The sequence below is a fragment of the Chlorocebus sabaeus genome, chromosome 15 (assembly GCF_047675955.1).
Source record: "Chlorocebus sabaeus isolate Y175 chromosome 15, mChlSab1.0.hap1, whole genome shotgun sequence".
In the NCBI taxonomy this organism is placed as follows: domain Eukaryota; kingdom Metazoa; phylum Chordata; class Mammalia; order Primates; family Cercopithecidae; genus Chlorocebus; species Chlorocebus sabaeus.
Window position 1 is genome coordinate 61,439,709 of NC_132918.1, and position 144,179 is coordinate 61,583,887.

A 144,179-nucleotide genomic window follows, 5' to 3' on the forward strand; every position below is an offset into this window, starting at 1 on the left:
AGTCAATCGCTTATCACATGCTCTCTGAAGCTTTGTCCAGGCAGCCTAGGTTGCTCACATCAGTTGACAGCTATGCTCAATTACAGCACTTGTCACATTGTGTTATAATTGTTTTTCTGCTTGTCTAATTTCTCCACTAGATTGGAACTTTCCAAAGGCATCATCAGTGTCTGGCACAGGGCTTGGCACTCAGACCAAATTCATTAGCAAATTTTATTGAACTCACACTGTGTGCTAAACACTAGCACTGTGTACATAGAGCTATGGACACAACCAAATTCCCTGCTTGAGTGGGCAGAGGCACACAATCAACAAACAATCATAAATAATTGGTTAGATGGAAAGTGCTCTATAAAGAAAAATAAGGCACAGTACAGCCTTAGAGAATGCTGCTGTTCACAGGTGGCTTATATTTGAGCATGGATCTAAATGAGGTGAAGGATGGAGATGGCTGCTTGGGGAAGAACTTTCTAGGCACGAATGAATGCCTGAATGGAGCATCTCCACTCCCTAATATGAGAGGAGATGTAACAAAGATTCCCCCAGAACCAAAAGGATCCGAGATAAGATTAACTTGATTAATGAGCTTAACATGAATGCTACACCTTGGGTTTCCCAGGAAGAAGACTCCCAGATGAAGACCAGTGTTTAGGAAGCTTATTAGGAATGCTTGTGGGAACAACACCTGTTGGGGAAGAAAGGCAGCAAGATTGGGCAGAGGACAGAGTTGGGCTAAGGTGCAGTCTCAGAGGAGGTTTCCATTGGTCATCGGGAGTTCTGAAGCTGGGCTGGCCCTTCGGAGTGGTCCCAAGTTGGGGGCTGGATCTTTATGCCTCGCCTTAGTCCATCATTAGATGTTGGCCACACCAGGAAGGAGTATGATCTTGGGTGAGGTGGCTCCCCTCTGCCACAGTAGTCCTTGGCAGCTGAGGGCTACTTTAATGATTTCAACTTCTTCCTTTCGTTCCCTCAGCACCAGGAGTGATGGTTCCTCAGCAGTGGAGGGAGGGAGTCCTTCCTTCCTGAAGGGGATCTGGGTGGGCTGGCTCAGTGTTCATCACTGTAAGACAAGGTGGCACATGGTGATGGGGAGCACAACATGCTGGGGTGGGTGGGGGTGGTTAGTCAATAGACACAGGTCTAAACCTTGCTGCATTGAAGAGAAAATAAGAAAGAGTTGCTGAGATGGTTTCCTGAGCCTATTTGCTCTCAGAGTCCTTTCCTTTTCTTAGCTTGCTCAATGGTGCTGATACCTTCAGGCTGCATCTCTCAAGATCCCCATCAGTTGGTTTCTGGCAGGTTTCACCAGGAGACACCACTGATCAGACATATGCAGGAGGAAACCAGAGAAACCAGAGTATTTCCATCCTTCCTCTTTGCCTTGGGCTGGAACTCCATTAGCAGCTTGTCTTCTTCCTTGTTCTAACTCTCCTATGCAGGCTCGCTGTGGTTCCAGCTCCCATAAAGGAATATCTCAGTCCCTGGCTGTGGCCACACTACTGTGGTAGATGTGAGGTACTCAGGTCCTCTGTGAGGAAGGACTTGCTGCCCAATGGCAGATGGTGCAGCCAGCATCCAGCTGTCAGCTCCTACAGGGTCAGCCTTACTTGCAGAGAACCACCTTGCTCGAGGTCATGCCCTTCCTGAAGCAGCTGGCATCCGGTGACTGCAGGAGGTGGGGTGTTGAATGCCCTGCCATTCTGGCTTGTTGGAGGACACAGGTGGGCTGAGGTTTCACTGGGTCTGCATAACTGTGTGGCTTCTGCCTCTGCCCATTCTGTTGCTTCTCCTTCCCCTTCCCAGGTGTTGACCCCTCATGAACACCTCGCACTCCAGTATATTTCTGAGTGTTTCTGAGAGCCCAACCTGCAATACCACTTCTCCCCTCTGCCTCCAGCCTAGAGATGGGAATGGCTTCCTGCTGGTGCTAATCTCTAGGTGGCCTCACCATGTCCCATTTGGACACTCTGTCTTGTATCACCCATGTAATCAATTAACTGCATTAAATCCTCATCTCTCTAAATAAGGTTCTGACACAGCCAACATTACATTGAATGGGGAAAAGTTGAAAGCGTTCCCCCTGAGAACTGGAACAAGACAAGGATGCTCACTTTTACCACTTCTATTCAGCATAGTACTGGAAGTCCTAGCCAGAGCAATCAGACAAGAGAAGGAAATAAAGGACATCCAAATAAGAGGAAGTCAAACTGTCACTGTTTGCTGAGATATGATTGTATACCTAGAAAACCCTAAGAACTCATCCAAAAAGCTCCTAGAACTGATAAATGAATTCAGTGAAGTTTCAGGATACAGAATTAATGTACACAAGTCAGTAGCACTGCTACACACCAACAGTAACCAAGCTGAGAATCAAATCAAGAACTCAGCCTCTTTTACAATAACTGCAAAAAATAAAATAAAATACTTAGGAATATACCTGTTACCAAGGAGGTGAAAGACCTCTACAGTGAAAACTACAAAACACTGCTGAAAGAAATCATAGGTGACACAAACAAATGGAAACACATCCCATGCTCATGGATGGGTAGAATCAATATTGTGAAAATAACCATACTGCCAAAAGCAATATACAAATTCAGTGCAATTCCCATCAAAATATCACCAACATTCTTCACAAAGCTGGAAAAAGCAATCCTAAAATTCATATGGAACCAAAAAATAGCCTGCATAGCCAATGCAAGACTAAGCAAAAAGAACAAATCTGGAGGCATCACATTACCTGACTTCAAACTATACTATAAGGCCACAGTCACCAAAACAGCATGGGACTGGTATAAAATAGGTGCATAAACCAATGGAATAGAATAGAGAACCCAGAAATAAAGCCGGACACTTATAGCTAACTAGTCCTCAACAAAGCAAACAAAACAAAGTGGGGAAAGGACACCCCATTCAACAAATGGTGCTGGGATAATTGTCAAGCCACATGTGGAAAAAAATGAAACTGGATCCTCACCTCTCATTTTATACAACAATCAACTCAAGATGGATTAAAGACTTAAGTCTAAGACCTGAAACCATAAAAATTCTAGAAGATAACATTGGAAAAACCCTTCTAGACATTGGCATAGGCAAAGACTTCATGACCAAGAACCCAAAAGCAAATGCAACAAAAACAAAGATAGATAGGTAGGACTTAATTAAACTAAATTTATTCTGCACAGCAAAAGAAATAATCAGTAGAGACAACCCACAGGGTAGGAGAAAATCTTTGCAATCTATACATCTGACAAAGGATTAATATCCAGAATCTACAAGGAACTGAAATCAGCAAGGAAAAAAAAAAAAACAAAGAATCCCATCAAAAAGTGGGCTAAGGACATGAATAAACAATTCTCAAAAGATGTACCAAGGGGCAATAAACATATGAAAAAATGTTCAACATCACTAATTATCAGGGAAATGCAAAACAAAACCACAATGAGATGCTACCTTACTCCTGCAAGAATGGCTATAATCAAAAGATCAAAAATAATAGATGTTGGCATGGATGTCAAGAAAAGGGAACACTTTTACACTGCTGGTGAGAATGTAAACTAGTACAACCACTGTGGAAAACAGTGTGGAGATTCCTTAAAGAACTAAAAATAAATGTACCATTTGATCCAGTGATCCCATTTCTAGGTAACTACCCAGAGGAAAAGAAGTTATTATACGAAAAGCTACTGGCACATGGATGTTTATAGCAACACAATTCGCAGTTGCAAAAATATGGAACCAGCCCAAATGCCCATCAATCAATATGTGGATAAAGAAAATGTGGTCTGTGTATACCATGGAATACTACTTAGCCATAAAAAGGAATGAAATAATGGCATTTGCAGCAACCTGGATGGAGTTGAAAACCATTATTCTAAATGAAGTAACTCAGGAATGGAAAACCAAACATTGTATGATCTCACTCATAAGTGGGAGGTAAGCTATGAGGACGCAAAGGTGTAAGAATGATATAACGGACTTTTGGAACTTGGGGAAAAGGGTGAGAAGAGGGTGAGGGATAAAAGACTACACACTGGGTACAGTGAACACTGCTCGTGTGAGGGGTGCACCAAAATCCCAGAAGTCACCACTAAAGGACTTTCATGTAACCAAACACCATCTGTTCCCCAAAAACCTATTGAAATGGAAAATAAATAAAGTAGGTTCTGTTTTTCTGGTTAGACACTGCCTGATATACTGACTTTTACATCTAAACTTCAGTTTATATTCTCATTTCCCTTGCTAATCTAGTATTTTATAAGGGGGCCCTCAACTCACAAATATATATTTTTGTATATATGTTTGTGTGTATATATTCCTTATCTGCAACCAAATGCAGATAGAAAATATAGTATTCTTGGAATGTGAAACCCATGTATATCAAGGGCCGACTTTTCATATCTGCAGGTTCCTCAGGGCCAACTGCAGGACTTAAGTATGTGGAAATCTGGATATGTAAGGGGGTCCTGGAACCAATCCCCGGTGGATACCAAGGGATGACTATATATATTTGCTCCAACAGTGGAGATGCAGCATACATAAGTGTTTTGCCACGACTATGCCAAATGTCATACTTGGGGTCAGGTTGAAGCCCATGCTGAGGTCCAAGGGGGTTAGGCGGATGGGCACATAGCTGTAAGAACATGTGGAGGGCCGTAAGCAGGTGTAATATAGGTTTATTCAGCAGCTCTCCCATCAGCAGCTCTCTCACCCTGTCTGCCTTTATCTCGGCTGTCTGCTCTGACTCTGCAGCTCCTCTCACCTGTCGGCTCTGCAGCTCTGGCTGCTTCCACACACAGATGTATGGCCAGCTTTCCCTTGCCTTCAGGGTCAGCAGCTTAACTCTTTCCCTCTGGGCACAAACCGGTTTCTGGCTCCCGTCTGCCTGCTTTCTTTCTTTCTTTTTTTTTTTTTTAAATTTATTTATTATTATTATACTTTAAGTTGTAGGGTACATGTGCATAACGTGCAGGTTTGTTACATATGTATACTTGTGCCATGTTGGTGTGCTGCACCCATCAACTCGTCATTTACATCAGGTATAACTTCCAATGCAATCCCTCCCCCCTCCCCGCTCCCCATGATAGGCCCCGGTGTGTGATGTTCCCCTTCCCGAGTCCAAGTGATCTCATTGTTCCGTTCCCACCTATGAGTGAGAACATGCGGTGTTTGGTTTTCTGTTCTTGTGATAGTTTGCTAAGAATGATAGTTTCCAGCTGCATCCATGTCCCTACAAAGGACAGAAACTCATCCTTTTTTATGGCTGCATAGTATTCCATGGTGTATATGTGCCACATTTTCTTAATCCAATCTGTCACTGATGGACATTTGGGTTGATTCCAAGTCTTTGCTATTGTGAATAGTGCCGCAATAAACATACGTGTGCATGTGTCTTTATAGCAGCATAATTTATAATCCTTTGGGTATATACCCAGTAATGGGATGGCTGGGTCATATGGTACATCTAGTTCTAGATCCTTGAGGAATCAAAGCCGGAGGCATCACGCTACCTGACTTCAAACTATACTACAAGGCTACAGTAACCAAAACAGCATGGTACTGGTACCAAAACAGAGATATAGACCAATGGAACAGAACAGAGTCCTCAGAAATAATACCACACATCTACAGCCATCTGATCTTTGACAAACCTGAGAGAAACAAGAAATGGGGAAAGGATTCCCTATTTAATAAATGGTGCTGGGAAAATTGGCTAGCCATAAGTAGAAAGCTGAAACTGGATCCTTTCCTTACTCCTTATACGAAAATTAATTCAAGATGGATTAGAGACTTAAATGTTAGACCTAATACCATAAAAGTCCTAGAGGAAAACCTAGGTAGTACCATTCAGGACATAGGCATGGGCAAAGACTTCATGTCTAAAACACCAAAAGCAACAGCAGCAAAAGCCAAAATTGACAAATGGGATCTCATTAAACTAAAGAGCTTCTGCACAGCAAAAGAAACTACCATCAGAGTGAACAGGCAACCTACAGAATGGGAGAAAATTTTTGCAATCTACTCATCTGACAAAGGGCTAATATCCAGAACCTACAAAGAACTCAAACAAATTTACAAGAAAAAAACAACCCCATCCAAAAGTGGGCAAAGGATATGAACAGACATTTCTCAAAAGAAGACATTCATACAGCCAACAGACACATGAAAAAATGCTCATTATCACTGGCTATCAGAGAAATGCAAATCAAAACCACAATGAGATACCATCTCACACCAGTCAGAATGGCGATCATTAAAAAGTCAGGAAACAACAGGTGCTGGAGAGGATGTGGAGAAATAGGAACACTTTTACACTGTTGGTGGGATTGTAAACTAGTTCAACCATTATGGAAAACAGTATGGCGATTCCATCTGCCTGCTTTCAAGGTGACTGGCTCTCCCTTACAGAGGTCAGAAGTGTTACTCTCTGGGCACCAGTATGCACACTGTGTTGAGCCATGTTTAGCCATGCCCCAGAGTGCCTGTACAGTGTCAGCAGGGCAAACAATAGTGGCTTCCAGCCAAGTATGAGCTTACATAAACAGGTTATATAACAAGTAGAGTATGTACCTGTACCCTGAACTCACCGAGTCATGCAGGCCTGGATGTCTGCCTCGGCCTAATCCTTGACCAAAGTATATCTATGTACCTTACAGTAAGTAAGCCCAGCAAGCAGCAGATGATCCATAACCCATATGATCCTCAGGCAGGTCCTCAGCCAGCACTGCTCCTCACCGCCACTTGCTCTCAGCTATCCCTGTGACCCCAGCTCAGGTTGGACATATCTGGCACCAGCAATCCCCAAGCTGGCCTCTGGATATTTTGCACTGACCTTCCTCCTTCTCCTTCCATTATCTTTGTGTCTGGCTCTGGCATCACTTCCCTGGATTTCTCCTGAGGGCAGAGCTGGGAGTAGGCTGAGGCAAGACAGGAGCCAAGGGCACACAAGTTAAGGACACATTCACTTCTTAGGTCGTGCAAGTGCAGGTCAGGCAGTTCTTCTCTTTGGAGGGTTAAGATGGGAAGCTGTTACACAGAAGGCTGAGTCAGGAGGACTGCTTGAGATCAGGAATTTGAGGTTGCAGTGAGCTATGATTGCACCACTGCATTCCAGAGTGAGCCCCTGTATCTGTCAAAAAAAAAAAAAAAAAAAAAGAGAAGCTGGGACTGAGCCTGAGGCTGCCTGGCCAGAAGCAGAGGTAGACGGTAACCCTTGTATGTCAGGGTACAATCAGGAGACATATCACACCACGTTTTTCTTTGTTGTTGTTGTTGTTGTTTGTTTTGTTTAACAGGATTTAATAGAATTAATTGTTAATTAGGTAACTGAAAAGGCAAACTTGATAGAACTCTAAGGTATCATGGAAGTAGTAACTGCAAGAAGTAGCCACCACTCCTTGGGCTAGGGGAGCAAAAGGAGGAGGTGGGAAATATTAAAACGGAGAGGGTCCTGAGGGCTGAGACCCAAACCTCTGAGGAGCAGGTGCTACTCTTCTGGTGCTGGTGTCTCAAGGAGCACCATGAGGCTGGTTCTACAAGTGTTGAAATTGCAAGCTAGACTCAGCAGCTGCTACGGGAGCTGCTGCAGCTGGGGTCAATGTTGCTGGGGTAACACTCATAGAAATGGGAAGAAATGGAGACCGACAAGGAGGAAGTCCCTGCTTCCCCCTCCAGTCCCGTGGTCTCCCTCTAACGCCCCCTATCGGCAGAGCCTAGCAAGGAGTCACAGACAAAGCAGGAATTTGGTTTGCAGAGCCCCAGCCCCAGTGGAACAAAGCTGAACACAGAAGGACAGGTTTGGAGCTCTCCCTACGCTGAAGTGGAGGGGATTGCACAGAGACATGAATACAAGGATTAGGGGCAGATTGGGAGCCATTTTAGAGGCTGCCTGTCACAGTTGCCTTTCTCACTATGACCCTGGCGATAGTTGCATTGACTTTTTTTAACAGTAGTAGATAGCCATTCTGCACGAATAACAAACTATGAAGGCTCAATTCATGTTGAGTCTCCTGTTCTAACCAAATTACACTTTATAACAAAGTTAATTTAAGGCACATATAATGATACACATAAGCATTGTGGCACCATATGGTAATTAGGCATCGTGTGGCAGAAAGCTCACAGAAATGACTGTAATTAGTATTACTTCTATGCAGCCAAACCCATTTAACTTTTTATAGCCCCATTTGTTTGGGTCGCCAGTATCAACAGCCTTCACGTTGATAGTTTTCTCCAGTACCACCTACCATTTAATTATCACCTCACATGCAACCTCTGACACTCACATAAACTAAATTACAAAGATCCTAACTAGTATCACGCAATCACGGGGTGCTCTCTCTCTGCCTCCTTCTTTCCAGTGTTTTCCATTTCTCCCTAGTCCCCAAATGAAAACTGAGCAGGAGGAGGCCTGAGGTAGTAACAGTTGGATCAGGAGGCTGTTGAGAGGTGACAACATACTAGCAGCCCTCTCTCTTGGCGCCTCCTTGGCCTTGGCGTCCACTCAGGCAGCACCTGAGGAGCCCTTCAGCCCGCCACTGCACTGTGAGAGCCCCTCTCTGGGCTGGCCAAGGCCAGAGCTGGCTCCCTCTGCTTGCGGGGAGGTGTGGAGGGAGAGGCGCCGGTGGGAACTGGGGCTGCTCAAAGCGCTGGTTGGCCAGTGCGAGTTCCGCGTGGGCGTGGGCTGGGCAGGCCCTGCACCCGGAGCAGCCGGCTGCCCCGCCATCGTAGCTGGCTGCAGGCAGTGAGGGGCTTAGCACCCGGGCCAGCAGCTGCAGAGGGTGCACCAGGTCCCCCAGCAGTGCTGGCCAGCTGGGCGTCTGCTGCCTCCCCGTGGGGCAGGACTCGGGACCTGCAGCCCGCCATGTCCGAGCCTCCTCCACCGCCGTGGGCTCCTGCACTGCCCGAGCCTCCCCCACAAGCGCCACCCCCTGTGCCACAGCGCGGGGTCCCATCGACTGCCTAAGGGCTGAGGAGTGTGGGTGCACGGCACAGGACTGGCGGGCAGCTCTGCCTGTAGCCCCAGTGTGGGATCCACTAGGTGAAGCCAGCTGGGCTCCTGAGGCTAGTGGGGACTTGGAGAACCTTTATGTCTAGCTAAGGGATTGTAAATACAGCAATCAGCACTCTGTGTCTAGCTCAGGGTTTGTAAATACACCAATCAGTACTCTGTATCTAGCTAACCTAGGGGGACTTGGAGAACTTGTCTGTCTTAGCACTCTGTGTCTAGCTAAAGGATTGTAAACGCACCAATCAGCACTCTGTGTCTAGCTCAGGGTTTGTAAATACACCAATCAGTACTCTGTGTCTAGCTAAAGGATTATAAATGCACCACTCAGCACTCTGTCAAAATGGACCAATCAGCTCTCTGTAAAATGGACCAATCAGCAGGATGTGGGTGGGGTTAGATAAGGGAATAAAAGCAGGCTGCCGGAGCCAGCCGCCTGCAACCCGCTCTGGTCCCATTCCGCACTGTGGGAGTTTGGTTCTTTTGCTTTTCATAATAAGTCTTGCTGCTGTTCACTCTTTGGGTCCATGCCGCCTTTATGAACTGTAACACCGCTAAGGTCTGCGGCTTCATTCCTAAAGCCAGCGAGACCACGAACCCACCGGGAAGAACAAACAATTCCGGACGCACCACTTGTAAGACCTGTAACACTCACCGCGAAGGTCTGCAGCTTCACTCCTGTCAGCGAGACCACAGACTCACCAGAAGGAAAAAGCTTCAGACACATCTGAACATCTGAAGAAGCAAACTCCGGACACACCATCTTTAAGAGCTGAAACACTCGCCGTGGCGGTCTGCAGCTTCATTCTTGAAGTCAGCGAGACCAAGAATCCACCAATTCCGGACACGCTGTGACCGTGATTTTTTAAGAAAGGTGCTGATATATTAAAGGGCCTGGTAAGAACAGTTTAAACTACTCTCATTTCAGAATGGTGTACTTGAATTATTAAAGCAGGGAGCCCATAGGTCTCGCCTCACAAGTTGCAGTGTTGCTTGGGGGTAATTTTAGTAGGAAATAAAGTCTTTGAACTTTCAACAACAACAAAAAAGTTGGCTGGGTGCGGTGGCTCACGCCTGTAATTCCAGCACTTTGGGAGGCTGAGGCAGGTAGATCACGGCATCAGGAGATCGAGACCATCCTGTCCAGCATACTGAAACCCCGTCTCTAATAAAAATACAAAAATTAGCTTGGGTGTGGTGACGCATGCCTGTAATCCCAGCAAATCGAGGCAAGAGAACATAATAGTATATAATGAGCTCCAATTCTTTGGAAACTGTTGTTAGATCCTTTCTTGTATTGATGAGGAAGAATGAGGGCCAGAAGATGGGGAAACGGGAAAGGAAATCACCAGGGGCAGGGATGGGGTGGGACAAATTGGGGAACTGTGAACTAGAGACCTACAAGGTAGGGTTGCCAGATAAAATACAGGATATCCAGCCAGATTTAGCAAATAAAAAATATGGGACTCAATTAAATTTGAATTTTAGTTACACAGTGAAAAATATTTTAGCATAAATATATCCGATACAATACTTGGGACATACTTATTCTAAACATTATTGTTGTATATGTGCAGTGCAAATTTAATACAGAGTCCTGTATTTTTACGTGCTAAAGCTGGCAACCTTACTACAAAGTTGACTTCTCACTTTTATCCTGGAACTTGTTTTGTCAGTATTTCCGAGGGTTATGTTGCTGTGGGGCCAAAGGGACTTCATGCCCTTTTGGATAGCCATGGGTCTGACATTCATCCTGCCCTCACTGGCTGGTCTCTGCCTCCTGCCTCTGGCCCCTCAGGCCTCAAAGCCCCTATGCCATCAGATACAGGGCAGCATGATGCGGGAGAAGATTCTGCATACTCATTTGAGGCCCGCCTGACCCTGTCTCCCTCGACGTGTTCAATAGCACTTCGCCCCGCCCTCACCTTCTGGAATGTTGTGCCTCCAAGTCTCTAAGCACCACAATGTGTGTGTAAATCTAGCATGATAGACAGATTTTGAGACTAAAGGGGGACTCTGGGTATGGATTTATACATGGGCAAAATTTTTATTGCTGAGCAGTTTGTGTTAAATGGGATTTAGTTTGCTCCTTGGTGATCAGTGTGGGAGGGTGGTTGGAAATCTACCGCTGATTATCCTGAATGGGTACACCGGGCTTCTCCTGAAGTTGCTCTTTCAGATTTTACAGTATCATGGATCCTATTTTAGTGGTCAAGTTTTGGGGCTAGCAAAGCAGATAAAGCTACACGGAATATTCACATTTTCATTGTGGAAGGAGAAAACAAAATTTGTGACTCCAAGATTTCTAATAAACCAGAAAAAAAAATGGGTTCCATTAAATGCTAATCTCTTCATCTACTTTTCTCTCTATCCTTTTATCTAGTTGCAGTATGGGTAAAACTATTGCCCACTACTGGGAGAAGGTTGTTTTCTTTGCCAGTTGTCCAAACAATGGAAATTTCCTGCATTCTTTGCTGTAGTTTCTCAAAGTTAATGGGCATATGCTGACTTTTTAAAAAACTAGCTGTTACTAGGAGTGAAAAGAGTTACAACAGAAAAAATGCTTACCTTCAGACTCTCCAATGTAGGCAAAAAATTCTTTCAAAAGAAATGAATACCAATGACAAAAATGCCCATGCTGTTCTTCATAAATCTGGACCCTGGTTCTCATACTGCAACTTACCAGATCCCAGATGTAATGCCAGGACAGGGAGGATAAAAGGAGAAAGGCAGGATCTAATTATTAGTGGTTCAGTGTTGTACGAAATGGTTCCTACTGCCGGGCTAACCTCATCCTCCATTTCTCCCTCCTTTTCCCTCTGCTCTGACAACCTGAGCTGTTCACTGCCCTCTGAGTACTGAAGCTGTTTCCCCGCTCTGTGCTCATACCCTTGCTGCCCTCCCACCATTTTTTTTTTCTTGAGACAGAGTCTCACTCTGTTGCCCAGACTGGAGTGCAGTGGAACGATCTCTGTTCACTGCCACCTCCACCTCCCAGGTTCAAGCGATTCTCCTGCCTCAGCCTCCTAAGTAGCTGGGACTACAGATGCATGCAACCGTGCTCAGCTAATTTTTGTATTTTTAGTAGAGATGGGGTTTCACCATGTTGGCCAGGCTGGTCTTGAACTCCTGACCTCAAGTGATCTGCCTGGCTTCGCCTCCCAAAGTGTTGGGATTATAGGCGTGAGCCACCGCACCTGACCCATTGCTGCCCCATCTGTTTAGCTATTCCCATTTCATTTAGCTGACTACTTCCTAACCTTTAACATTCAATATGGGAAATGTCTCGTCCAGGCAGTCCCCCATCCTGGCCCTTCCAAGTTGAGTAATGTGTCATTCCAATGTGTCCTCCATAGAGGTTGCTATGTGTTCCCATAGCAACCTCTGCCAAGTTCCATCATCGTGTGAACCACAGTATAACTACCTGTTGGTTTTAGTCTCCATCTCCTTTGTGGTGTCTGAATACCTTGAGGTCAGAGGCTGTGTCTTGTTCATCCTGGGGCACCTAAATCCAGTGTAATGCCTGGTTCACATCAGGCAGGTGGGTGCTCAGTGGATAGCTGGGGTACAATAACTTTGAAATCCTTGATAATAAATTCTAACATGTTGGCTGGAGGACCTCAACTTAAGCCCATCTGAGGTTTGTGACAATAGTAACATGGGCCTGTGCACTATTTTCAAGATTTTCAAATGCGCATTGGATATCACACATTTACTTGGGGTAAGAAACTTTCTTGATAAAAATGCCCTCTTGCATTATTTCTGACTGGAATTCTATTAACCCTCTCTGATGACCCCAGTTTCCCCCCCCCATGAAGAACGGTAGATGTAATTGGCTGCTAGTATATACTTGTCCTTTAAAAAAAAGTCCAAATGATCACTTAAATGCAATTTTGGAGGGGAATGGGGAAGAGTAAGTAAAATCACCACTAGGTTGCACATAACAAATAAATGTTTTCTTTGGTGGTGAAAAGGTGAGATGCCAACTTTGTCATTATTCGTTTACTTACTCAAATTTATTGAACACCTGTTACATATCAGGCATGGTTTCAGGAGCTCCAGAAATGTACGTGCTCCATATATGTTATTGAATAGTGAGTGATCCTCTGCCCACCATTCTTCTTATCTAAAGTCAGGGCAGTTCCTGCCAGTGTGGATCATAGGGCTGGGGAGAAGTGAGAGAGGCAAAAGCTGATTTCCTTGCAGAGTCTAGCAGTGAGAGAGGGTTCAGGGCCTCAGGGACTGGGTGAGTGAGCATCATGCCTCAGCCACCCCTTTCAAGGCTTCATGTTTGGGCTGTTTATTTTCTGTGCTTATGGGAATCTGAGAACAGACTTGGTTGAATTCATTCTTATCACTCAGCTGCACAATAATTTCTGGGCAAAAGGAAGCTTCTAATTAAGAGTTCAAATCCCCCAGAAGCCATATGCCAAGCCACATATGTGACAAAATCCCTGGCTGCCTTCTCTGGTATAGGGACGATAACAGCTAACTGGCGTGCTGCTCTGGGCCAGCTGGGCCTTTAACTCAAACAAAACAACAATCGCAACAACTACAAAAATCTGCTGCAGCTGCTGGTTTAAGGGATGGGTTATTCAACGGCCCATCTCCCACCAGCTGCTTTGCATCTTCTCTTTTGTTAGGACCTGAGATATTTAAGGTCATTGAAGACTCTGGGCCTACTTTACATCAAATATCTAAAATTCTGCTCACATTCCACATTAGGTATAGTATATTTTGCTCTTACTCTAAAACATTTGAAAGAGTTTTGTTTCAGTTAGCTAATGCTGTGTAACAAGTCACTTCAAAAACATAGTGGCTTACAGCAACAATGTATTATATTTCATGGCGTGGGTTTCTTCCGCTTCAAGTGGTGTTAGCTGGGAACAGTAGGTGACTGCAGTCATCCCAAGTTTTGATCAACAGCTCAGCTGAGGTGGAAATGTCTAAAATACCTGGGCTTCAGGAGTCAGCTGGAGCTTGACTGGGATTTCAGCTGCAGGCCTTCATTCTTCTGCATATGGGCCTTCCCATGTGGCTGCCTGGGCAACCTCACAGCATGGTGGCTGATGTCCAACAAGAACTGTTCCAGGAGCAAGCATTCTAAGAGGGAGGAAGCAGAAGCTGCCAGGTCAATTAAGGCCTAGTCCTGGAATTGGCATGGTACCGCTTCCTCTATATTAGTCAAGGCAGTGGCAAGCCCAACCCACAGTCAACATGGGAGGGAACTATATAAGGGCATGAATACTGGGGAACGTGTTCATCTGGATCATCAAAATAACAGTCTATGGCAAGTTTTTATTTTGGTACTTAAAAAAAAAAAAAACAGAATTACCATGTGCCCCAACAGTTCCACTTCTGGGTGCATACCCAAAAGAACTGAAAGCAGGGATGTGAACAGATACTTGTAGACCCATGTTCATAGCAGCATTTTCACAATAGCCAAAAGGTGGAAACAACCCAAGTGTCCATTGCTGGATGAATGGATAAAGAAAATGTGGTATTGTCTTAGGCAATTCAGGCTGCTGTAACAGAATACCATAGACTGGGTGGTTTATAAATAATGGACATTTGTTTCCCACAGTGTAGAGGCTGGGAAGTCCAATGTCAAGGCACCAGCAGATTCCATGTCTGGTGAGATCCTTCTTTATAGAGAGCCATCTTTTCTCTGTGTCCTCACATGGTCGAAGGGGTAAGCAATCTCTCTGGTGTCTCTTATATTAATATGAGGACCCTAATCCCATTCATGGCCCTTACAATCCAATAACTGCCCAAAGGCCCCACCTTCTAATACCATCACCTTAGGGGTTAGGGTTTCAGCATAGGGATTTGTGAGGGAGGCAAGCATTCAGACCATAGCAGGCACATACATACAATGGAATATTGGTCAGTCTTTAAAAGGAATCCAATTTGGACACATGCTACAACATGAGTCACCCTTGAAGACATTATGTTAAGTAAAATAAGCCACACACAAAAGGACAAATATTGCATGATTCTACTTATATGAGGCACCTTAGAGTAGTCAATTCATAGAGACAGAGAGTGGCATAGTGGTTGCTAGGGGCTGCGGAGAGAAGAACATAGGGAATTATTGTTTAACGGGTACAGAGTTTCATTTTGAAGGATGGAAAAGTTCTGAAGATGAATAGTGATGCTGGTTGCACAACAGTGTGAATGCGTTTAATGCCACGGAACTATAATGCTCAAAATTGGGTAAAATGGTAAATTTTATGTATATTTTTATCACCATAATATTTTTATTTTGAATTTTATAAAAATAAAATGTTCATTTTATTTTATTTATTTTGAGATGGAGTCTCTCTCTCTCACCCAGGCTGGAGTGCAGTGGTGTGATCTCGGCTCACTGCACCCTTCACCTCCTGGGTTCATGCCATTCTCCTGTCTCAGCCTCCTAAGTAGCTGGGACTACAGGCAACCGCCACCACGCCTGGCTAATTTTTGTATCTTTAGTAGAGACAGCGTTTTGCCATGTTGGCCAGGCTAGTCTCGAACTCCTGACTTCAAATGATCCACCTGCCTCAGCCTCTCAAAAGTGCTGGGATTCCAGGCTTGAGCCACCGAGCTTGGCCATTCATTTTATTTTCTTGTATTTTTATTTTTATTATATTTATAACTATGTAAGAGTTCAGTTGAGCTGCAATTTACTATTTCTTTGCTATTCAAAGTCCAGGGACTAGAAGCATTGGCATTACCTGGGAGCTTGTTAGAAATGTAGACTCTCAGGCCTCGCCCCAGATCTACTAAATCATAATCTGTAGTCCGACAAGATCCCCAGGTGTTTTGTATGCTTATTAATCTTTCAGAAATGCTGAATTACTTGATATCATCCTGGTTTTGTAAACATTTAAGTAAACATTTATTGATTTTAATTATGTAATTTTCTGTTTTGCAATTTGGGGTCATTATACATTTTTCAAGCCCTCAAAAAATTTTATAGGATTTTGAGACGCTCTCAGGCCCTAGACACCATGTCTAGAATGCCCAGGAGATGAATTTCGTAAATTTTGCACATAGTCACATCCCTTTTGTCTCTAATTCCTGACTTTCTCTTCCGTAGTTACAGTTCTTCAGATCATCTATCTGGTTTTTACACGAGTTCTTCTCTGAGATGCTGCTAAGATGGCTCTCTAGGCTTTTAGAACCACAGCCCATGGAAAAGGGAGCCCCACCCTCAATGCAGACCCAGGTTTCTCTCTAGGATGCCACATCCCAGACCCGTATAACCTTATTGCTGCAGTTACTAATTACTAAAATCAATCGTAAAGCTTACTGCTGAAGAAAACTTCCTAGTTCATTTTTTCTTTATTTACTGAAGCATAATATACGTGCAGAAAAGTGCAAAAAAAAAAAAAAAAAAGCTTACAACTCAATACATTTTAATACATTAGCACTCTCTTATAACCAACCTTCAAATCAAGGAATAGAATATTAACAGTACCCAGGAAACCCTCTGTGTCACTACTGCCCCATCTCCTACAAATTAACTACTATTTGGACTAATAGCGTAGATTACTTTTAACCAGTTTTTGTCTTTATATAAACACAATGCCATAATATAATCTCTTTTGTGTCTAACTTCTTTTGTTCAACTTTACATTTATGAGGCTCATTCACATTGTTGTTTGTATTCTTATTGTTGTATAGTGTTCCATTGCATGAATTTACTACACTTTAAATTCATTATATTATTGATGGGTATTAGGGCAATTTCCAGTTTGGGGCTATTACAAATAGTGCAGCTAGGTACATCTTAATACTTTTGTCAGGGAAACACATGCCACATTTCTGTGAGAATTAGGAGTGAGATTGCTGGGTCATAATGGGGTGTCCATGTTTAGCTTTAGTGATACTGTCAAGCAGTTTTCCAAACTAAGCTTCATTCTTAATGTAAAAGTGAATGTTCCTGCCCCTGTTCTATCCCTTCCTAAGAGTTGTGACAAATCTCAAACAGGACATTACTTTCACATAGAAGGTTTATGAATTTCTGCCAAAACATTGGTGCTCACATTTCAGAATAAATAAATGCATCCATGCAATTCTCACCAGCGGCAGATTGAAAAAGCAAAGAATCCAGACGACAGCCATAATACTGAGATGCTAAGATGGTTTTCTTTGTTGCCTAGAGCGCTGGGAGTCTTTTGCAAAAGCTGCTGCCAATCAGGCTTGCCTATCTTTGCAGGGCTAATTAACAGCACTTGGGCAAGCAAGGGGGCGGACGCCTGCACGATGATGCGAATGGAGCCATCCCAAGGCTTATGACTAATTATAAACACAAAGCACTTAAGGGCCGAGATTAATAATGAAAAAAAAAAAAAAAAAAGCCAAAACAAAAAGCTGAAAAACCTCTTCAGAATTCTAATGCCAGCATGTTTGTGGTTGCGTGGCTCAGGGCAGGGGTGCTGGCAAAAATCTCCGTACTAAATCATACAGTGCCTGTGTCATGCAGCCAGCCTCCCAGTCATGTGCTACAGAAGGGCTTCCTTTGTGTCATGCAGGATTTCAGGGGTGTGTCAGCTCCATTTCCAGGGTGCGCTAGGCCCTAGCCTGATAAATTTGTTACTCCCTTGCCCTCCTTCAGCGTGGAAGAGCAGATTAGGGGTACTCCAGGCCCCTACAGGAGTGGGTGGGGTGGGGTTGTATGTGTAAGCTCTGATCCCCGTAGCTACAAACCACAAATAATCCATAAAGTATGCAAATTAGCTCCCAATTAATAGCACTTATTAACATCTTGAACTGTGTAAGGAGAAGCTGTGTTTGCCAGAGAGGAAAGCAACACTCGTGTGCCTCATTGCAAAACACGTCTGCTCAGGCGAAAAACCCTGTACTTGTTGGGAGGGAAGAATGAAGTTGAAACTGAAAGGCTGCTTTGGTGCCCTCAGGTCATCTGGAAAAGCGTCCACACAGTTCAGGCTTGAGGAGTAATTTGATGTGAGATGAGGAATCAGATGAGAATGAGTTTCCCTGCTTCCCCTTTCCTTGGGGCACTGCTTGGTCCAGGCCCTAATGAGTTCTGAATGTACAACAACATGTCCTCCCTCCAGCCCCTGAGAAGAGAACAGGACAACCCAATGCCCCCAGAAAACTGGAAGCAAGGGTCAAGGGTTGAGGCGAGGGTGGTGGGGGAAGGGAGGAGAAAACTATTACTTTAAAAAAGTGGTGAAAAATTGTTTGCCGTTGTCTGTTACTTTTTTCCTTTTTAATAATAGCCATTCTAACTGGTGTGAGATGGTATCATTGTCATTTTGATTTGCAGTCTCTCTGATGATTACTTATGTTGAGCATTTTTTAATGTTTGTTGGCCACTCGTATGTCCTCTTTTGAGAAGTGTCAGTTCATGTCTTTTGCCTACTTTTTAATGTTTTTTTTTTTTTTTTTTTTTTTTTTCTTGTTGGTTTGTTTAAATTCCTTATATATTCTGGGTATTAGTCCTTTGTTAGATGCATAGTTTACACATATTTTCTCCCATTCTGTTGGTGTCTGTTTACTCTGCTGATAGTTTCTTTTGCCGTGTGGAAGCTCTTTAGTTTGATCAGGTCTCGCTTGTCAATTTTTGTTTTTGTTTCATTTGCTTTTGAGGTCATCATAATTTTTTTGCCTAAGCCAGTGTCTGGAAGAATATTTCCTAGGTTTTCTCCTAGAATTTTTGTAGTTTGAGGTTTTACATTTGAGTCTTTAATCCATTTTGAATTAATTTTTGTATATGGTAAATGGTCCAGTTTCATTCTTCTGCATATAGTTAGCCAGTTTTCCCAGCACCATTTTTTGAATAGGGTGTTCTTCCTCGTTGTTTATTTTTATTGACTTTGTTGAAGATGAGTCGGTTGTAAGTGTGCAGCTTTATTTCAGGGGTCTCTGTTCTCTTCCATTGGTCTATGTGTCTATTTTTGTAGCAGTACCATGCTGTTTTGCTTACTGTGGCCTTGTAATATCATTTGAAGTTGGGTAATGTGGTGCCTCTGGCTTTTTTTTTTTTTTTTCCTTCGGATTGCTTTGGACTTTTTTTTTTTGGTTCCATATGAATTTTAGAATAGTTTTTTCTAATTCTGTGAAAAATGACATTGGTAGTTTGATAGGAATAGCATTAAATCTTGTAGATTGCTTTGGGCAATATTGGCAGTTTAATAATATTGATTCTTCCAACCCATGACCATGAGATGCTTTTTCATTTGTTTCCATTTGTGTAATCTATAATTTCTTTTAGCAGTGTTTTGTAGTCCTCATAGAGATCTTTCACCTCCTTAGTTAGATGTATTCCTAGGTATTTTATTTTATTTTTGTGTGTGGCTATTGTAAATGGAATTGCATTCTTGCTTTGGTCCTCAGCTTGAGTGTTATTAATGTATAGAAATGCTACTGATTTTTGTACATTGATTTTGTATCCTGAGACTTTGCTGAAGTCACTTATCAGATCTAGGAGCCTTTTGGCAGACTATGGGGTTTTCTAGGTATAGAATCATACTGTCAGTGAAGAGAAATGATTTTCTCTTTTTCTATTTGGATGTCTTTTCTTTCTTTCTCTTGCCTGATTGCTCTGGCTTGGACTTCTAGTACTATAATATGTTTAATAGAAGTAGTTAAAGTGGGCATTCTTGTCTTGTTCCAGTTCTTAAAGGAATTACTTCCAGCTTTTGCCCATTCAGTATAATGTTGGCTATGAGGTTGTCATAGATAGTTGTTACTATTTTGAGGTATGTTCCTTTGATGTCTAGTTTGTTGAGGTTTTTTTTTTTTTTTTTTTTTTTTAACATGAAGGGATGTTGGATTTTATCAAATGCTTTTTCAGAAGCTATTGATACAATCATACGGTTTTTGTTTTTAACTCTGTTTATGTGGTTAATCACATTGATTTGCATATGTTGAACCAACCTTGCATCCCAGAAAAAGAAACCCCTAGATCGTGGTAAGTTAACTTTTTGATGTGCTGCTGTATTTAGTTTGCTAGTATTTTGTTAAGGATTTTTGTGTCTATGTTCATCAGGAATATTGGACTGTAGTTGTTTTTGTTGTTGTTGTTGTGTCTTTGTCAGATTTTGGTATCAGGATGATACTGGTTTCATAGAATAATTTAGGGACGAGTCCCTCCTCCTCACCTTTTTGAGAATAGATTCAGTAGGATTGGTACCAGGTCTTCATTGTATGTCTGGTAAAATTTGGCTATTAGTCCATCTGCTCCTGGGCTTTTTTGGTTGGTAGACATTTTATAATGGATTCAATTTTGTTACTCATCATTGGTCTATTTAGAATTTCTGTTTCTTCCTGATTTGATATTGGGAGGTTGTGTTTCCAGGAATTTATCCATTTCCTGTGGATTTTCGAATCTGTGCACATAGAGGTGTTCATAGTAGTCTCTGAAGATCTTTTGTATTTCTGTGGGATTGGTTGTGATGTCATCTTTATTATTTCTGATTGTATTTATTTGGATTTTCTCTCTTTTTTTCTTTGTTAATCTAGCCAGTAAAACTCTGTCTCCACTAAAACTACAAAAACTAGCTGGGCATGGTGGCGGGTGCCTGTAATCCTAGGTACTTGGGAGGCTGAGGCGGAAAATCACTGGAACCCACTAGGTGGAGGCTGCAGTGAGCTGAGATCATGCCATTGCACTCCAACCTGGGCGAGAAGAGTGAAACTCTGTCTCCAAAAAAAAAAAAAAAAAAATTGAGATGCCAAGATTCATATCTATTATGAATTTACTGAGCACAGAAGAACCATGTTAGGGGTGAAACTATCTGTAATGATTCTGTGGTTTACTGATGGCAGATAGTTGTCCACCAAGGATTTGTTCTCTCCTTCCGTATAGTAGAGTGGTTTCTGGTAGGTTGCTGCCAAGTCAGGGACCACATGTGCCTCCCCCTTGTATTTTATAAAGTGGGGTGTGATGTTATGAGTCCTTATCAATACAATGTGAGTAGAAGTGAAGTGTCCCGGCCAAGACTTTTTAAAGAAAAGTGTTTTAGAGCAGTTTTAGAGTCAGGCAAAATTGAAAGGGAGGTACAGAGATTTCCCATATACACCGTGCTCCTCCATACACAGCCTCCTCCGCTATCAACATCCACCACCAGGATGGTAAATTCGTTACAATTAATGAACCCACAATAACAATTGTTGTCACCCAAAGTCCATAGTTTACATTAGGATTCACTATTGGTGTTGTACATTCTATGAGTTTTGACAAACGTGTAATGACATTATCTATCGTTATCATACCATACAGAGTAGTTTTAACAACCCTAAAAATCCTCCGTACGTCACCTATTCATCCTTCCTCCCCCTAACCCTTGGAACCACTGATCCTTTTACTGTCTTCATAGTTTTGACTTTTCCAGAATGTTATGTATTTGGAATCATATGGTATGTAGCCTTTTCAGATTGGGTTTCTTTCACTTAACTATGCTTTTTCATTTCCTCCATGTTTCTTCATAGCTTGATAGCTCATTTCTTTTTTGTTCTGAGTAATAGTCTATTGTCTGGATGTATCACCATTTATTTATCTATTCATTTACTGTATTAGTACATTTTCATGCTGCTGATAAAGACATACTCGAGACTGGGAAGAAAAAGAGGTTTAATGGACTTACAGTTCACATGGCTGGGGAGGCCTCCACATTGTGGTGGAAGGCAAGGAGGAGCAAGTCACATCTTACATGGATGGCAAGCAGGTAAAGAGAGAGCTTGTGCAGAGAAACTCTTGTTTTCAAATCCATCAGATCTCGTGAGACTCATTCACTATCCTGAGAACAGTGCAGGAAAGACCTGCCTGCATAATTCAGTCACCTCCCACTGGGTTCCTCCCACAACACGTAGGAATTGTGGGAGTTACAATTCAAGATGAGATTTAGGTGGGAACACAGCCAACTATATCATTCTACCCTTGGCTCCTCCCAAATCTCATGTCCTTACATTTCAAAACCAATTTCCTAACAGTCCCCCAAAGCTTTAAGTCATTTCAGCATTAATTCAAAAGTCCACAGTCCATCATCTCATCTGAGACAAGGCAAGTCCCTTCCACCTATGAGACTGTAAAATCAAAAGCAAGTTAGTTACTTCCTAGATATAATGGGGGTAGAGGCATTGGGTTAATACAGTCATTCCAAATGGGAGAAATTGGCCAAAATAAAGGGGCTACAGGCCCCATGAAAGTCCAAAATCCAGTGGGGCAGTCAAATCTTAAAGAGTCAAATGTTAAAGCTCCAAAATAATCTCCTTTGACTCCATGTCTCATATCCAGGTCACACTGATGCAAGAGGTAGGTTCCCATGGTCTTGGGCAGCTCCACCCCTATGGCTTTGCAGGATACAGCCTCCCTTCTGGCTGCTTTCATGGGCTGGCATTGAGTGTCTGTGGCTTTTCCAGGTGCATGGTGCAAGCTGTCAGTGGATGTACCATCTGGGGCCTGGAGGACAGTGGCCCTCCTCTCACAGCTCCACTAGGTAGTGCCCCAGTAGGGACTCTGTGCAGGGGCTCCAACCCCACATTTCCCTTCCACATGGCTTTAGCAGAGGTTCTCCATGAGAGCCCTACCCCTGCAGCAAACTTCTGCCTGGACATCCAGGTGTTTCCCTACATCCTCTGAAATCTAGGTGGTGGTTCCCAAACCTCAATTCTTGACTTCTGTGTACTCATAGGCTCAACACCACATGGAAGTTGCCAAGGCTTGAGGCGTGCACCCTCCGAAGCCATGGCCCTGAGCCCTACATTGGCCCCTTTCAGCCATAGCTGGAGTGGCTGGGATGCAGTGAACCAAGTCCCTAGACTGCACAAAGCACGTGGACACTGGGCGTGGCCCACAGAACCACTTTTTCCTCCTAGGCTTCTGGGCCTATGATGGGAGGGGCTGCTGTGAAGACTTCTGATGTGCCCTGCAGACATTTTACCCATTGTCTTGGGGATTAACATTTAACTCTTCGTTACTTATGCAAATTTTTGCAGCTGGCTTGAATTTCTCCTCAGAAAATGGGATTTTCTTTTCTATCATATTATCAGGCTGCACATTTTCTGAACTTTTATGCTCTGCTTCCCTTATAAAACTGAATGTCTTTAATAGCACCTGAGTCACCTCTTGAATGCTTTGCTGCTTAACAGTTTCTTCCACCGGGTACCCTAACTCATCTGTCTCAATTTCAAAGTTCCACAAATCTCTAGGGCAGGGGAATAATGCTGTCAGTCTTTTTGCTAAAACAATAAGAATCACCATTGCTCCAGTTCCCAACAAGTTCCTCATTTCCATCTTAGACCACCTCAACCAATAATTTATTGTCCATATTGCTATCAGCATTTTTGTGAATGCCATTCAACAAGTCTCTAGGAGGTTCCAAGCTTTCCCACATTTTCCTGTCTTCTTCTGAGCCCTCTGAACTGTTCCAACCCCTGCCTATTACCCAGTTCCAAAGTTGCTTCCACATTTTCAGGTATCTACAGCAGCGCCCCACTCTACTGGTACCAATTTACTATCTGTTTGCATGCTGCTGATAAAGACATACCCGAGACTGGAAAGAAAGAGAGATTTAATGAACTTACAGTTCCACATGGCTGGGGAGGCCTCACAATCATGACAGAAGGCAAGGAGGAGCAAGTCACATCTTACATGGATGGCAGGCAGGCAAAGAGAGATCTTTTGCAGGGAAACTCCCATTTTTAAAACCATCACTTCTCATGAGACTCATTCACTATCACAAGAACAGTGTAGGAAAGACCCGCTCCTGTATTTCAATCACCTCCCACCAGGATCCCCCCATGACACGTGGGAATTGTGGCAGGTACAATTCAAGATGAGATTTGGATGAGGACACAGAGCCAAACCATATCACCTACTGAAAGACATCTTAGTTGCTTCCAAATTTTAGCAATTATGAATAAAACTCTATAAACATCCATGTGCAGGTTTTGCAGGAATGTAAGTTTCAACTCTTTTGGGTAAATACCAAGGAGTGCAATTGCTGAATTTTACTGTAAGAGTATGTTTAGTTTTGCCTTCCAAAGTAGCTGTATTATTTTGCATTCCTACCAGAATCAATGAGAGTTCCTGTTGTTCCACATCTTCACCAGTAGTTGGTGGTGTCGGTGTTCTGGATTTTGCTCAATTCAGTATGTTGTAGTATTTCATTTTTCTTTTAATTTGTGTTTCTCTGATGACATATAATATGGAGCACCTTTTCATATGCTTATTTGTCATTTGTGTATCTTCTTTGGTGAAGTGTCTGCTGAGGTCTTTGGTTCATTTTTTTAATTGAGTTTTTTTTATTTTTATTTTTTAGGCAGAGCCTCACTTTGTCACCCAGTCTGGAGTGCAGTGGTATTATCTTGGCACACTGCAACCTGTGCCTCCAGGGCTTAAGTGATCCTCCCACCTCAGCCTCCAGAGTAGCTGGCACTATAGGTGTGTACCACCATGCCCGGCTAATTTTTGTATTTTTTGTAGAGACAAAGGGTTTTGTCATGTTTTCTCATGTTGCCCAGGCTGATCTTGAACTCCTGAACTCAAGCAATCTGCCTGCCTTAGCCTCCCAAAGTGCTGTTATTACAAGCTTGAGCCACCATGCCTGGCTGATTTTCTTAAACCATCATTGAATTTTCTAATTCTTTGTATAGTTTAGATGACAGTCCTTTATCAGATACATCTTTTGCAAATATTTTTTTTTCAGTCTGTGGGAGAAAATATATCTTTCTTCTCAAGCCTGTGGCTTGATTTCTGTTTCTCTTGACAATGTCTTTCACAGAGCAGAAACATTTAATTTTGCTGAATACTAGTTTGTTCTTTCTTTTGTGGGTCATGCCTTTGATGTTATATCTGAAAAGTCATTGCCATACCCAAGATCATCTAAGTGTTCTATATCATCTGTCCACTTCTTCTAGCACCATTTGTTGAAAATACTATTTTTGCTCAATTATGTTTCCTTTGCTCCTCTGTCAAAGATCAGTTGACTATATCTTTATCAGTTAACTTTATCAGTTGAGTCTTTCTGGGCTCTCTTTTCTCTTCCATTGATTTATACATCTATTCTTTCACCAATACCACACTGTCTTGATTACTGTAGCTTTATAGTAAGTCTTAAAGTTGGATATTGTCAGTCCTCTGATGTTGTTCTTCTCCTTCATTATTGTATTGACTATTCTGGGTCTTTTGCTTCTCCATATAAACTTTCGAATCAGTTTGTCTATATCTGTAAAATAACTCACTGGGGTTTTGATAGGGCTTGGATTGAATCTGTAGATCAATTTGGGGAGAACTGGCATCTTGACAATATCAAGTCTTCCCATCCATGATCGTGAAATATCTCTCCATTTATTAGTTTTTCTTTGATTTCTTTTATCAGAGTCATGTAGTTTTTCTCATTTATATCTTCTACATACTGATGTCCCCAACTTATGATGGTTTGACTTACAATTTTTCAACTTCACAATGGTGAGAAAATGGTACACAGTCAGCAGAAGCTGTACTTCAAATTTTGAATTTTGATCTTTCCCTGGATTAGTGATGTGATATTCTGTTTCAGTGCTCAACAGTGCAGTGGCTTCCAGTCAGCCACATGATCAGCAGGATAAACAACTGATACAGTCATTCTACTTTTCACTTTCAGTATGGTAGTCAATAAATTACATGAGACATTTAACACTTCATTATAAAATAGGGTTTGTATTGGATAATTTTGCCCAACTGTCGGCCAGTGTAAGTATTCTGAGCACATTTAGGGTAGGCTAGGCTAAGCTATGATGTTTGGTAGATTATATTAAATGCACTTTCAACTTACGATATTTTCAACTTAGGTTGGAGTTTTTGGAACATAACCTTATTCTAAATCAAGAAGCATCTGTACTTTGTAAGATTTATAACTAAGTGCTTCATTTTTTGGAGTGCTAATGTAAATGGTATTGTGTTTTAGTTTTAAATTTTGCTTGTTCATTGCTGGTGTACAGGAAAATGATTGACTTTGGCATATTAACTTTGTCTCTTGCAGACCTTGCTATAATCACTTTATAGTTCCAGGAGTTTTTTAAGATTCTTTCAAATTTTCTACATAGATGATTATGTCATCTGTGAACAAAGATAGTTTTAATTTCTTCTTCCTAATAAGTATACCTTTCCTTATTGCATTAACTACTATTTCCAGTACAATGTTGGAAAGAAGTTGTAAGAGGGAACATCCTTGACTTGTTTCTGATCTTAGCAGGAAAGCTTGGAGTTTCTTACCATTAAGTATAATGTTAACTGTTTTCTGTAGATGTTCTTTATCAATTTGAGGAAATTTCCCTGTATTCTTAGTTTGCTGAGAGTTTTGTTTTTTAAATCATCAATGGGTGTTACATTTTGTCAAGTGCTTTTTCTGCAGCTATTATTATGATCATGTAATTTTTCTTTAGCCTGTTGATATGATGGTTTACATAATTTGATATGTGATTATTGAACCAGCCTTGCATACCTGGGACAGATCCCACTTGGTTGTGGTATATAATTCTTTTTATACATTGTTGGTTCAATTTGCCAGTAGTTTGTTGAGGAGTTACGCGTCTATGTTCATGAAGGATATTGGTCTGTAGTTTTCTTTTCTTCAAACACATTTGTTTGGTTTTGATAGTAGGGTAGTGGTGGCCTCATGGAATGAGTTAGGAAGTTCCTCTGCTTCTATCTTCTGGAAGATAATTGGTGTGATTTCTTCTTCGAATGTTTGGCAGAATTTACCAGTGGACCCACCTGAGCTCACCTAGTGCTTTCTGTTTTAGAATGTTGTTAATTATTGATTCCATTTTTTTAATAGCTGTAGGCCTATTCAGATTGTTGATTTCTTCGTGAGTGAGTTTTGGCACATTGTGTCTTTCAAGGAAGTGGTCCATTTCATCGAGGTTATCAAATTTGTGGACATATCATTGCTCATAATATTCTTGGTTTTTTTTTTTTTTTTTTTTTTTTTTTTTTTTTTTGAGGCAGGGTCTGGCTCTGTCATCAAGGCTGGAGTGCAGTGGTGTGATCAAAGCTCAAGCAATCTTTCTACCTCACCCTCCCGAGTAGCTGGGACTACATGCGTGTGCTGCTATGTCTGGCTAATTTTTAATTTTTTTGTAGAGATGGAGTCTCACTAGGTTGCCCAGGCTGGTCTCCAACTGCTGGGCTCAAGCAATCCTCTTGCCTTGGTCTCTCAAAGTGTTGGTATTACAGGTGAGAGCCACTATGCCTGCCCTTGTATTATTCTTTTAATGTCTGTAGGTTCTGTAGTAATATTCCCTCTTTCATTTCTGATATTAGTAATTTGTGTCCTCTTTTTTCTTAGCCTGGCTAGAGAATTATTGATTTTATTGATGTTTTCTAAGAATCAGATTTTTTTTAAAATTCTCTATCGATTTCCTGTTTTCAATGTCATTGATTTCTCTTCTAATTTTTGTCATTTCTTTTCCTTTGTTTACTTTGGAATTAATTTGCTCTTCTTTTTCTAGTTTTCTAAGCGGGAAACAGATTTTCATACGTTACATTAGCCAAAATATTTAAAAATATCTCCTCAGATTTCTTCTTGACCTATGTGTTACTCAGAAGTGTGTTGTTCAATCTCCAAATATTTTGGGATTTTTCAGCTATCTTTGTTATTGATTTCTAGTTTAATTCCATTGTGGTCCGAGAGTAGACATCATATGATTTTTATCCTTTTAAATTTGTTAAGTTGTGTTTGATGGCCTAGAATGCAGTCTACTTTGATGAATGTTCCATGCAAGTTTGAGAACACTGTGTAATCTGCTGCTGTTGGATAAAATAGCTTATAGATGTTCATTATATCCAATTGATTGGTGGTGGTGTTAAGTTCAATTATGTTCTTACTGATATATTCTGCCTGCTAGATCTGTTTATTTATAATAGAGGGGTGTTGTAGTCTCCAATTATGAGAGTGGATTCATTTATTTCTCCTTGTATTTATATATGTGTATATATATATATTTGCATCAAATATATTGATGCTGTGTTATTAGGTACATACACATTAAGGATTGTTATGTCTTCTTGAAGAATTGACCCATTTATCATTATGTGATGCTTCTTCTTTTTGAGACGGAATCTCGCTCTGTCACCCAGGCTGGAGTGCAGTGGTGCCATCTCGGCTCACTGCAAGCTCCGCCTCCCAGGTTCACGCCATTCTCCTGCCTCAGCCTTCCCAGTAGCTGGGACTACAGGCGCTTGCCACCACGCCCGACTAATTTTTTGTATTTTTAGGAGAGACGGGGTTTCACCGTGTTAGCCAGGATGGTCTTGATCTCCTGATCTTGTGATCCGCCTGCCTCGGCCTCCCAAAGTGCTGGGATTACAGGCGTGAGTCACCGTGCCTGGCCTATGTGATGCTTCTTTTTATCTCTGATAGCTTCTCTTATTCTGAAGAGTATTCTGTATGAAATTAATATAAGTATGCCTACTTTTTTTGGATTAGTGTTAGCATAGTATAGCTTTTTCCATCCCTTCACTTTTCATCTACATGTGTGTTTATATTTAAAATAGATTTCTTGTAGACAATGCATAATTGGGTTTCTTGTTTTTGATCCACTGTTGCAATTTTTGTATTTTAATTGGTGTACTTAGACAATTGAGGTTTAAAGTGATTATTGTTACAGTTGGATTCATATCTACCATATTAATTACTGTTTCTACTTGTTGCCATTGTCCTTTGTTCCTGTTTTTGTCTTCTACTCTTTTTGTCCCCTTTTTCATTTTATAGGAGTCTACTTTCTCTCCTTTCTTAGCATATCTGTTATACTTCTTGTTTTAGTGGTTGCTCTAGAGTTTATAATGTACATTTACAACTAATCCAAGTCTACTTTTATAAAATACAATACCATTTCATGGATAGTGGGAGTACCTTACAATAACAAAACAATTCCAATTCCTGTTTTTGTTTCTTATATCATTGATGTCATTTATTTTATTTATACATAAACATACATAAGCACACACACATGCACACACATATACAGCATACAATCAAATACATAGTTGCTGTTATTCTCGACAAACTGTTATCTGCTAGATCAATAAATAATTTTTTTGAAAAAGTTTTATTTTACCTTCACTTGTTCCTTCTTACTCTTCCTTTAAGAAGTTCCAAGTTTCCTACCTATGTAATTTACTTCTCTCTGAAGAACTTCTTTTAACATTTCTTGCAGAGCAGATCTAGTGGCAACAGATTCTTTCAGTGTTTTTTGGTCTGAGAAAGTCCTTATTTCTCCTTCACATTTGAAGGATAGTTTTGCAGGGTGCCGAATTTTAGGTTGGTGGTTATTTTTGCTCTCAACACTTTAAATATTCCACTTCACTCTTTTTTTGTTGTTTGTGTGGTTTCTGGGGAGAAGCCAGATATATAATTCTCATCTTTGCTTCTATATAGGGAAGATTTTTTTCCCCTTTATCCTCTTTAAATTTTTTAAATTTTTTATTTTCTGCAGTTTGAATGTCATATATCTACATGTAGGAGGTTTTTGTTTGTTTGTTGTTGTTTTTGGTATTTATCCTGCTTGGAGTTCTCTTCCTGGATTTTTGGTGTCTGACATTAATTTGGGGATAATTCTCAGCATTATTGCTTCAAATATTTCTTTGGTTCTTTTCTCTCTTCTCCTCTGGTATTCCTATTACATATATTTTATATCTTTTGTTGCTGTCTAGTCATGGATTTTTGCCATGTCCAGTCTACTAATATGCCCATCAAAGACATTCTTCATTTCTGTGTTTTTGATTTTTTCTTATAATTTTCATCTATCTGCTTACATTGCCCAACCTTTATTGCATGCTATCTTCTTTGTCTATTAGAACACTTAGCATATTAATCATAATTGTTTTAAATTTCTGGCCTGATAATTCCAACATCTCTGCCATGTCTGAATCTGGTTCTGATTCTTTCTTTGTCTCTTCAGACTGTATTTTTTGCCTTTTAGTATGCCTTGTAATTTTTTCTTGATAGCCAGACATGATGTACTAGGTAAAAAGAACTACTGTAAATAGGCCTCTAGTAATGTGGTGGTGAGGTGTGGGTGGAGGGGAAGTGTTCTGTAGGCCTATGATTTGGTCTCAGTCTTGTAGTGAGCCTGTGCCTCTGGACTGTAAACTTCACAAGTGCTTCTTAGATGCCCCCTCCCCTTACTTGGGACAGGATGGCTAGAATGGGCTGAGGTTGGGCATTTCCATTCCCCTAGGTTATTTAGACTCTGAAAAAACTCCAATCGTTTAGGCTCTAGTAAAAGAGTTTCCCTTCACGGCAGGCCTTGTTAAGAACAGAGTGTATTTCAGAATGGTTCCTTTTCCCCTCTCCTTGTTGAAAACATGAGGGGATTAAAAAAATTATTGTGAGAACCTGGTTGAGCTCTTAGTAGTAAAACTCACAAGAGTGTGGGGCTTCCCCTATGACTGGGTGCCCTTGGAGCTTTTAACTCTTAGTGTCCACACTGAGCCTTCAGCAATTCATCCATTACAGTTCAGGTGTTCTATCCTGGCACTAGTTCCTGAGATTCCTGCTTGTGGATTTCTACTACAGCAAGTTATGCTTCTTATGTTCTCCTTTCTGTCGCTTCCATTTTAGGGGCAGCAGTTTGCCCTGTGACCATGCTTCTCTAAGAAGAGTTGTTGATTTTTTAGTTTATTTAGCTTTTTACTTGTTAGGATGGAGTGATGACTTCTGAGCTTTTTACAGGAATAACTGTTGGTTATGACTTTTAATAGGAATCATAGCCATTTACATACTCATGAACCTTCAGGCCAAGACTTTTAAGAAGTGGACATTCCTTTTTCACTCTTTTTCTTCTCCTATCTACCAGTTGAATTTTAAAGAAGTCAGCCTGGATCTCAGAGTGACTACAGAGAATACATCATTCCCATCCCCCTTCCGGTATTACCAAGATCCATTTCGGCTTTTACAGGATTAAGTAATAAGCTATCATTGTGCTAAACCATTGAGATTTTAGAGTTTGTCTGTTACAGCAGCTAGTGTGTTATGTAAACTAACATAACAGGCATTGCCTAGGGATGCTCCCTAGGGATCTCCATTTCTCTACTCATCATGAATGTTAAGGCAGGTATTGCAGACTGGCTCACTTGCCTCCATTCCAAACCTTTTGTAGTATGCAAGGTAAACTGTAGAAAGGCAAAGAGATTTCCTTATTTCCCCAGACACCCATTTTTAGTTCAGGTTTCACAGGAGACAGATTTTGCCAAGCAAATATACTTGTGTGAAATTTGGGAAACAGCAATGAACGTAGTGAGGTGGAGGTTGTGCTTTCACTATTACTACTGTTTCTTCTGGCAAGCATGTTTGTGAAATTGAAAGTAGTAGGAAACCCACCTACAGTGGTGTAAGCAAATAGAAGCCTATTTTTCTCAGATAGCAAGAAGTTTGGATGTAGGCAAATATTTGGATTTGTTCATGAGTTTACCAATATCGGGATCAATCAGGATCAGTATCTGTATAGTTTTTTCGAATTTTCCTTCATGGTTACAAGACCATTGTTGGACCTGCTTTATTCAAGGCAAAACAAACAAAATAAAAACAGTAGAAAAGGAGAACAGTAACATTAACTATGTCTGCCTCTTTTATCAGAAGACAGGTTTTCCCAGAAGCCCTCAAAACCGGCTTACCCAAGATCTCACTGTCCAAATTTGGGCATGTTACCACCTGAAAATTAGGATTCTACTGGCAAGGAAAAAGGAGGGAAAGTTATGGGAGTGGCATAATGCATAGACCTCATAGTCTCTGCCCTCAAGGATCTAATTATGGCTCGTAGAGCAAAACATATGCATGGATATTTGAATAACAGTATGAGAGTTAAGAAAAAATACAAGGTAATAATAACATAAGTGACAGAGCAGACATTTTAGAGGAGATGGACACTTTAGCATTCACATGCAGCCTATCTCCATTTTAAGGAGGGCTGGCATGAAGGGATTCTGTGTTTTAGTTGGACCTGCAGGTAGCTTCTTGCTTGCTGCATGGTGTCATGCTGATGTCACCTGCCAGAGCAGAAGAGTGTTCTAAGAAAATGTCCAAATGGCCAGGCATGGTGGCTCAAGCCTGTAATCCCAGCACTTTGGGAGGCCGAGACGGGTGGATCACGAGGTCAGGAGATCAAGACCATCCTGGCTAACATGGTGAAACCCCCTCTCTACTAAAAAATACAAAAAACTAGCCAGGTGAGGTGGTGGGTGCCTGTAGTCCCAGCTACTCGGGAGGCTGAGGCAGGAGAATGGTGTAAACCCGGGAGGCGGAGCTTGCAGTGAGCTGAGATCCTGCCACTGCACTCCAGCCTGGGCGGCAGAGCGAGACTCCGTCTCAAAAAAAAAAAAAACAACAAAAAACAAAAAAAGAAAATGTCCAAATGAAGTGCCTTCTACAGGGTTGACGGGCAGGGAGTGGTGAAATTAGCCTTATCCCAGGTGAAGAAAAGGGCACTGTAGGAATTGAGGAAAGATTCTAAACCCAAGTCTAGAAGTTTATTTTGTGAGTAGAATGTTTCTCTGGATGCTGGAGACAGTAAAGTCAACCACTTCCCTGTAATTAGCCTGGGCCTCGTAAGTCACCCAGACATAATACCAAGCTCTAAAATTGCCTTCAGAGTAAGGGGCCAGCACCCTGGAGTTACTGGCACTTGCTTTTTTGGCACCAGATTTAATGACATTAATGGTCCCAATCCCGTATGGAGTTCCCTGGACTGTTTAGATAATGAATTTGCCTTATGGCAGCAGTGTTCCTTCTAATGAGGAATGAGTATTTTCTATAAGTTTTTATTTTAATGTGGTGGCTTTTGTGATATTGATCCCTGGATCATGTGCTGTTCAAACTTAGCTTTAATTTTCTCAATAGCATGGTTCACCAATCCGTTGGGATGCTGGTTTAAACAAGAATAGAATTCTACAGAACTGCCTCTCCCGTATCCCTCGGACCCTCATTGTGCCTCAGGTCAAATTCCAACTGCCAATATATACATCTCTTGCCTGAGGGCTTTCTTTGAAATTATGGGAGGACTGTGTCTGCCCACTCTGCAGGCTGGAAGTGTCAGAAGATTAATGTCACCCTTCCTCTGGAATAGCTCTCAACCAAAGATTGATAGGACTTGATGGCTCCTCTAGTGGGAGAATGCTAAGGCTTGTATTCTTCACTTTTCCCAGAGTGTCTTCCTAGCATTAAGCTACAGTAGCCCATGATGGTTGCTGGTTTACTAATACACCCTTGATTGAAGAGATACCCCTTCCGTGTTTCACTTTCCTCTGCTCCTCTGCACTGATTGCCTCTGAGCAGGCTCACATTTCAAGCAAGGAACGTCAGTGCTATTAATTGACTCTGAAAAAGAAAAAGCCCTGGCAACCCCAAGAAGACCAAAAGAAAGAAACATGGCTATTTCCAAGTTTTTATCAATGATGGAGGGAAGGTTCCACCCAGAGTCTGCCAGAGGGAGAAGTGCAAAGAGCTGATGGGTAACAAGCTATGAATGGTATTATAATAAGTATTAGTAATTCTGCTTCTTTGCCACCCAAATAACAACTTTCACTCAAATCCTTGTCTCGGAGTCTGCTTCTTAGGGACCCAAGTTAATTCATGAAGATTGCTCAGATTTTTTCTTCTTGCAGACTGTTTTTGTTGTTGTTGTTGTTGTTGTTTTTACTACAACTATCTCTTCTGTGATGAACACCCAAGTGTTTCAGAGGCAATATAACCTAAAGCGAGCCCCAGTATGTTAGTCATGAAGAAAGGACATTTGATTGGCTTTTCTGATGGACCCAAAGGAGAAACATGCACAAGGGATAAAATCAGAAAAAGGAACATAGCATGTTGATTCCAAGCTCTTTCTGGAGACCTCTAGGCCTGATAAACTAGTTTATACCATGCGATATCCCTGGACCATGTCTACAGTATACACAGATCACATGACCTCTTTGTGTCCTTTACAAAGGACACTCTAAAGTTGAGACCTCTTCAAAGCAGGAAGCAGCCACAGGTCTTTCTTGGCTTCCTAACCTCAAGGGGAATAAGATGACAGCATTCTAAAGAGACAAAGTCAAGAGAGATGTGTCCTAGTGGAAGCCCAAACATTTGTTTAAACTTTTAGCTCATCACCCCTAAACACTGTGACTTGACCCATTTATATTTGTTCTCTTTCCTTGGCGTACACTTGAAGATGGTGACTCTATTGGTTTGCAAGAGTTGCCATAACAAAGTACCACAAACTGGGTGCCTTAAATGACAGAAATTTATTGTCTCCCAGTTCAGGAGTAAGGCGTTAACGAGATTGGTTCCTTCTGATGGCTGTGAGGGAAGATCTCTTCCATGTCTCTTTCCTAGCTTCTGGAAATTTGTTGGCAATCTTTAGTGTTCTTGATTTATAGATGCATGACCCAGATCTCTGCCTTTATGTTCCTGTGATACTCTCCCAGTGTGTGTCCAAATTTCCCCTTTGTATAAGGACAACAGTCGTAATGGATTAGGAGCCTAGCCTACTCCAGTATGACCTTGTCCTAACTTAACTAATTATGTCTACAATGACCCTATTTCTAATTAAGGTCACATTCGAGATACTGGAGGTTAAGACCTCAAAATATGATTTTTGGGGGGACACAGTTCAATGTATAACAGTGACCCAGGCAGGGAGTACAGTATAATGGTTAAGAAGTAGAACTTGGAGATGAAGCTGACTTGGTTGAAATTTTAACTGTACTACTTACTTGCTCAATGATTTTGAGCAACCTATTAATCTTTCTGAATTTTAGTTCCCTCATCTATACAATGGAGATGATAATAGCTACCTCAGAGAATTGTTGAGGGAATTAAATTCAGTGATGATTGTAAATGCAGAGTAAGTGAGAATAAATAATTCTTATTACTATCCATAGCCCCTTGCCCACCAGCGCTTGGCACTTTCATCTCTGGCAGAGTCTATCAGGGAAGCTCTTTGGGTCAGAGCTCTCTTTTCATCATCAGTAAAACTTGGAAATAGCAGTGTTTCTCCCCCTTGATCTTCTTGGGGTTACCAGAACTTTTCCATTTTTAGAGTCAATTGATAACATTGATGTTCCTCACTTAATGTGTGGGCCTGCTGGGGGAAAGCAGTGCAGGCCCAGATAGGAGAGATGGTCTTTATAAATCAAAAAAACATACTCCACTCTCTAACCTTTTGAACTTTCCCTAGTACATCCTGCTGGAAAAGAGAAACCAGTTCTCAAATTTTAATGCTCTTCTTTGGTCAACTTTAACCTCAAAGAGATTATACATTTTCATTATTTCATGGTACCTTTATTAACGCAGGTGAACACTGTTTTTCATAGGCAGTCTTTTACTCTATGATACACAGAAGTACCCAGAATTTGCTGAATTGATAAACTGTCTGTCTAAAGACTTGGGCAAAATTGATGATCAGTAGACTTAGAGGGTCAGAGAGACACAAAGTTCCTTGAATATTAGGAGTCAAGAGGGAGATTCTTAGGCACTTAGAAAAATTGTGGAGGAGTAGAGATTTAGGGGGAAAAAAAGGAAACATTTATTAACTATCTACTCTAAACAGAACACTTGGCAACATACAGTGGCTGATGCCTGTAGTCCCAGCACTTTGAGAGGCCAAGGCGGGCTGATTGCTTAAGCTCAGGAGTTTGAGACCAGCTTGGGCAACATGAAGAGTCATCATCTCTACAAAAAATACAAAAATTAGCTGAGTGTGGTGGTGCACACCTGTACTCCCAGCTACTTGGGAGTCTGAGGTGGGAGGATTATTTCAGCTTCAGAGGTGGAGGTTGCAGTGAACGGAGATCATGCCACTGCACTTCAGCCTGGAGGACAGAGTGGGACCCTGTCTCAAAGCAACAAAACAAAGCAAAACAAAACAAAACAAAACAAAAACAAACCCAAGAACACTTGGCTTAGCTTTTTTTTTTTTTTTTCTTTTTTTTTTAAAACCAGTTTTGCCACTGTCTTAATTGGTTATCCCTCCCCTGTCTCTCAGAGCCTGGGTTTCCTTCCTCTAGGGAAAGCCATTCACATCTTCATGAGGAGAATGGAAAGCATGGTCTCCTGGAATGTCCTCTGTTTTTTGAATTTTTGCAGACCACCTTCCATTCACCCATGATGACCCACTGCTCCTTGCCTGTGCATTCTTAGCTCTTGGGCCTTCATTTGTCTCTCTCAGTTTCTGATAAAGGGACCTTCACCGCCATTTCCTTTGATGACCCATTTTGGGCATAGTTCTTTGACTTAACTGTCCTTTCCCTCAGCTGCAAGCCTGGCTCCATGCCCAGTGATCACCCCCCTTCCTGTTCCTGCTTTAAATAAGGACTATCTGGGATTCTCACTGTGGTGACCAGTTAGACATAGCTTTACAACTATACTTATGTTTAGTCCTCAAAGACACTGGGCAGTGTGCTCTAGAAAGGAGTCCATCACTGTACAAATGGGAAGATACTCTGGGTTTGGAGTCTTTCAACAAATGTTTTGATGTTCACCAGAACTTCTGAAGTTGGCATGTAACTTTGTCTAGCGAGGTCATGCTGGGCCATCTCCATTTGTTTCTTCTCCGGACACACTTTGGATAGATCCTGCAAGATGGGGAAGGTGATCAAGTTAGAAAGACAACAAGGACATTTGTTCACACCAAATAACTTTATTGAATAAATCCCTTGTTGTGCATTCTTCTTAAGATGGTTGGATTCAGTGGTTTCACTGTAGCAGAAATGCTGTGGAAGAGGGGGTGGCATACATATATTGGTGAGATATTACCACAATAATGCTGTGTAACAAACCATTCCAATAGTTAATGGCTTAAAACAATCTTCTAAAAAATATTCGTGACTTGGAAGGTCAACTACAACTTAGCTGGGCTGGCATTCTGTTCCAGTCTCCAGGTTGCAGGTTGGATTCAGGCAAGCTCTACATGTTTTAATCTGGGGCCCAGGCCAAAGAGGCAGTAGCTCTCTGGAGTAATCGTTCTCATCATAAATAACTACAGTGCAAAAGAGCAGCCCAGAAATACAAATATATTTCAAGCCTCTGTTCATTTCACATGGTCCAGCCCAAAGTCCAAGAGGTAGGTATCCACCCTCCATGAAGCTATAGCAAGATAGTGCATGATTCCACTACAGGAGAATGATATATTTGGACATGTATCTTCAAATAAAATTTATTTATATTTGGGTATCCAAAGTAGCCAAAATCAATGTCTATGTCATTGGAAACAGAGGAAGTGGGGAGAAGGTACGGTAAGTGAAGAGTTAGAATAGCAGCTTTGCATCCTCAGGATACTAGGTATCTACAACTCTGTGTAGCTGTGTTGCTGTATGTGTTTATGTGTTGGATAAGGAAATGCAAAGCAGGACATAAAAGTTGTAAAACTGCTTTAGAGTTCACTCATTAACTTCTGAAAAGACAAGTGCTAAAAGTGTATAAAAGAAGTACGAGGTACACAGAATTTTTTTTTCATTTTGTTTGCCTAAGCAGTGTTTTTAAGGAAAAAGTAGTTATCATTAGCTAAGATGTTGCAAAGATATCAACTAGAAATTTCACTTACAGCTGCTCAGTCTTTTGGGTAATTAACAAAATGGGTTAGGAGAAGAAATTAATGGTTGTGCCAATATTTGTTGGCAATTTTGACTTATTCTTCGGTAGCCCCCAGTTGATAAAATTATTGCTATTCAAAAAAAACTTACAGATAGTCCCTATCATTGGGGAAAAAAAAAAAAAAAAACCTGAGAGTGTCAGAGACAACTACTAAAAGAATGCTTGGGTTTTTTATTTTTGTTTTTGTTTTAAATATAGCAACTTCATGTGGCTCAGTGCTCTGGGATACTTTTCTTCTGCCAGCATCCCATCTGTATTCAGACTCTGCTTCTGTTTGTCCTACCAACCACTCTGATTGTGTAGTTCACATGAGCAGCAGCATAGTCTTGAGACCCCCTGCTGTACAATCTTCCTCATTTATTGTCTCAAGCCAAGATAAATTACACACTTTAGAACAAGGCCTTAACCATAAATATTTAATGATTTTCACCTTCAAAGCACTGTGCAAGCATATGTAGTCTTATTTTGGGGTGATGATTTGCATCTCCAATCTTTTAGGACATAGTTTCTTTGTTTTTAAAATACTGTCATACCCTTTTTTATTAATCTTAATACAAAGCTGAGTTGTTTTCTATAATAGTTTTACTGATATATAATTCACATAACCATAAAATTCACCCTTTTGAAGTATGCCATTCAGTGTTCTTTTTTTAGTATATTCAGAGTTGTGCAATCATCATCACTATCTAATTTTAGAACATCATAACTCCAAAAAGAAACCCCATATCCATTAGGAGTCACTCCCCATTCTGCCTCACCCATCCTATCTCTGGCCAAACCATATAGTCTTTGGCCATCACTCATCTATTTTCTGTCTCTATGCTTTTACCTATTCTGAACACATCATATAAATGGAATCATATAATACATGGCCTTTTGTGGCTGACTTCTTTCATATAGCATTATGTTTTTGAGTTTCATCCATATCGTAACATGTATCAGTACTTCATTCTTTTTTACTGTTAAATTGCATTCAGTTGTATGGATATACCACATTTTGGTTATTGATTCATCAGTAGATGAATATTTGGGTATATGCTATGAACATGCATGTATAAGTTTTTGTGTGAACATATTTTTCCAATTCTTTTGGGTATGTTTCCAAGAGTGAAATTGCTAGATCGTGTGATAACTTTATATTTAACATTAAAAAAAAAAACCTCCCAAACGTTTTTCTAAAGTGGCTGCACTATTTTACATTCCACCAAAAATGTGTGAAGGTTTCAGTTTCTCCATATCCTTGTCAACACTTGTTATTGCCTGTCCTTTCAAGTTTAGTAATCTCTAAAATGTGAAATAGTATTTCATTGTGATTTTGCTTTGCATTTCCCTGATGACTAATTATGGCAAATATGTTTTCATGTCTTTATAAGTAATTCAAATATATTATTTGATAAAGGGCCTATTGAATCATCTACCTACTTAAATCCATTTTCAGTTAATTTTTTATAAATGTTGTGAGGTAGGTGTATTAGTACGTTTTCATGCTGCTGATAGAGACATACCTGAGACTGGAAGGAAAAAGTTGTTTTAATGGACTGACAGTTCCATGTGACTGGGGAGGCCTCACAATCATGGCGAAGGCAAGGAGAGCAAGTCACGTCTTACATGGATGATAGATAGCAGGCAAAGAGAGAGAGAGCGTGTGGGCCGGGCATAGTGGCTCACACCTGTAATCCCAGCATTTTGGGAGGCCTAGGTGGGCGGATCACCTGAGGTCAGGAGTTCGAGACCAGTCTGACCAAAATGGCAAAACCCTGTCTCTACTAAACTTACAAAAAATTAGCCAGGTGTGGTGGCGGGTGCCTGTAATCCCAGCTGCTTGGGAGGCTGAGGCAGGAGAATCACTTGAACCGGGAGGCAGAGCTTGCAGTGAGCTGAGATTGCACCACTGCACTCCAGCCTGGGTGATAACATTGAAACTCTGTCTCAAAAAAAAAAAAAAAAAAAAAAAAAAAAGAAAAGAGCATGTGAAGGGAAACTCCCGTTTTTAAAACTATCAGATCTTGTGAGAGTTATTTACTATCATGAGAACAGCATGGGAAAGACCCTCCCTGATGAATCAATTATCTTCTGCTGGGCCCCTCCCGCAACACGTGGGAATTATGGGAGCTACAAGATGAGATTTGGGTGGGGACACAGAGCCAAACCATATCAGTAGGGGTCTGTCTTTATTCTTCTGCATATTGATATCCAGTGTCTCCGCACAATTTGTTGGAAAGATGGTTGTTTCCCCATCGAATTGTGTTGGCACCTGTGTCAAAAATCAATTAATCATAAATATGAAGGTTTATTTGTAGAACCTCAATTCCATTTCAATGATCTATATGTTTATTCTTATGCCAGTACCACACCATTTTGATTACTATAATTTTACAGTTTTGAAATTGGGAAATGTGAGTCCTCCCACTCTAAGAATGGAACTTCTACAGGGAGCTTCCAGATAGGTCAAATAGTGACAATTATCTGGGGATAGAGCTTCTGGAGGAACTCCACACCTGTTCTGTACCCTCCAGTGTCTATTAGGCTGCTGGTTTTCACAGCTATTATGGTTGTGAGGCTATTGGTTTTCACAGTAATTGTGGAGCCAGGAAGAAGGGAATGGGATAAGATCAAGCCACAAAGCTTCTAATTCTTACTAAGATTCAGCCATTTTTTCTTGAAATTTTCCTGAATTTTTACAAGCTTTTGGTTAATTTCCAGAGCTCTGAAAAAGTTGATTTTTCCAGTTTTTGCCAGTGTTCTGATTGCTTTATGGAGGAGTAGATTTTTGGAGGTCCTTATCCATCATCCTGGAAGTGCTACTTTTATGTTATTTTTAAAGAGATCCATGTGATAGATGGGAGTAGGAAATTGGACTATAGGGCACCTACAATTCCAAGTTATATTGTCAGTGTTACATGTAATAGATAAATATGTTGATACAGGGTGTACATGATGTCAGAAACTACTTGGGTGTTTACACTTAGTTGTACAACAAAAGCCAAAGTCAATGAAATAATCATTTCTTGAGTAGCTGCTATGATGAGATAAGCACTGTACCATAGAGAATAACAAAGATGAGTAAAACTGTATTATTTAAGATTCTCTCTGTGGAAGCAAACATAAACCTAGCTTGAACTTGTGTAGGCAAAAGAAAGACCTTTATAGGAAGAATTTTGGGGTGCCTTATGTAATCAAAGCCAAGGTTGGACAACCAGTCTTTGGGTAGTATGGCAATAAGGCTTTGAGATGGAGCCTCATATACTGGAACCAGGGCTTAGAAACCTCTAATACTCTTTGTCTTCCTCTCGTCTCTATTCTCTCTCTGAAGCTTCATTCCCTGTCATCGTGGGACAGTCTCCTTCATCTGACAGGAATGATGGCAGTGGCAGATTTCATCATTGATCCCAATTCTTCATCCTTCCATGGATCCACATCCTTTGCCATGTGATTTTGCAGTTCCTCCCACTGAAGGGGTAGAATGTATTCTCCATTCTTGACTTTGGGAATAGTCATGTGACTTGGTTTAGCCTGTCAACTGGTATTAGGTATAAGTGACAGAGTTCTATTAAGAACTGTAAATGTTATGAGATTTTATCCTACTTATAAATATTCAGTTAGCATGCCACCATTTTATGGATGTAGGCAGAAGGCATGAGAGTCCTGTGACAGAAACAAAGGACTTTATTACTGATGACACAGCAAGCAGCATGAGCTTCATGTTTGCATCAATTCTCCTTGCCTTCCACCAAATTGCATTAGGATGATGTGGAGGGACCCAGGTGGATGATGCATTTGCAGTATGTGTGTCAAGCTGAAGAACCCTGAGCTTAGGGAACCCAAATCTTTTATAATGGACAGTAAGCCTGTCTGACCTTTGTCCCAGGGGGGGAGTCATCATCTTTATTATACTAACAATAAGCTTGTCTGCTTTTTGCTTTAGGGGGATACACTATCAAATCTCCTTGATCTGGAGGGTGACAATATCTCTATCTTCTAGGGCCATTTGCTATACAAAGTTTGGAACAAGGTGCAATCAATACCTTGCTAGCAGGATGTACAGAAATGTGAGAGACCCATGGAGAATTGTCTAACAAGTTCAAGTGTCTAAGCTTAGATCTTGAGATGCCTCACATGCTTCCACTTGCTTTCTTTCTCTTCCACCTGCCTCTATGGGAAAAACATTCCATGGCTAGCACATTTATCCCAGCAGGAGAATAAAAGACATGTGGAACAGAACTTCCCACATGAGCCTAGCCAGAAGCAACTGATTCTCAAATGACTCAAGGAAGCATGAACCAAATGAATGCTTCTGGTACAAAGTTCTTGTGGTTGTTTGTTATGCAGCAGTATCTACTGATGCAATGACCCCTGATGGCAACTCAGTTTTCCATTTTGTGTCTTCCATCACCCAAGAAGGACAGTCACGAGTAGTTTCTGATTCTGGTAAAGACCTCTGATTGGCTCATCCCTAAATGTAAATTAACAAGTTAGCAGGCAGGCGTGGTGGCACATGCCTGTAATCCCAGAACTTTGGGAGGCCGAGGCGGGTGGATTGCCTGAGGTCAGGAGTTCAAGACCAGCCTGGCCAACAGGGAGAAACCCTGTCTCTACTAAAAAATACAAGAAAAAAAATTAGCCAGGCATGGTGGCACACACCTGTAATCCCAGCTACTTGGGAGGCTGAGGCAGGAGAATCCCTTGAACTCGGGAAGTGGAGGTTTCAGTGAACTGAGATTGTGCCGCTGCACTCTAGCCTGGGCAACAGAGCAAGACTTCATCTCAAAAAAACAAAACCAAAAACAAACAAGGTAGCCTAATTGGGCATGGTGGCTCATATCTGTAATCCCAGCACTTTGGGATGCCAACTGGAATCACTTGAGGCTAGAAATTTGAGACCAGCCTGGGCAACATAGTGAAACCTCATCTCTACCCAAAAAAAAAAAAAAAAAAAAATCAGTAGCATATCTATACACCATTAATATTCAAGCCGAGAGCCAGCCAAATCCCATTTAAAATAAGAACACAGTGCCACAATACAAGAGCCACACACACGTGAAATACCTAGGAATACATCTAACCAAGGAGGTGAAAGATCTCTACAAGAAGAACTATAAAACACCACTGAAAAAAACATAGATGACACAAACAAGTAGAAAAGAATTCCATGCTCATTGATTGGAAGAATCAATATTGTTAAAATGGCTATATTGCCCAAAACAATCAATAAAATTTAATGCTACTCTTATCAAACTACCAGTGTCATTTTTCACAGAATTAGACAAAACTATTCTAAAATTAATATGGAACCAAAAAAGAGCCTGAATAGCCAAAGCAATCCTAAGCAAAAAGAGCAAAGCCAGAGACATCACATTATCTGACTTCAAACTATACCATAAGGCTATAGTAACCAAAACAGCATGGTAGTGGTACAAAAACAGACACAAAGACCAATGGAACAGAACATAGAACCCAGAAATAAAGACACACACCTATGGCCATCTGATCTTTGACAAAGTTGACAGAAATAAGCAATGGAGAGAGGGCTCTCTATTCAATAAGTGGTGCTGGGGAAACTGGTCAATATGCAAAAGAATGAAAATGGACCCTACTATTCACCATATATAAAAATTAACTCAAGATGGATTAAATACTTAGATGTAAGACTTCAGACTGTAAGAATCCTAGAAGGAAGCCTAGGAAACACCATTGTGGACATCAGGCTTGGGAAAGAACTTATGACTAAGTCCTCAAAAGCAACTACAACAAAAACAAAAATTGACAAGTGGGACCTAATTGAACTAAAGAGCTTCTGCACAGCAAAAGTAACTATCAACAGAGTAAGTGGACAGCCTACAGATTGGGAGAAGATATCAGCAAACTATGCATCTGACAGAGGTCTAATACCCAGACTCTATAAGGAACTTCACCAATTCAACAAGCAAAAAACCAAGTAATTCCATTAAAAAGTGGGCAAAAGACATGGACATTTCTCCAAAGAATTATGCAATTGGCCAAAAAACATGAAAAAATGCTCAACATCCATAATCATCGGACAGATGCAAATTAAAACTACAATGAGATACCATCTCACACCAGTCAAAATGGCCATTACTAAAAAGTCAAAATACAGATGCTGGCGAGGCTGCAGAGTAAAGGAATTGCTTATACTCTGCGGGTGGGAACGCAAATTAGTTCAGCCACTGTGGAAAGCTGTTTGAAGATTTCTCAAATAACTTAAGACAGGACTACCATTTGACCCAGGAATTCCATTACTGGGTATATGCCCAAAGGAAAATTGATCATTTTACCAAAAGACACATGCACTTGTACTTTCATTGCAGCACTATTCTCAATAGCAAAAACATGGAATCAGCCTAGGTGCCCATCAATGGTGGATTGGGTAAAGAAAATGTATACACCATAGAAAACTATGCAGCCATAAAAACAATGTAATCATGTCATTTGCAGCAACATGGATACAGCTAGAGGCCATTATCCTAAGCAAGTTAATGCAGGAAAAGAAAATCAGATACCACAGATTCTCACTTATAAGTGGAAGCTAAACACTGGGTACTCATGGACGTAAAGATGGCAACAATAGATACTGGAAACTACTAGAAGGTCGGGGAGGGGAGTGCTGAAAAACTGTTTGGTACTATGCTTGCTATTTGGGGGACAGGATCATTCATATCCCAAACCTCAGCCCCATGCAATATGCCCTTGTAACAAATCTGCCCGCGTACCCCCGATTCTAAAACAAAAGTTAAATTATAAAAATGGAGAAATGAATAAATAAATAGAAAAAATATTAGCTAGGCCCGGTGGTGTATGCCTGAAGTCCCGGCTGCTAGAAAGAGTGAGGCGGGAGGATTACTTGAGGCCAGGAGTTTGAGGCTGCAGTGAGCTAAGATAACCCAACTGCACTCCAGCCTGGATGATAGAGCAAGATCCTATCTGTTCAAACAAACAAACAAACAAACAAACCTACCTCAGCCTGCTACAGTTCCGTGGCAGTAAGCCAATAAAATGTGCTAATGTAGTCACAGGAAAACATAGTCAATACTGTCATCACTATCACCATGTGAATGAGAAAGGGACAATTGCTAGGGAAGGAAAGAGGTGCTGGGCATCTAATACAGGCATTCATGGTGTAGGAGGGACAATGAGATGTTATTCAAATAGAGTGCAGTTCAGTTCTAGACATGTTATGCTAATTCAATCATTCCTGTGTATTTGTGTTTGTGTGTGTGTGTTGGGGGCCGGGAGGGGGGTGGTATGAAAGGCATGAATCTGCTGTTGACTCAGCCTCAATTCCAAGTCATCACTCCAAAGGTTAAGTCATTTGCTACACTAAGTATGATTCTAGGTATTTTTGGAACATCTCTTCTATAATATATAATGGCATACATTACATATTTACTCATGCTTCTTCCTGTATAGGATTGGATTTCAAAATCATATACACTGTCCTTTATGGAAAATTTTGGAAAATTTTAAGTGTAATTGGCTTGTCCCTTTTCATACTTTCGTAAACTCTTTCTCCAGAAATTAGATGTTTCTTAGAAAAGGGGAGAGCGCTGGGCATGGTGGCTTGTATCTGTAATCCCAGCTACACTGGAGGTTTGAGAGAGGAGGATTGCTTGAGGCCAGGAGTTTCAGACCGGCCTGGGCAACAAAACGAGATCCCATCTCTGAAAGAAAAAAAAGAACAAAGAAAGAAAGATGAAATGAAAGAAGGAAGGAAGGAAGGAAAAAAGAAGGGAAGGAAGGAAGGCAAAGAAAGAGGCAGGGAAAGAACCTGAATAGGCAAAAATTGTTTTATCGTCTCATAGAATAGATGCTTGAAGTAGAAATTAGGTACAGTTTTTGAAAAATTAAGTCATGGTTTTTTTTGTTTTTTGTTTTTTTAATGCAGTTGAATTGGTAGATGGAGATGCATGCCTGTGACTCTAGCCTTCCTCATCAGTCTGGTAAGTTATTATAGAAATAAAATGTCATGGAGGTACAAAGGAATGCTATTAGTAATGACAAAGGATAAATTACTGTATGTGGAACAACATGGATGGACGTTACAAATGCAATGTTGAATGAAAGAAACAAAATTCATGAGAGTATTTATTGTATATTTCATTTATAGTAAGTTCAAAACCATGGAAAACTAATCAATAAAGTTAAAAATCAGCAGTCACATGAGGAAACAGAGAGCTTAGGCCTTGGCAGGATGCCTGAGATGTAGTCTTGCCTCCTGGGTTCTCCTTCATTATACTGAGGCCCTAGGGAAGACAATGATGGAGCCACCGAAACACAGGGGAGTCTGTGTGCCGTGTCCTGGGGACAGTCTGGACATTCAGCAAGGGCTTGGGGATTTTCTTTCACAGATCAGAGGAAATATCTGAGTAGATGAATGTTATATGTTGCCAGTAAGACTTCTGTGCTTCAGAGTTGGGGAGGAGGAGCAGAATATTCTGGCACAGGTAGGAGTGGTGTGGATATGGTTCAGAGAGTTGGTGGTCTTGGAGCGTTCTTGTTGCCTGGACAAGGATGGCCCAGCAGTGTCCTGCTTGGATCAATAATTAAAGATTGTGTGGAACTGAGGCTGTCTGAATCAATGCCAGTGTGGAGAGATGAGATCTAGAGAGGGATCCTTCCCTGCACCTCTCTCAACCCCTATGCGTTGGCATCTTTGGCAGCAGATGGGGATTCTGGAACTCTGGGTAATTCAGTTTCTACCACTTGAAAGTTATTTTAAAAAACAAAGAAGTACTTTTTCGCAGACTTGAATTTGTAGCCTGAAATTTGTTCCTACATTCCTTAAATTTGTATAAAATTAGTGTTACAACAATTCCATTTTATTCATAAAAATACTTTGTGGGTATTTTCCAAGGTCTTTAATCTGATTTTGTGGTATATTTCATCAAATGCATGTTTCGTAATTTATTTTGGCTATTCACGTGGGATATAGATTTAGCTTCTAATTTTTATTATAAACCATGCTACTGTGAATACATGTCCTTCACATTAAACTCCCTGTCATGCTTTAGCTGTATCATCATCACTCCTGCACTCATCATGTCTTATTCTCATTTTATCTTTGTCCCAGTGGAGAATTCAGTTACATTCATTGTTTGTACTGTATTACATATATATTTTAAAAGATTTTATTTGTAAGAGCAGGTTTAGGTTCACACCAATACTGAGCAGAAGGTTCAGAGATTTCCCATTTACTTCTCGCTCCCACACATGCATAGCGTCTCCCATCATCAACATCCCACACCAGAGTGGTACGATTATTACAGTTCCTGAACCTATAATTGATACATCGTTATCACCTAGAGTCCATCATTTACATTGATACATCGTTATCACCTAGAGTCCATCATTTACATTAGAGTTCACTCTTGCTGTTGTAAGTTCTATGGGTTTTAACAAATATATAATGATGTATCCATAATTGCAGTATCGTATACAATAGTTCAGTTCTTTTTTTCATGAGTCATGCCTTTGTGTTATATCTAAAAAGTCATTGCCAAACCCAAGGTCCAAGGTCATCTAGGTTTTTCCTGTTATTTTCTAGGAGTTTCATAGTTTCGTGTTTTACATCTTACGTCTGTGATACATTTTGAGTTAATTTCTGTGAAAGGGTATAAGGTCTGTGTGTAGATTCATTTGTGTATGTGTGTGCATATGGGTGTCCAGTTGTTCCAGCACCATTTGTTGAGCAGACTCTTTGCCTCTTTTCTCCATTGTATTGCCTTTGCTCCTTTGACAAAGATCAGTTGACTATATCTATGTAAGCATCATATATGTTTTTAATGAGGTGCTCTTCAATTTTTTCTGGAATGAGATAAAACATAAGTAAAACAACCATATTTATGAAACAAAAGTCAGAATGTTAAGTATAACAAATGTGAGTTCACAAGTGATGAAACTGCCTAGATACTCTATGGACACATGAGATACAGAAACTTAACCAGGTAAATCCCAACACTTAATGCTACTCATCTGTAAAACTGGATAATAACAATACGTTCTTTATAAGATTGTTGGGAGGATTGAAGAAACTAATTCGTGTATAGTGCTTGGGGCAGTATCTGGCTTCTTTTAAATGCTCCATAAATATTATTATATTATCATCATTAGTGGCAGTTCAAAAATAACCATTTTTCATAGTGGCACACAGCAAGCAATATGGTGGACTAGTTAACTGACAAGAGAAAGCTGCTGGCGACCACAGAATTTTCTGGAGAAGTCAGCTCTTTATTTCCTCCTTTCTTCAGGGCTTTAAAAGCTTCTTAAAAAAGATACGGACCTAGAGCAGCAATGCACTGGGGCTTAGGATCCCAGTGGAACCACAGACTTGAAAATGGTCGGGACTTCTTGCCATTGCTTGCCTCTGCTTCTCTCTGTGGCCTTGCTCTCTTGCTCTCTTCTGATGACTGGTTTTGCCTTCTACTTAATCTGCACAAGCAGTATGGCCGCCGACTGGACCAAAGTTTTATGTGTAGCAGGTTCAGTAGCCTGGAGAGAGACCCATCCCTTTTCCAAAGCCCAAAGTCACATTTTCCCAGGGGATAAGATTAATTAGGCTAAATTGTGATGGTGCCTACCTCTGAATTGGTAACTTGGAGCTAGGGGAACAGGATGATGTTACACAAACCACTCTCATGGAAACCATGTGGCTTGAGGAAATGGGAAGGCAAGATCCAGAGAAGCAGGGACAGTGGTAGGACAGAGAGTGTATAGCTGTCCACTGTGGCTGGTTCTCCCTGCCATCGCCATCTTCTTCTTTTTTGTTTTTTGAGACAGGGTCTTGCTCTATCGCCCAGGCTGGAGTGCAGTGGCGCAATCTCAGCTCACTGCAACCTCCACCTCCTGGGTCAAGTGATTGTCCCACCTCAGCCTCTTGAATAGCTGGAACTACAGGCACATACCACCATGCCCAACTAATTTTTGTATTTTAGTAGAGACGGAGTTTTGCCATGTTGCCCAGGTTGGTCTCAAACTCCTGAGCTCAAGTGATCCACCTGCCTCAGCCTCTCAAAGTGCTGTGATTTATAGGTGTGAGCCACCACATCCAGCCTCCCTGCCATCTTCCTGTGGCCCTCGAGAAAGGAGATGGAGCAGCCTTCTCTGAACACTCATTCGGGGAAGTGGGAATTGATTACTAGCTTGACCAGTACTTCACCTGTGTTATATATAAAGTTTCCGCACCTCAAAAGAAATAGCACTCGCATATAAAATTTTCTTTTAATTCTCAGCAAGGCAAGGTACTTCTGTAGAAGGGTGTGCCCTTACAGATGGAGCAATGGTGAACACGCACCTGGACAAGGGAGGGAAAGGGGTTCTTAACCCTGATGCACGTAGCCCTTGCTACTGTGTTGTTCCCCTATTGGCTAGGGTTAGACCGCACAGGCTAAACTAATTCCGATTGGCTAATTTAAAGAGAATGGCGGGGTGAGTGCTTTTTATGCAGGGTGGAGAATGAATCAGGGCAGAGCAGGTAGCAGGTGATTGGAATGAGTTAGGGTGGAGCAGGTGATCGGAGTGAGTCAGGGTGGAGTAAGTAATTGAAAAAGATTGCTTTATGAGGAAGTTAAGTTTAAAAGTAGAAGGCAAAGAATTGAACATACTGACATATTCTTTGAAGAGAAATTTAGAATTCATATTTAACAACTTCCTCCTCTTGTATTTTTCTTATAGCTTTCTCTTCAAACTTATTTAACATGTCTTGAGTTAGTTGTTCTGCTTGATTTTCTAAAAGAAGAAGCTTCTCTCGATAAGGTGGAGGATAGTTAAGGGAGGTTTTATAAGTGCCATTTTTATGAGCCTCTGCATCTACTTACGGATGCATGGTATGACGCAGCACCTGACAAGAATAAGTACACCTATTATGGCTACGAGGGAGGTAAGAATTGAGGCTATTACTCCTTTCCATTTACCGAACCACTTCTCTAGTCATCCTGTAAAGGGGTAATTTACCCTTGAGTTGCTGGCTAACTCATTGGATACAGCAGTCAGACCTTGCAATGCCTTTGTTATACTTCCATTAGGGGTGGTGGTGTTTGGGACGAAGGTGCAACACTGAGTTTTAATCATGACACAAACTCGTCCTCTTTCTGCTAATATCATGTCTAAGGCTATCCTATTTTCCCAAGCCATCTGGCCAGCAGTAGCCCCTAACTGCTCAGCTATTCTTTTAACAGCATCTCTAGTGTAGTTAATAAATCATTGTTGTGATAGATATAGTTTATCCAGTCTACATTTTATTAATTGTCACCCACCAAAATATTGACTCAAATCCTGCAGCTATTTGATTTCAGGCTTTAAATTGATCTGGTATTCCCCATGGGACTCCAATTGTGTCTAAATAGATGTGAGAGTCGAAAGATCCATAAGGGGCTTCTCTCGCTTTATGATGTCTTATGTTTCCTTCTTCTGGTTGATGAAATCTCAGGGTGAAAGGGATAGCCAAATGGACTAAAGCACAAGTGCCACTCCAGTTATTCAGCAGAGTGTCCAGTAAAGGTCCACCACAATACCACCACACATCCACTTGGGGATGAACAACGGCTGACTGATTGGTAAGCTCTTGAAAGTTCTTAAGCTCACTGCATCCCTCAGGTCTCCAAGTAATGCCAGGTTTCCTCCCTGTCATGAGAGACACTACGTGCTAAGTTTCTTCCCTGTTGTGAGAGACACAAAGGGAACTTAGTGTTGGGAAACGCAAGCTGGATGGCCCTCAGGGGCTGACCTGCAGGGTGCTGGACTTCGGGATATAGCAGAGAGAGCTTGGCACGACTTATTACCCCAGGCTGTAGCATCCTGGAAAAGAGCTACCATGCAGCCCGTACTCGGTCGACCAGAGGACCACCCTAGTGGAAAAGGGACAATCTGGGCCTCAGGCCTGCCGTGTGCACAAGCAAAGCAATTGCTTTTGTTTAACATGTGGACAGAATATTTGATCCATTCCAACCAGGCATTTACATCTTGGTATCCTGTCTCAATTGCCAAAGTTTAAGTCTTTAACTTCTACCATCACTATATTGGCCTTGTCGTTAGATGGAGGAGGAACAATGGTTCCGTTGTGAGGGGTTTTGGAAAAAAGCTTAGAGGCAGGTGCAGGTGGCAGGGGATCAAAGGAACACATTTCAAATAATCCAATAGGGTCTGTCCCTGAAACCTCAGCCCCCATACCATAAAACCAGCTTAAAGAAGGTAACTGGTTTAGAAAAGGGGAAGAACTTTGGGGGCTCAAAATAATAACCTGTATAGGATTGCACTGGTTTAGCTGACAGTTGGGGGGGGGCTATCCTTTTAGTAAAATGAATAAATGGTTTTAGGAAATTACAGACACTAGTTGGGGCAGTCCATCCTCACTCTTTAGTGGTCCACAGAATATTGGACCAAGTATGGCATAAAAACTCTACATCGGGGGGCAAGACTCCTGGTTGACCCTGGTCTTTATCAAAATCTGCCCAGATTAAGTGGTCCCAATTCACTAATGCCCAATCTGAGGAGAGCCAGGAGGGACAGAGATACTTTTCTGAAGTAGAGAGCTGTCTTTGACTTGACAAATCTCCACAGGGCAAGTATCAAATGCAATGGTTTGAGGCGAAATTGACTTGATTATGTTAATAACTAGATGGTCAGCGATAGAGTGAGGACAGAAGAAAGAGTAACAGAACAGATGAAAGAGGGTAAATTCTTCTTAGATTTAGTTTGGTAGGGTTTTCCCCTGGGACTGTGGCCTATGACTCTGGAGAGGGCGGCGCTTTCTTGACTTGGATGTAGTGAGTCCATCCTCTCTCTGCTGTGCGGACTGTGGTTTCAGAAGTTAGGAGCACTAAGTAAGGCCCTTCCCAGGCTGGCTCAAGCTTCTCCTCTTTCCAGCTCTTGATGAACGTGATCCCCAGGCTGATGTTGATGCACCGGGAACTCCAAGGGCTGTGCTTGTGCTAATAGACCTTTAGTTTTAAGAGAAGAGAAAGTAGAAGATAGACCAAGTATATAATTTTTAAGGAATTGATCTTTTGTTTCAAAGGTAGGAATATCAGCAGGGGAGTGCAAATAAGGTAATCCATAGTGTATCTCATAAGGAGAAAGACCAATGTCTTTCCGTAGTACAGTTCGAATTCTCAGCAGGGCAATAGGAAGACACTTGGTCCATGGCAGTCAAGTCTCCAAGACTAATTTGGTTAAGTAGTTTTAAAGTCTGATTCATTATTTCTACTCTCCCTGATGAGGGCGGGCACCAGGGAGTATGGTGTTCCCATCTAATGTCTAATGTTTGGGATAGCTTTTTAATAATTGTGCGGTGAAATGAGTTCTGTCTGAATCAATATTTTTTGTTAGTTCAAACTTGGGTACTATATTTTCAATTAGGGCCTTAACTACATTATTGACTGTTGCATTTGAAAATGGGATAGCTTCGACCCAGTGAGTGAGGTGGTCTACTATCACTAGTAAATATTTTAGATGACCTATTGGAGGCATTGCTGTGTAATCAACTTGGATACTTTGGAATGGCCTTAAGCCTGGATTCCTTCCCCTGAGAAGTAATCTTTTTATAGTATGTCTATTAGTTTTCTTACATACTAAGCAACTATCTATAACCTGTTTGGCCAGGGTATAAATTCCTATACAATCATAAACTATGAGAACTGCATCACACATGGTCTGGGGCCCCCAATGGGTCTCCTGATGTAGTTAGGACAAGAGTTCCCAAATAAGGGGTTTAGACATTTCTCTCTGATCTGGCAGTATCCACTTTCCTTCTGAATTCTCTTTAGTGCCTATTTTTATTAGTTTCTCTTTTTTGGTGGAAGAGAAAATGGGGATTATGGTAGGCGGAGGGAGTTAGGGAGTTAAGTGAAAAATATGCATTTCAGAAAACACAGCAGTCTGCTTGGCTACCTGATCTGCTAGGTTATTTCCTCGACTTTCAAAAGAAAGGCTTTTCTGGTGTCTGAGAACATGGACAATGGCTATTCTTCCGGCAACTGAAGAATATTCAATACTTGGGTGATCAGCTCCTTGTGAACAAAGTCTTGACCTTTACTATTAATGAGGCCTTGTTCAGTTCAAATTTTCCCAAACGTGTGGGCCACTCCAAAGGCACACTTGGAATCTGTATAGATAGTTCCTTCCTGGTTCTGTAAGTACTTTAAGGCTTGGCTGAGTGCAAACAGCTCACACGTTTGAGCAGACCAAGTGTTGGGCAATTTTCCTGACCCAGTTTCTACGAGAGTTTCTCCATCAATCACTGAATACCCATTGTGTCTTTTTCCCTTAATCACCTGGGAGGAACCATCTATGGATAAGTGCTGTCCATTCCAGAAGGGGGTTTCTCCTTGGTCTGGTTGAACCTTTATATGGTAATCAATTAAATCTAAACATGAGGTTTTCTCCTTATATTTGGATTCCCTGTTAGGAAACCTGCTGGGTTGAGTGAATTATCAGTGGTCAATGTCAAATCATCCTTTTCTAACAGGATGGCCTCATTCTTTAAGATTCTTGAGTCTGTAAGCCATCTCCTTGCTCTTTGGATTAAGATAGTTCTAACTTGGTGAGGCGTGTTTATTGTCAATTTTCCTCCAAAGGTTAACTTTCTGCTTTCCTGACTAGTATTACCATAGCCGTGATGGACTGGATGCGTTGAGGCCATCCACAAGTGACTGGGTCTAAGACCTTTGATAGGAAAGCTACAGGCTGCCGGCAGCCTCCGTGTTCTTGAGTTAGTACTCCTAAATCTAATTCACTGTCCACATTAACAAAAAGGTGGAATGGCTTTTCTAGGGAGGGTAAGGCTAAAACGGGGGCAGTTATGAGCATTTCTTTCAGCCTCTTGACTTGGTCAGCTTCCTCAGAAGTCCACAGGAGATGGTTAGGCTTCTCCTGGGCAAGCTTTTGATGTAACAATTTACTGTCCAGTGCATATGAGTGAATCCATAAGTGGCAGTATCCAACTAACCTTAAAAATTTCCTGAGTTCTTGTTTAGTTTGAGGCAAGGTAGGAACACGATTCCCTCAATTCATTCAGGCCGTCACTTGCCTGCACTTATTAAATGGCCTAAATATTTAACTTCGGGCTCTTCATACTGAAGCTCTTTTTGAGACTTGTAGCCCCTCAAACTGCAGATGGTTAAGAATATGTGTAGAGAAGTCAGTTACCTTCTCTATATCTTCACCAGATGTAAGAATGTTGTCCACGTACTGAGGAAGGCATATTTGTTCTGGGATGACAACTTTTTCTAGTACTTGTTCTAAAATTTGGCCAAAAAGATTAGGGGAGTCTGTGAAACCTTGGGGCAAGACCGTCCATTGATATTGTTGTTTCCGCCCTGAGTAGGGATCCTCCCACTCAAAAGCAAATATATCTTGGCTATCTTCAGCCAGGGGACATAACCGAAAAGCATCCTTCAAATCTATTACAGTACACCATTGATGATTATATGGAATCTTGCTAAGAATGGTGTAAAGATTGGGGACAACGGGGTGGGTAGTCTGGACTATTTGGTTGACAGCTCTAAGGTCCTGTACTAGCCAGTATGACCCGTCTGATTTCTTGACTGGCAGTACTGGGGTGTTATAAGGGGACATACAGGACTTGAGAAGCCCGTCCTTAATAAGGCCTTTGATTATAGCTTTCAACCCTATCCTACCTTTTAGAGGAATAGGGTATTGCTTCCTTCTTACTACTTCTCCCGGGGTTTTTAGCTTGATGTGGATAGGAGGAACTTGGAGTTTCCCTCAGTTTCCTTCTTTGAACCAGACATTAGAATCCTATATTTTTCATCTGCAGTGGTGAGTAGGTTTAATGAGGTGAGGAATCCTCATTAGTTATTAGTTCCTGCTTCAGGGATTAACAGGAACTGAATATGAGCTGAGCGATCCTGGTATCTAACTTCTGTGCTTTCTAAAATTTTAGCTCTAAATCCTTCCCCTTTTACCCAGGAGACTAAAAGTTCCTCTGAGGAGGAGACAACATTAGATGGGGGGGAAACAAACAGAGGAGCAAGCAGCCCCTGAATCGACTAAAAAGGTGATAAGCTCATGTTTAGGTCCCACCTCCAAATTTATCAAGGGCTCTTGGTGGGACTCAAGATAAAAGAGACAGAGCCCCTGAGCCGCCTATTCTTCCTGGAAAGTCATGAGTGGAAGGGCTTCTTTCTCCTTTCTTAGTTCAGGACCTCCTCTCTTGAAATGGCCTGTTCTTCCACATTTATAGCACCTATCTTGTACTTCCTCCCTCTTAGTTCTGGGATTCTTTAACCCTGCTCCCCTATACTCTTTAGGGGGCCTGGTAGACAAGGACCTTGGTCCTCCAGATGGAGGCTGGGGTCCTTTAAAAGAGGGTTCAGACCCTTTATAGTTTCTGGCTCCCTAGAAGCTCTGTCTGGAAGTACCTGGGTTTGGAGGTACTTCCAAACATAAAAACATAAGTTTTGTCTTTTGTTTCTGTTTTTCTTTGTCCCTTTTCACATATACTTTCTGAGCTTCCCCGAGAAGCTCACTTAGAGGACGGTCTTCCCAGTTGTCTATGTTTTGTAACTTTTTTGAAATGTCTGGCCAACTTTTAGTGACAAATTGGAGTTTCAACATTCCTCACCCAAGGGCATCATCCAAATTGAGACTCGCAAATTGCCTCATTTGCTTCCTCAGTCCGTCTAGGAATCTCATAGGCTCTTCATCCTTTTCCTGTTGTATATCAAGCGCTTTAGAAAGATTTCGGGTTTGGGGTACTGATTTCCAAATTCCTTTTATTATCTCCCTTAGGTCCTGCATATTTTCCTGGTGATCTGCGTTGTTATTGTCCCACTAGGGGTCTCGGGCAGGGAATTTCTGGTCCGCAGTAGGAAAGTTTTCACCAGGAGGGTGCTCACATTCCCAAACTACCATAGCAGACCTACGAATCATATTCCTTTCTTCCCCTGAAAAGAGGATGTCCAGATGGACATTAACTCGACCTAAGTGTATAACTGAGGTCCTAAGAATTGGTCAATTTGGTCTGCCACTCTATAAGGGTCATCTAGTTGTGGTTTAAACTTTTTAAAATTCTGGACTTCTGAACTGGTTAGGGGAGCATTTACAAAGCCAATGCCCCCTCCCCCCCCTTGTGGTACCTCTTTCAAACGGAAGAGGGTCAGGGCTGACCTCTTAGGTACAGAGGGAAATGCGAAATTCTGAATATCTTTTTTATATTGTTCTACCTCACACTGGAGTCCTTTTAGAGAGGGGTATTTAAGTTGGGAGAGAACAGGCTGGTGAGATGGTAATTCCCAAGAGTCAGGGTTATAAGGAGAGGGATAACGTGAGTAGAGGGGGAATTTGGAATGGAATCTGAGGCGGCAGTGGCTGTCTGAGGGGAAAGATTGGGGACACTGAACAGGAGAAGATAGTCTAGGGGATCCCATGCACTGGAATCTTTAGGCACGAGAGCTGGCTCCTCTGACTTTTCATTTTGAGGTGCCAGATTTGGTTCTTTCCTATTTATTTTTAAGGGAGAAAGGAGGGCAGGTCCTTGCTTCCAACAAAGGGTATAACCTAGTTCTTCTTGAGACAGTGGACTTTTATCATTAACATATCAGATTAGAAGCTAACACATTACATCCTCGTTCGACCCAAACTTTGACCAGAAGATTGAGGGTTTGAGGATGGGTCCCTGAGTCCAAATAAAACAACAATATTTTATCATTTGTTGCTTTTTCCTATGTTTAGTCCTTTCATTATCCTTCCAGTGTTTTAGCATGAGACCTAGGGGGCTATCTGGGGGGATATCTTTGTTACCATCTTTATCCCCCTTGCTCTCTGTTGTGCTTGGGGTATTTCCCATCTTTATAGTTTTGGGGTAAGGTTCAAGGTTCAATTTCCCTTACTGGAAATTTCTCACCTTTTGGGGTGACACTCAGTTTCCCTACTGGAAATTTCTTGCCTTTCTACTACTGGAGGTTTGTGTGAGGTTCAGTCCCCCGCAGCGGGGATGTCTCGCTGCTTTTTAACCTCTAAGCCACCCCAACCAAGGAGTACTTCACTGCCCCTGCTGTGGCTTTCTTACCTTGGTTCTGACCACCAAGGAAATACTTTACTGGCTCCCGTGGTTTCTCCTTCCTTGGTCTGTGCACAGAGTCATCGCCGCAGTATGTGAGGATCCTTTAAGCTAGGTTGCTGGCCAGTTTTTGTTTTGTTTTGTTTTGTTTGCATTGCTGAGAGCGCGGGTTATTCCTGGCACTGGGTGGGTTCTGATTTCTCCCCGCTGAGAATGCCACAGGGGGCGGGGTGCACACCAGAGATAACCAGAGACTGCCTCCTAGGGGAACGTAATCCTGAATGAGCCCCCAGATTTCGGTGCCGCAAAAGAAATAGCATTCGAATATAAAATTTTCTCTTAATTCTCAGCAAGGCAAGGTACTTCTATAGAAGGGTATGCCCTTACAGATGGAGCAATGGTGAGCGCGCACCTGGACAAGGGAGGGAAAGGGGTTCTTATCCCTCTTGCACGTGGCCCTTGCTGCTGTGTTGTTCCCCTATTGGCTAGGGTTAGACTGCACAGGCTAAACTAATTCCGATTGGCTAATTTAAAGCGAATGGCGGGGTGAGTGCTTTGGCAGGAAAAAATGGTGATGCAGGCTGGAGAATGAGTCAGGGTGGAGTAGGTAATTGAAAAGGTTGCTTTATGAGGAAGTTGAGTTTAAAAGTAGAAAGCAAAGAATTGAACATACTGACAATTATTTGAAGAGAAATTTAGAATTCATATTTAACAACCTAGCTTGTGAACATGCCTTCTCCTGAACGCTCTCTGTTTCTCTTTACCTGTTCCCATCGTCCAGCTTGTAGGCAAAGAAAGGCTTGCTGAGGCTTCCAAGTGAAAGATACTGGCACATTTTACCAAGACCATTGGACCATCACTTGAAATACTTCGCTCCTTTGCTGTCCTGAGAGCAAGCACATTGGTGCTTGGGGGAAGTGTCTTGGGGAGTTAAGCACCAGCTCACAGAGACGGTGAGGTGTATTTCAGAACCCAGGCTTCTGCCAGGGAGCATATAGATTTTGTTATTTCAATATTAGCAGCTTACTCTCCATGGGTTTTGTCACATACATTTCAGGAGGGATTGTTTTCCTGACTGACACCTTAGAAGCACTCTTTGTGGCAAAGTCACAAACATTTCCAGATCTTGCTGGGCATGGAGATGGCTGCACCACTGGAGACAATCTATTGGTGTCACTTGACACAGTGTGAGAGGTCAGGCAGGGGTGAACAGCATTGTCTCCACACAAAGTGGGAACATTATCTGCTCTGTGGGGAGGCCCATCATGCTCGGCCTCCTCAGGAGGGAGACTGACACATGTGGGTCATTCCACGGTGCCTTTTCTCCTTCATAGTGAAAAGAAGGCCTGACACTTCCAGAGGAAAATGACACTGAAAGCACTCAGGCAGAGGAGGGGCAAACATGACCGTGCTTTCTGGAAAACTCTTTCTTCATGCACTCATGCCAATCATTGTTTTATCCACCTTGGCTAATCCATTTCTAATTTTTTGTTCCTTAATAAAAGAGAAAAAGTCGACTATCATTTACTGAATTCTTTTTTAAAAGACTTTTATTTTAGGTTGAGGGTTACACGTGCAGGTTTGTTATACAGGTAAACTGCATGTGATGGGGGTTTGGTGTACAGATTATTTCATCACCCAAGTAATAAGCATAATACCCAATAGTTATGTGTTATTTATTGAATTCTCACTGTGCACTAGGACCAGTAGTGTGCTGAAGATGGCTTGGACAGGCTCATGACAGCTTAATTGTTCAATTTGCAGGAATTTTGCAAGACTGCTGTTAAACACAGCCATTATTAAAAATCAATTATATTACCTTATATTTAAAAACAAAGGCAATAAATTCAACTTATATTCTAATTATTTTACTCTTATTTATGCTCTTGAAGTTATTCGCGTCTATTGTGTCTGTATGTTGGAGTTACTGAATGATAGCTTGCTCCTGTGTATCTCCTGTCACATTGGTGGCTTGAAATTGTTCATGTTGGGAGTATTTACACCACAGAAATCAGCAAATGCTACAAATTCAAGCTTGGTTTATTGTTTTGTTGATTGTTTAGACTTAAAAAATGATGGGGAAAATGTCAATAATTAAAAGGAATGGCAAAAACCGCAATCACTTGCACCAACTTAATATGAACAGCACAAAAATTTGAGAAAATATTCTTCCAGTATTTATGACTGTTACCTGATTCAGCAAACTAGTTGTAGTTACTCACGTCATTGACCAATGAGTGAAGTTCTGACATACATTTTTGTCTCATTTTTATCTTATTAATGTGAACAAAAACATCAACCAACGTATCTGTCACAGCTACACTCATTTATCAGTTGCAACCATAGATTGGCTATGGATACAAGAGTTCAGCAAAATCATTGAAAGCATTTTGTGAGAATTAATTGGCAAAATGGAATTTACAACAATGAATATTATATATTTCATTATTTTTGTAAATTGTGTACACATTCCATCAGCATAATTTACATAAATATATATGCATATATATTGGGAGGGAGAGCACACATTTTGGGAGGGAGAGCAAGTTGTAACTATTAGCTGTTATTTACTCTGCCATAAATATGCTTCCCTCTTTATCTCACCCTCCAAGACCCAATTCAGGGACGAATCTATCCCTTCTTTGGGGTTCTTTGTCATAGCCCTTGTTCACAATGCATTAGGGTTCTGTGAAATTCCCTCTACTTCCTAGAACAAATACAGCTGAAGGGCAGGGGCTTTGAGTTACTCAGTTCTGAACATCTGGAGCTGAGGTCCATGCTTGGTACATAGGAGGTACCCAAAAGGTGTTGGTTAAAAGAAACAGTGAGAGTCTTGAAGGCAGTGAGTGGGGAAGAGAAAAAGAAAAGGAGGAAGTCGCATACTTAGAAAAGGCACAATGGTCAGTACTATACATCATCTTTTAAAATTTAAATCTTCTTAGGGTTCCTAAAGGTCTGTATAAAATACAGCAAGCTTTGATTTCCAAAACCACAACCCATAAAAGCCCTTGATGGAGTAGATTTGTCTGGGGGTTCCATGTGTTTAGAGGAATAAGATAAGTCACCTGGTAATCATATCATTCCCTGCATTTGATGTGTGTCTTGGGTGATGCACAGCGGACAGTCCTTCCTGTTTCCTTTATAACATTCATTGAATACTTCCTTGAATGTAGTAGGCAATGGATTTTCCATGCATCATATGTGAGGGAAGTGACAATGGAACATCAAAAGCCCAGGAGAACTTACTGTCCTTCCAGCCCATGCATCCTCCTGTGTGCCCTGGCTGCAGGCTCCTCCCCACATCTTTTTGGAGGGACCTGGATACCAGTCCTCTAAGTCAGGAAGTATTTTCAGTCTTTAAAACCCAGTCATTATTGACTGACTGGCTGAGTCTCCTGTTCAAAAAGTGCACAATCACCCATCTCCCCAAAATACACATCCAGCCAAGGATCAGATTTCCCTCAGCCAGCCAGCCACTTCTCTAAGATGAGCAGTTGCCAACAAATAAGCTTGGAAGCAAGCAACAGTCATCTTTTCTCCGTCACTACCTCTGTCCCATCAGTCATAACCCCCAAGAAAGGTCAGCTGGGACCTGTGCAGCCTCCAGCTATAGCCCAGCACAGGGTAGACATGTCAAACAAAACAGGAAAAATAATTTACCTTTCCCTTGTCCTTTCCCTCAGGTTTTATTTTTATTTGCCATTGACTTGAGAGAGCCCAAAATAAGAAAAAGAAATCAAGCCTAGATCATTATCTTTTCCCTGGACTGTTGAACTAGACTCTGCTTTTGTCCTTGCCCCCTGCAAATCTGTTTATTTATTTATTTGAGCCTCACTCTGTCACTTAGGCTGGGGTGCAGTGGCACGATCTCAGCTCACTGCAACCTTCCGCCTCCCGGGTTCAAGCGATTCTCCTGCCTCAGCCTCCTGAGTAGCTGGGATTATAGGTGCACACCACCATGCCTGGCTAATTTTTGTAGTTTTAGTAGAGACGGGGTTTCACCATGTTTGTCAGGCTGGTCTTGAACTCCTGACCTTGTGATCTGCCCGCCGTGGCCTCCCAAACTGCTGGGATTACAGGCTTAAGCCACTGCAGCCAGCCTCAAATCTATTCTTAATTCAGAGGCTAGAGGAGTTCTGTTAAAAGGTAAATCAGAATATGCCATTCTTTTGCTCAGAACTCTCCAGTGGCTCTCCCTTCCACCAGAGGTAAAGGCAAAGCCTTCCAATGGCTAAAGGCTCTACATGATCAGCTCCTATCCCCCCAGCCCTTTATATATCTGAGCAGACACAATAATCTTGTTGTTCTGTGAACTTATCAGGCACCTCTCGCCTCAGGGCCTTTCCCCTCATTGTTCTATCTGCCAAAGACAGTCTCCCCCAGATATCCAAGTGGCTCACTCGCTCACCTCCTTCATGTCTGGGCAAACATCACCTTCTCTGCGAGGTCCACCCTGGCACGTATGGTACTATGCAGTGCTGCAAACTGCCTTCTTCCTCTCTATTGCTGTTCCTCTTCACCCTGTTCTATTATTTCCATAGAATGTATCATCTAGCATAACATATAATTTATATATTTATCATATTTATACTTTGTCCCTCCCAAGTAGAAATATAAGCAGTAAGAGGGCATAAATTTTTTTCTTTTGTGACTGTTTTGTCTAGAATAGTGCATGGTATATAGTAGGGACTCAATAAATATTTGTTTAATGAAGTGTATTCCATTTAAGACAAGTAATCTGAGGCTGACTCTCAGTCACAAACATTATTGAGGCATTTGGGAGTAGACATCAGTTTCCTCCATGCTAGAAGCCACATTCATCACCTAATCCTTGCTTCCCTTTGATTGACAATGGGACTCAGGGGAGAAAGTTCCAGGGAGTTCACTGCAGAGCCAAATAGATAGATAGCGTTGGAATTTTCTGCATTTACTTTTTCATCAAGGTCAAGAAAGCCACGTGAAAACTCTAAAATGTGGTTTTTCAGTTGAATGCATTGTCTTGAAAATGCCCTTTTGTTTGCATGATATTATATTCATGTGTCAAAACTTCCAGAATAACTCTCAAGCAAGGAATTGGTGGTGGTGGTGGTGGAGATGGGGAGAGGGAGGTGCAGTTGAAGAGAAGGAATATAGAAACATTGACTTATTCATGTGAGCTGCTCTATTAATAAAGCCAGTGCCCCCTTTATAACAGGGAGCCCTGGGAAACCAAATAGAAAACTCCTGTTTTTAAAAGAGACAGACTGAGTCGTCATCTGTGAATTCCCTCTCTGCTACTACTTCTCACTCAGACTGCTGATGATTTTATTTTCAATTTATCTAAGGGGGTTATAAGTCATTATCGAGATTAGTTTCCATAAGGTCTTCTATTACTAACACTATAATAACCTTCAGTAGTTATCTATTGCATAATAAATTACCCCAAAACTTATTTGGTTAAGATAACAACCATTTAATTTGCCTTTGATTCCGTGGGTCGGGACTTTAGAATCCATTTAATCGGCTTACAATTCTGTAGGTCAAAAATTCAGGGCTTGGCTGGGTGGTCTTTCTGCTCCAGGTGACGTCAGCTGGGATCATTCATTTGGCTGCATTCAGTTGGTGGCTGGACTCAGTTCTAAGTTTGGCCTCATGCGCATCTCTGGTGCTTCTGCGTTCTTGCATTCCTCCCTATGGCCTCGCTTTCTCCAGGGACTTGAGCTCCCTCACAGCATGGTGGTCTTAAGGTGCAGCCATGGAACTTGCACAGAGTAACATTTCTATCATATTCAGTTGGTCAAAACCGGACCAGAGCCAGCCTATATTCAAGGGGAGGGGATTCTACCTCTCAGTGAAAGGAGGGGCAAAGAATTGATGACTGTATTGAATACATTAGATAATCAAATACAGGCAGTCAGTCTCCCCTTTCAGTTGTGTGTTATCTCACTTCTCTGCTTAACAAAGGATGCAAATAAAAGGTGTAAAAAAAGTTGTATTCAAGGAACCTTGAGCATATAAGTGCCCAAAATATGCACCTCACTGTTTATAAACGCTCCCATTTGAGTCAAGCATTAACTTGAAGAATTTCTCTGCCTCCACCTCTGTCCCTGAAGAGGTATTATTTCTGCTTGGAACCAGTCTGTCTTGCCACAGAAGTTGCTCCCCAATTTCTAGGTTCTCATCATCATAAATCCCTTATAGCCAAACTTCCGCCATCCCCATTGTTTCTGCTTCTTCTGGGAGCCTGGAGCCCTGGTACATCTTTTAAAATGCTATAATTATAAATGCAAAGAAGGAGAAAATCTGGTTCCCACTGAGTAACTACTGTGGGCTCTGATTGTGACATGGAATTAAGTTTCCCATAGAAAACTGTTAGATTTGCCAAGTCATAGATCTGGGTAAGCCAAGTAGCAATCCATTGCAAGATGGAAAAGGTACAACTGGAACTGAGCCTAAGCAAGACTAGAGGGCATGAGAAGCTGCATGGGCAGGGAGCAGCAGTCCTCATGTCGCCCTTCACAGCTGCATCAGCACCCCTCCCTCCGCTCACATCTGTGGCCATATGTGGGATCCCATAGGACCAGCTAAGGAAAAGAAAAAACCTTAGCTTGGTTTATATTTGGGTTGACTCAGTATACAAATACAGGCTGAAAATGAACAGCTACTATATTAACCATCACACTCAGGATAGGCTCTAAATAAAATACAGAAGAAAAATATTGTTGATGGGTGGAGCTGCAAGTAATGCATCTAGTCGTCTACTTTGCATGGAAAGACAAGTGGCCAAGATAAGAACATATATATACTCATGGGAAATGGCCAGTGATTTAATGGACAGGTTAGAGATCTAGAAAGAAAATGACTGGGTACTTGGAGATGAGGAGATCTGGAGTAGAGGCATGTGGACAGATCTGTGGAAATGGGCATAAAGTGTAAAGATTTTTGTGTGACATGTTAATGTCCATTATAAAGCATGTATCACAGAAATGACATTGGATATCCAAATAGACAAAATGCTCAGCTGGTTTACATTAGTCAGCATTCATCATTGGTTCCTCCAGAACTGGCATGATAGATTGTCAAATGGACCCATGAATAGAGTGGTCATGGTAGCAGAGATAGAGGTCCCACATGAACGCAACTGCATGGGCTGCCACTTAAAAAGACTGACATGGCTATTGCCTCTTCTGGATGTCTAACCTGCCAGTACCAGAGACCAATGCTGAGCCCCAAATATGGCACTACTTTTTGGGGAGACCAGTTGATCACTTGGTGGTAATTTGTTCTTATAGCAGTAGACACCTGTTTTGGGTGTGGGTCTGCCTTTTGTGCCTGCAGAGCCTCATCCAGCATATTATCCAGTGGCTTATGGAGAAACTGGCCCACAGGCATGGGATCCCACAACACGTAGTATCTGATCAGGATAACCATTTCACAGTGAAGGAGCTACAGCAGCAGGCCCATGATCATGGTATCCATTGGTTGTATCACTTACCATACGGTCCAGAAGCTGGCACTTGATAGAGCATTGAAATGTTCTGGTGGAGCTTGAGGCAATACTCTGTGAGAATGGGGTGTGGGTGCCTTCCTCTAAGACATGATTTAAGTACTGAATCAGACACCCCTACTTGACTCTGTGTCACCTGCAGGAAAAATACATGGATAATCAAGAGATAGAAGCAGGAGTGGTTCTAAGCATCAATCCCAGTGACCTATTGTGTGGCTTTATGCTTCCCTGGCCCACAACATTGAGGTCTGCAGTGTGAGTGGTACTGGTCCCAAAGGTAGAATACTCTCTCCAGAGGACATGTCAAAGGAGAATTGAACTACACACTAAAATATAGGCATTTTTGAATTCCTTGTGATCAGGGACCAAAAGGCAAGAAAAGGAGTCATCGTGTTGACAGGGCTAATTGACTTAATAAAAAGGAGGAGGTAGGGCTATGTTATACAATGGGGATGGGGAAATATATGTGGAAGTGAGGTAGCATCACCTGGTCAATTATGACTACAGAAGGACAAGTGCAGCTAGCCCAGCCTCATAAGGGTGTGATTACCAGGGACTCAGACTCCTCAAGAGTGAGGATTTGGTTCATGCTACCAGGTGAGTCACCCAGACCAGCTGGAGTAGTAGCTGAGAATGAGAGAAATTGAGAATGGACAGTGGACAAAGGAGTTGATGAATACTAGTTGTGACTCCAGGTCCAACAGGGAGTGGGCTGTAGGTCATCCCGCGAACCTCTGTCTTCTAAGTTTTCCAGTAAGAAGTGAGGCCCTTTGGAACCCAGGAAGAGCTGCTCTGTAAGCATGTATGAAAGTGGAATCACATGGCACAAGGGGGGCGCTGTGGCAGTCATGGAGGCGTGGTGCCCAGATCTTCCTTCATGAGAGCATTTGCCTTGCAGCTGTCAGGAGGTCAGTTAGCTGACAGCCTCCAGCTGTCAATACCTTCGGATTTGCCTCTGTTAAGTCTAGACAACAATCTTCTTGGAAGGTCCTAGCCAATGACTAAATAGGGGAGGAGGTTTTAGTGTCTTGCCATTTCTGCCCAACATAGGATTCCTCCAGTAGGCAATCTTAGTTTCCATTGGGTTGGCTAAGATGTTGACAGATGTGCACTATGATCTGAGACTCCTTCTGCCCAATTTTGCTTCCTCTCTTCTTTCTTTTAAGGTCTGCGTCACAGTCTAAAGATTTTCATTCCCAATTGTTCTTTCCTTTTAAAAATTTTTTACAGGCATTGCTCTCCAATAAAGCCCTTACACTTTTTTTTTTTTTTTTTTGAGACAGAGTCTGGCTCTGTCACCCAGGCTGGAGTGCAGTGGTGCGATATTAGCTCACTGCAAGCTCCTCCTCCTGGGTTCACGCCATTCTCCTGCTTCAGCCTCTTGAGTAGCTGGGACTACAGGCATCCGCCACCACGCCTGGCTAATTTTTTGTATTTTTAGTAGAGACGGGGTTTCACCGTGTTAGCCAGGATGGTCTCGATCTCCTGACCTCGTGATCTGCCCACCTGGACCTCCCAAAGTGCTGGGATTACAGGCGTGAGCCACCGCGCCTGGCCCCCTTACACTTTTAAACACTGTCTCAGTATCTGCTTCCCAAAGACCCAACTTACACAATAACCTAGCTACTTTTGGAATGTAGGTAACTCAATTTCTTTGAAGCAAGTACTATGCTTTTTCAAATCTAAGTTGTAGTTCAAGGATGTGGAGCAAATGGAATTCAAGTGCACTATACCTCATAGGTATGCAAATTGGTACAACTAGTTCAGAAAAGTATTTGAGAGTATTTACTAAAGGTGAACATTTGAATTCCCTATGACCCAACCATTTACTTCTAGGTATGTATCCATCAGAAAGTTGCTCATAGCAGCTCATGCTATAGACTGTATTGTCTCTTGAAATTCATATGCTCAATGTGATGGTATTTGGAGATGGGGCCCTTGAGAGGTAATCAGATTTAGGTGAAGTTGTGGAGGTAGGGCCTTCATAATGGGACTAGTGCCCTTATGAAGAGACAAGTCTCTCTCACTCTTTCTACCCTGTGAGGACACAGTGAGTAGGTGGCCACCTGCAAGCAAGGAAGAGAACCTTCACTAGAACCCAATCGTGCTGGCACCCTCCTCTTGAATTTCTAGCATCCAGAACAATGAAAAATAAATTCCTGTTGTTCAAGCCACCCAATCTATGGTATTTTGTTATAGTATCCAAAGCAGACTAAGACTTAGCACTATTCGTGATACAGTGGACCCCTGAACAACATGGGGGTTAGGAGTGCCAACCCTCCATGCAGTTCAGAATCCATGTATAACCTTTGATTCTCTAGAACATAGCTACTAATAGCCTACTATTGACCAGAAGCCTTATCAACAACATAAATGGTTGATTCGCCCATATTTTTTATGTTACGTGTATCGTATACTGTATTCTTACAATAAAATAAGCTAGAGGAAAGATAATGTCGTTAAGAAAATCATAAGGAGGAGAAAATGGTTCCTATTCATGAAATGAAAGGCCACCATCAGAAAGGCCTTCATCTTTATTCTCTGAGGAAGAGGAGAAAGAAGAGGGATTGGTCTTGCTGTCTCAGGGGAGGCAAAGGTGGAAGAGGTGGAGGAGGTGGAATGGGAGGCGGACGCACTCAGTGTAACATTTATTGGAAAAAAAAAAGTGAATCTCTGCAGTTTAAACGTGTATTCTTTAAGGATCAACTGTAGTAAAAAAAAAACTGCAAAGTATCCAAATGTCTACCAATAGTAGAATGGATAAATTGTGGTATATTCACAGAACGGAATACATTAAAACAACCAGAACAAACAAGCTACAAACATATGCAAAAATGTGGCTGAATCTCACATGTAATGTTGACCCCCAGATTAAACCAGACTCAAAAGAGTCCACATTGTACAACTCCATTACTATAAAGTTATAATCCAGGAAAAACGAATCCATGTGTGAGGAGCCAGGAGAATGGTTATGGGACGTTGTGATTAAAAGTGGCCGTGATGGGGATTCCGGGTGCTGCTCATGTTCTGTTTCTTGGTCTGAGTGGTTGATTACATGTGGGTTGAATTTTGAGAGTTTATTGATCCGCATGCTAATGATATGTACACTTTTCTGTATGCACAAAGTTTATACTTCATGAAAAACTTTACAGAAATCTAAGGTGGTCATTAAATTTAAGGTGGAACTCTATATAGGTTGCTGTATAGGTACTGTGTTTCGTTAATGCATAGGACACACATTTTTTCACATTTAAATATTCTAAATATGGTGATGTGAATTGCAATGGGTGGTGGTCATAAATTGGTTACCATCATGATGTAGTTGTTGTTGCCTGTACACATGTGGACATCAAGCCTCAGAACTTGCAAAAGGGGTAGGTATCAGAAGCTTGGAAAAAAATCTCAGATTTCTTGTGCTTTCTAAAATCACTTTTAATTTTTATATTTATTTTAAAAAACTCTTTTAGACACAATTAGTCACAGAATGTTTTTCATATAGAGCTCTCACGCATATGGACAAAGAGAAATATAAGCAAAATAAATTGGTTAAGGATTTCTAAGACTCCTCCACATTCAGAGTCCTGTTGTTCTGTAACACCTTTTTGCTGCGTCATTCATGTTGTCTTTTCTACATAATGTTATCCTCCTTGCCATCAGAAGGTTTGGTGGCTCAGCATTTCTTTAAACAATCCATTAAAAAACCTAAAAGCCATTGGTTCTGTGTTCTTATTAAGCTGGATTTTCAGTGAGGTGCTGCCAGCCTTCTGTGGTGGGAGCTATCATGTGCCCCCAGATTCTCCTTCAGCAATGAAGCATGCATTCTCTCTGATGCTGGGAGTGCTGCTGGCAGAGAGCCTTTACCTGTCAGACCCCTTTGGAGACTGGACCTTTGAAGAGGGCCCTTTAAAGAGGGCCACCTCACAAGGTTGTGCTTCCTTCCCAAAACTGGCCAACACATGGGTATAAAGGCCTGGTCCCTTGTCCCAAATAGGAACTAGTGGAAAGGATCATCCCAGCTTCAGAGTTCCTCATGGGTTGGGCTGAGGCCTTTATTGTGACTGTGTCACAACTCAGTTTTTTCCTCTGTCCAATCCGGCTTCCTTCCACCAGTGGTGAACCTAAGAGCATCCCCTAATAAACCTCTGGCATAGTTATATCCATTTCAGAGTCTGCTTCCTGGGAAGCCCAATCTGTAACACCTACTTTTGACTCCTGTTTGGGGAATGTTTGATTGACTGCTTCTCTCACCCCTCCCTACAACCATTTTATTCCTAAAGGTAATGACTGCTTCTTTATTGCTTTGGAATTTTATCCAAAGTTGCTGACACCTGCTCATTTGGCAAGTTTTGAGGCTGGTATTGTTTGACCTTCCACATTACATAGATGATGGCTACGATATCACCAGTACAAACTGGCCAACTAAATGCTACTGTAAGAGGCCACTGATTGTAATTCTTAGCCCCATTTCAGAGGTATGAAAAATGTGAAGAAAATTGGCATCTTTCAGAGTTGTTCTCCTATTCCTCTGGGTTTCTTTGGGTTTAAGAGGTTCAGATGATCTCATGGCCTTAGGGATGGGTATTTTGTCTGTGGGCTGCATGAAACAAGATTGGCCTCTGCTGAACAGCCTTGTCCTGCTTGGCCTCTGGTAGTGGCCTCTTTCCTTGGTGGCCAGAGGTCACAGCTGGTCCATTTTCTTGGCTTGACCTGTGCCTAAGGGTCTCTGGGAGTTTTGGGCTTCTCCTTAGTTCTGGCGGATCCCTTGAGGTCTCTCTGTGACTTGGGCCCTCCAATTCAGGTCGCTGTGCCCCTTGCCCTGGTGAACTCTTCCACTCCCTCTCAGCTGTCATCTGAGAAACAGTGGGTCCTCTCTTTGTCTAGGTCAGCCCTGCCACTGTTTCTACTCGATGCTTGTTACTTCATGTTGGCACAGGACACTTGGAGGGTTTTCTTCCTCCTAGGGCTCCAGGGGAGAGGCAGGGCTTTCTTCACACCCTTAAACCTGAGTCCTTCCTTCCCCTTTCCAAGTTTCAACATTAGGAGGGGTCAGGACCAGAGCCCCCATTCAGAAACACTCACCTGCATCTAAACTTCCTACCTTTCTCCAAGTCTTCTTCCTGCCTTATGCACTTATTTCTTTGAGTATGAAAAATGGCCTTTACATCATTTTTTGGGTCCCCTCAAGTCTGTGATTCATAGTACAAATCTCTGTGGGTAGTCCTTTAAGATTGGCTGATGATATTTAAATCCTAGTTGCTGGAATTCTAAGCAAACTGACTTCCTTCCTCTCCTCTTTCTCTCTGCCTCCTCTTCCTCCCCCTTGTCTTTCTCCTTTGCCTTCTGCTAAAATCTCAACAAAGTCTGCCCTTTTCAATAAAAAAGGCTTTACGTGTGCTGTGAGTTAAAAATTCCATTCAGCAATTGACTTACTTTAATCAGTTTATATCAAAATATTTTTCCCAACTCCAGATACATATCACACTTTGTTCTCCGCAATGAATTTATCTTCTCTCTCAGGTCCATGAAATGTTTAATAACAGTGATCGGTTATTAAGTCACAAGAAAAATTTTAATACGTTCCAAGGACAAGAAATCATGCAGGCCATAATCTTGGAACACAGTGCAGAGAAACTGAGCATTAATGCCAAAACTTTAAAAATAATAAAAGCCCAACACACTCCTACATAACTTTTAAAGAGAAATCAAAACTATAATTACAGATTATACAGAAACAATGACAACAAGAACATTATATAAATGAGGCGGCCGAGGTTGTACACATAGAACAACTAGAGGTTTTAAGGGCTTTTATGATTAGACAAGAAAAAAGAATAGAAATTTTCAACTAGAAGTTAAAAAGAGAGCCAAGAGAATATGACTGGGAAAATAGAAGAAATTGATAAAAACTAAAGCAGAAATGAGTGGTTAGAGGAGAGAAGATAAATGAATTTGAAAAATAAACCAAAGAGATAGTTCTTTAAAACACAGGGAAAAAAAAAAAAAAAAAAAGACATCTGCAAAGCTAGTCAAGATAAACAAGAGGAAAAAACAAATAATTGGAATGAGAACAGAATATAATGACAAGTAAAGGGGAGATTTACAGGTTTTATTTTGTAGATTATGTTGAACTCTGTGCTAAAAGTTGTGAAATCTGGGTAAAATGAATGATTTCCTAATAAAACATAAACAAACAAAATTTATTAGAGAAGAAGAGAATATAAACATACTCATGATCTTAGAAGAAAATTTAAAAGTTGTCAAAGCTCTCCCAAAATGTGTCTAGATTTTACAAGCTAATTCCATGAGAACTTCGTGGAGCACATAATTACTATGTGGTTTAGACTGTTCCAGAGCACAGGAAAAAATGGAGCATGATTCACTTAATTTTGCCAAAGTAGCGTAACTTGGTATCAAAACTTGTGGCGGAAATCTACTAAAATCGCAGATGTGAATATGGTTCCAAGAATCCCAAGTAAAATACTAACAAATCAAAATCAATCGAACAACAAAAGAACAATGTGATATCAGGGTTTTTCTAAGAATGTAGGTATAGTTCAATAATAGAAAAATCTCAAACATCGTAGGTGGGGAAATAAATTGATACCGCTTTTGGGGAGGATAATTTGGCACAATATCAAATTTAGAAATGCATCTAATGTGTGGCTTAGCAATTCCTCTTACAGTTATCTGTATTCTAAAAAATTATGGGCACAAGATGTTAGTACAAGAATGTTTTTACTGCAACATTTTTTCTTGGTAATACAAACAGTCTAAATATTCATCAGTAAAAGAATGATTAAATCACAGTGTTACCACCAAATTTAAGAATACATGGTAGCAGTTAAAAAAGACTGTTACTTTCTCTGTACTGAAACAGGAAAAGCTCTGATGTATTAAGTTTAAAAAAAAAAAACCAATAAAACAAAAAACTAAATTTGTGAGCTAAATCATTATAGAATGATCCTATTAAAGTTAAAAAATAGAGCTATATATTTATATATCTACACATGTAAAGGTAACTGAATATAAAGAAGATCTGTCTATAAAAGACAACTTGAGAGATGAGAATGGGATCAATGGAGATAGTAGTGGGGGCCAAAGGGATGGGACTTTTTTAAAAAAAAATACAATGCTACTATTTTTTCTTTCCAACTTTTATTTTAGGTTTAAGGGGTACATGTGCAGGTTTGTTACGTGGATAAATTGCATGTTGTGAGGGTGTGGTGTACAAATGATTTCACCACCCAGGTAATGAGTATAGCACCTAATAGGTAGTTTTTTGATCCTCACCCTTCTCCCACTTTTCACCCTCAAGTAGGCTCCAGTGTCTGATGTTCCCTTCTTTGTGTCCATGTGTACTCAATGTTTAGCTCCCATTTACAGGTGAGAACAGGAAGTATTTGCTTTTCCGTTCCTGCATTAATTTGCTTAGGATAATGGCCTCCAGCTCCATCCATGTTGCTGCAAAGGATGTGATTTCGTTCTTTTTTTTTTTTTCTTAAATGGCTGTGTAATATTTCAAGGTATGTATGTACCACATTTTCTTTATCCAGTCCACCGTTGATGGACACCTAGGTTAATTCCGTGTCTCTGCTATTGTGAACAGTGTTGGCAATGAACATACATGTGCATGTGTCTTTATGTTAGAATGATTTATATGCCTTTGAGTATATGTCTTTGGTTATATACTCAGTAATGAGATTACTGGGTAGAATGGTACATCTGTTTTAAGTTCTTTGAGAAGTCTTCAAACTGCTTTCAACAGGGGCTAAACTAATTTAAATTTCCAACAGTAGTGTATAAGCATTCCCTTTTCTCTGCAGCCTCACCAGTGTTTGTTATTTTTGGACTCTTTAATAATAGCCAATCTGATTGATGTGAGATGGTATCTCATTGTGGTTTTGATTTGCACTTCTCTAATGATTAGTGATGTTGAGCATTTTTTCATATGCTCATTGGCTGTGTGTATATCTTCTTTTGAGAGGTATCTGCTCATGTCCTTTGCCCATGTTTAAATGGAGTTGTTTTTTACATGTCAATTTGTTTAAGTTTCTTCTAGATTCTTGATATTAGACCTTTGTAAGATCCATAGTTTCCAAATATTTTCTCACGTTCTGTAGGTTATCTGTTTGCTCTGTTGAGAGTTTCTTTTGCTGTGAAGAAACTCTTTAGTTTAATTAGATTCCATTTGCATACTTTTTATTTCATTACATTTGCTTTTGGGGTCTTCATCATAAGTTTTTTTTTCTTAAGCCAATGTTTAGAAGAGTATTTCCTAAGTTTTCTTCTAGGAGTTTTACAGTTTTAGGTTTTACGTTTAAGTCTTTAATCCACCTTCAGTTGATTTTTGTATATGGTGAATGGTAGGGGTCCAGTTTTTATCTTCTGCTTGTGGATAGCCAGCTATTCTGGCACTATTTATTGAAAAGGGAGTCTTTTCCTCATTGCTTTTGTTGACTTTGTCAAAGATCAGATAATTGTAGGTGTGCAGCTTTATTTCTGGGTTCTCTATTCTGTTCCCTTGGTCTGTGTCTGGTTTTGTACCAGTACCATGCTGTTTTGGTTACTGTAGCCTTGTAGTATAGTCTGAAGTTGGGTAGTGTGATACCTCTAGCTTTGTTCTTTTTGGTTAGAATTGCTTTGGTTATTTAGGCTATTTTTTGTTCCATATGAATTTTAGAATAGTGTTTTTTCTAATTCTGTGTAAAATGTTGTTGGTAGTTTGATAGGAATAGCATTAAATTTGTTAACTGCTTTGGGCAGTATGGCCATTTTAACAATGTTGATTCTTCCTATCCATGGGCATGGAATGTCTTTCCATTTGTTTGTGTCATCTGTGATTTCTTTCAGCTGTGTTTTGTAATTCTCACTGTAGAGATCTTTTGCTTCCCTGGTTAGCTATATTCCTACTTTTTTTTTTTTTTTTTTTTTGAGGCTATTGTGAATGATATTGAATTCTTGATTTGGGTCTCAGCCTGGATGTTACTGGTGTTTAGAAATACTGCTGATTTTCGTACATAGATTTTATATGCTGAAACTTTGCTGAAGTTGTTTATCAGATCTAGGAGCCTTTGGGCAGAGACTATGGGATTTTCCAGGTATAAAATTGTATCATCTTTGAAGAAAGATAGTTTAACTTTCTCATTTTCTATTTGGATGTGTTTTATTTCTTTCTCTTGCCTCATTGCTCTGACTAGGACTTCCAATACTATGTTAAATAGGAGTGGTGAAAGAGGGCATTTTTGTCTTGTTCTGGTTCTCAAGGGGAATGCCTTCAGCTTTTGTCTATTCGGTGTGATGTGGATGGTAAATTTGTCATGGATGGCTCTTATTATATCGCAGTATGTTCCTTGATGCCTACTTTGTTAAAGGTTTTTAACCTGAAGGGCTGTTGAATTTTATTGAAAGCCTTTTCTGCATCTATTGAGATATCATGTGATTTTTGTTTTTAGTTCAGTTTATGTGATGAGTCACATTTATTGATTTGCATATGTTAAACCAACCTTGTATCCCAGGAATAAAGCATATTTGATTGTAGTGGATTAGCTTTTTGATGTGCTGCTGGATTTGGTTTGCTAATATTTTGTTAAGGATTTCTGCATCTATGTCCATCAGAAATATTGGCCTATATTTTCTTTTTTCGTTGTGTCTCTGCCAGGTTTTAATATCAGAATGATGCTGGCCTCATAGTGTGAGTTAGGGAGGAGTCCATCCTCCTAGATTTTTTGGGGAATAGTTTCAGTAGGATTGGCACCAGCTCTTCTTTATATATCTGGTAGAATTTGGCTGTGAATTCATCTGGGCCAGGGCTTTTTCTGGTTGGTAGGCTTTTTATTACTGATTCAATATTAGAACTCATTATTTATCTATTCATGGTTTCAGTTCTTCCTGGTTCAATTTGGGAAGACTGTATGTTTATCTGTTTATTCTAGATTTTCCAGTTTGTGTACATAGAGATATTCATGATAGTCTGAGGGTTTTCTTGTATTTCTGTGGGATTGATGGTAATGTTTTCTTTATCATTTCTAATTATGTTTATTTGGATCTTCTCTTTTTTTCTTTATTAGTCTAGCTAGTGGTCTTATTTATTCTTTCAAAAAACTAACTTTTGGTTTGATTACTCATTTGTATGGTTTTTCACATGTCAGTTTTATTTGTTCAGCTCTGATTTTGGTTATTTTCTTTCTTCTGTTAGCTCTGCTGTTGGTTTTTTCATGTTTTCTTCATGACTGTGGTGTTTAGGTTGTTAATTCAAGATCTTTCTAACTTTTCCGTGTGGGTGTTCAGTGCTATAAACTTTCTTGTTAACACTGTTTTACCTACTGCCAAGCAATTCTGGTGTGTTGTAACTTTGTTTTCATTAGTTTCAAAGAATTTCTTTCTTTCTTAATTTTATTGCTTACCCAAAACTCATTGAGGAACAGGTTGTTTAATTTCCACGTAATTGTGTGGTTTTGAGAGATGTTCTTAGGATTGGTTTCTGTTTTTATTGCATTGTGGTTCAAGAGTGTGTTTGGTATGAGGATTGTTTTATGTCTGATTGTGTGGTCAGTTTTAGATTATGTGCTGTGTATGGTTGAAAAGAATGTATATTCTGTTGTTTTGGGGTGGAGAGTTCTGTAGATGTCTGTTAGACCTATTTGGTCAAATGTTAAGTTCAGGCCCTAAATATATCTGCTAGTTTCTTGCCTCAGTGATTTGTTTAATACTGTCAGTAAGGTATTGAAGTCTTCCACTATTATTGTGTGGTTATCTAAGTCTCTTCATATGTCTCTAAGAATTTCCTTTTTGAATCTAGGTGCTCCTGTGTTGGGTGTGTAGGTGCATATATATTTAGGATAGTTAGGTCTTCTTAATGAATGGAACTCTTTACCATCGGGCAATGCCCTTCTTTGTCTTTTTTGATAATTGTTGGTTTAAAGTCTGCTTTGTCTGAAATTAGAATAGCAACCCTTGTTTTTTTCTGTTTTCCATTGGTTTAATAGATTTTTCTCCATCCCTTTACTTTAAGCCTATGAGTGTCATTGTATATGAGATGGATCTCTTGTAGATAGCATCAAGTTAGGTCTTGCTTCTTTCTCCAACTTGCCACTGTGTGCCTTTTCAGTGGGAGTGTTTAGCACATTTACATTCAAGGTTAATACTGATATGTATGGATTTGATCCTGTCATTGTGTTGTTGGCTGTTATGCAGACTTGATTGTGTAATTGCTTTATAGTGTCAATGGTTCATGTACTTAAGTATGTTTTTGTGGTGGCCAGTGATGATCTTTTGTTTCCATATTTACCACTCACTTAAGGACCTCTTATATGACAGGTCTGGTGGTGACAAATTCCCTTAGCATTTGCTTGTCTGAAAAAGATTTTATTTTTCCTTTGCTTATGAAGCTTAGTTTGGGTGGATATGAAATTCTTGGTTGGAATTTCTTTTCTTTAGAGTGCTGAATATAGACCGTTAGTCTCTTCTGGCTTTTAAAGTTTCTGCTGAAAGGTTTACTGTTAGCCTGATGGGGTTTTCTTTGTGCATAAACTGCCCTTTCTTTTTAACTACCTTTAATAGTTTTTCTTTGGCATTGACCTTGGAGAATCTGATGACTGTGTCTTGGGGATGGTTATCTTTTATAGTATCTCACAGGGGTTCTCTGAATTTCCTAAATTTGAACGTTGACATCTGTAACAAGGTTGGGGAAATTTTTGTGGACAATATCCTCAAATGTGTTTTCCAATTTACTTGCTTTCTCTTCTCTTTCGAGGACATCAATGAGTTGTAGATTTGCTTTCTTTATATAATGCCATATTTCTCAGAGGTTTTTGGTCATTCTATTTATTTATTTATTTATTTTGAGATGGAATTTCACTCTTGTTGCTCAGGCTGGAGTGCAATGGCATGATCTCTGCTCACTGCAGCGTCTGCCTCTCGGATTCAAGTGATTCTCCTGCTTCAGCCTCCCAAGTAGTTGGGATTACAGGTGTGTGCCAACATGCCCAGCTAATTTTTGTATTTTTAGTAGAAACAGGCTTTCACCATGTTGGCTAGGCTGGTCTCGAACTCCTGACCTCAGGTGATCCACCCACCTTGACCTTCCAAAGTGTTGCGATTACAGACGTGAGCCACTGCACCCAGACTAGTCATTTTAAAAAATTGTTTATTCTTCATTTTTGTCTGACTGAGTTGATTTGAAGAACTGGATTTTGAGCTCTACAATTCTTTCCTCAGCTTGGCCTATTCTGCTGTTAATACTTCTCATTGTATTATGAAATTCTTGTAGTGATTTTTTTTCAGCTCAAATCAGTTTGGTTCTTTCTTAAAATGGCTATTTTATCTTTCAGCTCTTGCATCATTTTACTGGATTCCTTAGATTCCTTGGATTGGGTTTCAACTTTCTCCTGAATCTCAATGATCTTCATTGTCATCCAGATTCTGAATTCTGTGTCTGTTATTTCAGCCATTTCAGCCTTAGAAACCATTGCTAGTAAGCAACGGTGATTGTCTGGAGGTAAGAAGACATTCTGGCTTTTTGAGTTGCCAGAGTTCTTGGACTGGTTCTTTCTCATCGGTGTGGGCTGATGTTCTTTTAATCTTTGAAATTGCTATCCTTTGGATGGGGCTTTTTGCTTTTATATTATTTGATGCCCTTGAAGGTTTGACTGTGATATAAGTTGGGTTTAGTCAACTGGCTTCATTTCTGGATGATTTTAGGGGGCTAAGACTCAGCTCAGCACTCCTGAGCTGCATGCTGTAACCCTTGGGGACTGGGTCCAGGCCCATAGCTTTATTCTCTGGCACCTCGAGGTTATAAATATACTCCACTGGAGGGACTGAGATATTCCTGGTCTGCTCGCAACAACACTCATCGGGGATGCCAGAAAAAGCACTTCGTTGGGGGCAGTAACAGTGGGGGGTCTGTGCTTGCACGTGCACAGCAGTGGCAGCAGTGTACTGGAGTCTGTGCACGTGTGTGTACTGGTGGTGGCGGGTTGACAGTGTGGTGGGGTCCGTGCATGTGTGTGTACTGGCGGTGGTGGGGTGGCAGTGTGGTGGGGTCCGTGCATGTGCGCGTACGTACTGGTGGTGTGGGGATGACAGTGTGGTGGGGTCCGTGCATGTGTGCGTAAGTACTGGCGGTGGTGGGGTGACAGTGTGGTGGGATCCGTGTGTGTGTGTGTACTGGTGGTGGCGGGTTGACAGTGTGGTGGGGTCCGTGTGTGTGCACATGCACTGGTGGTGGCAGTGTGGTGGGGTTCACACACATATGTCAGTGGTGGGGGGGCAGCATTGGCAAGGTCCATGTGTGTGTGCACACTGGAAAAGCAGTGGCAGGAGGCTGTGGACAAGTGCATACCAACAAAGTGGTGAGGGGAGGCTGTAGGCAAGTGCGTGCTGGTGGGGGCCTGTCTGAGGAGATGTTCTCCAATGATTAGGCAGAGTCTGCTGATGAAGGATCTCTGGCGGTGGCTGCCAGGTAGTACCCAGGTTGGGCAGCAAAGGCTGTGCTGTAAGCAGGCATGACCACGTAGGGATCCCAAGAGAGGCCAGTAGACGGGGGTTGGGGGGGTGCTAAGACCAGACTGGCCCAGTCTCACGGGCAAGATAGCCCTGCTCTGTCCAGGTCCGATAGCCAATAAAGGGCAAAGCCCGCTTAGAGGAGTGTGGCAAGCATTGGGGCGTCCCTGGCCATACTCCACTGCAACTGTTCCCACGCCACATTCTCTGGGCTCCCCCTAGGCAGGAGTTCCATCCCTGCCCCCTCACCAAGCAGCTCTCCCTGCCAGCTCAAATATCTGTGGGCACGGTGGAGTCTCCTGCAGCTAGGATTCCAGAGGTCTGTGGCAAGAGTGGGCCATGCCTCACCTATTTAACTCAGAGTAGGCCCATCTTCTTGACGGTCTGCACTCTCAGTGGGAGATGCTCTTGTTTGCATCTAGTCGAGCATCTTAGATCTAGAACTTTTATCTTTTGTATTGAGCTCTGTATTGTTTAACGTTTTTACAAGTAGGATATCCTTAAATAACATTTGTTTAACTAAATGATAAAGAACCGTGTAAAACATATTATAATTCATCCCATCAATAGTCAAAAAAGAAAAAAGCTTACACTTGATGGATTCCAGAAAATTTCTACCTTCTACTTATTCCTTGAAAAACATGTTAGTCAATAAGGAAGATAAAAAACTTTTAAAGCAAATAGTATCAGGAATACCTTTCTTAAAATGATGATCGTCATCATATTTCACAGAGAAAGGGTAAAGCATTATCTAATAAAGTCACAGGCATCAGGCTTGGGAGTCAGTAACATGATTATTATTTAATACTGTTTTCAAAATTTTGGCCACTTCAGTTCAACAGGAAAAGAAAAAGAATCCACTAATCTTAGTTGAGAGAGAGAGAGGAGATGTCAATGTTGTTAAGAAGGATTATAACATTTACAGATGTGATAATCTACATGACAAACCCAAGAGGCTCAACAATAAAAAATTACTTGCATATGCCAGTGCTTCCTGCCTGCCAGGCCCTCTGCTAAGTGCTTCATAGGCATGATCTCATTTCACCCTCACAAGAATCCTGTGATGTCCATTTATTATTGTTTCTGTTTTATAGAATAGGAAATTAAGTTCCAGAAAGGTGAAGAAGGCAGTGACTGGTGAGGTGTGGAGCCAGGATCCAACCTGAGCCATCTGACTCTGGAGCTGCTTGAGTTTCTCCAACCCTGCTACACACTTTAAAAGTTAAAGAATATCTTCCAGTCAGCTGTCAACATATAATATATATATTTTTAAAAGTAATAGGCCAGGCACAGTGGTTCACGCCTGTAGTCCCAGAACTTTGGGAGGCTAAGGTGGGCGGATCACAAGGTCAGGAGTTCAAGATCAGGCTGACCAACATGGTGAAACCCCCATCTTTACTAAAAATACAAAAATGAGATGGGCGTGGTGGCCCGTGCCTGTAATCCCACCTACTTGGGAGGCTGAGGCAGGAGAATCACTTGAATCCGGGAGGCAGAGGTTGCAGTGAGTGGAGATCGTGCCACTGCACTCTAGCCTGCGTGACAGAGTGAGACTCAGTCCCCCCACGCCGGCTCCCCCGCAAAAAAACAAAACAACCCAATAACATTTACATATAAGATCAACAGCCGGCCAGGCACGGTGGCTCATGCCTGTAATCCCTGCACTTTGGGAGGCCGAGGCGGGTGGATCACGAGGTCAGGAGATTGAGACCATCCTGGCTAACACACGGTGAAACCCCATTTCTATTAAAAAATACACAAAATTAGCCGCGCATGGCAGCGGGTGTCTGTAGTCCCAGCTACTCAGGAGGCTGAGGCAGGAGAATGGCCTGAACCTGGGAGGCAGAGCTTGCTGTGAGCCGAGATTGTGCCACTGCACTCCAGCCTGGGCGACAGAGGAGACGGTGTCTCAAAAAAAAAAAAGATCAACGGCCAATCTGGAAAATACATTGTATTTGCCATGGGAACCAGAATTATGTATTATCCAGCAGCATACTTAAAAAGGACCAGCATAAAACTTTATTGAGAGGTAAAGAGAAACTTGAATACATGGAAAGACATACTCATTTGTAGCTTGGAAGTCAGTTTTAAAAAGACATTGATTATGCTGAAAATTTACAAATATCTGACAAATTCCAAACAAATTATCAATATTTTTGTCAGAGCTTGACTTATTCTTTTAAGATAAATATTTTATTTCAAAAACTCGTTATATGAAAAAAAGCCATTAAAAAGTGTGTCTAAAAAACATTTTCTTCAGAAGTAAGCATTGTTTGTAATGCTCTCTGACACATACATAGACACACATGGCTCTGCTATTTTAGCAAAATAATATCAAAGTGGCATGTGCAGCTGGCTCAACTGGGTCATGAAAATATATTACTACATTTTTAGGAACTTTGTGAGCTGATTGATAAACATAGCCATTATTAAAAATCAGATTACATAAACTCACAAATTATTTTAAAAACACAAGTAACACTTTCTTAAAACATCTAATCACTTCCTAATTATTTTGTTACATTTTGCTATTGTGTATGCTTTTGAGGTCATTTACATCTATTGTATCTGCATCATGGGCATGTTATGTAATGGTGTGCTGCTGTGTTTATCTTCCCAACTCTGATCAGTGACATCATGTTAGTAGCTTAAAATTCACCATGGTGGGAATATTTGGACCGTGCAAGTTGGCAAATGCTACAAATCAAGACCTTGTCTTCTTTTCAGAGAGTTGGTTTTTAACGTAACAGCACACTGCCGGATTAAAATTATGCTAGCAGGAGTGATATGTATTTCAACTGTATGTGTGTATGTATATGTGTGGTGTGGTGGTGGTGGTGTATGTGTGTGCATGTGTATGTGGTGTATGTGTATGTATTTTTTCAGCAAAATGGGGAGAAGAGCAAATTATAGCTCCCCAGTTAGAAGTAGAATAAATGAGGATGAGAAATACAGCTTGTCTTACAATCAATACTAGATGAGGCAAAAAGGGTTCCCTGTGACAAAGCACTTAAAAGAGTTATCAAACTTAAACATGTCATGAATTTTTCTTTTATAAAATAGAAAATGTTCCAGGTTTGCTGACCTTTTTTGTGATGAAAGTGGTGTCAATAAAATGTACCTAAAAGATATTTGGAAAAAATAAATGCAATTTTCTTTTCAAGGCAAAAGGTATATTGTAACAAGTGTGCAAAAACAATGGCCTTTTAAATAAACTCATACTTTGAGGAGAGTATGATGAGAATGAAGAGTGACAGTGTCTGCAGAGTTACGTGATTTTGAGACTGAAAATGACGTAAGCAAGCCATCTATAAAAACTATCATGGCCGGGCGCGGTGGCTCAAGCCTGTAATCCCAGCACTTTGGGAGGCCGAGACGGGCGGATCACGAGGTCAGGAGATCGAGACTATCCTGGCTAACACGGTGAAACCCCGTGTCTATTAAGAAATACAAAAAACTAGCCGGGCGAGGTGGCGGGCGCCTGTAGTCCCAGCTACTCGGGAGGCTGAGGCAGGAGAATGGCGTGAACCGGGGAGGCGGAGCTTGCAGTGAGCTGAGATCCGGCCACTGCACTCCAGCCTGGGCGACAGAGCGAGACTCCGTCTCAAAAAAAAAAAAAAAAAACAAAAAAACTATCATATCTGTTTACTTTAAAAACTTGGAAACAGGATATTCTAACCTTATAAAAAATCTTCTAAAATAACTAGTTTTTTAGTAACGTGAAAAGATAAAAGCTTCTAATTATTTTGTAAGTACAACTGATTGACATCAGGAAAAATGGAAATTATTAGCTGAATTTTAACAAAAGACCTCTGCAAAATCGGTGAATGAGGCTGAAAATGATTGTCACTATTTTTAGGCATAGCCCATGAAGCACTTCTTTCATTTGCTATCTATGCATATTGGCGAAGCCCCTTTTCAGTTATTTCAAAGCCAAGTACTGGAATAATCTGAATTTAGACCTAGAACTGCACACAGCAACATCACAGTGTTAAAGATTATTTTTTAAAAAAGCATATTTAGCTTTGCTAAAACACATTTTTTAAAAAAGTGAGAACACAAATATGCTGTGCCCTAATAATTAAAATGAACACAAAAACGTTTTTATGATAGGCTCACGGGGCACATTCGCAGGTTTGTTACAAAGGTACATTGCATGATGCTGGGGTTTGGAGTACAATTGAACCTGTCACCCAGGTAGTGTGCGTAGTACCCAGGAGGATAGTTTTCCACCCTTACCTCTCCCTGACCCCCTCTTGTGTTTCTCAATGTCTATTGTAAAATAACATAGTCTTAAAAACAGTTTATTAGATATTTATATTTTCCTTTTAAAATTCCAAAGTGTAGAATTTGGGCTGGCAGCATCGGCATCACCTGGGAGCTAATTAGGAGTGGAGATTCTCAAGCCCCACCCCAGGCCTCACCTTATTGCTTTGAGTTAAATGGAGGAATCCTCTGTGTGGATGAGTTTTGCCATAAGTACAATCAGGAGATGAGAGAGCTACTTTGCTCTTTGGTGGGTGGGTAGGTGAGAGGGTTTGGTGGGTGGGTAGCTGTTCCTCTGGTTGAGATTTTGAAGACTAGAGTAGTTCTTGATATTTTGAAGTATATTTATATTAAAATAGACTTTCTGGGAGTAGGTGAAGCCACTGCAAGGTGTAATTCCCAACCCTACCTTTATAATAGCACCAAATAGGATAATTCTGCAATAATACTAGCTAACATATAATACTTACTATGTACGAAGCATTGTCCTAAGTTCTTTTTAGAGAAGAATTTGGGCCTAGTCAGTCTAGCTCCAGAGCCCATGAATTAACCATTATGCTATACAGCCTGGGTATAACACGTATAAAGGAATAAATACCCACAAATTAGGGATGCATCTGCAGATATTTTTATTGATGGGGAACAAGATAAAAAAAAGTTTGGGGACACTAGGCTAGTGGATAGCAGCTCAGACGCTACCGTGACATAAAAAGCCTTTCCTAATCTGGCCCAGCCAATGTCCCTGACCCCACTTCTTGCTCTGCCCCCTTAAAACCTGCGATTTGAATTCCACTATCTTGAACTAGCATCCTGGCAGCTCCCTGAATTCCTAATGCTTCCTTCCATCCCTGACTCCTATCGCTCCTTCAGAACTCAGCCTGGGTACTGCCTGCCCTTCCGAACTATTTAATATCTGCCCTTCCCCCACAGGGCCAGTCCAGACATCCTTTGTATACTCTCAGCATTGTCTGCATACTCTGCATTGACATTTGTCCTAGTATTTTATAATCATCTATTCACTTGTTTGTCTCCCAGCCTTGAGGGCAGCACTCTATCTTGTTTATTTGTGTATGTCCTCGTGCCGAGCCTGGAACATATCGGGTGCTGTTTGTATGAATGAATGATTGACGAAAGAGAAAGCAACCATTGCCCTAGGAGTTGTTCTAGGATCTGTTATTTGTTTAATGACCACCAGAGGGGGGCAGACGAACAGGGTCCAGTACACAGCACCCATCTAGAACTCCGGGTAGAGAATTTAAATACTTATTCTAGGGCTGGAAGGGAAGTTCAATGGTCATGTAAAGCGTTCCTCTGTTTTAGATAAAAATTAAACAAACCTTTCCAGGTAAGCACAGTGATATTTAAAGTTTTTAAGTCCAAAAGAATTGTTTGAATCTAGACAGACATTAAATCTGAAGAGTTGGATTCTGGTTCCAACTCTAACATTATTTAGCTTGTGTGCACTCAGATTAGACCCTTGGATTTTGGAGACTTAGTTTCTGAATCTGACAAATGGGCGACATACTCATTTTTTCTGCCTCCGAGGGGTGTTTTGAGACCCACAGGTAATAATGCACACAAGCACCCTAAAAATGACAAGTAACAAAGTATAATAAAAATCAGGGGCTAAATAAAAATAATCTCAATCTCCCTTGTTCAAAATTAGTTTTCTGAAATGAGTTGAAAGCTGAAGTATAAGCATGGAGTTGCAACGAGCATGGACTTGTGTTGAGAGCACAGATGCATCAAGATTTCAAGCTGTGCGTTATTTAGACTATTTTATTCATTTGGCTCCCACTTGACCACCTCAGCTGCACTGCCAGAGGCCAGCTAATCCCTCTGCATCTAGCATCATCTATGCCTGAATAATTCACATATCTCACCACACATGTATATCTTTTCTTTCTTTTGTAAATGTGCATGAATGTTGTTACAATAAATAAAACACAAATTCATAGAAAAACTTTCCTGAGTTTCCAATCACATTTACTATAATCTATTTTTTCTTAAGAGATGGGGTCTGGCTGTGTAGCCCAGGCTGGAGTGCAATGTCACAACCAAAGTTCACCGAAGCCTTGAACTCCTGGGCTCAAGCAATCCTCCTGCCTCAGAATCCTGAGTAACTGGGACTACCGGTGTGCACCAGTATGCCCAGCTAATTTTTTTTGTAGAGATCGGGGTCTCACTATGTGGCCCAGACCAGTCTCCTACTCCTGGTCTCAAGCAATCCTCCCACCTCAGCCTCCCAAAGTGCTGGGATTGTAGGCATGAGCCACTGCAGCTGAACCCATAATGTATTTTAAAAATCAACGTGTATTTAAAAAATATATTTAGGATTGAGTTGCATTATATGCATATTGAATCTATGCAAACATGACTCTATGGGTTTAGCAAAACAAAGAAAAAGAGAAAAAAATTCTCACAAACAGCAAAACAAAAATTAAACCCACAATTTTTCTTTTTTTTTTTTTTTTGAGACGGAGTCTCACTCTGTCACCCAGGCTGGAGTGCAGTGGTGCAATCTCGACTCACCGTAACTTCTGCCTCCCGGCTTCAAGTGATTCTCCTGCCTCAGCCTCCCGAGTAGCTGGGACTATAGGCATGTGCCACCACGCCCAGCTAATTTTGGGTTTGTAGTAGAGATGGGGTTTCACCATGTTGGTCAGGCTGGTCTTGAACTCCTGATCTCAGGTCATCTGCCCACCTTGGCCTCCCAAAGTGCTGGGATCCCACAGTCTTTTAATAGAGTTGGTGATTTGGCTCCATGAAGGGATGGATGCCTAGGCTGAGCAGGGATTGGTGGATGTGACTGCTTCCCCTCAGTGGGTTTCAGCTCTTGCCAACACCTCTCATAGAGCATATTTCTGTATATGTCAGTAATTTAAGAAGTTTTAAAGGGAAACGTTTACATGAGCAATCATTTTGACTTATAGTTGTCTTTTGAAGGCAGCTCACCATAGAAGATGCTACTTCACATGTGGAGGGAACATGACATTGTGGCGCACAAAATAGGAATCCATCCGTGGAAACACTGATCTAGCCTAGAAAACAGGCTCCTGGCGCCTTCCCAGAGATTGGGGTGGAACCCAGACCTCTCTCGTTAGGATCAATGCTCTCTCTACCCACAACTGCGCAAGTTAGCATGACTTGCATTCTGGAACCCATCCTTCCCACAGGCCTGGGCGCATCCGTGAACGCCTAAACTGTGCATACAGCCAAGGCTACTCTTTCAGTACAGGCAGTCTATCCCCACACAGACAGTTTTTACGCACAAATGTTTGTTTTTCAGGGGCCTCCCTGGTCATCATTTCCATTGTCTTTCATGTATTACCTTTATATTGGAATCAGAAAGTGAGCTGGAAGCGATTTTCAAGCCAGTTTTGTACCTCGGTCAGGACGATCAGAGGCATGTGTGAATAAATCTCCGAGGCTGGGCAGCCTTCAGGCCACCAGCACTTGGTTTCCTTTCTCCCTTCCTCCCTCAGTAATGTGAAGACCAGATGCATCCTATGCCCCAGCACCAGCTCACCCTCTGGCCTGGTTTTTGAGCTTCCTTTTCCTCTTGGGTGAGGCCATGCTTCCTTGACACTTCTGGCCTCTATTCCTTGAAGGCCAGAAGGCATTCTTGGGGCAGGGGAGGGCCAGTCCCTCGACATGGAGGGGAGGGCGCTGAATGAGGTGGGGTGGCAACAGCAGCTGGCAGGCCCAGGGTGTGAGCGGGCAGGCCTCCGTGGGCGCCGGGACAATGGCTTGCTCAGCCCTCACCCTCTAAGCTCAGCAAGGCTGAGGCGCTGTTTGGAGTTGGCTTCCCTCCTCTCTGGTGGGTGAAGAGGTCTCCCTGTGAGGGGAAGTGCAGCACCGGGCTTCTACAACAAACTCTCCAAATGCCAAAGGAGGCTGTGGAAATTAGGATCATCATGGCCCCAAAGGTTTACAGACCGTCTTGAAAATCTGAGGTAGCTTTTATCTAGGGTGATGGAAGTTTCCTCTGGCTCCCATGGCTGGCTGGCTGGCCTGAGCTTCTATGGACAGAATTTTGTTAGATCCCAAGGAAAACTTGCCAACCCTGAGAGCTTGTAGACACCAGAATAGGTTGTGAAGATGGCAGAATCGACTTTGGCGGTCTTTAAAAATAGAATCACTTCTCTTCACTCTGTAATGGTCTGGAATGACAGTCTGTAAAAAAAAAAAAAAAAAAAAAAAAGGTGGAAAACATGACAACCACAAAGCTCTTAATTTCAACAACTCTTGATTTTAAGCTGTTTTAGATTTGCTACACGTCCTCACATCCTTTGATTGCCTCTACAATATTAAACACATATTGAAGATGCTTTGCAACACGCCCAGATACTAGAGCTCCAATGCAGAGGAAGGAAATTAATATTTGGCAGGAAATCCCAGGGACACAACTTTGTTTGGAAAATTATGTCTGTCACACAAATGGAGGTTAAAATTCACCTCTGAGGGGCTGATAGGATATTTTCCCCATTAAGTAACCTCCTACCTCCATTTAATTGTGTAAGGAAGTTTATAACCTCTGCATCCTCTCGCCAGGCTCTGTCCTCATTTCCTCACTTCTTTTGTAATCTAGGACCCAAGACTTCCAGAAGACTCTCTTGCTGGGTCTTTGTTCCCCTATTGCTGCTTTAATAGAGACACGTGGAGGCAGGAGAGCGGGACGAGGGAGGCAGCTGAGAGGCAGTTAGGGGAACACTGACCCGAGACTCCCCTTTATTCCCTCTGCCTTCTCCAGCCATACCCTTAGACCTTTGTTCCTGTGCTTGGCTATGTTTTCTAAACCCAAGCAATGACATGGGATCTGACAAGGGCAAGTGCACTTATGGGCAAAGCAGGATGCAGTGTACTCGAGACTGGTTCTCTCCCAGGGAATTGGGAATCCTAGTGATGGCTCACACACGAATCCCCTAACTAAAAAATTAGGTACATGCCAGTTCACTTCTTCAGACCTTGTCTGTGTGGCAAGGATGTCACATACAAACAAATTCATGCATAGATGAGGCCACGTCAGTCATGACTTAGGGACATCAAATAGTGTGAGAGCCATTTTGGGATGCTGGGCAGCCCTGGGCCTGCTATCTTTGGCAGCATCTCCAGCATCCCAAATGCAGTAAAAGGTCCTTCCACCTCCTTGGGAAGCACATGGATGTGGCAGTTGACATCACATAATGTTCAATGTGCACTTAAACATTGATTGAATTATATTTATTCTATTTGAGAGACAATATCATTTGTTTTAGGTCTCAAATATTTCTTATGGCATTCAAAATTACTGTGCCTGTAGAGACAGTGGATAAAATGTCCTAAGCATGGAACACTGGTTTACAGGACTAGACATGAAAAATAAAGTATGCATACCCCTTTAGCATATGCCCTGCAAATCCAAATGTAAGCCTGACCTTAAAATGTATGTTTGTGGTGAGGAGAGGGCAGTAGTGCTGTTAAGAGAAGGAAGAGTCTCAAAATTTCCAGTAAGCAGAAATTACTTGACTCATCCAGACTGTCTTCTCCTCTGGACTGTCTTCTCATTCTGACTGTCTTCATTGGGAATGAATGGAAAGTAATAATGTTAATTAAAGGGGAGCAAATGTCCTTAGGTTTGCCTTTATTTGGGGGAATAGGTTTTGTTTTATTTTTAGGGAACCTTCCTAAAATGTCCTTTTAGGGCTGCTTCCCATTGATGGGGTCTATGACTTTGGCACTATGGTTCCCTCATCACAAAGTCTTCCACCATGAAGGTTTCTAGGACCCCCAGTGTAGGTGTGAGACTCTTTCCATTTGTAAGGAATGGAGGGGAATACTCAGTTGAACTTTGACGATGGGCATTCACATTCATTGTAAGGATACACAAGAAAAGTGAGGAGTGCTGTTTTGTCTCAGCAGGTGCACTGTTATCCACAAGACAAACATTTGTTGAGCACCAACTGTGTGATCACTGTGTTCTAGGCTGTAAGGACTCTAGTGGTGAACAAGACAGATAAGGTTCCTACTTGCATGGAGCTTGCATGTTTGATAGATAAGAAACAAAGGGCATAAATGAATGAGGCCATTTCAGATGGTGGTAAGTGCTATGAAGAAAAGAATCTGGTGACATAGTAAAGAGGGATAGGGAGAGGGGTGTGAGGCTACTTTAGATTGCATGGTCCAGAAATATTTCTTAGGAAGTAGCATTGTAACCAAGCCTTGAGAGTTTTGAAGGAGCCAGCTGGGAGTAGGTTTGGGGGCAGAATTTTCCAGGCATGGGAAAGTACTGGTGCAATGCCCCTAAAACTTTGGCAAGTTTTAGGAACACAAAGAAGGCTAGTGGGACAGAAGCATAGGGAATAAGGGTGAGTGCTGGAAAACGAGGTCAGACCCAGAGAAAACAACAATGTGTTCACCACTGGGCCCAATGGTTGCTCTGGTGCCCCAAACATCTTGTCCCCACAGAATTGAAATCAATTTTTTTCTACTCCATTGACTCGGTCACCCTCATGACTCAGTCACTTTTCGAATGGGCTTCTCTCTCTCAGTGCCTCACCATGAACATCTTTCTGCTTCTCAATCCCTCTCTCAATTCACTTTGCGTTACAAATTCCCAAGGGTGAGGATCTGGGTATGTTGATTCATACTGATTATCCAATAAGAGGTAATCCTATTGGTCAGTCTCACACTAGGCGTTCTCATTGGCAGCTGGTCTCCCTTAGGTCCAGCTTCCCTGGCCTGGACTCCTGGTTCAATCAGTTGTGGCCAGGATCTCATGACCTAGAGCATGGCAACTTATTTTGAAGGAAACTGTAATGACTACTTTCGTCAGGATCAAGTTATGTATTGTGTACTGGGCCAAAATTAAAGAGACTGACAGAATTCTTAGAGGAAGGATGTATATGATCACCTCACAGGCTATGAACCTAATGGGGCTTTTTACAAAGGGCTTAGTGCTTAGCTACTCACTGAACCTTCCCCAGGTACCACTGAGTCTGATCCTGTACCATCCATATCTAAACACTTAGAGGTTAGCTGTTCAATGTAACCTCTTCCTATTGGCTTTTTCTTTCTACCAATTATATCTTTCATCCCCACATGCATTTATGGTATGTCCTTGCCATTTTCTTTCTCCTTTATCTGGACTGACTATGTGGATGGCTTTAACATACAGAACACAGCAGAAGTACTTTATATAAGAGAACTGCAGCATCCACCTGTTGTAACACCCCTTCATGGAACCCAGCTACCATGCTGCAAGGAAGCCCAATTAGCCATGTGAGAAACCAAACTGGATAACTGAGGCCTCCAACCAGCAGCTCCAGCTGAGCTCCCAGCTGACAGCCAGCACTAATTGCCATTTATGTGAGTGAATAGGGCCTTCTAACAATCCCAATGTCCCCAGCCAACCTTAGTTGAGTATACACACACCTTACCCCAGGCAAACCCAGCGATGTATACACACACCAGATCAACCCACAGAATTGTGAGAAATAGCAAACTGTTTTGTTCAAAGTCTGTAAGATTTAGGGTGGTTTTATGCAGTAATAGTTAACCTTGTAAGAGACAGTAAATAGATTACACTGAATGCATCATATTTGGCCTTATAGAACTTCAGAATCAGATACAGATAGCAAGGGCTGTAGGCCTATGAAAATTGAAAATGAAATTTTCATTTTACTTGATAATTGCTTCTTTGGAGAATCAATAGAAGAGAACTCCTTTCTATCCTAGTGACAGGCAGCTGAGGCCACACTTGACCCTATTGTGGTGGTGGTGATTTAGGGAGAGACTGCAGGCATAGCAAGGCAGGGAAGGGAGGGAGCCAGAGTCAATTCATGTGTCGATAAGGAATATTGAGTCTGTGATATTTTGCTCAGAAAGTTCAGAATTTGGCGTTGCTGTTTCCTATAGAATGAGGGAAGTTCACATGGATATTATTTATTATTTGGATGCTAATTCTTTGAATGGTGAAATGGAAAACCTCCTGCTTTCTCTCTTCCCTTTCCTTTCACTTTCTGCTTCTCTTTCCTTTGCTCACATGATTCCTTTTTTCCTTCTTTTCAAAGAGAAGAAACAACAACAATGTCCAAACCTGTTTTTGTGCTCCAGCCTGAAATTCATATTTGGTCTTTACCCAAAGTCAATATTTTGGGAGAAGTTTGAACAAAGTCATTCATGCAATCTTGGGTTTCAAGTATGAAAAATCCCCAGTTTTCTACTTTAAAGGAAATAAAAAGCTTGAAAACTATGTACCAAAAATCTATCAAACATTGGAAGCTGTCAACTTCAAACTTGGCAGGAAAAAATAATCACCAAAGGAGGAAATTCAAGTCAAGTGTGAGTAGAGTGGCCAAAGCTTGTAATGTGTTAAAGGCACGTAGACCAGAGCTCATGCAGGGTATTGGCAGGTGAAACCCTGCACTGCAACTGACCTGTCACTGTGCAGGAAACTCTAGTCAGGGGCCTCTTGTTTGAAAAACTGTGGCGATCTCAGTTAATTGGTCTCCCTGATTTAAGTCTATATCTTTTTAAAATCACAAATCCGATCAGGTCATTTTCCTGTTTACAAACTTTCAGTGACTGCCCCTTGTCCTCAGGATGAATCAACACTTCTCAGCAGGCCTTAAGAGTTGACAGGCATGATCCAGCTATGATTCCCTCTCTGACCACATCTCTGGTCACACCCAAACTCACACCCCTTTCCCCAGTCACGCTGAGCTCTATGGTGTTCCAAGAACGTTCATTGCTCTCCAGCTTAAGTTTTTGTACAAGCTGTTCTTTCTCCTGGAACTGCACCTCATTCCCAACTCTTATTTGTCCAGCAAGAATCATTTCAGATGTCACCTCTTCCAGGAAGGACTAGGAATATCCCATCTGAATTCCCACAGTATCTGGGAATTTGTCATGTTGTGTAATAATAATCAACTTACATGTCTATCTCTGTCACTAAACTATTAACTCCCTAAGGGCAGTTACCTATATTTAATTTTTTTAATTCTGAAAACCTAACACATAGTGCTTGGCATATAATAGATGCTCAATAAACCGTTGTGAGTGAAAAAACAAATGAATGCCTCTAAACCCCACCTACATTTTTGCATCATGGGAAGAAACCAGAGGGATGTAGGGGTAGCAGGGCTTTGAGGTGACCACAGGGTTGAGACGCTGACAATTTTATGTCCATGTCATAATTTTGCCAAGAATTAATTCTTCCTAAAAAATGTCTCCTATGAGAACCTACATCCACAGCCATGCAACATGACAGTGTTCTTGTTTTTTGAAGTCTTGTTACAATGGACTCTGTCACAGAGGATTGGAATTTACTCATTTAATCAACAAAGATATTTTGAGCTCCAACTGTGCCAGGACCTGTACATATAGAAACAAGAAGACAACATGACTTGTTTTCCTCAAGGAGTTTATAGTGTGGTGGACAGTGGGTAACACGGTTTGGTTTTGATTTGATGCTACTCTGGCGGAGGACTGTCTCATTTACTGGGAACTCAGCAGACCAATGTTAATTCTGCTCTAAAAAATGTTTAAATTTTTTTTCTAGGAGAAAAAAATGAATAAAGCTCACCCAAGAGAATAAATATAGATGACTTATCTCATCATGGAAACAAAACCTTTTTTTTTTTAAATGATACATTTACAAATAAATAAGACACTGGATGCAGACACTTAGGAAATTCAAGCTGTGTGCTTCCGATGTAACTCAGTCACAAGGATGGAACAGACGTTTCTCCCTAGAGGCCCAGTCTGTCCCTAAAATCCTTGAGAATTGTGATCCAAATTCTGTTGGTGGGATAAAATGTCCTTGAGGGAGATGTTTAGTAACAGAATGGGAGATGGTGAGAGCCTAAAATGGGTCTTTGGTTCTCTAGGCCAAGCCCAGAACTGATGCTGGGAAGGATTTCAATATGTAAACAACGTCAATAACTGGACCTATGATGGTGGACCACAGGAATGTAGGATGGATAGCACAGGGCAGAATTTGACCTAAAGTCATTGCAAGGAGAGCAGGAAAATATGCTCCAAATTCTCCTCTGAGCGCCATCCACCTAGTCAATATCCAATCCGAAATATCCACTCACTTTTGCATTTCTTCTCAAAGTTAAACTTCTGATATCTAGAAATGTACTTAAAAGGGGAACCTCAGGAGAGCTATTTGCTTTTTAATAATATTTTAAATTATTGACTCTAATTATTTCCTCCCTCTGTCCATACCCTTTGCCGTCTATATTTACTATCTATATTTGTACTTCCCTGACCTAGACTTGTGCTTTGGCCAATGGAATGTGAGTGAAAGTGATAATATGGCAGAGTTTTGGGTCTATGTCTTAAGTGACAGTACTTGATTCTGTTTGCCTCTCTTGTATCTCTGCCATTACCAAGAGAAGAGCTTGTCCTGGGAAGCTGCTGCCTCGTAGCAATGAGGAACACACATGGAGTAGACATGAGCCCCAAATCAATGAGGAGCCAAGCCCATCTGTACCTTCAACCTGATTCAGAGATACCTAGCTGATGCTAGACTAGATTAACAGAACCACATCCAACCTTTGAACACACAAACAAGAATTAATGCTTGTTGTTTAAGTCACTGAGTTTTGGGTTGATTTGTTACCCAGCAATAAATGGTTGCTACAAACAATAATAATAGCCAACTTGCCTATAACTTGACCAAGATCATTCAGCTAGTGACCAGTGCAGATGGAATTCAAATCTGGCTCTAAATTCCATGTCTTAATCACTTCCTTATATGACCTTGAGAAATGAACCTAGTTAATACTTCGGTGAGTTATTTTCAGGCAGAGATTTTTTATCCTGGAATGAAAAGAATACGAGAAAAGACATACATTTCTTTTCACATGGATTACAGGGAAGAGGACAGCTATAGTCATACCAGAATAATTCACCCATAAGAAAATTCTGTCAGGGTCCCTAGGTCTGATAGAGAGGGAACAGCGTATTAAAATAGAAAACTAGAAGAAAGCAGGATTCAGGATTTAAAAATAGCAGGCCATAAAAAATACAGAAGATGAAGGGCTGCCAGTATGACCACTATCATGCCAGAATTTGTCTGCCTCTTACTATCTTTGTGGTCTTCTCTGTGCCTTAGCTTTTCATCTATGAAACAGGAATAATGAAAGTAACTACTTCATCAGACTGTTCAGAGGATTGAATGAGTTGGTGTGTGTCAAGTGCTGGGAAGAGTGTCTGGCACACTGTAAGCAGTATGTGCATGTTAGCTTAGTGGTGCCTCTAGAAGGGAGCACCATACTTACCATCTGCCTGGTATTTCTGACTCCACCACTGTGATGGTTTTGTATTGTGTCAACTTAGCTACTAGAACTACATTTCCCAGAATTCCTTCCCCTATATGGTCTAGATTAGGATTGCCATATGAGGAATCTGCATGAGATTTGGAAGGTGAATATGGAGCATCATCCATCACTGTCTGGAGGTCAGTGTAGGGCACCAGGTGCTGCTGCAGTCTTCACTCATCACAGACCTACACAGGGCAGCAGCTGGACCTGCACCTCCTCTCCTCCTTCTGGACCTCCTCCTGTAGCTGTTCTGGCCAGGTGTGTATGTCACTCCATGATGGAGGATCCCAGCTGGCGAGTCACCCATGTGGTTGAGATTGAGATGGTAGAAGACAGATATGACTTGCAGTTGGTCCTCATGGATTCCTTTTTGTCTTCACAGATTTTCGTTATCCTTGCTTTTCTGTACTTCATATTCAGCCTTCCATCCAAACTGCCTGGCCTGCTGACCCATAGCAACTTCAGGATTGGCCCACCACATGCAGAGGGAACGCCTTGCACAGACATCTCCACCAGCTCCCATCATGACTCAAGGTCCAATCTGTATTGCAAATCTGTGTTTTTCTACGTCACTCATCATGGTCATGCTTCCCTGATTGGACCTTGCCTGATACATTCCCTATCGCATTACTTTGTGAGTTGGATATAAGACAGTGGTACCACTGAAAGCTCAGGGTTCTTTTTAACACATGTTGCATTTACCATAACTCTAAGCATTTTGGCTCCCAGCTACCACCCTTTGCCTTCTCACTATTTCCCCAGAACTTCTCTATGGGAGGACTTTGAGCAATAAGGAAAGATTATTGACTACTGAAATCTCCACGGAAAAAATATCCAATTTCCTTCTTCAGCACAGTGATGGGTGGGGTTAACCACAGATTTGTCATCAGATTTTAAAATCAAAGCAGTAAGATTTTCCTTAAAATAAAAGAAAAAAAAAGAATTCTATTTACCTCAATATTGCTATTTTTACAATTTCCCAGAACAAGTTGTACAGAGTAATACAAATGCTAAGAAGGTGGGTCCAAATGAAATACAGAATTCATAATAAGAGGATGTTGTTACTTAGAGGAAGGGCAACCCAGTGTTCGAGATGGTATTGCAGCAATGAAAACAAGCTCAATGTTCATGTCAGATAAACAATCGTCGTCACAGCTCTGGAAGTTTAGGAAGTGACTCATCTTCAGGAATGGGCACTGAGTGAAGACAACTGTTTACCTCAGCCCTTTGGTGGTTGACACAAACATTCTTTTCTTCCCCTGTGATTTGGCCACTGGGAGATGCTGTTGCAGCCACGTGCATCAGCACCCCAGCTTCCAACACATAGATGCTCACCTCTCCTGCCCCGTGATACCATACATTCTCTGCCCTCCGCCTCTCACTGTCCTCAGGGGTGGAAATTCTCTAAAATCATTGGATTTCCGGGTAAATGGGGGAGAAAATACTTCAGGAATCCTCTCCTTATAAGGAGGGGCCATTGTTAGGAACTTTTGGGCTGAGATGCTATGGCTGAGTCCAGGGGGCAACAAAGACCAGTTCCAAACTCAATCAGCTGGCAGAAACAAAACAAAACAAACAAACAAAAAAACACCAAAAAAAAAAAAAAAAAAAAAAAACCAAAAACGGGACTAAAGGGAGTGTAGAGTACACTCTGGTGGAGGCAGGGCAGAGCCAAAGTCAGGAAGAGGATCCTCCCCTGTCAGTGGGAGGTAGTGATGGCTGGAGTCAGGGCCACAGCAAGGCCAGAGATGGAGGAATGGAGGAGAACTCATGCAGGAGAAGTTTGGCTGGAGCTGCAGCGAATCAGAGGGTGCATCACCGGCAGGGCTCTGGCCAGTTGCACTATTGTCCTTTTCTGCTTTAGCTGAGTTGTTTCATTACCAGGACCCAGAGTTTCTACTGCTATAGCCATAGAAGGCTGAGTGCTCAGGAAGCAGGGTGGCAGAAGAGGCGTGTCATCCAGAGAAGCGCACATCTTTGCACCAGGACACGTGAACAACAATGTTCACAGTGGCATTGCTCATAATAGCTCCAAATGAGAAACGAACCAAACGACATGAACTTCAGAAAGGATCAAGAAATGCTGGTATATTTATAAGTATACTGTGGCTGTTTATACAGTGGAATACTATATTCATTTCCTAGGACTGCCATAACAAATTAGTATAAACCGGGTGGCTTAAAATAACAGAAATTTATCATTTCACAATAAGGAGGCTAGAAGTCTAAAATCAAGGTGTCAGAAGGGTTGGTTCCTTCTGGAGGCTCTCAGGGAGAACCTGCTCCATGCCTGTCTCCCAGCTTCTGGTCTTTGCCAGCAATCCTTGGCATTCCCTGGCTTGTAGCTGTCACCACTCCCATCTCTGTCCCCATCTTCACATGGTATTCACCCCGTTTCTCTCAGTGTCTTCACATGAACATCTTATAAAGACAACAGTCATTAGATTGAGGACCCACCCTAATCTGGTGTGAATCATTTTAACTGATTACATCTGCAAAGGTCCTGTTTCCAAATGAGACCACATTCTAAGGTTCTATGTGGATGTGAATTTTTGGGGGGACACTATTCAACCAGTGCAAATACTCTATAGCCATGAAAATGAATGAACTACAGCTGCATGCAACAACGTGGCTGAAACACAGACACAATATCGAGGAAAAAAAGTTGCCCACAAAACAGTATGTACTGTGGTGTTATACTGTAAAACTCAAAGTCACGAAAAGTTAAACTATAGTGCTTAGGAATGCATACTTTGGTGATATATAGGATATATGTATCATATTATAATGAAAAGCAAGTAAATGATTCCCATAAAAGTCAGGATATTGGCCGGGCGCAGTGGCTCACGCCTGTAATCCCAGCACTTTGGGAGGCTGAGGCGGGTGGATCACGAGGTCAGGAGATCCAGACCATCCTGGCAAACACAGTGAAACCCTGTCTCTACTAAAAATACAAAAAAAAAAAAAAAATTAGCTGGGTGTGGTGGCAGGCACCTGTAGTCCCAACTTCTTGGGAGGCTGAGGCAGGAGAATGGCGTGAACCCAGGAGGCGGCAGAGCTTGCAGTGAGCCGAGATCGCGCCACTGTACTCCAGCCTGGGCGACAGAGCGAGACTCCGTCTCAAAAAAAAAAAAAAAAAAAAAAAAACAGTCAGGGTATTGGTTACCTTGAGGAGGGAAAGGAGTAGGAGAGGGGGTTCCTGGGATGCTGGAATGTTCTCTTTTTTGACGTGGCTGGTGGTTGCAAGAGTGTTCATTTTTTGATATTCCGTGAAGCGATGTTATTCTCTGTATGCCTGCTGTTTTCCACAGTAGGGCATGGGGCTGTCAGAACTGGAGCCTGCAGTTCGAGGTTCTGGCACCAGCTGCTGGGCCTTGGGTAAGTTTCCTCCCTGGATCTCAGTTTCCTCATCTATAAAATGAGGTGGTTGGAGATGATGCTCTCCAAGCTCATTAAAATAGAACTCATTAAATTCTCCAGGCATTTGTTGAGGAGAGGAGGACCCTCAACATTATGTTTACAAAAAAGGAAACTCTTGAGAGAGGCTCCATAGCATTACAGTTAGACTTTGAAAGCAGGACTTGGCGTTGAGTCTTACCCCTGCCCTCTTTCTTCAAGGGACGGTAGACAGATTCCTTTAGCATTCTGGGCTGCAGTTTTCTTAGGCACAAAATGGGTGTAATGAAAGAACCTTCCTTGCAGGATTGATGAGAAGATTAAAAGGAATTATGTACACAAAATGACTGGCTCAGCACCTGGGATCTAGTAAGCCACTGGTTACTGGCATCTTACTAACTGACAAAAGCCAAACAAATCAGATGAATTTCACAAACTGTTCTTGAACACCTATTGTGGAGCCAAGAGTGTTCACAGCATATGATCTCCTTTTATCTTCACCTCAGTGCTGTGATGTTGCTTATCCTTCTGAGTTTTTATAGATAACATATTTGGACTAAGAAAGAGGGAGGAAGTAATATGATCAAAGCAGCTCTTTAGAAAGATTTCTGTGGCAGCTGTGGGGACGAGTAGAGGGAAGACAGAGTGATGGTGACGAGGCCTGTCAATGGCAACAGTTGAGGCAAGTTGTGGGGAGGGCTTGACCAAGGGCAGAAGCCAGGCTGCAGGTGGCATGAGGCAGTGTCACATCAGTCTCACTCACTACTGTGGCCAAGTCTCCTTAAATGTTTGCTGAGTGAATGGATGACTGAATGGTGTCTCTGACAGAGGCGTATAGATGAAAGAGAGGTGAAGTGCAGAGAGGACCCACTGATGACAAAGGGGTTTCCAGATCAGTCTGTCACAGGGAACCATTCAAGAGAAGAGGTGAGGCCGGGCATGTGGCTCATGCCTGTAACTTCAGCACTTTGGGAGGCTGAGGTGGGCGGATCACCTGAGGTTGGAGTTCAAGACCAGCCTGACCAACATGGAGAAACCCCATCTCTACTAAAAAATACAAAAAAATAGCCAGGCATAATCCCAGCTACTCTAGAGGCTGAGGCAGGAGAATAACTTGAACCCAAGAGATGGAAGTTGTGGTGAGCCGAGATCGCGCCGTTGCACTCCAGGCTGGGCAACAAGAGTGAAACTCCATCTCAAAAAAAAAGAGGTGGGTTTGGGGCGAGGTGAGGTTGGGTAGACACGCTCCTTTGTGGACACATTGTTGGAACTGAGATGTCGGTGGGATGCTGCATGGAGAGTCTGGCAGGCTGGAGCAAGTGCTGGGCTCAGGCCAGGTCTGGACTAAGCATTGACAACTTGAAATCAAGTCCTCTGCTTCATGGCCTGGGATGGGTGTCACTTTACTCTCTCGTTACTGGAATTGTTATTGGTAGTGGAGTGGCTTTGGAATACAGAGTCAACCCTTCTTCTATCCTGATTTCTATCTGGACTTGCACTTCTTTTTTTTTGAGATGGAGTCTCGCTCTGTCGCCCAGGCTGGAGTGCAGTGGCACCATCTTGGCTCACTGTAAGCTTTGCCTCCCAGCTTCACGCCGTTCTTCTGCCTCAGCCTCCTGAGTAGCTGGGACTACAGGCGCCCGCCACCACACCCAGCTAATTTTTTGTATTTTTTTAGTAGAGACGGGGTTTCACTGTGTTAGCCAGGATAGTCTCGATCTCCTGACTTCTTGATCGCCTGCCTCGGCCTCCCAAAGTGCTGGGATTATAGGCGTGAGCCACTGTGTCCAGCTGGACTTGCCCTTCTTGCCAATGTGCTGTTGCTAGTTCTTGGTCAGTGATGTACCAGATGTACGACTGCTCTGGAACTAACTTTATGTGTAGGTCATCTAAATGGTAAACCTCAAATGCCTCAGTGCTTGGAATGCCACCTCGAGGAATTACATCCTTTAGATCCAGCATTCCTCTCCCCATGGCCTTTTCAAAAATAAATGTGCATGCCCCCGAGAGGTTAAACAGCCTAGTTTTTCAACACTTTAGTAGATGAACATCTTACATGTGACAGGAGGGTGGGATAGAGAACACTGGCATCTGAGCAGTAGGGGTGGTGGGCAGTGAAAGGGACCAGTAAACTGTGTTCAAAAGGCAGGTTGGGGAGGAGAGGACATGTTTCCTACATGTTAATATCCTGAAAATTCTCTGACTCAATGTGCAACTCCTACCATTTCTCATATACAGTAAGTCCTCATTTAACATTTTTGGTAGGTTCTTGGAAACTTCAGTTTTAAGTGAAACCAATCAATAGGCGAATTGATAAAAACAAGAGTTAATTAAGTTCCTATGGCATATTTCTGGTCACAAAAACATCATCAAACTTCTAAATAAATACCAAAATAATTTTAATATTAAACATTGAAATAAATGCGAGCTATACATACATTTAAGAAAGATTAATAAAAACAAGGTCATTATCCAATTTTTTGTGAATCAGTGAGTGAGGGCAGTGAGTGATGGTGGCAGGTTAAATCAAGGAATAAATGTTTGCAAAACAAATAAAATTGTCAGGAGCACCTCCTCCCACCACACAATTCCAAAACAAGCAATCACAAATATGGCAGGCTTGCTGAGTGCTTTTGTCCCCCATCATTTATGGTTGTACATTTGTATAATTATTGTAGACATTAAAATTTTTTATTTTACAACCATTTGTGTTCATTCATTCTTTCTTCTTTCAGCCCACATATTCCAGTTCAGCACTGTGGGTGGCCAGAGCCTCTCCTGGCAGTTCAGGGCACATGGCAGTAACCAGTCCTGGACAGGACGCCATCACATGGCAGGATGCACACACACACACACACGCACACACACGGTCTCACTCATGCTGGGGCCATGTAGACATGCCAGTTCACCTAATGTTCACACCTTTGGAATGTGGGAGGGAGCCAGAGTACCCAGAGAAGACTCACAAAGACGTGGAAAGAACGTGCAGACCCCATGCAGACAGTGGCCCGGGCAGGGAATCCATTATTTTTTCCCTCATCACCATTATAATGAAATGACATTGAACAAAATGATGTTGTTTCAAGACCTGATGTATTCACTAGACTGGAGGGAAAGGCCTACTATGTGCAAACATCGGGAGGCTATTTACAAACGTTAGGTTGTACCTATTTCACAATGAGAAAAGTGCATCTCAGAAGGGACCACTTGCTCATCCAATGAGTAGGAGGCAGCAGAGCACAGTGATGAAGCATCAGTTGTGGTGGGTTCAAATCCCTGCTTACCAGCTGAGTGACTTTTGGAGAGTTACTTAACCTCCTCCTGCAGCTGTTTCCTCCTCATCCTGTTAGGGTTGGGGGAAGATTAAATGGGAAGGTGCATACGAAGGGATCAATGTTCTGTAAACTTTAGTTGTGCTCTTAACCATGCTAGGCAGAGGGTAGGCCCTGGGGGTACAAAGACATCAGCAACAGGCTGGCACGGTGGCTTCTGCCTATAATCCCAGCACTTTGGGAGGCCAAGGTGAGCAGAGCACCTGAGGTCAGGAGTTTGAGACCAGCCTGGCCAACATGGTAAAACCCTATCTCTACTAAAAATACAAAAATTAGCTGAGTGTGGTGGTGCGCAGCTGTAATCCCAGCTACTAGGGAGACTGAAGGCAGGAGAATTGCTTGAATCCAGGAGGTGGAGGTTGTGATCATGCCATTGCACTCCAGCCTAGGTGAGAGAGCTAGACTCTGTCTTAAAAAAAAAAAAAATACCAGCAACAAGACATCTCTTCTTGCCCCTCCAAAAAGACAACAGGGTGTCCCAGATTAGCTCAAACTGGGATTTGGAGTCTGGTTATTTGTGGAACTGGTAGTTTGTGATTTTAGGGGTATCTATTCTTGAGTCAATAGGCATGAGAGCTTTTGTTCTTTGACTGAAGGAGGAGGAGAGATGAATTTCTTTGGAAGGGTTGAGAGAGGGGCTTGGAGACGTACTAGAGAGGCTGGGGGGGACGTGAGTTGTAGAGCCTGGACTAGAACCAGCCCCATGCTCCCTTAACCACTTGCCCTTGGAGGGAGAGATGCACAGGTTAAGAGCATCTTATTCTTTTCTGGGCCAGCACCCTTGATGCAACAGGAAGAGTGTCTAGAGCCAGGATGTACACTTCCAGATGCCTGCCTTACCCTTCAGCCCCCAGCTCTGCCTTGGTGTGAAAGGAAAGGCCAGCTGGCACCATCAATAGCTAGCTTGTCAGCAGCAAAACAACCATCCCTTTGACCAAGGAGGCTGATTTTCTGCCAAACACTGGGAAGGCTTCCGTGCACATTCTGGTCAATCCCAACTGGATTCTGGGCTAGCAGTTCTTGCTAGGTTCTTCCCTCCCTGTTTATTTGGTTCTATAAATGTGGAGGGCATCCATTTGAAATCTGGGTACCCAGATCTGGATGGGCTGTCAGGCTGGACTGAAGGAGTCCACTTCAAAGATCATCCTTCATGGCTGGAAGGAAACTGAGTAAAAAAGTTGAGGTCTGGCTGGGTGCGGTGGCTCACGCCTGTAATCCCAGCACTTTGGGTGGCCGAGGCAGGGGGATCACCTGAGGTCAGGAGTTCAAGACCAGCCTGGCCAACATGGTGAAACCTCATCTCTACTAAAAATACAAAAATTAGCTGGGCACGGTGGCGCATGCCTGTAATCCCAGCTTCTTGGGAGACTGAGGCAGGAGAATCACTTGAACCTGGGAGGTGGAGGTTGCAGTGAGCCGAGATCAGTCACTGTCCTCCAGCCTGGGTCACCGAGAGAGACTCCATGTCAAAAAAAAAAAAAAAAAAAAAAAAAAATTGAGGTCTAGCCTCTGATTAGGCTTTGGGGCACAAGACAAGGTTCGTATGGTTGGCTTACCCTCCTTCTCAGCCCCCATACTTCCTAGGCACATCGCTTCTGCTTGGGTGTCCAGAAATTTGTAAAGCACTCTTTCAGGACTGTGTTCAGACACGTTGGGGAGGCCTATGGGATGCTGCTTTCATGTGTGCTCTTGGGGTGCAGCGATGGGTTGGGGGGCGGTGCTGACACTTCCCCTGATGAAAGGGCTCCTTGCCTGGAGAGAGCTCCTTTGCTTAGCTCTGGCAGGGGTATCTTTTTCCATCCTCTTTGGTGTGAACTCCTGGAGTTAGTTTTGTGTCACTTTGGATCTTGGTGAAGCAATGTGCAAAGGGAAGATTAATGGAAAAACTCTCCTCCCAACTGCCTGGAAAATATTTTCCCCTTTTCAGCATGAAAACTAAGAGGAGAGTCAGCCGAATGGTCTGAAGAGAAGAGGAAGTTAATGTTCCCTGTGTTAGCTCAGGTCTCTGCTCTGCCCTTTTTACTGGGTCCCTGTCATGAGTAGGACTTTACTTTTTTTTTCTCTAAGGATCTCTATTGGACCTCAGAGGTATGAAATCTGTCAGCAACTGACTTCTGTACAGTGCCCATCCTGTGCAGGTCCTAGGCAGGCTGCTCTCTTGACATCTGATCTCTGGGACAACTCTGCAAGGAAGATTAAAGTAACTCTACTTTACAGATAAGGAAATTGAGGCTCAGGGAATTAATTATCTTCCTGGAGGCCACACAGCAGCTAAATGATGAAGCTGAATTCACATCTATTCTCTGTGGGTTCTTCCTGTAATGCTGCATGATGTCAGTTCCTGGCATAGCGCCTGGCACACTGCAAAGCTCACGTGTGTTGAGAGAATGAAAGAAGAAAGGAGCCAGTGAATGGAGGCCTTTTCAGGCTCCCATGAGCTGAGTTGACTTCATTTTAACATTTTTACTTCTCATGAGGCCTTCTCCTCACAATGCCTTTGTTTCCCAATCAGCAGAACTGATGGGAAAATGCTTGTTCCTGCCTGTGACTTCGGTTGGTGATCTAGGGAAGGTTGTGAGGGAACAAAGAGGGCTTATAAGTTAGGATAGTGAAACCACTTAGCTGATAGTGTGACTTCATGAAGGATAACTAACATCTCTGAACCAACACAAAAGTCAAGAGTAGTCCCTTCACCTTGGTATTTTTGTAAAGATTAAATGAATGTATGAATGGATGCATTTAGTAAATAATTAAATGCAAAGATTAGATACCAGAGGTATTTAGCAAAGCCTCTGGTACATGGTGTTGCTTACTCATCATTTTGTTTTGGTTTATTTTAAAAACTTTAATTCAGGTAGCCTTGTGCCTGGGGGAGGGGATGCATCTCGTGTATGGACATTTTGCTTGGCGGTGCATTTGTCTGGGAATTGGTCCACAGCATTTATTTGATTCTCAAAAAAGAGTTCATGACCCCAAAATGTTTAAGAACCACTGCAGTTCAATTTGATTTTTGACCCATGGTTAAAAGTCACTGAACTAAGAATATATTGTGTCTGCATGTTCTTGGAATTATGCTGGGGGCTATTCAAAGCAAAACAAAGAGAACATGAAGAATCTTTGCATTTTCACAATTTAAATATGGTCAAACTTGTAAGTGAATGCACTGACAGAGTTATACTGTTTGAAAGGAGATGATGCATTGGCTGAATTAGGTACATATATAGATAAATATCCGAAATGATGTGTGAGGGGAGAATGCAGAAAAAATAGTTAAATATTCACCAATAGTGTTAAAGCAATAGATGTTAGTTTTTCTACTTTAACTTTTCTTCCAAGAGTATATGTAATAGCCAGCTATTATTGCACACTTACTAGCATCAGGTAGTGGCTTGTTTGTTCTAAATGTTTGATCCTGTTTAATTCTTAAGACCACACTATGAAGTAGATACAAGCACAGTCATCCCTCCATATCCATGGGGAATTTGTTCCAGAACTCCCCACGGATACCAAAATTTATGAATACCCAAGTCCCTTTTATAAAATAACATAGTATTTGCATACAACATACACATACCCTCCTGTGTACTTTAAATCATCTCTAGATTACTTATAATACCTAAAACAATACTTACACATCACTTCATCTAGCATAGCATTCAACATGCAGCAAACTCAAGTTTTGCTCTTAGAACTTTGCAGAATTTTTTTTCCCTAATATTTTCCATCTGTGGTTGATTGAATCCATGGATGTAAAACCCATGGATACAGATGGCCAACTATATTATCTCTATTTTATTTCTGAGGAAGCTGTGATTCAGAGAGGTTAGATGATTTGCCCAGGGTTACACAGCTAGTCAATGGCAATTCTCAAGATCATGAGTTGTCCTGGGACTTATCTTTGAAACTGTCCTTATTCCTTTGACATCTTTCTCAACCCAGAGTGGTGAGTGCGTCGGTTAAGATGCTTTTGACTAAAAGTAACAGAAATCCTCAGCTCGAGCCGTATCTTAAAAACAGGGAATTTTATTTTGCCATATAACAGAGATCAGAGGTTCAGCGGACTTCAGGTAGGACATACGTAAGCTCTGCTCCATTTCTTTCTCAATTCTGTCCACCTCTTTATGCTAGCATTGACCACAGGGGTGAGCAAGGTGTCTGAGGCACACTTAGCAATGTCTACAGGAAGAGTTGGGGATAGTCTCATATTGTGTCTTCATAGGAAGAAGAAGATAGTTCCCAGATGGCTCGGGAAAATTTTCCTCATGTCCTGTTGCCAGGACATGGACACATACCCATTCCTGAACCAATAACGGCTGAGAGGCATGTGCTGTGGTTTGAATGTGTTCCTCAAAAAGCATATACTGGAAACGTAATTGCCAGTGTAACAGTGTTGGGAGGTGGGGCCTAGTAAGAGATGATTAGGCCATGAGGGTGGAGTGAATGGATTAATGTAGTCATTACAGGAGTAGGTTTGTTGTAGAAAGGGAAGTTCAGCCCCCTTTTACTCTCTCTCTCTATTTCTTTGCTTTTCTGCCATATGATACTTTCTGCCATGTTATGACACAGCAAGAAGGCCCTTGTGAGATGCCTTCCCCTTGATCTTGGGCTTTCAAGTCTCCAGAGCAGTGAGAAATAAATTTCTGTTCATTATAGCTATACCAGTCTATAGTATTCTCTTACAACAGCACAAAACAGACTAAACAGGCTTGGGATTGCCATGACAGGTTTATTAACCAGGTGGGGGTTGAATGAATGTTGGAGAGTCAACCCTACAAAGTAGGAGATCTTCAAAACAAGAAATTTGGGGGGTGCTGGTCTAGTTCCTTGGCCTTTCCTGAAATGTGCCTCAGTTTCTTCATTTGTATAACAACTATGATAGCATCTACCTCATGAGCTGTCCTAAGGATTGAATGAGATGATATTTGTCCAGATGATCCTTGTTTTTCTTTTGGTGCCCAAATGCTACCACAAGGAAACTGGATAGTTTGATAGGATGGTTGAAAGAGGCGCCCTGTTCTCTCTCCGTACTAAGGTGTGCATGTGACTCAGGATAAGTCAGACTCTTCTTATGGAAATTTAAATGTTCAGTAGAGAGGAAAAAACCTTGAAAATGGTTGGAGTTGATTCATCCTGTGCGGGACAGACTGAACAGGCCAGAGGCCAGCGCTCAGTTTCTTCTCCCGAGAGTCCCAGTACTGCTATGAGTCCCGTCCTCTCTCCATTATGTGGGCTTCACAATTTATTTTTTTGGCCTTAGCTTAGGTTCCCTAGAAACAGCCTGAGGGAAATTCTTGTCGTATGATTTATTGATGCCCTTGAAAGAAATCATAAAAAAGTGAGAGAAACAGAATAGGATGGGGGAAAGAGCTAAGTAAAGATGTTATCTCAGCTGGAGTCTGGCCTTAGCCTAAGAGGCTGTGAGTTATGAATTGCACACCAGAGTAAGTTCTGCCTTCAGGCAAAGTGGTTGGCTTTTTAAATCTCCCATATCAATCCAATGGGAGGGTAATCCCGCAGATAAGTGGACTCTTGTTGGCAAAGGGCAATTTTCTGGAGAAGGGGGCAGCTATGCACTGTTTGTAACCAATGCTCACAGCGGCTGGTGGATGAGTGCACCAAAGGTAAGAAGGATCTTGATGGAGCACCAATAGCAACTATTAAAATTCCCAGTGTCTCCTTTCCTGCTTAAATTAGCCAGAATCAGTTTCTGTGGCTTGTGATCAAAGTGCCCTGACTAATGCATTCTGTAAAGTGCTGGTAGTTATTATTATTATTGATACAATTGCATCAGTATTATTAGCCACTACTCCCCAAATCTGCTGAGAAAGTATGTAGCTTCTAAAGAATGAGGGATGAAGAGCCTGCTATACATCTTGTGTAAAATATATAATTAGTTCAGCATGAGACTACTCTTTTTAAGGGAAAAATTACAAAGGAAGTATGAAGTGTTAGGAGTTGGTGTCTCAAAATTCCACTGATTTTTAATTAGAAAGAAAAATAGAACTGTGAAAGGAGATTGAGTAAGCTTTGACTCTGAAACAGCCCCCCTCAAGCACCCTCTCATACATAATTTAATTAAATGATAGAATTTATTCTTTTAAGTGGAGAGTTAGTATCTGTTTGAATTCTGATCAAACAGCGGTACCCTGGACCTCATGCCCAAGGAAGACAGAAGTTGAAATATAAATTTTCTTTTATTTGATGCCTGAGGTACATAATCTACTCTGAAAATATGTTATTTGAAATTTCCAAAGTTTCCCTTACCAGATACTGCTTTTTTCCTCCATCTGTGTAAGTGCATTTCATTCAAAAACACCCTACATGCCAGGTTCTCTGCTAAGCAAATTTGAAGGTACATAGTTGAATCACTGTGATTCAGCCTTTCATGAGCTTACAGACTAGAAAAGGAAGTATGAACATAAATACATATCTCACAGAAGAACGCATTACATCTACTACTGAAGAGGGATACAGACAGAAAACCTACACAGGTTCAGAGGAGGTTTGGAAGATTTCCAGTGAGGTTCTTACCAAGACATCAAGTGGTATCTGCGTGGTACTGTGCATGGACAAATGGCTGGAGTTTAGGCCTTCAGAGATGGGCCATTCACGGGCGAGAACAGCATCAACGACAACATCAAGGCAGGAAATTGTGAATGTGTTTGGGAAGAATCAAGTGGCTTGGCTCAGCAAGTCCCCCTCTGAATACAAACATGACACCCCAAGACACCTGTGAGAATGGCTTGCTCATCAATTGCAGGTCCAGCTGAGAGACACCCATGTCCACTGCCTGCTGTCTGTCATGACGGAGGACAAGCAAACGTCAGGCAGGGAAGGACACAGGAGTGTAAGCTCTAAGGGCAGTGGGAGGGTGGAAGAGTCTTCAGGGTTTTTTCTGAGGAGGTCATGAATTTGGCCTACGATGCAGAAACAAAGTCAGGGGTGCTTTTAACAGGAGATTTTAAGACCCATGCAAAGCGGACAGCAAGATGCTGGGTATTGGAAACTAGTGAGCATGATCCTGCGACCTGACAAACTCTCCCAGGGCCCTTTGTGGGAGATCAAACCCCCAGGTGTCAAGGTCTAGGATAGGCATGTAGCTACAGAACAGATTTTGATCCATTAAAGCTAAGAGAGCTCTGTGGTACTGAGACCCATCAAGGCAGCTCCTCCTCAACCAACCCAGCTGACCAGCCCAGCCTTACTTAGAGGTCTATGGAGTTTCCCAGGTGCTCTTCTGTTGTCAGTTGCTTAAATGGCAAACTTTACTATCTGAGCAGGCTATACAGCCTCTCTATATCTCAGTTTCTCACCTGTAACGCAGGATGAATAACAAGATCTACTTCATAGAATTGTGTGGGTGAGGCGAGTTAATACATAGACACCACTTGGCATAGTGTGTGTCGATCCTTCTATTCAGATATCAACTCCAAATTCCAGTGGGGCAGCTGAAGCCAGATTGTCAAGAGCAGGGAGTCAGAGCGATGGGACACATCTCCCAGGAATGGAGTATCCTGGTGCCATTGGAGACACCCAGTACCACAGGCCAGCCTGCCACCTCGTGCTGGAGAGCAGAGGGCCCCTCCCCAGCAGAGACCTCAGGCCACGCCACCATCATCACGTGGAAACTGCCGTCTTGAATCCAGGGATGCAATTAATATGTGCACAGGGAAGGAAAGAAATGTGAGTCTCTTGCCTCTCTTTTCAGTGCCATCACATCCACAGGGCTCTTCCCTGCAGCACCAGCTCTTTTTCAACTGCGAGGAAATGGAATGGTTTTCTTGAAAGATTTTCTTGAAGAAGAAAATCTCTTTAGAAAAGAGATGATAAAACGATGGGGAAGCATCTGAAGTGGAAAGGCTTTGGGTAGTAAAGGATTCAGGTTTCCAGATGGTATCCTTGGGGCTGCTGGGATCAACAGAGAGGATATGAATGTGCTGTCAAAGGAGGTTTGTCTGTTTGAGCAGCTACAAAGAGGAAGGCACTGGCATCACTAATGGGAAGTGAGAGGAAGCAAGAAGGGGGGCCCAGCGATGCTTTCAGATGACTATCTCATTGACTATGGTTGACAGGATTGTTTGCAGCCCCGAGCCTCGAATCCCAGGATTTCAGAAATGCACGAGCTGGGCTGGACACTGACCTACTTCTTATGGTCCATTCTCCTCCTGAGATATTTGTCTGCTCTTGAGCTGACATATTCCTTTCCAGAGCCCTCTAGGTAACAGTGCATAAGGCAAAAATGCTCACTAAATAAAAGACATCTTTGCTCTCTGTTATTATAGGGAATTGGTATTTAAATTTTACATCTCTTCTGGCCCACTCCATCTTCTCAAAGGAGAGGCATATAACGAGGGAGGCTATACCTTCAGGTGTGGAAAGCCTGTCTTTGTGCCAGATGTCCTAGCATAATTATTAACAGTGTCCCCTCCCTTTTCTCTCTCACGGGTATCCTAGTTCAGTCCATAAATTACATGATCACCTGTCTTAGTTTGGGTTCCCTCAGCAACCGACAGTGAGACGAAGATTCAACCACAAGTACAGTCATGAGCTGCATAACTACCTTAGGTCAGCAATGGAGCATGTATTGTAGTAGCTGCCGTAAGGTTGTAGCACAATGCATTACACATGTGTTTGTGGTGATGCCTATGTAAACAAACCTACTGAGCTGCCAGTCATACAAAAGCTTAGCACATATAATTATGTACAAAACATAATACTGGATAATGATAATAAGTGACTATGTTACTGGCTTATGTATTTACTATGCTATACTTTTTATTGTTATTTTAGAGCGTATGCTTTCTACTTACTGAAAAAAAAATCTAACTGTAAAACATTCTCAGGCAGGTCCTTCAGTAGCTGTTCTAGGAAAAGGCATTGTTATCACCAGAGATGACAGCTCCATGCATGTTATTGCCCCTGAAGATCTTCCAATGGGACAAGATGTGGAGGTGGAAGACAGTGACATTGATAATTCTGACCCTGTTGTAGGCCTAGGCTAATGTGTCTGTGTGTCTGAGTTTTTAACAAAAAAAGCTTAAAAAATGGAAAATAAAACAAAAATAGAAAAAGCTTGTAAATTAAGATATTATATTAGTCAGTTTTCACACTCCTATAAAGAGCTTCCCTGAGACTGGGTAATTTATAAAGGGAAGAGGTTTAATTGACTCACAGTTCTGCGTGGCTGGGGAGGCCTCAGGAAACTTACAGTCATGGCAGAAGGGGAAGCAGGCATCTTCTTCACAAGACAGCAGGAGAGAGAAGAATGAAGCAAAGGGGGAAAAGCCCCTTATAAAGCTATCAGATCTCATGAGAACTCACTATCACAAGAACAGCGTGGGGGAACCCGCCCCCATGATGCAATCACCTCCCTCCCTCAACACATGGGGATTACAATTGGAGATGAGATTTGGGTGGGACAAAGAGCCAAACCATATCAGATATAAAGAAATAAAACATTTTTGTGCAACTGTACAAGATGTTTGTTTTAAGCTAGTTATTACAATAATCAGAGTTATAAAAGTAAAAAGTTTATAAAATAAAGTTTTATTAGAGAACAAAATTTATTATTAGAGAACAAAAAATATTTTAAGATAAATTTAGTGTAGCCTGAGAGTACAGTGTTTATAAAGCTCGCAGTGGTGTACAGTAATGGCCTAGGCCTTTACATTCACTCACTTGCTGACTCACCCAGAATCACTTCCAGTCCTGGAAGCTCCATTCATCATGAGTACTCTATACGGGTGTAGGATTTTCAATCTTTTATACTGTATTTTGCCTGTACCTTTTCTATGCTTAGATATGTTTAGATACACAAATACCACTGTGTTACAATTATCTACAGTATTCAGTACAGTAACATGCTGTACAGGGTTGTAGCCTAGGAGCAATAGGCCGTACCGTATAACCTAGGTATGTAGCAGGCTACACCACCTACATTTGTGTAAGTATACTTCTTGATGTTTGCACAATGACAAAATTGCCTGATGACACATTTCTCAGACCATATCCCCATGATTAACGGATTCATGGCTGTAGTTTGTTTGGGAAGTACAGTGAATATACTACTTGGAGACTAGAGAAATAAGACAAGGAAAGAAACACAGCTAATAAAGAGTGTGCTATTAAACCAGCTACCCCAGTGCACAACCGAAGCTTAATCTAGGGGGAAAATTCTGGGAAATGATGTAAAATGCATGCCTAGAATTGTCCTACTCCAGGGACAGGGCAAAGGAGTTGGGGTATTTCTCCACCAACTCATGAGTCAAAGAGCTGCTCCTGAGAGCTGTTAGTTCCCTACCACTTCTGACCTGCCTCATGAGCAGAATGGTCTTTTGTGGTTCTGAGAAAAAAACTCTCTCAAACACAGAGTGGCAGATTCCACGCTGGAAAATCAGCAGGAGCCCATTGGAAAGTCCGGGGAATATGTATGGGCACTGACAGCACCTGCCACATTGTCCTGTCTTTAATTATCCTTCTATCACTTGGCTGGCATTCTGCCATCTCTAAGTTCACCAATAAAGTCTTGCTCTGCAAGTGCAATAAACTTTCTCTTCAACTTTCTCAATGGCTTCCCTGGTTCTTTTCACCACTACTCAAGCTTTCCCTCTTTAAACTTTATATACCTGACTTTTGTGACCCTGTTTTTTCCCTAATTCCTTGGTGCTCCTGTTATCTTTGACTAATTGTGAGCATTTATCAAAGGCTTTTTCTCTTTTTCCCTTGGTAATTTTCTATATCCATGGAATCAACAGTAACCTCCATGTAGATGGCTCCCAAGTTAATATTTCTCAAATTCATGAACTTATTTAATCTGTATAAAAGCTCTTTCACCCTGAAGTCTTTTTTTTAACTCTGAGTCTAGTGTTCTTTTTACTACAGTTTTATCAGCTGTGATTTATCTCTGGAGACCTATCTTCCACATCTTGGTTGCCTGCTCAGTGTCTCTACTGGTTTGTTCTGCTGTGGTGTTAAATTCAGTGTGCTCAAAACTTGCTGTTTCAGTTTGAGGATTTAGGTATGCCGGTACTCAGATCTAATTTCAAATTTACAAGACAAAAAACAACCCCATTAAAAAGTGGGCAAAGGACATGAACAGACACTTCAAGAAGACATACATGTGGCCAAAAATCTTATGAAAAAAGATCAACAACACTGATCACTAGAGAAATGCAAATCAAAACCAAAAAGAGGTATAATCTCATACCAGTCAGAATGATGTTATTAAAATATGCTGGTGAGCTTGAAGAGAAAAAGGAATGCTTATACACTGTTGGTGGGAGTGTAAGTTACTTCAACTATTGTGAAAGAGAGTGTGGTGAGTCCTTAAAGACCTAAAATCAGAAATACTATTTGACCTAGCAATCCCATTACTGGGTATATACCCAAAGAATATAAATTGTTCAGTTATAAAGGCACATGCTCATCTATGTTCACTGCAGCACTTCTTACAATAGCAAAGACATGGAATCGACCCAAATGTCCATCAGTGATAGACTGGATAAAGAAAGTGTGGTGCATATACACAATGCAATACTGTGCAACCATAAAGAGAATAAGATCATGTCCTTTGCAGAAGCAAAAGCAAACTAACACAGGAACAGACAACCAAATACCACATGTTCTCACTTGTAAGTGGGAGCTAAATGATAAGAACACATGGACACATAGAGGGGAACAACACACACTGGGGTCTATCAGAGGGTGGAGAGTGGGAGGACGGAGAAGATCATGAAAAATAACTAATGGGGACTAGGATTAATATCTGGGTGATAAAATAATCTTACAACAAACCCCCATGATGCAAGTTTACCTATGTAACAAACCTGCACATGTACCCTTGAACTTAAAATTAAAAAAAATTAAAACATAATTAAAAAAAATTGTCCCCTAAAGAAGTCTTTTGCCTCTTGCTTTCCTGTTTTGATTCATTTAGTAGCTTCTGCCTTAGCAGCTTCCCCTCTCCTCTTCACCTATTCCCATAGTCAAGACTATGTTTGCAAGTGGCATGAGCCCTACTTGACTACCATTAGGGAAAAGAAGAAAATAATTGGCTCAGTGCGGTAACCTGTAGGGAAAGCAGAGGTTCACTGAGCTTCTGAGACAACTGGAACCAAGTTCTCCAATGTCATCAGCACTGTCTTGCTCTATTTCTAATCTCAGCTGCCTTCTCTCAGCCCAATCTCCTCTTAAAGCAGGATTCATGGCTGCCCAGTAACTTTTCCTCACATCTCACGCAAGCAGGACTTGTTCCTCTCTGTTAGTTCCAAGTTGGGTGTGTGTCTTGTTTTTAAGAATTCTAATTGTCTAGAATTAGATTCTATGTCCACTCTAGTAGCTAAAGTGCAGAATGCCAACATTGGCAGCCTCACTTGGAATAATCCCCAATGGTTGGAATGGGAAGGGGCAATTTCCAAAAGAAAGGGGGATATGTTTCCCAAAGGGTAAGGGAGAAGTGCTGAGCTGATATGGCAATTTGTGTTACATAATTTTACCTTTTCCTGAAATCCCAGTTCCTCCATGAAGCCTTTTCTGGTATCCTAGCCCTGTGTATTCTTTCCCTTGTCCGAATGCCATCGCATTTCTTGGCTGTGATGCTTATTTGTCATTTAATCTTATTCTGTCTTACCGCATCTCTTCTGTTATCAAAAGGCATTGCTACTTTATGATTTATTTATTTATTTTTAATGATTCACCTATTTAGATTATTTTCTCCTTAGCTTGGCTATTGTCAGGCTGTAGGATTGTGTCTTAGTTTACTTTTTATCCCATAAGTGACCCAAGCATGAGACTTTTCCCAGTCTGGGCTTGAAAACAGTTTGTCTGTTTGATTTGGTTCCTACTGGGCTGTCATCCATGTTGAACACATATCAACCTGGGAGGTCTGGTAGAGAAAAAGTCCTGTGCTGAGAGTCAGGAGACCTAGTTTCTGATTCTCACATGAGCCATGAGACGTAGGCCAAATCACAACTCTCTCTGTTTTATAGATTTTTCCATTTGTGAAATGATGACAAAAAAATGTGTCCTAACTCTTAGGATTCTTGTCAGAACACACTGAGAGCAATAAAAAGAAAAGTGCCGTATACATGCAAGGTATGTTTATTCATATTTGATAATTGAAAGAGAAAACTCAGATGTTCCTGATAAGGTATCATTCTCAAGTACAATTCTTGCTACCAAGTTTGCAATTACACAATTGTTTCCCTCCCTAGATAAAACCACCTAATTTGCTGGAAACATGAACCAGTGGTTAAGCCAACCATTTAATTAACTTATAAAAGCTTTGTGAAACTTTAAAGAAAATATAATAGTAAATTGGTTTCCAAAACTTTCTAATAGGAAAACTCATTTCTTTGGTCCCACGTGGCATCAAAGTGCCAGATTGGCAAATTATGACTTTACTGTTAGATGGCTTTTTTTTGGTTGGTTGTTTAATTTCAGTAATGAAGTGTTGATGTGATGTTCTTTTTAAACATCAACCTTTTCTTTCTCCTACTGCTAAACAGTCTAGATTCTAATTCTCTTCTTTTAGTCAAGCTGCAGAAAACCAATTCAAATTTACTCACTACTTTGTGTGTACCAGATGCATGTAAGGGACTTGTCAATAGGGTTTATAGTGTCAATAGAGGTCAACTGGGTCAAAAGGATCTTAAGGAGCATCCAGTCAAATAGGGAAGACAAATGATAAACAACCCATTCTAATTATATCTACAATTATGCATATAATAATTCTCTAAAGCAGTATATGAGTCAGGGTGGGTTAGCCAATGTAACAAACAGCCCCAATTTTTAGTGTCTTAACATAGTAAAAGGTTATTTCTTACTCATACAAAGTCTAATATACTTGTTCCTGGTTGGATGGCTCTCTTCCAAGTGGGGACACAAGGGTCCAGGTGTTTTCTGTCCTGGCATGTCACTGTCTTCAACTTATGGCCTGTAAGGTCACCATGAAAGGAGATAATAGCCTGGGCAAAGCACACAGGGTACTTTGTCATCTTAATCTGATAGTGACACACATGACCTCTGCTCATATTCCATGGCCACATAGGTCCATCTAGTTGCGTGGAGCAACTAAGATGCTGGGCAGCTGCTTCTCAGCCCCAATAGTACTATTCAAAAGGGATACATCTCTTAGGTGGATGACTAGCTGCCTCTGCCACAAGTAGTACTGAGAGGTGAAGCCAGCTGGACTTCCTGGTTGAGTGGGGACTTGGATAACTTTTCTGTCTAGCTAGAGGATTGTAAATGCACCAGTCAGTACTCTGTGTCTAGCTAAAGGATTATAAATGCACCAATCAACACACTGTAAAAACACACCAATCAGTGCTCTGTGTCCAGCTAAAGGATTCTAAATGCACCAATCAGCACTCTGTAGAATGGACCAATCAGCAATCTGTAAAATGGACCAATCAGCAGGACATGGGCAGGACCAAATAAGGGAATAAAAGCTGGGCACCCCAGCCAACAGCACAATCCACTCGGGTCTCCATCATGTTGTGGAAGCTTTGTTCTTTCACTCTTCACAATAAATCTTGCTGCTGCTCACTCTTTGGGTCAACACTACCTTTATGAGCTGTAACACTCACCATGAGAGTCTGTGGCTTCATTCCTGAAGTCAGCGAGCCCACGAGCCCACTGGGAGGAACAAACAACTCTGGACATGCCACCTTTAAGAGCTGTAACACTCAGTGTGAAGGTCTGCAGCTTCATTCCTGGAGTCAGCAAGACCACGAACCCACCGGAAAGAAGAAACTCCAGAACATCTGAACATCTGAAGGAACAAACCCCACACACACCATCTTTAAGAGCTGTAACACTCACTGCGAAGGTCTGCAGCTTCATTCTTGAAGTCAGCAAGACCAAGAACCCACCGGAAGGAATAAATTCCAGACACAGTACTATTTTTACAAGTGACAAAATTGAGGGGTTCAGTAACTTACCCAAGGTCATACAGCTGGTATGTTGAGAAACCAGATTTGCCCCAAAGCTCATGTTCTTCTCACTCCATCACACTAACTTCCTTACCATGGCCGTGTGACAGGATCCAGGCTATGGCTGAGCTCTATCTGCATGATCTGCCCATTGAACCCATTTTTCCTCGTTTGAGCCAGTCTGAAAAGCTGGTCCTGCTGCTCCCTTAACTTTCAGGCCTGATTTTCTTCACAGCTTTTGGCTGTGACTTGGGGTCTTGCTAGTTTTCCTCAACTCTCTCCTCAAGATGCATTCTTAGCACTGGACAAAGTTTCCATCGTTGTGACACAGAAAATCAAGTAATAGGATTAGAGCTTTTACAACTGCTGTTTGAAGAAGATAGTAGCAATTTGCCTGTATAACTTGAGGCACTTTTAGCAATAAAAACTAGTTGTATCATTTTATGGTTCCATTTCTTCCAGGCTAGTAAATGGTCAGTTTCAAAGAATAGACAGGGCTCTAGGAATTTAGATGTAAGAGATAATTCTGGGCTTGAAAAATGGAGCCAATTCATTTTGTGAGCATAAATGTGTACATGGGGCACCAATCAGAAGTAACAGGACAGATTTGTATAATGAACTCTCCAGCTAGCCCATCCTGACTCATACACTGTTTTAAGTTTTGGATGGACCACAGCAAAGGGCTGTGCTCACATTTACCTTGCCTGTTTCAAGTGTATGAAACATCAGCCCCATCCACGAAACCGTGATTACATTGAATTCCAGTCCCTATGGCCTCAAAACAAATTAACTTTAAACTTAGTTTAAGTAACCATGTATTATGCTCATAGATGTGTGGACCAATAACTCAAACTGGTAGGGATGGTTTGTACTATTTTTTCTAATTTCTGGGGTCTCACTGAAAGACTCAACAGCTGAGGGTTGAAATAATCTGAAAGCTTATTCACTCACAAGTCTTATGATTAATAATGACATTGGTTGAAGGTCTCACTTCCCCTTCACATGGGCCTCTGCGTGTATCTTTCTGTGTGAGCTAGTTGGACTTTCTTACAAGCATGGTGGCTGGATTCCCACTATGGACATCTCGAAAACAAAAAGAGAGAGCCAAGCAGAGGTAGGATGTCTTTTTGCAGCTGTCTTCAGAATTCATGGAGCGTTGATTCTGCCACATTTTATTTATTGAGGCAGTCACAAAATTCTCCCCAGGTTTAAGGGGAGGGAAGATAGACTCTGCCTCTTGATGGGGAGTAGCAACGTTCTGGAAGAATGGGTAGGACTTGAAACATTGCTGTGGCCTTATTTGGAAAATCTAATCTGCCATACCTTGCTTTCATTTTGATCCTTAGATCTGGCTTAAATTTTAGTTATCATATATTTGGTGCCCGTGTGCCAGGTACCTTATACTCATTAAATCTAATCCTGATCTCAACTCTGCAAAGTAGGTCATGCTATCCCTTTTATAAATTAGGAAACTGAGGCCCAGAGAAGTTAACTAACTTACCCAAAGACATGGAGCTAGCAAACGATAAAGTTAAGTTGCAAGACCAAGCCTGACCCACTCCACATCTCATACTTTCCCCCACAGTTCCTATATGATTCCCAATGGGGATGACTCATTCCCTTAATGAAAGGAAAGTTTGGCAGAGGAAGATTGGAGTGGTGGAGATGGGGTAAAGGGAAGTTCAGACACTTTGAATTAATGGTAATTTCCATGAAGGTGCTTGTTCTAATAATTTCCACCTTCCCAAGTCCACATGTCCTTAGAGCCCATCGAGTCAAGCTGATGTAATTTAAAACCCTCCCTGGTTTCCAAACAGCTGTAATATATTTATTTGATTCTCCAGCAAGTATAAAATATTGCTCAAAGACCACAGAACTATATAATGTTAATGGGCAATGAAATCCACCCTTCTTCAGGTGGGTCAAGGAGAAACCATGGAAAGATTTTATTAGGATGACTAAAGTAACTCTTTATCGTCTTGATCATTCAAATCAGGATACTTTTTTTTTTTCTTTTACTGTTTTTTTTTTTTTTTCTTAAGACGGAGTCTTGCTCTGTTGCCCAGACTGGAGCACAGTGGAGCGATTTCAGCTCATTGCAACCTCTGCCTCCTGGGTTTACGCCATTCTCCTGCCTCAGCCTCCCGAGTAGCTGGGATTACAGGCGCCCGCCACCTCACCCGGCTAGTTTTTTGTATTTTTTAGTAGAGACGGGGTTTCACCATGTTAGCCAGGATGGTCTCGATCTCCTGACCTCGTGATCCGCCCGTCTCGGCCTCCCAAAGTGCTGGGATTACAGGCTTGAGCCACCGCGCCCGGCCAACACAATGTTTTTTTAAATATGTACACACTCATGTAACTATACCTCAACCACAATATCAATATAGTTATAAAATAATGATAATTATGCCAGGACAATGAGTGTAAACAAGTTCTGTCTTGGGCAAATAGGGACATATAGTCATCCTAGTCACAACCAGTTCCCAAGCTGGCCTCACTGGGGCTGGACAAGAAGGTGTTTGTGGTCAGAAATGATTGAATTTCAAAATCAATATCCAATAAAGTTTTATCTTGGCCCAAGTCAACATCCCCTTTTCCAGACTTACAGTCTAAATTTTGTGGAATGGAGTGATGGTGAAGGTGGGGAGGAAATGGTGGTTGTGACATATTGTGAATAGAGATGGGGAGGGTGATGCTGTTGTTAGTGGTTGTATTAGTTTGTTCTCATGTTGCTAATAAAGACATACCTGAGACTGGGCAATTTATAAAAGAAAGAGGTTTAATGGACTCACAGTTCCATATGGCTGGAGAGGCCTCACAATCATCTTGGAAAGCAAAGGAGAAGCAAAGTCTGTCTTACATGGTGTCTGGCAAGAGAGCTTGTGCAAGAGAACTCACATTTATAAAACCATCAGATCTTGTGAGACTTATTTGCTACCATGAGAACAGTGTGGGGGAATGAATGATTTCATTCAGTTGTGAAATTGAATCTTTCGTGGTTCAATTACCTCCACCTGGCCCCACCCTTGACACGTGGGGATGATTACAATTCAAAGTGAGATTTGAGTGGGGACACCGCCAAACCATATCATTCCACCCCTCGTCTTTCCCAAATCTCATGTCCTCACATTTCAAAACCACTCATGCCTTCCCAACAGTCCCTCAAAGTCCTAACTCATTTCAGCATTAACTCGAAAGTCCACAGTCCAAAGTCTTATCTGAGTCAAGGCAAGTCCCTTCCACCTATGAGCCTGTAAAATCAAAAGCAAGTTAGTTACTTTCTGTATACAATGGGGGAACAGGCATTGGGTAAATACACATGTTCCAAATGGGAGAAAATGGCCAAAAGCAAGGGGCTACAGGCCTCATGCAAGTCTAAAATTCAATAGGGCAGTCATTAAACCTTAAAGTTCCAAAAGGATCTCCTTTGACTTCATGTCTAACATCCAGGACACACTGATGCAGAAAGTGTGCTCCCACAACCTTGGGCACCTCTGCGCCCATGGCTTTGCATACATCCTCTGAAATTTAGGCAGAGGTTCCCAAACCTTAATTCTTGACTTCTCTGCACCTGCAGGCTCAACACCATGTGGAAGCTGCCAAGGCTTGGGGCTTGCACCTACTGAAGCCACAGCCCAAGCTGTACCTTAGTCCCTTTTAGCCATGGCTGAAGCGACTGGGAGGCAAGGCACCAAGTCTCTAAGTTGCACTGAGCAGGGAGGCCTGGACCTGGCCCATGAAACCATTTTTTTCCTCCCAGGCCTCTTGGGCCTGTGATGGGAGGGGCTGCTGTGAAGGTCTCTGACATGCCCTGGAGGCATTTCCCCCATTGTCTTGGCAATTAACATTTGGGTCCCTGTAATTATGCAAATTTCTGCAACTGGCTTCAATTTCTCATCAGAAAAAGGGTTTTTCTCTTTCTATCACGTTGTCAGGCTGCAATTTTTTGAACTTTAATTTCTGCTTCCCTTTTAAAAATAAGTTCCAATTCCAAACTATATCTTTGTGAATACATAAAACAGAATGCTTTAACAGCACCCAAGTTAACTCTTGAACATTTTACTGCTTAGAAATTTCTCCCACCAGATGCCCTAAATCATCTCTCTCAAGTTCAAAGTTCCACAAATCTCTAGGGCAGGAGCAAAATGCTGTCAGTCTCTTTGCTAAAACATAGCAAGAGTCACCTTTGCTCCAGTTCCCAACAAGTTCCTCATCTTCATCTGAGACCACCTCAACCTGGACTTCATTGTCAGCATTTTGGTTAAAGCCATTCAACAAGTCTCTAGGACTTTCCCACATCTTCCTGTCCTCTTCTGAGCCCTCCACACTGTTCCAGCCTCTGCCAGTTATCCAGTTCCAAAGTTGCTTCCACATTTTGGGTACCCCACTCTACCAGTACCAATTTACTGTATTAGTCTGTTCTCATGCTTCTAATAAAGACATATCTGAGACTGGGTAATTTATAAAGAAAAGAGGTTTAATGGATTCACAGTTCTGTATGGCTGGGGAGGCCTCACAATCATGGTAGAAGGCAAAGGAGATACAAAGGCACGTCTTCTATGGTGAGAACAGTATAGGAAAAACTGCCTCCATTATTCAATTATCTCCACCTGACCCTGCCCTTGACACATGGGGATTATTACAGTTCAAGGTGAGATTTGGGTGGGGACACAGCCAAATCATATCAGTCGTGATGTTGCTGTTGAGAGTGATGGTGGTAATGGCAGCAGTGGTGGGTGGTGGTGTTAATGATGGTGGTAATATATGTATCTGTTTTTTTAGAGACAGGGTCTTGCTCTGTTGCCCAGGTTGAAATGCAGTGTCATGATCATAGTTTGCTGTAGCCTCCAACTCCTGGACTTAAATGATCCCCCTGCCTCAGCCTCCCAAATTCTGGGATTACAGGCATGAGCCACTTAACTTGGCTAATGGTGATAGTACTGATGGTAAGAGTGATGTGATGGTGGTTCTGGCAATGATGAGCTGTGTGATGGAGGTGGTGATGGTGGTGGAAGTGATGGTAGATGGTATGATTGTGGTGGAGGGTAGTGAAGATGGTGGTGGTGATTAGTGGTGTTGCAGTGGTGATAGCAGGAACATTGGTGGTGGTGGTGCTGATCATGGCTGGTGGTGAGAGGGTGGTGGTAGAGGTGGTAGTTTTGGTGGTGGTGATGGTTGGTGCTGATGTTTGCTGTAGTTGGTAGTGGTGAAGTATAATCAATCCTTTATCTTCTAGGAGATCCCTGGGATTCTTTTATAAATTATGCAGATCTTTCTCAGACCTTTGCATGCCACAGGAGAAACAACTTCCCTAATCAAATAAAAGGTATTTTTCCCCATGGCAGGGGCTTCCCAAGCTTACATCTTCCTAGCAAGGAGTTGCCCTGAAGATGTGCTCAACTGTGACTTGACAGCTTCTTTCGCTAAAGAAGAAGGGGAAAAATCCCTGGTTGCTACTTCACTACCCAATTTTTGGTTCACTAAAATCAACTATTTACAGTTTTCATTCTACTTTATGGACTCAGACATCCCTGGTCAAACCCATACTTGTCCTAATAAAGTCCCTAGTGAGTGAACCTCTTCAGGTATTAAAGATAGGGGGCCTGGGCAGGATGAAACTAATGGACAACTATGTTGTAAGGAGTCTGGTGCCTTATCAACCTCCCTCAGCACCCCCAGATTGAACCTGCATAACAGACTCTCTTCTGCATCTCTGACTGTAACTCCCATTCAGTATGTGCCAGGCACCATGCTAAGTGCTTCACATAAATGATCTCAATGTCATTCTTGCAAAAATAGTGTGAGGGAAGCAATATTATTCCTACTATAAATTTGAAGAGGCCAAAACTCAGAGAGGCAAAGATCACACAGCTGACAGTGTGTAAGTAATGAGTGTGTGTAAGGAATGGCCATACCCATACTTAATTATGGCTCACCTCATTGTTACAATTCAGTTGATCACAGATTGAAACACCTAACAAGGACATCATCTTCTTTTTCTTTTTCTTCTTCTTTTTTTTTTTTTTTTTTTTTTTTTTTTTTTTTTTTTTTGAGACATGGTCTCACTCTTGACACCCAGGCTGGAGTGCAGTGCCATGATCTCAGCTCACCGCAGCCTCAACTTCCTGTGATCAGGTCTCCCACATCAGAATCCTGAGTAGCTCAGAATCCACAGACACACACCACCACACCTGGATACTTTTTTGTAATTTTTTAGTAGAGATGGGATTTCATAATATTGCCCAGGCTGGTCTCAAACTCCTAGGCTCAAGTGATCCACCCACCTTGACCTCCCTAAGTGTTGAGATTATAAGCATGAGCCACCACACCTGGCTTCTTTAAAAAAAAAAAAATTAACTTTTAAGTTCAGGGGTACATATGCAGGTTAGTTATATAGGTAGTTATATAGGTAAACTTGTGTCGTGGGGGTTTGTTTTACAGATTATTTTGTCACCCAGGTATTTAGCCATTAGTTATTTTTCCTGATCCTCTCCCTCCTCCCACCCTTCACCCTTTGATAGGCCCCAGTGTGTGTTTTTCTCCTGTATGTGTCCATGTGTTCTCTTCATTTAGCTCCCAGTTATAAGTGAGAACATGTGTTATTTGGTTTTCTGTTCCTGCGTTAGTTTGCTAAGGATAATGACCTCCAGCTCCATCCATGTTCCTGCAAAGGACATGATCTTGTGTGTTTTTTTTTTTATGGCTGCATAGTATTTCATGGTATATATGTACTACACTTTTTTGTCTGTCTACCATTGATGGGCATTTAGGTTGATTTCATGTCTTTGCTATTGTGAATAGTGTGCTACAGTGAACATAAGCATGCTTGTTTCTTTATGATAGAATGATTTATTTTTATTTTTATTTATTTATTTATTTATTTTTGAGACGGAGTCTCGCTCTGTCGCCCTGGCTGGAGTGCAGTGGCTGGATCTCAGCCCACTGCAAGCTCTGCCTTCCAGGTTTATGCCATTCTCCTGCCTCAGCCTCCCGAGTAGCTGGGACTACAGGCGCCCACCACCTCACCCGGCTAGTTTTTTGTATTTTTTAGTAGAGACGGGGTTTCACCATGTTAGCCAGGATGGTCTCGATCTCCTGACCTCGTGATCCGCCCGTCTTGGCCTCCCAAAGTGCTGGGATTACAGGCTTGAGCCACCGCGCCCGGCCTATGATAGAATGATTTATATCCCTTTGAGTATATACCCAGTAATGGAATTGCTGGGTCAAATGGTATTTCTGTTGTTAGGTCTTTGAGGAGTTGCCAGACTGTCTTCCACATGGCTGAACTATTTACACTCCCACCAACAGTGTATAAGCATTTCTTTTTCTCCACAACTTTGCTAGCACCTGTTATTTTTGAACATTTTAATAATAGCCATTCTGACTGGTGTGAGATGGTATCTCACTATTGTTTTGATTTACATTTTTCCAATGATCAGTCAGGTTGGGCATTTTTTCATATGATTCTTGGCCACATGCATATCTTCTTTTGAAATATGTCTGTTCATGTCCTTTGCCCACTTTTTAATGGCTTTTTTCTTTTCTTGTAAACTTAAGTTCCTTATAGATGCTGGATATTAGACCTTTGTCAGATGCCTAGTTTGCAAAAATGTTCTCCCGTTCTGTAGGTTGTCTTTCATTCTTGATAGTTTCTTTTGCTGTGCAGAAGCTCTTTGGCTTAATTAGATCTGTCAATTTTGGTTTTGTTGCAATTGCTTTTGGTGTCTCCATCATGTAATCTTTGCCTGTTCCCATGTCCAGAATTGTATTGCAACAAGGCCATTTTTAACCTAGCCATGGTGCTGGAGCAACAGTTGATTTCATTTGTCCAAAGGCCCGGTGTACTTGCAGAGGCCCCTTAGAAAGGAAAAACACAGAAAGACAAGGAGCTGTCATTATTAATGTGAGTTTTCAATGTCCTGTTAAAACCAACACTGAATTTCTAACCAAAAAAATAAAGGGGATATTTCTGTGACTGAAATCAAGTCATTCAGGAACTGTTCTCGATAAAAAAGCTCCTATTCCTTTTGATCTGGGATTGTCTCTCCAGAATAATACAGAGGAAATGCTGGTTTGGAAAAAGTCTATGTTTTTCTATGAATTTTATTTTAAAACAAATATTTAAAGAGCTTTCTTTTTGTAACATATTTTGTTAAAAGAGCTTCTCTCTCATAACAAAGTCACAGGTCTTCCTCTGGGAGCTGAGAAAAGGAGACGTCTGCCAAGTCTGGTGGCTTGGAGCCAGTTCATCTCAAAGCAAGGCCTGATGGGTAGAGCGAGACACACAATGGGCCAGTTTTAGAAAGCTGGGAAATGTGGGGCTGTTTCACCCACTCCCAGGTTAGCAGCCGTGTGGGTTTGGTTCACGCTTCAAGACAGGGGAACAGGGGGTGACCATAGCACCTTTGGGGTGAAACCAAATATTAGATGGCCTGACCCCAAAGGAAACCTGAAGCAAGCTGCAAATTATATTGGGAAATAGTGGGTGATGGGGAGCAATAAAAGGAAAGAGCTCTTGCAGATGCAGCCACAGGACCTGAGGGTGACGCTGAACCGACTCCTGCAAGCCCTGTAATCCAGGCCGCCAAGCTGAGGAAAATCACAGCCAGAGACCAACAAGTTGCCTCTAAATGCCACTTGCTTTCTGGTACTACAAGCAAGTTGTAGCTATTATTATCCTCCGGGCAAATGCCAGGGGAAGCTGTAATAGTCCCTGCAGGGCTATGCAAACGCCTGCACCTTAGCATTTTCTGGTGGTCGTGCCTGCCAACGGTTTTATGAGAAGGAACATGGAGAGGGGGAGGTGCAGGAAGGGATTAGCTCTGAACCCCAAGGCTTCTGAAAACAGATGGCCAGGAGGGACCTGGAGTCTTGGAGGCTTTCTGCAAGGCCTCCTTGGGTCTCTTCTGCCTGTGAGCACTTGGTGCCTCCTTATCCCTCTCCAAGGAGAGGAAGGAGACAGTGGGGACAGAGTTCTAGGGACCTGCTCAAGTCTTTTGGCCCTGGGAGAATTGAGAAGGTCCTGAGGAGCCAGGAGCCAGAGAGGAGGCAGGGGCTGTTTCCTTAGTAACCCCTCTGTTGTGGTAACAGCAGGACAGTCCCCCTGCCTTTATGTTTCCCTGTAGACCTGTGGCAAGCTCTTCCCAGTGTGCCAGTGGAAACTGCACTAATGATTTCGTTTTCCTACAGATTTCACCATGAATCTCTCTTGGGCTGGGAAGCAAAGGGCAGGTTGGACCTGACTTGATGATAAGCACCTTAGGCACCAGAATGAAGGTACCAAAAACATGGGAGAGGAAGATATGGAGTACATTTCACTGCCACCAAAAAAACATGGCAGGGAGCCTTGCATCCTTAGGCCATTTGACTGCCACTTTTTCACACTCTACTATACTTAATGGTAGAAAAGTATTCAACCCTGTTGATCTTCCTCCATATGTCAGTCCTGGAATTATTCTCTCACTTATTGATTCATTCAACAATTATTGATGGATTGCCTGGGAACTTGCTAGATGCTAGGGATATTGTATCATACAAACTGATATTTATTGGCTGCATTATTATCCTTATGCTGCAGATAGGAAAACTGAAGAACAGAGAGGTGCTATGGCAGGGACCTTGTAGATCTATCCCCTGTTCTTGGGAGCTTATATTTTGGTAGCAAAGATGGCCATCAAACAAATGATTACACAATTATTTAATTATCATTGTGATGAATGTTATAAAGGAGACGTAGTCTCCATTCGCCATAGTCTTGGGAAAAGATGTGAAAAAGGACTGGGAAATAGCAAGAAGAAGTGAAGATGAGTCTTTGGAGTTTTGTTCTGAAGAATCCAGAGACAAAGGCTTGAAGGGAGGAAAGCATGAGAGGCGGTGAGGGCTTGAAGTTCCAGGACCACTCACAGGTGCCCAAGGTGCCTCTTTTGCTCCAGCCTAGTCCCGACCTTGCCCAAAGATGATGAAATAAAGAAGTTTTCCTGGGAACACTTGAGTGTATGAGTTTGATGTTAAGAGTGTCCAAAGTGTTAAGAAGAAGAAATAGTTGCAGTAGTGACTACCTTGAGAAGGTGAGAGGGAGGTGTTGGCTCTGTGTGGGAGCAGGGATACTTCATCCATTTTAGTAGAGGCAAGGTGGAAGAGACAGATGCAGACAAATTGGGAGATTTGGTGGTGGAAAGATGGAAGAGTTTCTGTCTGATTGCTTTTTCTATTTTCTCAGTAAAATATCAGGCAAGATACTCATCTGGGAGTGAAGCAAGAGGAAGGGATGTGGGCAGTTTGAGGACAGAAAAGAAAGCTTGCAATGGTTGCATTGAGGAGTGGTGGGGCATGCCTTGGCAGGGTAACAGGCTCTCCAGGCAAGGCCCCTTGAGACTTGTCATCATGAATTAAGTGTGAGACCAGCTGGCATTTTTTGTGAGACCAATTATGCATTTTTCTCCAACAGGAATCTGCTACTCAGGTGGAGGGATGGAGTGGGTGGATGGTTGGGCTTAATCTGAATTGAGATTGAATCAGGTAAGCATGTGAGAGAAAGAGAGGGGTAAGGGGGTGGGGAAATTGCTGGGCAACCAGTGGAACGATGGGGGGAAACGGAGGGTTAGGACTGAAGGGGGCTAATGGGTAAGGAAACAGTGGCTTCCGGATTGAAGGTCTCTGTGAAGATGCAGGCTTATTGGGTTGGAATGGACTGTTTGAGTAGGGTTAGCAGAAAGTTTTCTGAATTAGTGTTTTATTAGTGGTGACAAGGTCAGGAGAATGACAATGGTAGGGATAGCTGGGGGGCATTGGAAGGAAAGTGAAAGAACAGAGGAGCCAAGTGTTGCATGAGTCAGTGCCAAGAAGGGTTTCAGAGCCAGGGTGAAGAGAAAAATAGGGAGTCAGGTGCCAGAAACTTCCATGATTCAGGGGATCACTTAAGGGTTGTTAGAGGACAGGACCACAAATAAGTTGGAGTGGTCTAGTTCAGAAGCATGAACTTCAGAGTAGCTGGGGATTTTGAAGAGAGAAGGTTGGAAAATGTCTTTGAAGTAGCAATGGGAAGCAAGGAGGCCATCTGAGAGAGAACAAAAGAGGTGCCACTTGGTGGGCTGAAGGGAGGTGGTGTCTTCAGGGCAGACTCAAGCTCCAGAGTTAGGGCAAAAGGCTTCATGAAGGCTCAGAGAAGATGGCAGGGCTCCAGAAACTTTTGGTGATGACTGAAAATGGGCTCCAAGGGGCCCAGTGGAAGGACTTGAGGGCAGAGAGGTATAGAAGATTGAGTTGGTGCACACACAGCAGAAAAGGGAAAGTGGTCTTGGAAGGGGTAAGAGTTGATCTGAGAGACTGAGACATCTGACAGTCTGAAAAATGGAGGCAAACTTTTTTGGAGGTGGATGGGGAAGATTGCTAATAACTCTGCCAGTAATAACTTATATATTAAAAAATAATCATTTGATCACAAATGCTGTTAGAGAACATCATGTCTTGAACTCACCTTGGGTTATAACTCTCTTACATTGTTCAGCTGTCCCCTTTTTGCAGACTTCACCAAATTGTCATTTGGTTCCTTGACCTCTGCCCCTCCCAGTCTGACACCATCAAGATAAGAATCAGAAATGAACAGAGAGCACTGGATTTGTGGCTCTGTGTTGAAGTTACTTCATCCAGATCGTGACTCTCTCAATACCTACTAGACACATCAGCCTTGATCTTTGGGTCATGTTGCTAACCAGAAGTAGAGTTGGAGTTCTGGAGGAAGAGCTGGTGGAAATTCATCTGATCAGAGCAGTCAAGGCCATGCCCCACTTCCCCTTACTCAGCCATTCCCCTCCTCCCATGCAAGTTCATTCTTCCAAAAGATCTTTCCCTAACAAGAAAGAGAGGAAGCAGTGGAGGAATTTTAATTCAAGATCCCAAGCACATTTTTATGATTTTATAGTTCTTCCTCCTTGTCTCAAATCAGCCCATTTGTCTTGGGGGCAGGGAGCTCTGTCCTGCAGTGAAAAGATTCATGTTGGAAGTGTGAGGGGAAGAGACCTGACACAAACCACAGTGAGGTTTTCCCAGGCAGCAGCAGGTATACTATGGCAGACAGCTTTGTGAGGGACTCTGCACTACTGCCAACTTAGTAACAAAAATAATGCATATGAAGGAAAACAGGTAAAGTCATGGAAACCCTAAGTGCAATAAAAACCCAAGGATCCAACAAGCTGGGTCCAGAAGTAGCACCCAAGGCCATCTTAGCACCCTCAGAGCCTTCCACCAGCAGCTATTTGTTGAGTGTCCATAAGAAAGAGAGTACAAAGATGAGTGTAGTATGCATGTTCCTTGAATGAATGTCTTGAAGGGACACATTTGCAGAGTCCTTCAATTTTTTAAATGCCGTCATCTAGAGTGACCCTAGTGAGTGGTTACCCCTGGCATTTAAGAGTACACTCGTGTGTGCATGCACATACACCCCTGCCTCCATACACACTTTCTTGTCAAAGCACTAGAGGAAAAGCCTGCCAAATCTGTGACTCATTTAGCCTGAGCTCTTGGTCTAATCATAGCTTGGTTTTTGGATGAAATGTAAACTTATTTGCTGGAATAAGATCAAACACTTCTAGGTTCGATATTCTGTAACTTTAATAGCAAATTCTGAGTTTAGTGTGTGTGGAAGCAGGAGGGAGAATCTGAGAGGAGTGAAACTGGTTTTAATAATCTTACTTATCTTTAGCAACTTGCAGCTTACAAAGGTCTTTCACCTGGGTTTGTCATTTGACCCTCCGAGCATCCCTATTGGGTAGGTAATTCTACATCATCTTTATGGACAAAGAAACTGAGATGCCAAGAGTGTAAATCCCTGCAGATCCAGGGCAAGACTGAGGTCTTTAGGCTTGTTGACTTTCTCCTTCTTTACCCTTAGTAATGGAAAGTCAGGTACAATGTATTCTTTAAAGACAGTAACTAAAACTTGTGCCTGGAGAAAAGCCACAGAAGGGTGTGCCTGAGTCAATGAATTTTACCTAAGCCATTTTACACAAATGCCATTGCCCATTGCTGGAGATTCTCATTTGATTCTAGAAAGCATATAAACAACAGGCTGTGGATCTGAGCCAGATGCTCAGCAGATCCTATAAGAGACTTCATTTTCCAGAGCATTCTAAGAAGGGGTCAATTGCTAAATGCATGAAGAAACCAACTGAAGTCAGCGGAAACAGCCTCTAAATCTTGTCTTCCAGTCAAGTGGCTGTTTTTGCCAATTGTGCCCGGACCACCACCCTTCAGATGAACCCATGTGCCTCTTCACAGAGCCCATCCTTCGGAATTGTCCCTAATTCTCAGAGCGAGGAGGTAGCATGCCAGCACCTTCTCACAGCATGTCAGTGGCTCAGGGCACATCTGAGCGCTCTCAGCTATCCATTTGACTTCCCAAGAACTCAACCCTTTGGCTGCACAGACCTTGCCACGGGCCATCCTGGGAACTGACCGATCATGGATAAAGACAAGTCTTGCTATGGATTGGAAGTAATTTAAATTAAAAGCTGCCCTGTGGGGGAGAACCCTATGATTCCTCCCAGACAGAAAAGCATCTTTTCAATCTGTGACTTCATTCTCAGTGACTGGCTTTATACTCTTCTTGATTCTCTTTGTTTGAGGTGAGATCTAGGGAGTAGCACACCATCATGTCTGCATTCTAATGATAGGAAGTGTGGAAGGGATAAAGAGGAGACTGGGAAGGACTAGGCAGAAGGTTCCAGACAAATGGGTGGGTTTTGGGGGAGCTGGAGTGGAGATCAGGACCTGAGGCTGAGGCCCATGATGGAGCCTCATTGCTGGAGGAAGCCCCACAGAGGCAAGGGTGGCACTCAGATGCCCAGGGCGCACACTACCACCAGGCCAGGGAGTGAGCAGCAAGACTGCTGGGACTCACCTGGTGGTCGTTGGGAAGCTGCTGACACCCTGGTTCCCATGGCTGGGTGGCAGTTGGCCTGCTGATAGTTGGTCTGGAATACTAGTGGCTGAATGGGGCTGGGTAGAGGAAGAGGCTGAGAAATATAGAAGACAAATTAACCATCTCACTTTTCTAGAAGTACATGGTGATGTTATAGCAGCAGGCCCTGCGTGGCCCTGCTTTCTCAAAGAGTGCAGGGTAAAGTTGTCTTCCAGGGATGGGGCTGACACAGCTGCCTAGAAGAATGACTGCAGGAGTAGGGAAGGAGGTAGCTGGATGGTACAGATAGGGCGGGGTATCTAGGTTAGACAGGGACAGACAGTAGCTTTTCCTCTCCAGCGATCATTATGCTCATTGGCTGTGATCAACTCTGGGGCAGGAAAAATGTAATATGGAGCTGCTGAAACACAGAGCTCATAGAGCAGGCAGACAGCAATGAAATCTGGGGTATAGGGAGGAACACGGTAGCCGAATTTCCATGGTAACTAGTTCCATATGGGAGGGGGTTCAGAAGACCAACATCCAGATTTTTAAGCAATTCAGGCCAGCTAGGTGCTCCTTCTGTTAAAATAGCTGGGAACTCAGCAGTCCTGGCTCTCTGCTATCAAGCTCCACTCCACTCAGGCTGGTGACCACTTGACATCACAACTCGTCTGCCTTCAGACCTGCCTCCAGCTCCACCAGCCGCTGCCTGCCTTTTTCTCATTCCATCTCCATCTCCAGGGTGGTCCATCTACAAGGCTCAGCTCTAGCCCCTATCTCCTTTAACTATCTGCTTCAGTTTCACATTTTTACCCATCATTAAGCGGGTAAAAATTCTTATGTACTTTATTGGGAGAGGAAAAATGAGGCAAAGTGTACGAAAATGCCCATTAAACACCAAAGGGCTATAAAATATGAGAAAGTTACATTTTATTAATAGTTATTATTGCAAGAAGAATATATTCTATTTAATAATATGAATAATCTACATTGTATATTATTTTGTGACAATGTTTCACTTGCATTAGTCTTGTCTTCTCAGTCAGCTGGTGAACTCCTTGAGGGAAGGGATTCTGTCTTGTGTCAGCAAACATTGTTGCTTCTACCAACACATTGCTGAGTAAAAGTAAATGCCAGATTGGTTGATGGACTTATTTCTGCTTGATCAGAATAGCCCACTTTTCAGATAAGAGAGAGAACAGGAGCCCAGAGATTCCTAACAATATTATTCAGGAGACTGGTTTGTTCTCTTAACAATGTACCTACTGGTAATGTGATTACCCTCTGATTGCCCTACACAAGAAATCCCAGCCTGGAATCCAGCCTGGAGGCTTGGTTCCAGAAGCCAGTGGCTCAAAAGAGCAAGGTGGAACATTATGATCTTTTATGATCCAACCTCAGAAGTCACATAGCATCACTCTGCATAGTCTATTGGTTGAGGCAGTCACAAAGTTCCATCCTGGTCCAATACAAGGGAACACAGATCTCCCTCCCCACCCACATTTCTTGTTGAAGGTGGGAAGTGGCAAGGCTCTAGAAAAGAGTTTGGCAAACTGTTTCTTAAAGAGAAGGTCAGTAAATATTTTAGACTTGCATGCCATACAGTCTCTTGTAAACTATTCAACTCTACTGTTATAGCATGAAAGAAGCCATAGACAAAATAGGCATGGCCGTGTTCCAATAAAACTTTAATTCTAAAAACAGGCAGCTGGTTCCCAGACCATAGTTTGCAAGCCCCTGTTATAGAAGAATATGTACAATGAAAGATGTTGTATTTTAAAAAATACAATCTACCCTCTGCTCAGAGTTTATAACATATGAATATTACAGGTATTAAAAAAATTCCTCTAAGTCAGAGATGTGGCTGCCTCACAGAACTTTGGGATGCTTAAATGACTTCTCACCATTTTACCATGTTAAGGAGACATCACAAGTTCAGCTGAAAGCTTTTTAAGCCAATGAAACTCTTCTCCCATTCCATTTCCCACTCCCTTCCCGTCACCATATTATCCTAGAACATTACCAGGTGAGAATGAAGGAGCCTATGCCAGCTTTACTCCCAGTGTGGCAACCTTTGTCTTTAGGCACCCCAGGAGTCTGCTCTTTCTCTCTGGGTCTCCTAGCATCCTATGACCTTCATCTGCCAGCCAAGAACCCTAGTTCTGGAATTTGCTCAACATCTTGGCACCAGCAGGATTGCTTAGGTCCTCCCGTGAGTATAGAATGAGACAAATACCAAAACTACAGAAAGGTAAAAGTTTAAAAAAAAAAAATATATATATATATGTATGTGTGTGTATATATATATATATATATATATTTCTTCTTCTTCTTCTTCTTTCTTCTTTCTTCTTTCTTCTTCTTCTTCTCCTTCTTCTCCTTCTTTTCCTTCTCCTTCTCCTTCTTCTCCTTCTCCTTCCTTCTTCTTCCTTCTCCTCCTTCTCCTCCTCCTTCCTTCTCCTCCTCCTTCCTCCTCCTTCCTTCTCCTCCTCCTTCCTCCTCCTCCTCCTCCTCCTCCTTCTTCTTCTTCTTCTTCTTTCTTCTTCTTCTTTCTTCTTCTTTCTTCTTCTTCTTTCTCCTTCTTCTTCTTCCTTCTTCCTTCTTCCTCCTTCCTCCTTCCTCCTTCCTCCTTCCTCCTTCTTCCTTCTTCCTTCTTCCTTCTTCCTTCTTCCTTCTTCTGGAGTCTCACTCTTGTTGCCCAGGCTGGAATGCAGTGGTGTGATCTTGGCTCGCAGCAACCTCCGCCTCCCAAGCTCAAGTGATTCTCCTGTCTCAGCCTCTCCAGTTGTGGGATCACAGACACGTGTCCCCATGCCTGGCTAATTTTTATATTTTTAGTAGAGATGGGTTTTCTCCATGCTGGCGAGGCTGGTCTTGAGCTTCTGACCTCAAGTGATCTGCCCGCATTGGCCTCCCAAAGTTCTGGGATTACAGGGATAAGCCACCGTGCCCAGCCATAAAAGTTAAATATTTAAAGGCTAAAAAGCAATGCTGGCTGTCACCAGCTTGTCAGGGAATGTAAGGTGTTAGTTGCAGGTCATCTTGTCTAACTTAGAAAAGTGGCAAGAGAGTGACCAATGCAGGAGCCTCCAGGATCCTCTGCTAAGTTCCTGGCTGGATTGCTATAGCTCCCTGATTACCAATGAGTGTGTAGATCTCCCTAACACAGTGGTTTGCCAGTGCTGAATGCTCAGCTCTGACCGTCGCCTCAGTTCCCTCCATCTGTTTAAAATGCTGCTTCATTCTGTTTTCCATATTCTTATTCTCCCACCCTTTCTCTCTTTCATCCCAGTGTGCGTGCACGCACATGCACACACACACAGACACACAGACACACATTTTCTTTTTTAACACATCTCTTACACAGAATGAATAGAGCCAGAGGGCTTATGATTATAGTTAAACCCACATGAACAGGCAGGAACTGATTTGGTTTTTTTTTTTTTTTTTTAAGTCCTGAGGTTGAGATTCTTTCATTGCTTAACACAGACCACAAATAGTGTCTTATGAATAAACAGGTTGGAGGTCTCATGCCAGGCTAAGTCCTGACTCCCCTGAGCCCTCCTGGCCACTGGATCATACTTCAGTGATGCTGTGTGGGCAGAGGTCCCGGAAAATCCTCTGACCACTGTATGTTTGAGATGGGCCACAGGAGAAGGAATGTTGGAGCTACAACTCCCCTACAAACTTGGGAGTTTATCTTCCTTCCTGCGATTTGTCTTTTCCCCTCCCGCAGAAGTTTTCTGTGACAAACTGATTTCCTTACTGAATTAAACACATTTTTCTCCATCTGATTATGATGGAAAATTACATGCAGAATGGAAAATATCACGCAGTTCCTTCCTACATAAGCCTGTGTGTGAATGGATTCAGCAAGAATGAAAATATTTAGCTTTTTTTTCCTGTGGACTCTTGGTACGGTTTTTGTTCTGTTTTGTTTTGTTTTGTTTTTGTTCGTTTGTTTTGTTTTTTTTTTTTAATATAGGTACTGGAGTTTCGATCTAGAACACAAATCAGTTGCAAACCAGACAGTGTACCATGGCTTCCTTGTAGCAACCATGCCCCATATCCTGTCTGTGGCCTATTTCCCCCTGTTAGATTTCACTTATACATGGCAATGACTTGTTGAAGCATTTGACTTAAGCCTGAGAAGCAGGCACTGATGTTAGACTGGAAGGAAAAGCACCGTTGTCTGGGGGCACGATGGCTGGGATCCGGCATGATGTGGAAGAAGGTGAGAACCATAGTTCCTCTTCCACTCCATTCTGTGCCCTCAAAGGATACTGTTATCTGGTGCAGCGGGAAGCCTGCACACAGCAGAGGGCTGGTGACAATGACATTCTGCCCTAGTGGCTAGAGGAAGGCCCCAAAGGCTCCATACTGTGCCATCAACTCTAATTACCAAATTAAGAGAGGAGTGGTCCAAGGTGTCTTAGGGGAGAACTGAGGTTTCCTGGATGGTGGTGGGGATCTTAGCAACTGGGGTTAGTGATGACTTACCAACCAACATAGAAACATTTCAATATGTTAACAGCTAGTTCAGCTGTATTATTGTGTTTCACCTGAATAATAGTTCTGCTTGGACATGCCTTGTATATCAGGCCAGGGTCAGTGGTTATGAATTTTCCTGCTCACCATGTGGTAATCCCCAGATCATCCTGGAAGCTCCAACAGATCACTTAGGCTCAGTTACTAAGATGCACCCAAAGCCAAACCAAGAAGTGCAAAACACAAAGATGGTGGAAAATTAATCTGGACAGCACTGGCAAGAAATGCCCATTTCCCTGAGCACAGTGGTGGCATCTAATAGTAGAGGGGGCAGCTGTGTGGAGTTGTGTCACATGTCGCATCTACCATGTGACAGATGTGATTCTAACCATTCTCACGTCTGTTATGTCTTCAGGACCTGCAGTTAGTGAAACTGAAGGCTGAATCCTTGTAAGTTCCTCAGTGTCTATAAACCTCTGAAAAATTAACATAATAATAGTACTTACTGCATGGAAAGTCACAAGTAGAAATGAAAATTTTAGCCAAAAGGAAAGCTGAATCTGGGTGCTTCCACCAGGTAGTCAAAATGTCCCACAGGACTTATCAGGGCTCTGATTTTGATTGTAGTTGATATCGTTCGGCTGTGTCCCCACCCAAATCTCAACTTGAAGTGTATCTCCCAGAATTCCTGCAACTTGAATTGTATCTCCCAGAATTCCTACATGTTCTCCTTTGTGGTAACTGAGGAGGAGGTAATTGAATTATGGGGGCCAGTCTTTCCCCTGCTATTCTTGTGATAGTGAATAAGTCCCACGAGATCTGATGAGTTTATCAGGGTTTCTGCTTTGTGTCTTCCTCATTTTCTCTTGCTACTGTCATGTAAGAAGTGCCTTTGGGGCTGGGTGCAGTGGCTCACACCTGTAATCCCAGAACTTTGGGAGGCTGAGGCAGGTGGATCATCTGAAGTCAGGAGTTCGAGGCCAGCCTGGCCAACATGGTGAAACCCCATCTCTACTAAAAATATAAAAATTAGCCAGGTGTGGTGGCGCATGCCTATAATCCCAGCTACTCAGGAGGCTGAGGCAGGAGAACTTCTTGAACCCGGGAGGTGGAGATTGCAGTGAGCCGAGATCTCACCATTGCACTCCAGCCTGGGCAACAAGAGTGAGACTCCATCTCAAAAAAAAAAAAAAAAAAAAAAGGATGTGCCTTTGGCCTCCCGACATGATTCTGAGGCCTCCCCAACCATGTGGAACTCTAAGTCCAATTAAACCTCTTTTTCTTCCCAGTCTTGAGTATGTCTTTATCAGCAGTGTGAAAACAAGCTAATATACTAGTTATGTAATCTAAGTCCAGGAACAGGGAGTTCAGGAGAGGAGACATAAATCTGCAAGTACTGGAAAGGGGTGTTATCTTTAAGATAATGAAGTAGCATTCTGAAATTTATCAATATCCTTTGAGTTTGATTAGTGATATGGTTTGAATGTGTCTCCCAAAGTTCGTGTGTTGAAGACTTGATCCCCAGTGTGGTACTGTTGGGAGGTGGGGCCTAATGGAAGGTGTTTGGGATATGGGGACACCACCCTCATAAATGATTAATGCTATTATCTCAGGAGTAGGTTCCCTATAAAGGGATATGTTTGGCACCTCTTGTTCTCTCTCTCTCTCCTCTACTCTTTTTGCTTTTCCACCATGGGATGATACAGCAAGAAAGCCTTCACCAGGAGCCAGCCCTTTGACTGGGACTTCCCAGCCTCCCGAACCATGAGCCAATAAATTTCTGCTCATTATAAATTACCCAGTATGTGGTAGTCTATTGTAACAGCATAAAACACGCTAAGACAGTAAGAACTAATTTCCTAGCCCATGATTATCTCCAGGTATTTCAACAAAATTACATTTCTAAACCTGCAAAGTTTGGAACCAACACCACAGGATAACTTTGTGAAAGTGTGGACCATTTTCTGAAACCAACTTAAGGCGCCAGCTCATATTGGAAGATACGTCTCTACCTCCCTAATACCTTCTCTTCCTTCTTCCTCCTCTCTCATTCCATTTGTGCTTTTTCTTATTTCTTCTTCATTTTCACAATGGACTGACTGTTTGTATCCCCTTCAAATTCGTATGCTGAAATCCTAACCGTCAGTGTGATGATATTTGGAGGGGGGGCCTTTGGGAAGTACTTAGGTCATGAGAGTAGAGCTCTCATGAATAGGATCTTATAAAAGAGACCCCAGAGAGTTCTCTTGTCCTCTGTGTGCCTTATGAGGTGATATGCTTTGGCTCTGTGTCCCCACCCAAATCTCATCTTGTAGCTCCCATAATTCCCGCATGTTGTGGGAGGGACCCAATGGGAGATGATTGAATCATGGGGGCAGCTCTTTCCTGTGCTGTTCTCGTGATAGGGAATAGGTCTCATGAGATCTGATGATTTTGAAAACAGGAGTTTCTGTGCACAAGCTCTCTCTTTGCCTGCTGCCATCCACGTAAGATGTGACTTGCTCCTCCTTGCCTTCCACCATGATTTTGAGGCCTCCTCAGCCATGTGGAACTGTAAGTCCAATAAACCTCTTTCTTTTTAAAATTGCCCAGTCTTGGGTATGTCTTTATCAGCAGTGTGAAAACGGACTAATACATGAGGATACAGTAAGAAGTCAGCAGCCTGAAACCTGGAGGAGGGCTCTCACCAGAACCTCACCATGTTGGCACCCTGATACTGGATTTCTCACCTCCAGGACTGTGAGAAATAAATTTCTGTTGTTTATATGTCACTCAATCTATGGTACTTTGTTAGAGCAGCTCAAACTGACTAAGACAATCCTCTTTATTGCTCCTCATTTTCCCCCTTTTGCTCTGTTTTATTTATCATTGTGAGCCTTTATTAATATCTTCTCTTCCTCTGCCTTATCCTTCTATTCACTCTCTTTTTTCTTCTTTTTTTTTTCTTTCGTTTTTTTATTTTCTGAGGCAGGGTTTCATTCTGTCACCCAGGCTGGAGTGCAGTGGCATGATCTTGTCTCACCACACCCTTGACCTCCAGGACTCAAGTGATCTCCCAACCTCAGCTAATTTTTGTATGTTTTGTAGAGATGAAATTTCACCATGTTGCTCAGGCTGGTCTTGAACTCCTGAGCTGAAGTGATCCACTCACCTCAGCCTCCCACAGTGCTGTGATTACTTCTTCAAGTGTTTTATTACTTTAGATGAGCTCAAATGTAATATCTCAAGTGGTGGCAATCATATTTAAGCTACACAGAAGCAATTTGGTAAGGGGAATTCACCCCAACTCCACCAGCTGAGGCCTTCTGATTCCTCTGGAGACAACGTAGAAATGCCATGGCATCAGAGAGTAAGAAATTCAACAAGCGTCCAGCACAGGCCTGAGGAGAGACCTGGGTCTCAAGCACCACACTGCATTGTCACTCATTAGATCTACCTCCTAGGCTGGATGAAATAGCCCTCAACAGTTTTCGTTTCCTTCTTCTGATCCCAAATTTGCCAATCTTACAACAAATGTAATTGCTGAAGGACATCAATATTGGGAAAGTGGAAGCCCTGGTCCTGGGATAGTAATCATCCAGTCCTTGGCATAGGGAGATTCTCTCTGCTGAAAATGACCAGGTTTAGTTTACATCATTGTCTCCCTGCATCTGTTCATTTTGGAGTACCGACCTATTTGGGTTCTTGAAATTCAGCAAGATCAAAGACCACTCACTGATCAGTGGCAAGTTCACCAAGACTAGGTCATCCTGGAGGCCTCATAGTAGTCAGCAGGCAGGACTGCAGGCAGTGTGGCCCCCTTCCCTTTTTGTGTTCAGCACCCCAATGAGGATGTGTGTATTTGCAACAATCTGGAAGTGGTAAAAACACTCAGGATTAAGCAAACTGTGCTAGGGATGGCCTGAGTTCACAGGTGGTCCCTAAAGAAGAGCAGATGGAGAAGTGTTTTATGAACAAGAAATTTGACTGTCATGACAACTGCAGAGCAGCATGAAAGTGTCTGACATGGTGTTAACAGACAAAATGATAATGACACATAATTAAATATCACTAAATTGTATGTAGGCATCAGGATCAAGATTGGAAGAATGGAGATGTGAAAACATAGACAGTTGATTATTACATTCTGAGTGAAAACGTTTTTAAAACTTCAAATTTTGTATTAGCCAGTTTTCACTATTATAATGCTGCATGACAAATAACCCCCAGTCTCTTAATAACTTATAACAACCAAGGTTTATTTCTTGCTAACTGGTTGGCAGGTTGATGGTAGGCCAGATGTGGGTCAGCGTGACTAGGCTGTACTCAAGACTTTAAGTTAGATTCAAGTCTGCTCCATGTATCTTCCTTCTGAGACTGACTACAGAGACCAAAATGACTTGGGGCATAACTTTCAATTAGCAGAGATCCCAAGATTAAGAGGGGCAATTGAAGATATGTGATATCTCTTAAGGTGTCATCCTGGAACTAGAATGTCACTTCTGCTCATATTCCAAAGGCCAAAGCCAGACACGACCAAGCCCATAGTCAGTGGGATAAGGAAGAGTACTCCACCCAGGGAAATTGTTGAATTGTGTCCCTAAACTTCACATGTTGAAGTCCTTACCTCTAGTACCTCATGATATGACCTTGTTTGGAGATAGAATCTTTACAGAGATAGTCAACTTAAAAAGAGGTTATCAGAGTAGGCCCCAATCCAACATGACTGGTGTCCTTACGAAATGAAGAAATTTGGACATAGAGACACAAAGGCAAGACAATGTGAAGACTTAAGGAGGAGGTGGCCATTTACAAGTCAAAGACAGAGACCTGGATTCTCTTTTCACAGCCCTCAGGAGGAACCAACCCCACCAACACCTTGATCTCAGACTTCCAGCCTCTAAAACTGTGAGAAAATACATTTATTTTGTTTAAGTCAATATAGCAAACTAATACAGAAGGCTGGCAAGAGAAGGAAGGGAATGAAGAATTAAGGACAGATAATGCAATCTATGATGATGTTATTCTGCTAATCATTTTTAAAATTAAATTTAACATAATGGGCTGGGCGTGGTGGCTCACGCCTGTAATCCCAGCACTTTGGGAGGCTGAGGCGGGCAGATCACCCGAGGTCAGGAGTTTGAGACCAGCCTGACCAACATGGAGAAACCCTATCTCTACTAAAAATACAAAATTAGCCAAGCATGGTGGTGCATGCCTATAATCCCAGCTACTCGGGGAGCTGAAACTCTGTCTCAATAAAAAGTAAATAAATTTAACATAGTGAAGAAGCCATTGAAAGTTCTTTTCTCATTAATAATAAGCCTATAACAATCACAACAGCAACAATTAATCAAATAAAACTCAAGCACTACTATATTCCAGTGTTCTAAGCTCTTTATATATAAAAATTTATTTAATACTTAGAACAAAATAGTGTCTATGAGGTAGACCTATTGTTATGTCCAACTTAAAAGTTGAAGAAGTTGAGACCCTGTTACTGGTAGTTTGGCATGAGTGGGCAGGACAGGGGTCTCCCCCCACCACCCCCTAGAAATGTCAGGTGATGGTTGGGCAATTATTTCATCGCCTCTCTAAAAATGGCCGTTAGGCAGCACCATTGAGAGGCCATTTCCTGAGGCTCCACACCTGTTAACATCCAAATGTTAATTGAATGCAGGCCCAGGGAGAAATAGCACTCGAATATAAAATTTTCTTTTTTTCTTCTCAACAAGGCAATGTACTTCTTTAGAAGGGTGCACCCTCACAGATGGAGCAATGGTGAGCGCACACCTGGACAAGGGAGGGGAAGCGTTCTTATTCCTGACGCACATGGCCCCTGCTGCCGTGTCATTCCCCTATTGGCTAGGGTTAGACTGCACAGGTCAAACTAATTCCGACTGGCTAATTTAAAGAGAGTAATGGGGTGAGTGGTTTGGCAGGAAAAATGGTTATGGAAGAGCAGGAAATCGGAATGAGTCAGGGTGGAGAATGAGTCAGGGCAAAGCAGGTAATCGGAATGAGTCAGAGTGGAGCAGGTAATTGGAATGAGTCAGGGTGGAGCAGGTGATCAGAAGGAGTCAGGGCGGAGCAGGTAATCGGAGTGAGTCAGGGTGGAGCCGGTGATTGAAAAAGGCTGCTTTATGAGGAAGTTAAGTTTAAAAGTAGAAGACAAAGAATTGAACATACTGACATATTTATTCTTGGAAGAGAAATTTAGAACTCATCTAGTAGCATGCATGTTAAGACACAAAAATGGTGAAGTATGATCTTTCGGGGGCACGTGGCAGCAGAAAAGGAAAGAAAGCTTCAGATGGACACATGGGTAACTCCCTAAACACTGCCGGTGCTCAACTCCCAAGGGTAAGAAAGCACTGGGCATGCGGAAAATTTACTCGGAGGGATCATCGGAAAGAGGCGAGACTAGGATTAAGGTTAAAGGCCCCTTTTTTGCTATCTTCTTTTGCTCTCTTTGACCTTCAGGTGCCTGCTTCAGTCTCGTTCAAGCAAATTTTCCTTTCTTTCCTGTTCTAAAGCCTTTTTAATAACTTTCACTCCTGCTCTGAAACTTGGCTTGGTCTCTTTTTCTGCTTTATGCCCCTCAGTCGAATTCTTTCTTCGGAGGAGGCAGGGTCTGAAGTTGCTGTGGATGCATATGGATTCACTGCCAGTAATTTGGGGTAACTCAGATCTCTTTCACCAATAAATGCCCAGAGAGGCTAAGCCATTTGTCAAAGCTCACACAGCATGGTGGCAGAGCAAGGATATATCCCAAAAGAGTTCTATTTGCAGAGCCTGAGCCCCTGATCGTTATGCTGTACACCATCTCTCATAGTCAGTACTGTATTTTCTCCAATACATTTGAATGATTGTCCACATCAGACAGACAAGCTTTGTTTCTTATAGTCTGCAATCTTATGTGATCTGGCCCCTGCAGACCTCCTTGGCCTCATCTCAAATCACTCTGTACTTCACTCCGGCACATTGACTTTTTTTCTTGAACACACCAAGCTTGTCCCTGCCTTTTCTTAAAGCCTTTGCATTTGCTGTTCCTTCTTCCTGGAATACCCTTCCCCCAGATCTTTGCTGGATGCATCTTTTTGTTATTCAAGTCTCGGCTTAAGTGTGATATTCCCTAGAGAGGTCTTTTCCAACCACCTATCCAAGTAGCTAACTCCCACCCTAGCTACTCTTTATCTTATCTCATTGTTTCCTTTTTTCCCATGGCTGTTATTAATATCTGGAATTATCTTTCAAAATTTACTGTTTACTTATTCATTTTCTATCTCCCTCCGTCTGGAATGTAAACCCCGTGAAAGAAGAACTTTATCTATCTTGTTCATGATTAGTCTCTACATAGAGCGGTTGATGTCAGAGAATAAATATTTGTTGAGTAAATGAAGAAAGTTCTCACTCTTTCATGACATTAAGTGAACTTTCCAGAAGTACCCAGTCTCCAAGCCTCCGTCTGTCTTCCAGACAGTACAAGGAAATCTGGAGATATATAATCCACATAGAGGCAGGAAGATGCTACTGAAGCCAAATGTATTTCCAACAAGACATAGTCTTTGAGTCTTAGTCACTGTGGTTGAAAGCAAGTGAGGTCATCATTCTATTAAAGAAGAAAGATCAGATGGAAATAGTCATACACGATGTGTGGAGAACAAATAGAGTAGAGCTTCCATAACTTTGGCTTCACAGTGATTATTTACTATATTGGATGAGGTTGGACAAATCTGAGCTTGTCTAGAGAAGATGCTACTTGAATTACCTGTGTTTGGATTAGTTTTGGGCAGCCAAACCATCTGGAGAGGTTTAGGGCTCAGTGTCAAGGCTCTGATCTTTACTTGGCTGCAAGCACCTCGTTGCCCTGCCACCTCTGCTTCATGGGCTGGGAGAGGTCTGTCCTCTTGCAGTCATGTGGGAAGAACTGGACTCTGAGTCGGTTTCTATTTTCTTATGAAACCATCCAGGGGAATAAGCTGGGGGATAAATAACCAAATTTCTGAAGTGCAGCTTTGACTACAGTCCAGTGTCTGGGCTGACTCTGAAACATCTCAGATTTTGTGTCCTGAGACGGTGCTGGCTGATGACCTGGCCACAAGCATTCCATCTCACATCCCAGGCATCTGAGCAACGCTGCTTCCCATATGGGGAGGTAGAGGATTTGGTGGATTAATTGAAATTAAAATGTCTGCAACCCTAGATCCTGCCTCTGTTTTGGAATGACTTGTTAGGAAAGTCACCAGTGATTTATACATTCAGGGTATCTTTCCTCAAAGAACTCAAGATTCGTGGCAGAATTTGATAAATGTTGAGGTTTGAGCTTAATGGAAGACTAGAGATTGAAAATTGAAGATGATCTACTTAACTTTATGCAGAGAACAAATGCATCCACTCCTTCTCTTTATTTTAGTTTATTAAGTTCTGGGATATGTGTGCAGGATGTGCAGGTTTGTTACATAGACAAACGTGTACCATGGTGGTTTGCTGCACTTATCAACCCATCACCTAGGTATTAACCCCGGCATGCATTAGCTATTTTTCCCGAATTGTGTTCACTTTTTAAGATGGCCAGGATCAGGCATAGGGAAGGGAAGGTGAGACTTTTGGACCCCAGTCTTTGTCAGTGTGGAAGGCTCCTCTCTGGTAGAAGGGGCTTAGGAATCATGGACTGTTTCCCCAGCCTAGAGAAACTCACTCAAGATTTCTTAAGTCCAAAAAAGGAAATTTTGGATCAGGGTGAAATTTATCATTCTGTAAGGAATGCTACTGACGTTAGCCGGCAACCATCTCTCTGTACCTACACTCATTTTTAGATCTTTAATGAAATTTCATGTGCTTAAAATTTTTATTGAACTACACATACAGAAAAGTGCACATATCACAAGTGTACAGGTTGACAGGTTTTCACAAACTAAACACACATAACTGGCATCAGACCAAGAAACACAATATTGTCACATCTCAGAAGTCTTCCTTACCCACGCTTCCACTTACTGTCCCCAATACTAACTACTGTCCTGACATCTAACGGCATGGATTAATTTCACCTATTTTTACCTTGGCTTCTTTCGTTCAATATTTTAGTCGTGAGATTCATCCATGTTGCTGTATATGGCAGTAATTTACTCATTCTCATTGCTATAGAGTATTCCATTGTATGAATATACCACAATTTATTTATCCGTGCTACTATTGATGGACAGTTGGATTGTTTCCAGTCTGAGCCTATTACAATTATAGTTCTGTAAATATCCAAGTACCTGTTTCTTGCTGCACACACATATATGGAATATATAAGGAGTAGTATTGTTTGGTCATATGATAAATGCGCATTTAATTTTACAGGAAACTGCCAAACTGTTTTCCAAAGCAGTTGTACCATTTTATATTCCCACCAGCAGTGGACGTGAGTTCCACTTGCTCCATATCACCACTAACACTTGGTATTGTCTATGTTTTCATTTTAGCAATACTGTGGATACGTAGTGGAAACTAAACTCACTTTTTTACTCTACCTGTCCTTTACTCTTAGTTTATGTGTCTCTATTTTTCTGTAAACTGTCCTTCTCTGCTTCCCACTCCACCTGGAGGAAACCAGGGTTTCACCCCCTCTTCCTAATAGTTTACATCATTAGTCCAGCTTAGATCAACTCAGCCAGAAATAGACATTTCTTAGTGTCAATTCCAAAATGAGTGAAAGGGAATCTCATCCACTTGGGTTATGTTACAGATTGAATTGTGCACCCCCCAACCTCCCACAACCATATATTGAAGGCTTAACCTCCAATGTGACATTTTTAAAGATGGGTCCTTTTGGGTAGATGGGGTTGGTATCTTTATAAGAAGAGGAGGAGACACCTGAGAGCTCTTTCTCCACACACACATAGAGTAAAGCAATGTGAGGACATGGCAAGAAGGTGGCAATCAACAAGCTAGGAAAGGAGGTCTCACCAGAAACCAATTATGATGGCATCTTGATCTGGGACTTCTAATATCCAGCACTGTGAGAAAATAAATTTCTGTTGTTTAAGCTGCCCGGCCTGTGGTATTTTGTTGTGACAACTAGAGTAGATTAATACAGGTCAGGTGGTTGCACATGAGCCAGTCAGTTGCAGTGGGGGTGGGTCAAGGTCTACAAATATGACTCCTGGGAGAGTATACCTGGGACCAGGTAGATGGCTGGTTCCTTAAGCAGGGGCCAGGAAAATATCCCAATAGTCATCTTTTATACAAACCTTTAAAAGAGACTACCCCACTAAATGGCCCATGAGCTAACTCAGGGACCTCAGTAATCAAAGGGACATTTTACTCAGTCATTTAACCAGTATTTATTAGACTTCACTGTGTGTTAGGCATTGTACTCAGTGCTCAAGATACCACAATGATTGAGTCTGAAAAGCCTTTGCACTCAAGGAACAAAGGGTGGCTGGTGAGCAGATGTCTGATGTTTCAAAGTCATTCATGTCAAGATAAATGTGTTCTGCCTTCTGGTTACACTACTATTAATTGTATTTATTATTAGGCTTCCATATGATGATAAATAATGTACCTCAACTGAAATCTTAACCATTGCTTAATTTCTGCTGAATTAACAAATCTCTTCCTTTCTACTACCAATAATAACGGTTAAGACTTCTGTAAGGTGTTACTACATGGCAAGCATTTTTCTGATTGCTTTATATACACTGACTCATTTAATTTTCATAAAAGCTTAATATAGTAAGTACTTTTATTATTATCCCCATTTTATAGCTGTGAACTTCAAATGTGCCCTTATTGTTACTGCCAATCACACTATATTTTCTAATCCATTTACTTTCCTACACAATGACTTCACATCTTTTCCTACACAATGACTTCACATCCTTTCCTGTCCCCTCAAAATTCCAATTCCACCCCCCCATGTCCTAACCCTTAGGTGATGACCTTGTTTCCAACTTCATAGTCCAAGAAGAGCTTCCATGAACTCCCACCAC